The sequence below is a fragment of the Mytilus californianus genome, unplaced genomic scaffold (assembly GCF_021869535.1).
Source record: "Mytilus californianus isolate M0D057914Y unplaced genomic scaffold, xbMytCali1.0.p SCAF_3, whole genome shotgun sequence".
NCBI lineage: Eukaryota > Metazoa > Mollusca > Bivalvia > Mytilida > Mytilidae > Mytilus > Mytilus californianus.
Window position 1 is genome coordinate 12,947,145 of NW_026262679.1, and position 144,179 is coordinate 13,091,323.

Here is a 144,179-nt window from a genome sequence, read left to right on the forward strand (position 1 = left end):
TGAGGGAAATGGTAAATAAAAAGAATAGCCAGATCTATCTAAAGTCTCTGAGGGAAATAGTAGATAAACAGAATAGCCAGCTTCATCTAAAGTCCCTGAGGGAAATGGTGGATAACAAGAATAGCTAGATTCATCTAACTCCCTGAGGAAAATAGTAGATAAAAGGAATAGCCAGATTAATCTAAAGTTCCTGATGGAAATAGTAGATAAAAAGAATAGTCAGATTCATCTAAAGTCCCTGAAGGAAATAGTAGATAAAAAGAATAGCCAGATTCATCTAAAGTCCCTGGGGCAAAATAGTAGATAAAAAGGATAGCCAGATTCATCAAAAGTCTCCGAGGGAAATGGTAAATAAAAAGAATAGCCAGATGCATCTAAAAAATTTGAGGGAAATGGTAAATAAAAAGAATAGCCAGATCTATCTAAAGTCTCTGAGGGAAATAGTAGATAAACAGAATAGCCAGCTTCATCTAAAGTCCCTGAGGGAAATGGTGGATAACAAGAATAGCTAGATTCATCTAACTCCCTGAGGAAAATAGTAGATAAAAGGAATAGCCAGATTAATCTAAAGTTCCTGATGGAAATAGTAGATAAAAAGAATAGTCAGATTCATCTAAAGTCCCTGAAGGAAATAGTAGATAAAAAGAATAGCCAGATTCATCTAAAGTCCCTGGGGGCAAAATAGTAGATAAAAAGGATAGCCAGATTCATCAAAAGTCTCCGAGGGAAATGGTAAATAAAAAGAATAGCCAGATGCATCTAAAAAATTTGAGGGAAATGGTAAATAAAAAGAATAGCCAGATCTATCTAAAGTCTCTGAGGGAAATAGTAGATAAACAGAATAGCCAGCTTCATCTAAAGTCCCTGAGGGAAATGGTGGATAACAAGAATAGCCAGATTCAACTAAAATCCCTGAGGGAAATGGTAGATAAAAAGAATAGCCAGATTCAACTAAAGATCCTAAGGGAAATGGTAGATTATTTAATGCTGGATGTGGTTTCTGTATTATAAAGCAATGTATAGAACAATTTTCAAGATTGGGATTAACTCGGATTCGTTATGTGTTAAAAATACCAATTGGACGATCGAAATAGAGGCGAACGAAGTCAATCCACCAGTCTACGAAACACCACAGACAAAACCTGTGGATGAACGCCTGTTCTTCTTCCACTAGTGACATCCGTGTGTTCATGATAACTGAAATACACTGACATTTCATATTCTGTAATGTAATAAACGAGGAAAAGAGGATAGAAGCGAAAGTCCTTGGATCTCTTATCTGCTAGGAGATATATACGCCATATCCAGGAGCTGCTAAAATGTTGCTACCTGGCAATAGAAATTTTAATATTGAAGTAATCTCTTTTGTTGTAAAATTTAGGTTGCAATCAATCTACACTATCAATTTCAATACACAAGTCAAGATATTAGGTATACCTAGCTGTAGCTGTGGTATCCTTTGTGAATCTAACTAAGGATTTTTTTCAGACAAGTTCAGGGATGTACGATAGTTAAGCAATGAAGAAAAATAAATGCTTTGATTTATTGCTTATACCTTTATGCCAAAATAGAATGAATAAAGAGTAAAAAAGCTCGCGTGTGGCACGGTTAAATTAGTTGTGTGCTGAGTTCTAAAACCTCAAAATTATCTCTAACTGTGGAATAACAAAAGGTACAAAGATGAAACGGAATAAAATCATAGTCCAGCAACTATTGGTATTTATACAGAAGATAGAACACGTGTACACGTAAAACTAGTGCTGGATAATAAAGTATAAGAATTTACGTATAGATACTGAAAACTGGTTCTTAAGTCTTGTCTTCTGGTATAGAAATTACCCAATTCTTGACACTAAAGCTGCGTCTAGCTGATTTCCTTTTTGTAATCTATATCTGATATTTTTCTGTTTGCTGTGTTTAATTCATTAATAATTTATATAAATGTACATGTTTTTCGTTTGTTTATTTAAAAGCAATTCCTCTTATCCACAAACTTTATTATTTTCTTTATCGTGAATTTCATCAGAATTAAATGGGTTTTTTTTTTAACCCAAACTGCCTTTTAGGATATTTAATATTTGTACAAAGCAACATCTTTTATCGATTCCAAGTAAACGAAATACAATGATAACGACGACAGTTGTCATTTAATCAGAACTATGGAACGCCATAGCTGTCTTATGTGTCTTTTTTATTATAATAAGGTGTTTTTTATTATACGAAGGTGCTTTTCTATTACACGAAGGTGGTTTTTTATTATACGAAGGTGGTTTTCTATTATACGATGGTGGTTTTCTATTATACGAAGGTGGTTTTCTATTATACGATGGTGGTTTTCTATTATACGATGGTGGTTTTCTATTATACGAAGGTGGTTTTATTATTATACGATGGTGGTTTTCTATTATACGATGGTGGTTTTCTATTATACGAAGGTTGTTTTCTATTATACGAAGGTGCTTTTCTATCATGTGGATGAGCTTTTCTATTATGTGGATGAGCTTTTCTATTATGTGGATGAGCTTTTCTATTATGTGGATGTGGTTCCCGTGATTAACCGGAAGTGTGGCGTGTCACATGATTTGAAAACAGGGACGGGTCAATTGCTAATAAAATATGGAAAAATCTTAAATCAAGAAAATCAATTAAGTCTTTAAAAGTTTTTATGGACTATTATATTTGAAATAAAACAATCAATTAATCATAATTGATAAGTGACTTTATCAAAATATCGGAATTCGTCCACCTGTTGACCCTGCATTGTTTTCGGCGATATATCCGGGTTGTACTAACGACAGGACGATTGCCCGGATTGGGACAGGATATATTGACCGGATGAGATATAAATAGTCAGAACTTTTTGTTATTTGATAGATCATTTCAATATTTGAAGACCTTAGAGATACATAATTATATTTTATGAAAATCTAACAAAAAAAGTTACAATATTTTTAAGCAAAAATAGTTGAAATGAACGACAAAAAGTGTTAATATAGCTATTGTTTTACAATATTTTTTAATGAAACTAAAACTATAGAAAAAAAAAAATGTTTTGTAAAAAAAAAAATGAGCGGACGGATTTCGCCACGAACAATAATGAGCTGATCGACATAAGTGTAACACATTTCTTATATCTAATAATATTTTGAAATTAATAAATCTTTATGAGGAATAATTGTTAAAATGATATTTTATGAAAATATTAACTGAATTGTTAAAACTGATTATATAAGTCAATTTAATTATTAAATGTATTTGATCTCTTGTGTGAAAACTCAAATGACATATTCTTCTTTGTTTATAATCATTAATAATAAAAGGCCGTTTGATATTTTCTTTGATGCTTTGTTAGAATTTTTTTTTTGGGGGGGGGGGAAATAGTGTTGGAAATAAAATTTTGAGAAAATAACAGTAAAAACAATAATCAAATATTTCATATATACATGATATAATTTGGGAGTTATGATATGATTGCCATTGAGAAATGTAAATATCCACCAGAGTTGAAATGACGAAGATTTAAGCAATGACAGGTCGCAGTACGACCTTAAACAACGAGAAAATCCATACCGTCTAGTCATCTTTATGTATATTCATTGGTTTTTTTTTTGTTCCAAAAGTTTAAAAACTTAAAGGAAATATTGTCATAATGTAAATTTGACTGATAACAGTTTTTAAACGATTATATATATGAGTTTCAAATGTTGTTAGCTGTTTACAAAGAACCTGCAAAATAACAAATTCCCTGTATTTTACCGAACTAAATATATTTAATCAGAGTCGGCAAAATAGCCACTGCCTTAATCATGATGATATGGAATTAAAAAAATCTCTTATTTTCCGGGCCTTTTTATACAAATAAGATGACGTGGTATGAAAACCAATAGGACAAATCTCCATCGAAGTCGCAGGTCACAATTATGAAAGTAAACCATTTAATATTGGTCAAAGTACGGTTTTCAACACGGAGCCTTGCCTCACACCGAACAACCCACTTTAATTAAAGTTTAAAATATTTAACTTAAATTTCTTTAATATTTCGAATTTCTTATGTGTCAGAATAAAAATTTCATTCCAAATTTTTTTTATTAAAAGATTTTAAAATGTTTTGATTTTCTTTATCTCTTTAAAATTCATACTAATTTTAACCCCAAAATCTGCCATTATCTCTTATTAAAAAAAAATTTAAGGTATAGGTATTATATAAAATGTTGGCATTTGAGGAAGACAACGTTATTATATAATAACCTTTCTTTATTTCTTCATGGATCAGTGGTTTTATTACCTGTTAATTACTGGCACGTGCCGTCGGACAAAACCTTTGATGACAGAAAAAATCATATTACGACAAAACAACAAAATGTACTGACAAAAAATTTCAGATATGTTATCTTGAGGAAAAACTACATCCGATGGTATGTTTGTTTTATTCATAACACCATCCCATCATGGGCTTGGTGCAGTATCAGGATCTTGGTGCACCAAGGCGGCCTAGGTGGTGTTTAGACGCTCCCCTGGCAACTACGGTCACAATTGATAAAGTAGATTATATGGTACTATTTGTTTAATTTGAGTCTTTTTTTGTTATTATTTTGCTTTCTGTTTTCATTTATATTATGTCGTTTACTATATTTTATATGTTGTTGATGCTATAGCATTATTTTATATGCTGATTTGCAATAAACTTATTACAATTACAATTAAATATCTGTACTTCTAAATTGTGCCGGTGAACTCAATCAGGTCAACATTTTGGGATCAAAGATATAAGTTTTAACGGATAGGACTTATTGTTTCATACAATTTATAAGTTTATTTCAAATGTATCTCAATTTAAAAAAATTTAGAAATTTTGAACACTTTCTTTCGATCATGTCAATATAATTCGTCGCATAATTCGCACAGGTCAACTTTTCTTGTAAAGAAACAATGTTTTACTATAAAGTTAATTTTTTTGTATAATTTATTTATATGTCTCCCAGATTCTTTTTTTTCATGTTGAAATTTTAACTGTTAAACAAAAGAGATAGTAACAATTTTTGTCGATCAGTTCAAAACATTAAAAGCTTTTTTTCGGCGATTTTGAAAACTGTTGGGTCATTTTTTTTTTGGTCAAAAAACATTTTTTGTTACTATAAGTTGAATTATATATGAAAATGTAAATGTTATTATAACATTTACATTTTCATATATAATAATTATATTGATTAATATCGCATAACAAATTTCTCAGTTTTATTTTAAAATGTTGTCAAACAAAAGCTATATTGACACTTTTTGTCGTTCATTTCAACTTTATTGTTAGATTTTCATAAAACATAGTTATGTATCTCAAAGGTCTTCAAATATTGAAATAATCTATCAAATAACAAAAAAGTTCTGACTATTTATATCTCATCCGGTCAATATATCCTGTCCCAATCCGGGCAATCGTCCTGTCGTTAGTGCAACCCGGATATATCGACGAAAACAATGCAGGGTCAACAGGTGGACGAATTCCGATATATTGATAATAGATATAATTCACTTTATCAATTATGATTAATTGATTGTTTTATTTCAAATATAATAGTCCATAAAAACTTTTAAAGACTTAATTGATTTTCTTGATTTAAGATTTTTCCATATTTTATTAGCAATTGACCCGTCCCTGTTTTCAAATCATGTGATACGCCACACTTCCGGTTAATCACGGGAACCACATCCACATAATAGAAAAGCTCATCCACATAATAGAAAAGCTCATCCACATAATAGAAAAGCTCATCCACATGATAGAAAAGCACCGTCGTATAATAGAAAACAACCTTCGTATAATAGAAAACCACCATCGTATAATAGAAAACCACCATCGTATAATAATAAAACCACCTTCGTATAATAGAAAACCACCATCGTATAATAGAAAACCACCTTCGTATAATAGAAAACCACCATCGTATAATAGAAAACCACCTTCGTATAATAAAAAACCACCTTCGTATAATAGAAAAGCACCTTCGTATAATAGAAAACCACCTTTGTATAATAGAAAACCACCTTCGTATAATAGAAAACCACCTTCGTATAATAAAAAAACACCTTATTATAATAAAAAAGACACATAAGACAGCTATGGCGTTCCATACAGAACGGCCATATTACATCATTCTTTTGGTATGTGCAGTCATTACAAAACTCGGGATTTTTTTTATATAAGATGCTGCAAAATACCGTCAAACTGAATTATGTGACATATATCATATGTGTGATTGATGCATGCCTTAGATTTAAAAGTAAGAGAAAATAAGTTTAATATCGTCAAACTGCCATACAAGTGGGATTTAGCTAGCTATAAAACCAGGTTCAACCCACCAATTTCTTCGGATGTCTGTACCAAGTCAGGCATAAGACAGATGGTTTCCACTCGTTCTGTTGGTTGATAACGTTTGATTTTGACATGTTTTATGTACTTTTTGAATTTTCCTGGGAGTTCGGTATTTTTGTTATACATCATACATGTACTTTTTTTTAGAACATTTTTACTTGTTTCGATCAAAATGTAACTTGTTTGTTGTGCAATAAAATTCTGATTACATCCCTTAGACCATTAGTCGGTAAAATATGTGACCATTAATTTCTACAATTTTCCCAATAAATCTTTCGAACATTTTTGGTTTAATTATAAGTAAATGGTAGCCTTCGTATGAAAAAACAGCTATCTCTTCATTGAAAGGATAAAAAGAAAAAAGAATTATTGCAATGGATCAAAATTGAATATAATGTGTAGGGATTGTTGGACGTTGCTATGTATATATACATCCCACAAAACATAACGGACACTCTTTAGCAAGATTTGTGAAAGATGGTTTATTTATCTATTTTATTGAAAAAAAGAAGTCATTTGATGTGATAAAAAATTTAACACGTCAAATGAATGTGTGTGTACTTTGATTATTTTTTTTCAATATCATAACTTCACCAAGTTATGAATGTCGGAAGATATCTCAAAACTGAAATTTTCGTTTTGATAAGAGACAACCTTCAATGCATAATTTTACAAAAACATGTAAAATTAGCAAGTTAGAAAATGTACACAATGGCAACATGTAACTCTGAACTGAATTTTGATTTTATGAAAATATGTAAAATTGTGGTTTTTTTTTTAAAGTATTGATATTTGCTATTCAAAGTCCAATGGGATTTAACAACTTTTACATTTTGACCCAATACAGTGGACATTGGCACTATATCTTTGATTGGATCTTGTTTGTTCTGTTTTTGTTCGATTTTATTTTCTGCTTATTTGTGTTTTTCTCCCAATTTCAAATTGTTGAATTGTTGAATTCTGGTATAATGGTTATATTTGGTTACATTTTCTCTTCGGTAATGATCTCAAATGGCACTTATATTGAAAAAATAGCCAGGTCATCTAGTTCTCAATCAAAATGTATTTATAACAATCTTACGAGGATGTATTTCACGTCGGTAAATATTGTCCACTATTCCGTTATATATCCATCCTATTAAGATTGTAATAAGTAGGATTACGTTCAATAACAAGCAAAGGAACCTGAGATATGATCAAATCTAGTTCAGATACACTATCTGATGAAGTTTTTATGTATAGACGGTTTTATTACTTGGAACACAGCTTGGCAGCTTAGAGATGGAGACAATATTTAAGTCCAGAGTTTGTTCACTATGATTGTGAACTTATTTGAATTGGTCAGAGTTAAGAAAACAGTAATGCGTTTAAATATAAAAATAAGAAGATGCGGTATGATTGCCAATGAGACAACTCTCCACAACAGACCAAATGACACATAAACTAATAACTATAGGTCATCGTACGGCCTTCAACATTGAACAAAACTCATACCGCATAGTCACCTATAAAAGGTACCGAAATGACAAATGTAAAACAATTCAAACGAGAAAACTAACGGCCTAATTTATGTACAAAATAATGAACGCAAAACAAGTATGATACACAGAAAGTTCAAACAAACGACAGCCACTGAATTACAGGTTCCTGACTTGGGACAGGCACATACAGAATGTGGCGGGGTTAAACATGTTAAAGTACGGTTGTTTAATGAAGCGTTACTCACATTTTTACCACAAATAGAACAGCATGAATTTCGTACCTTGCCCATGACACAATTTAGCTAAACTTTGCAGTTCATATGAATCCGTTTGAACCTGGTCTCCCGAATTGAGTCCATGTGACTCCGTTTGTTCATGGTCTCCCGAACGAGTATAACACTTGAAACAGGGCTTAATTAATCTTCTTAGTTATTTATGGTGTATCATTTATTATCTAAATGATTTTTATGTCAAATTTCTCTTTTCTTTTTGGGATAACTCCTAAATCAAAACTTTAAACAAATATATAGACAGACTTCTGATAAGTTAAAAGTCAAACAACTTAAATATCAATTAATTCAAATATCTCTAAACAATAATTCAAACATTTCAAATCTATAAACGTTAGATTTTCACTATTGAAAAATGTTATTGTTGTTATTGTTATTACAAAAGGGATACAAATATCATTAATTGGTCAAATTTTGACTTAATTGTATCATACATGTCGGTATTTTTTGTGAAAGTATGACTCTATTCAACCCCCAAAATGAAAAGGATCAAATGCCTACTAACTACTATACTGAAGCCCGGGGTACGTTAGATCAAAGCTACTAATACGAAGCTCGTCCTCATTTGCCTACAATAACAGAACCGTATCACGGGGAAAAGAAAGTACATAAAGTAGAGGCGAAAGATACTAAAGGGATATTCAAACTCATAAGTCGAAAATAAACTGACAACGTCATGGCTAAAAAAGAAAAAGACAAACAACAGTACACAAAACACAACATAGAAAACTGAAGACTGAGCAAAACGAAAACATTAAACAAAAAGAGCCAAATGTTAACAGGACAGCCGTGGTGTCATCACAATTACATAATTTAATTTTTACGATAAATTTACAGACAATGAATCACATACATAGAGCTAACACCGAAGCACTATCTATTGAGCCAGGTTGTAAGTTGAGAAGCTGAGATACCTAAACAATAGACCAGTACTTGAAGGCGATATTACAACTTGAAATGTAGACAACAACTTGGCAAAATAAAAATATTTGAAGTCTGTTGCATTTGTAAACGACTATACACTTTTGTTGTAGTTTTTTTTATCGATATTTTTACCCTATTTTCCAAATTTGTGCTATCCAATGTTTTATGTATTTTACGCACGTATACCTGGATTAACCTAACCACATTTTGTACCTGTACCTGGGCCATGAATTCTTTGTTGGTGATTGTCTTTTTTTGTGCGTCTGTAGAATAATTCGGGTGTTAACTTGTTAACCCTTTAATTTATCCTAAATCTTCAATATTGCCAAATGACTTTATATTGTTTTTATCATGTTGTTGGCCTTATATACTAATTGATATAACTTTGGACTTACATAACGGCCGATGTTTGTACAGTAGGAGATTGTTAGTCTGTCGGTGCACTTGGTTCATGCAATATTAACTCCCATTTATGTCTGCTATTAAACTTGTGATCGTTCATCTGAGTTAATAACAGTATTTGATAGATAGAAGGACTAATATACTCTAAAAATGCACAAAAAATATAAATTCATAGATATAAGAAGATGTGGTACGAGTGCCAATGAGACAACACTCCATTCAAGTCACAATTTGTAAAAGAAAACCATTATAGGTCAAAGTGCGGCCTTCAACACGGAGCCTTAGCTCACACCGAACAGCAAGCTATAAAGGGTCCCAAAAATGACTAGTGTAAAACCATTCAAACAGGAAAACCAACGGTCTAATCTATATAAAAAACGAGAAACGAAAAACACTTATGAACCACAGCAACAAACGACAACCACTGAACATCAGGTTCCTCACTTGGGACAGGTGCATTCAATGCAGCGGGTTTAAACGTTTTAATAGGCACCAACCTTCATCCTACCTGAAACAATAGTGTAACATCACAACATAGAAAGACACACTATAAAATATCAATTGAAATGGCTTAACTTAATCAAAAGACATATTAACAAAAACAAGTGAACATACACTAAACGAATAAATTTTATCTATGACACAATGTAAATACAAAATTAATAAAACAAGGGGGTTAGATGTAAAACAATACCAGAAAGACAAAAATAACTTTGGACAAAATGCCGCCAAATAAAATAACGTACACAGGTAAATAAAAATAATTTTGTTGTAAGGTATACATGGATAATTGGCACTCATACCACATATTCTTATATTCTTATATGGAGTACGGAAATATTTTTTACAAAATAGATAATTTTGTTGTTCCTAGTACGAGAACAAAAGGTAAAATTTATCGTCATACTAAACACTTATCAAAGGTGGTATATATTAAAAATAGTGGGACTAGATATAACACTGGATAAGTAAACATTAAATAACAAAAATCGATTACAAATTGTATCAACAGTTCAAATTAACACGAAAGTACGATTTGAGAATACTCGCAGTTACCGAAAGCTAGTTAAAAGCCAAAAACAATTAATAATAAAAAATCATGCATCAGAGACTAAAATCAACTAAAACACATCATAGGGATTGAGTGTTTTAACGTCATGGACAGTCAAAGAAGACATGACTTGTGCAATGCCAAAATAAAAGTATCGACAGGCAGAAGGATAGTTAGGAGTTAACCTGTTAATAAATATGTATAATGTAATATATAGATAGAGTAATCTCTATATAGAAAATGAACGTGGATGTGTATTTATACATCCCAAAAAAACGTTTGAAAAGAATACAAATTTAGTTATGTTTTAATTTGCTGATGACAAAATCGAATATTTGTGCCAATGTAAACTATATACAAAGATCTAATTACAACATTGGTAAGATAACCTTTACTAATAAGTTTGTATAAATTCAGCTTCTTGATAAGGGTTACTATGAAAAAGGGTTATAGTTGAATCATTGTGGTGTGTAGTTTTAATATAAATTCACATATTTGCAGCATTAAACACGAATTCTTTATTTATTTTCTTTCCTGTATCGAGATTCTATGTGATTCCTATATTTGGCATAACATAGACTGATTATTCCAGTTATTACTATTCACCACGTTACTGGAAATCTATTAGAAAGTACAGCAGCAGTTAAAAAGACGGCAAGATTTATATATCAGCTGAGTTAAGTGCTATGAGCTTGTTTTCAGTTATTTGTAGCATTCTGTGGTTTTATCTACCATTGTTTTACCAATGCTGTGTTTTTATCGGTATAATTTGTTGCTTTCTTCTGATCTGATTTGCTGACTCCTACTTATCGTTTTTTTTTTATTTCATTCATTGAGAAAAAAAGAGAGCAGTCACTGTGGTTCTCTTAATCTAAATCTTGAATATTGTCCATCAAGGAATGTTGTGTTGATGACAGCTAGTTGGTAGTCGTTTAAGTAACAACTGGTTATTCATTTATCCCAGTATTACGTAAAACTATGTGCATACAAAGCTTACAGATAGAAAGTCAAAGTTCTTCGTTTGTTGGACTTCTTGCAATAACCAATGTGTATTCATTATATTTTATTGAGCGGCGGCATTTTAACGTACCCATCAAAGCCAGAAAGTAAATAAATGATACCATGTCCCTTAACAGGGTTCGAATAATGGTGTGACAGTTAGCCCATAATCAAATAAATGTTGACAGTAAAACTTGATTATTTTTTTTTGTATGTGAAAAAAATTGGATTGACCATCAAAAAATTATGACATGATCTCCTAAATCGAGATTAATAAAGTCACAAAGTTTATTAAAGTGTTATTTCACACTCTGTCTCTGGACACATAGAACAATACAGTTTAATATTGGGATAATAAATTTTGAAATATCAGATCTACCTTGACCCATTGAGTGATTTTATTTTGATCGAATCATAGGTCAAATATAAGTGTGTGAAAATACGATAAATCATAAAAGACACAAAGTCTGTTGTAGTGGCCTAAGTTTTTAGAAAAGTTAGTTGAACCGATCAAAGAATAAACAAGCAAGTTAATTACAGAACGAATATGCAGATTTGCCAGGAGCGCAAGATATGTCCCTCATATGCATATCTAAAAATTGCTGCAAGAATAAAATGGAAAAGTAGAGATTGCATCAATCAAAAGTCAGTGAAATGACCTTGAAGGTGTATCATAAGGCGTAATGCTGCCTTTAATTTTGCGATTTAAGTCCCATTACTCTGGAAAAAAACAAAAAAACGAAAGGGAGTTTACATTCACCTTACCTTGAAGTAAATTGATACAAGCATGATCGAGTTAGTGTGCGACATGTGAAACATTGCCTGTAACTTAACGGTTAAGGTTCAATTACCCTGGAATGACATAGCATAAAACCTTCATTGCCTGTAACTTAACGGTTAAGGTTCAATTACCCTGGAATGACATAGCATAAAACCTTCATTGCCTGTAACTTAACGGTTAAGGTTCAATTACCCTGGAATGACATAGCATAAAACCTTCATTGCCTGTAACTTAACGGTTAAGGTTCAATTACCCTGGAATGACATAGCATAAAACCTTCATTGCCTGTAATTTAACGATTAAGGTTCAATTACCCTGGAATGACATAGCATAAAACCTTCATTGCCTGTAACTTAACGGTTAAGGTTCAATTACCCTGGAATAACATAGCATAAAACCTTCATTGCCTGTAACTTAACGGTTAAGGTTCAATTACCCTGGAATAACATAGCATAAAACCTTCATTGCCTGTAACTTAACGGTTAAGGTTCAATTACCCTGGAATAATATAGCATAAAACCTTCATTGCCTGTAACTTAACGGTTAAGGTTCAATTACCCTGGAATAACATAGCATAAAACCTTCATTGCCTGTAACTTAACAGTTAAGGTTCTATTACCCTGGAATGACATAGCATAATACCTTCAGTGCCTGTAACTTAACGGTTAAGGTTCAATTACCCTGGAATGACATAGCATAAAACCTTCACACATTCTAACGACAGTTTGAAGTAAATTTGTTCTTCCAAGCTTAGCCAAGTTAGTGCGCGATATGGGAACAATTGTATAAAATCTGACAGTTAAGGTCCGGTAACTGGAACGTCAAACCGATATTTTGTGTAACGAATCGAAAGCGGGTTTAAATATTTCAAAGAAGTTGCATTTTGATCAATCGCTTCTGTACTACTTGTGATCATCCGGGAAACAGACGGACGGACGAACAGACGGTAATACTTCCCGTCTATGATGACGTATAAAAAAGACCTCGCAGCATTAAACATTATATATATATACTGCTGTACAACGTAAGTAATAAGCTTTCGCAGTAGTATTCATCAGGAAATGTTAATTAATTAACTCAATGATCGGCAGGATCAACTATTAATTAATTCCAGTGATATTTAATTATGTCTGCCAGCATTTCAAATGCTCTCATTCTATAAAGTTTGTTTACTACTGGCATTGACTTGATTGATCTTAACAACTTAAAAGAAACATGCTTTCTTATTTTCATAAACAATTGTGAGATCGATACGGTTGTGAATAGTGTTAATTTTAATGTATTATCACCTGTCTATGATGTATAACTAAGACATGTAATGGACAGCTATCAAATAGCATGTTTAGAGAATAAGTTTTTAAAATTATTTACAAAATGTGGATGTTCAAACTAAAAATGACGTTATCTGTCCTTATGTACTTATATCAAAACTTTGGTTCGAAGTATGTGCTGACGGAATGTCGGATACCTCACTTACGATAAAGATACTGTTACCTTTTTTCTGATGTGATTGAGCTATTTAGATTAATTATTCGTGTTTTATCATGTTCTAACTGTGAAAAGTAGCTTTGATTGGGTGATTCGTTTTACTATACATTGAACAGTTGGACACGTCAAATAGTGCAAGGAATTTAATGGAAATTCATCGTTGTCGTCAACTAATGGATATTTTTCAATTAAAAGAATATTAAATCAATATATGATATACGAAAAAGACAACCGATCCTTTAATGATGTATACTTTATTGTGTAAAGCTGAAAATTAATTCATAAATTTAATTGCATTGCATTTTCTACACTGATTCATGGAACTCTGGAAAATGCCACTTACTATTTGCCTCTATTGAAACAGGAATGAGTTATTACCTTAAAAGTTTAAGAAATGCCAGCGTTGGCTATTCTAATTTCATCTTTTTTCGTCATTTGTCTTGGACGAATCCCAGATGAGCAAAAGTTACTGGAAGTTTTGTTAAAAGACTACAACCCAGGTGCAAGACCCGTATTCAACGCTTCTCACATATTATTGGCTAAATTTGGATTAACACTCATTCAGATCTCAGACATGGTGAGTAAAACGTTTTTTTATTTCTATTTTTCAGTTTTGGGTATATATCGTTCACAGCAACTACCAGATGAACAGCGTTTATTGGAGTATATATTAGATCGTTATAACACTGCTGCCAGACCGGTATATGATGCCTCCAAAAATGTCACTATTAGTTTCGGAATGACACTGATACAAATTGCTGATATGGTAGGAATCTAAAATGGTTTTTACTTCGATGCACGTCAAATGAAATCCCCAATTATATAATACACTTTTAAGGTGGCTCGGGTGTCTTCCTCCATCTTGGATTTTGAAAAGCAGATAACAATCGGTCTAGATCTTTAATAAAATGTGCAAATTTCGAGAGTAGTATGTAATTCATGTGTAAGACTTTTTGTGTTAATATAGAAAATTATGTGTTTAATCATATTTTACGGCTGTATTTTACAAAAAAATAGAATATTTTTTTCATTCAATTTTTTTCAACTGTGCCACATAAGGGGAGATAACTCAGACAAAGTAACTTTTATAATAGAATGTGTTATGAATTTACCTATTCTATGATGTAGCAAGAAAACGAGTTCGGTGACCCCACTTTTTCTTTTTCTTATCTGAAAGCATATTATTAGAGCTATCTTCTCATATTTAATCTTAAAATTTTATGGTTTAGTTTTCTTTTTATCACAAAAAAATTGGGTTTTCCATGCATAATCTATACAAAATATGACAATTTTGCACAACCTGTAGCTCGAAAAAAAGCCCGGTGACCAATACTTTTTATTATATTTTTGAAAAAAGCATGACATAAACTACTTTTTGACAAATTATTAAAAAATTCAATGGATTTTAGTTAAGACCCCCCCCCCCCCCCCCCCCCCCCCCCATCTACCTTAAGGGAATTACAATCATCATATTTACTTGCGCAACCAGACACATCGAATATTTATTTATTTGTTTTTAGAAAAAATATTTTGAACATTAATTTTATTTTACCATTGTTGTTGTGTTTTCTTTGGGGAAAAATATAGCAACTTGGTTCTTAATTATATCCATAAATCAAAAGTAATAAAGACCAGCTAATGTGGTTAAATATTATTTTCTGCAATCATTAAAAACAATTTCTCCTAAAGATGAGAATAGAAAACTTCTATATTTTTCAATTTCATTTCTTCAGATGATATGCCAACTTTTGAACAAGAAAGAATATAAAATGTATTGAATAAAGATAATTTTCATGTCTGTTGAAAGAGGATATTTATACACGTGGACAGTTTATATAATCTTAACAGAACATGTCCCTTTATTTTAACTGAGTACTGATACTTGATATCAAAAATGATTTGGAACAGACCTGTTCAAATTTCCACTAAAGATGGTATATAGTCGGGATGTTATAGAGCATGACATATTGTGGAAGACTGTATGTTGCACTATGTATGTCCTTTGATTATTTTTTTGTCGCTTTGTTGTTGTATATTTGACGTATTAGTAACATCTCCTTTTGTTCACAAGACACACATGAAAAATTTGCAAAACATTTGAAAAACAAGCCTTTTCTTTTCAAGTGACCGTCCATCTTATATCACAGCAGATACTTTCATAGCTTGTATTTATTTTTCTTTACATCCAAAGACAAGTTAGAGAAATTGAACATTAAGCGTAGTTGACATGCTTTTCGGTGTGAGCCAAGGCTCCGTGTTGAAGGCCGTACTTTGACCTATAATGGTTTCCTTTACAAATTGTGACTTGGATGGAGAGTTGTCTCATTGGCACTCATACCACATCTTCTTATATCTACTATTAACTTTTCAAATTGTAACATGTTCAAGTGGTAAAGTAGTATAAAAATAAATAAAATCATGTATACGTTCACTAGCTCAGACCCTCGAAAACATTTCCAAACATTTTTTTTAGTAAATTTTGTAATTCCGCTGCTTGAGAATAAAAGGGGATAGCTTGGGATAGACGGAACATTTAACCCTTCATACGGCTTACTTTTTAAATTTAAAAAAGGGTCTTGAAAAAGCATCAATATAAAAGTTAAAAGATATTAATACGATTGCCAATGAGACAACTATCTACCAAAAAACAAAATGATAAGGACGTGAACTAGCTACAGGTTACTGTACAGACTTCAACAATGAGCGAAACTCCTACCGAATGGTAAGCTATAGAAGGCGCTGGATGACAAAAAATGCAAGTCCAAAACAGAAAACTTACAGCCTTATTTATGCTAGAAACTTTAAACGAAAAACAATTATAGCAAAAAGCAACCACTGGATTACAAGCTCTTAGGTTGGGATAGGCACATACACATGTGACAGGGTTTGTGAATGCTCAACCATCTTCCTAACCTGGGACAGTGTATTACAGTACCCTATATAAGGGCGGACAGACTAGCTTTCATCATAACCCCACCCCTTCCTTTTGGGACGAAGGCATCATCTGAAACAGGCCCAATATATAGTACTATAATATATAGATTAATTGGGACGCTTTTGGTTGCTATATCATATATGGGTAAAGCAACCTTTTATTTTCAATGCTCTTTTACTTTGTACTTTATTTGACCTTTTAACTTTTTTTTTATTTTGTGAGTCTTTTGTAGAAGAAACGCGCGTCTGCCGCACAAAATTATAATATAAAAATAAGGAGATGTGGTATGATTGCCCATGAGACAACTATACACTACAGTTCAAATGAAGTGGATATAAGCAATTATAGACAACCGTATGACCTCCAACAATGAGAAATACCCACACCGTATAGTCGGCTATAAAAGGGCCCGACATGAAAAACATAAAACAATTCAATAGAGAAAACTAACGGCGTAATTTAAAACAAAACAATTTACGAAAAACAAATATGACAGACATGAACCAACGACAACCACTGACATATAGGCTCCTGACTTGGGATAGACACATATAGAATGTGGCGGGGTTAAACATGCTTGAAGACCCCTAACCCTCCCCTAACCTTGGACAGTGGTGTAACAGTACAACATAAGAACAAACTATAAGAATCAGTTGAAAAGGGATTAACTCATCAGATCGATACAAATCATATAAACATCTAACAAAAACAGACCGGACGTGGCAGGGTATTTATACCTCCCTAAAACAAAAAACAAAACAAAAAACTTGACGTTCTCGCAGTTACTGACAGCTAGTTCAAAGCCAATAACAACTAATATAACAATTCATGTATCAAAGACTAAAACATAAATCAGTACACATCCAACATCCGATGGATTTATTATAAAGACGTCATTAACAGTCAGAGAAAAACATGACCTTGTGCAATGTCAAAATATAGGTAACGACAGATTGAAGTATTGTGAATGTGCATATGTGCATAACAATAATATTTAGTATAAATAAGCCTGGGGCCAGTTTCACAAAGCTGTCTTAGGAGTAGGACATGTCTTAGGATGGTCTTACGATATTTCTTAGTCCTAAGTGGGTTTCACAAAGTGGTCCTAACTTAAGACATCTCTTAAAGTTGGTTATAAAGTTAGGACTACACGAGAGGTGTCTTATAATGGTCTTAGGACAGTCATCAGTTTCCACGGCATCCAAAAGAGTTTGAAGCTCTGATTATGTGAAATTATGACTCCTGTCCTGCTCATAACTTAATCTTTATAGTTTGACGGATTATCAAAATGATTTATCAACAATGAACATTCGTTGTTTTTGTAGCAAGAATGCACGATTTTATCCTTTAACCTTATTATAACCGATACAGTGACAAATTGAATTCAACTCACTTCTACAAAAACCATTGTCATCATTTTATTCTTTTTTTTTCTCCATTTTGTATGTGAATTTTCATATGTATATTGGTGTATTATTAATAGATTATTTATATAAATAACACTTATTTTTTATATTAGTTTTGCAAATTACCTAATATGGAATATTTTAATCAATACGTTTAGTAATTTATGGGAAGCACCTAATACATTTACATGAATTTTCCATAAATCCATATTTAAAGATTTAAAGAACTTGCGACAGGTTAAGGATATCTTTGCTAAGATTATCCGAAGACAGCGTCGAGGCGAGGTCTGAGATATGTCCTAAGATGGTCATAAGAGGATCATAAGACATGTCCTAAGATATATCTTAATTATGACAGGTCTTAGGATAGCTTCGTGAAACTGGTCCCTGGTATAGTTGATTAGTTTTTACAGACCTTTTAACAGGTCAGGAACTCTAGATTTCCTAACGTCAGTATATATTTGCATAGTAATTTCCCAAATAGAAGGTAAACATGGCTTTGAAAAACTGACCAATCGACTCAATGAACTACAATGCATTGTGGGCTACTACGAGTTTACTACTACTTAAAACACGTGGAATAAGTGGGAAAACTGTCAACTTATATAGTGTCTGGGACTCTCATGATAAATATTTTTGTTCAGCCAATGTATTAAATGTAAAATATTTACCATAATCTTCAATTTGCATGCTCAGATTAAAAAATATTGTTTATTGGTTACACGATTCGACTTTCTTTTTCGCCTTGTAAAAGTAGTTGAACAGGTTTTGTCCATTGTTATGCATTGTACCTGTGCATTAATTTCACGCGAATTAGTGAAATTTCCAATGAAGTGACATATGTCCAGTATAAAAATTACTTGAGCTCTTTGAAACCTGTCAAAACGGTTTGAAGGAATGGGTTACACGCCTCTCTATATATATTCTATTGGTGTTTTTTTTTGTATCCTGTATAATGCCATTAAAAAAAATCTGCTGCTTCGAAAAACACAAAAAATTGTGTAATATAAAGTGGGGACGGTTAATAGCTTAGAATATTTTGTACACTTTTGTCCGTAGATGAAGTCCGTCTGTTATTTTATCCCAACATGCCTTTAACAATAAAAGCGAAACCAGTCCATTACAGACTTACACCTGGCCATTATAAATGAGCTGCGCTATTCTGAACGAACTGGGCCTTTATGGATTTTGAGCTGTTATCAATTTAAATACATATTATGGGAAAATAAACTATTATGAGTTCCAAAGAGCAAATATCTTATTTGACCCATACATGAAAAATTAATCTTTTGATAAAATCTTTTAAGAATAAATAATGACGAAACAAAGAATACAAAATTCATTCAACTTTAATAATTTCCATGAAATAGTTTTTTGCAAGCGGGGGTATCTTTGATCACTAGATCACCTATTTATATTTATACCCCCGCATTCATGGTAAAGCGGAGGTATATAGTGATGGGAGTCCGTCCGTCTTATAGTCCGTTCGTTCTTCCGGTACGATATGTTTCACTTTTGTATCCACAACTCCAACCTCTTTAACCACCTATCATAATGAAATTAAACCTCATATACCTTACCATACAATGCCATTTTGTACTTCATATTTTGTTTTTGGTCAAAATCATTTTTGGGGTTTCTATTTCCTAAACATGAACTTTGCCATTGCTTCATATGGGATACCCATATTGTATCCGCAACTCCTCCTAAACTACTTATCATGATTTAATGAATCTTTCTTAGATTCGTTATCATATACGGCCATTGTGCAACCCATATTTGGTTTATGGTTAAAATACTTTATGGAATTCTATAGTAAATATCTCTTTTCAAGATCATGGAAAACCAATCTTTCTGAAAGGTATTTGTGTTTGTCTCTTATAGACAAAGTAATAAATACATACCCTTCCTCGATTTAAATGACCCTTTTAATCATAAAAGTAGATACAATATCGTTACATCAATTATGTGAAAAGCTGAGACATTTTTAGTGACCCCAACTATTATTTAACACACATTAAGTCTTCCCATTTTTTGCGAACCCATTCAAAATTCCAGGATCCCTTATTTGTATCTAACTGAATGAATTCAAAGTTCATCTTATAGGTAATTGTGTTTTTCACTGTTGTTTCGTTGCTGTATGTGGACGAATATCTGAAATCTTCGTTTACTCATCAATAATATTAATGGCTATATTTCGGGTAATTCAAGTACCCGTTTCTTCACATAGAATCAACTATTCGTTAATCTGAGCATGGAACGAATACTTGTTGAAAAGTTGAAAAACTAAGCAAAATGGTTTATCCCGCAATGCATGAAAAAATGTGTTGTATTGCAGTAAATAATACGTGTTCTCGGCTCAAGATAGTTAAAGATAATGTGAGCGGAACATGCATTCCAATGGTCATATACTCTTGTTTATGAAATTTCAGATTCTTTTCGGTTACGACGGTTTTTGTGTTCATTAGAATTCAACATTATTTTCTCCACAATCTCCTTAATCAATCCAAATAATTTTTCGAAAACACAAAGGGCCATTTATATCCATATATGTATGTGTATGTATTTATAACATTATATAATAATGTTAGATAATATGTTATGGAATATTTTTCATGATATTCTGCGTGTAAACTGTATACAAGCTGTTGAAAAGTTGTTTATATCGCCAGCATTGACACAACAAATATTGTAAACGTTAAAATATAACCTGCTATATGTCAAAGAAAGTCGTTTTGAATTTTTTGTTCTTTTTTGAATTTTTCTCTAAACATTTCAAGTTCTCAAAAGAGCTTTTGATTACTGTCATATGAAAGTAATGATTTTGGATTATTTGAACATTCAGTTAACAAGATATTGTGCATCTACAAAAGCAAAGGTCATAACAGTAGAGATATTGTATATATTAAAACACACTCAACCATGTATGAAAGGATTGCTTATCGATATTTCTTTAGGAATAATACATAAAATCAATATGAACAATTTGATAACATTTTATCAACATCATCATCTCATGCCGCGATCAACTTACATCATACTCTTTGCACTGTAACTCACCTTAACCAGTGGTTTCAAGCGGTAACTTCAAAGAATAGTATGCACTAAAGTATTTGGTTATTTTTATTGTTAATTAAAATCATAATCCATACCTATTATCTGGTTTTCCACGAACGAGCCCAAAAACGTCATATTATGTCGAGCAGCTGAAATTTTGTTTTATCATAACTAACTGAAAAATCAATTTATCAGCTATGATTTGTGTACTTTTCAGAATAGAAACTATAGTTTTCTTTTCACAAGAAGCCTTGTTTTTGTTAAACATTACGACGTCCGTGGTAAGTCCGGGTCAAAGTTATCAAGGTCAGTTCAAACACAAATGACGTAATAATAGACCACTTTCGAGTTATGTCCTTCACTGGAAAAGTTCATCAATTATGCGCGCCTTTACGACGTCATTTACCAGATAGAGGAGATCGCCTGTATCCCTGCACTATCAAAGTTCATTAAGCGTCTTCCTGATCGTCATCATGCAGGCTAATCTAGAAATAATGTTTGTTCGTAGGTACTTAATCACAATTCCCTAATGACAGCAGTGCTGATTATCAATTATAAGAGTTTAATTTGCCGCATAATTCGTGCAATATAGCATCATATCTTTTCAACCGTTCGCTCAACATGGGAAGGAAGTGACGATGCTCCTAAACGCACGAATGCCGAACTCGAAAGTGGTCTATTCCGTGAATTGGATTATACGGAGAGATTAGCAGATTGATACTTACACGAGAAAGACCAAAACATTTTACTATTGTGTAAGGGGTCGAGTTGATTTTTATAATTATATGTAATCTTCAAGGCCACGTCTCATTCTGAATTCAAGATGAAGGACAACAATAAAAGTGATGTTCTTATGCTTTGGTTTTTTTTAATTTCTTGTAGGATTTCTCGTCATGATTAAACTCTCTTTATCACTCCTTTTCCATTTACAAATGTGGTATTATTATATTTACTGCGACCGATGTTTTTATTAGATTTCTTACCACACAATTCCGGATAATAATTATATCTATTGTTGTCGATGGTACCTTAATTCAGAAGTTTATAATGAATGCCACAAATAGTACAATTTCCATTTTGACAAAACGGAAACATCATAAAAATGGCATTATAATAGCCTGTAAGGCTCGTTTAATTAATTTGTCATTGAGTTTACAATAGATGCGAAAAAGTTGTAATATTGGTCTGTATGTTTTATATTGTGCTTGAATATATTTGATGAGTTGAATGAACTCCAATAATTAACGTTTGGCATTGGTTCTCGATTTTTTTTTGGTGACGGAATTGATCTTGTAATAAAATTTGAAAAGAATAATTGAAGAGGCACACAGAGTTAAAGCTAGAATAATTTAAATGTATAAAAAATGAGAAAAAAAACCAATAGGGCAACCAAAAATCGTACGTTGATAAAGAGACAACGCTTTGGCTAAAGCTGAGGAACAGACAACAGTCCACTAAACATTTAACAGAAAGCTAAAGATTGACGAACTTCACCAAGAACTATCAATGAACTATATGTACGGAATTTACAAATCATTATCAGATCGTCATTATATATAACAGTTGATACAACGCTTTCCTGTATAACTTTTGTTTCCTTTAATCTACGGAACCAATGACAACCCCCATTTCATTGTCTGATCTTCATCACCATCTCTTTGTAATTGATGAAGCTTTTCAAAGTATTTGCAAAGGATTAATATCTACGCAAATGGACATATCCGTAAGCAGCAGTACGACATCTAAATAGAATCTACAAATAAATGTACTTAAGCTTAATTAAGTAAGCCATTACAACCACGTCATTTGGACACTGCTTGATAGTTTACTCATTGGCAATCATACCACATTTTGATTCTGTTGGATAGTTTACTCATTGGCAATCATACCACATTTTGATTCTGTTGGATAGTTTTCTAATTGGTAATCATACCACATTTTGATTCTGTTGGATAGTTTACTCATTGGCAATCATACCACATTTTGATTCTGTTGGATAGTTTTCTCATTGGCAATCATACCACATTTGGACTCTGTTGGATAGTTGTCTCATTGGCAATCAATCCGTATTTTTATAATGGACTTAATTGGTAAAAATTGACTGTAAAACTGAAAGATTTGAAGCATCTCACCAATGATTGTCCTTTCTCCTTCGTGATTCTCTCGACAGATTGGGAAATTGGTGTTGATGGAAAATATTTAGTTGTCTCTGTTGAATTTATTTTCAAACTATAAAATTATTTGGTGCTTATCCATACTCTGGAACTTGGAAAATGTCTCTCAATTAGAAGCCAACATACGATTTTCAACAAAAGGGTTTGGTTAATCTTGTTAGTATCTTAACTTCAATGTCTTTATATCATCTAAGACTTTGATACTTTTATAAAAAAAAGTATCAAAATTCTGACCTTGGAAATTCTTTCAATCATTTGGATATTTGTTCATATGCAATCATAAATAAAAACCTTAGTAGGTGTTTCCTTAAACTTTGTTTCCTCTCCAATACTGCAAATGAAACATTATAAAAATGATATATTTGCATGTTGCAGCATGCTAAACAGTGATCATTCTTGTGTTGCATTGGTAACAGTAGATTTCGTTTGATATTTTTGTAAACTAGCAAACTTGGAAACTTACTTTCAAGGATCTAAATGGCACTACATATTGTCAATTAATAAAGCTGTCATGTAAAAGTGATACTAGTAAATGAATATATATATATATATGGTATATGCCAATCTGTTATGATATCACAAGAACTTATATAAACAGCCAAACATGATACTGTAAACAATCTGAATCTTTAGAACTCCAAACATAGTGAGACCAGTTGTGTTGACAAGGAAAGCGTTTCTTGTTATACCTTTGTCATCCGTCAAACGATTCCAAGGAAAAAGAAAAGAAACAAGCATTCCATTAAAAATAAGGGTCTTGAAAAAGTTTGAATTGCATCGAAAAATAGTTAAAAAGCATTGAAAGTCTCACTGTGATTTTGAGACTAAGAACAGCAATAAAAGCGTTGTTCCTTGTGTTTTGTTTTTACAAGTGTGTGTATGGATTTTGTGTCATGAATTTTAAAATACAGATCATCCGATATTTTCTATCATAATTTATAATTTGTTTTCTTACCAATATCAAGACCAAGAATAAAGAATTGAATTTTAATTCATATAAATAACATTTTCATATCTGAGCCTGTTGATTCAATCAATGAATAAATGCAAATTTAGCTATAACGTTCAGCCAAGGTGCGAAAACCCTTATAGCACTGATACGTTATGCATATATCAAAATCATGATTTAATCATAAAAAAAACCAAGAAATGTGTTTATGACTATATACATTTACTAGTAAGTCACAGCTTGTATTTAAAAAAAAATATAATTAACAAATCATACTTGAGGTTTTTCAGCACATCTCTTCTCTTAAAACCGATAAGTGTTCGCAACAGAGATCAATACATGTGTTAAAGATATGAAATCAAACTTTGCTGAGGCGAATAAGCTTTTATTTCAAGCCAGCCTCAAGTTCTAGTTGTACATGATGTCAACTTGAATAATTTGGTTTGAACACCTGAAATTTATTTAAAACAGTTCGTTTATGATAAAATAGACTTGACTAAAAACAAGAAAAGTGTTTAAATATGTATGGTAATGTTGTAAGAACTTCAAGTTACAGAAATGTTTATTTGAAAATATTTGAAACCTTGATTGCCACTTTTTTCGCGTCATTGGAAACACATGTTAATATATTAAAACAATGTATTATATGAAATGCGCGCTATGTACATTACCACAAAGGAGAATCTTTCCATAACGTCGTTTGTTAATTTAGATACAACTTTAAACATATTGAGATAACAAATCAAATTAAAAGTTATTTTATCATCAAATTAATCTTTATTGCAAATAACATACTTTGAGTAAGATAAAAAAAAAATCTATTGCGAATTATTTGAAAACAATAAAAACGGAAATGAATATTTATTTCATACATTATACTGAATGTTAATCATAAGATAGATTTCACAGATATTGAATGAGCATGTGTTTCTGAAGCTTTTACATCTTCATATTGAATTTATATAAAAAAACAAGATCACAAATGATTCATAGAAGTAGCAGAACAATGGAAATATACTTGATAATTGGTTAATAACAATCAATATAGAACAGTAATGAAAGTGTCGGGCACGAAATAACCATCCAGGAAACACCCGATGTTTAAAGTTTGAAGGTCCAATACGGATCAAAATAAGACCGAAACCTAGCCTAAACAAAACAGATGATAACTGATAGAATGTGATGAACTGCTGTTTTGTTTAAACGAAAAGTGTAAATGTGCAATAAACTACTTTCAACTGTTGACCGTTAAGTGAACTATTATACGTCATACATTTCGTTATACTAGGAGACAGATTTCTGAATCCTAGATATTTATTGCATGTGTATTATATTTTTATGTGATGATTTATCTGAATAAATATTGTTTAAACTAACATTTCAACAAAATCAAGAAAATAAGCAATGGAATCTGATGAGAGAAAAATCTTTAACTGGTATCTTTTCCTTTGTGAGACGCTTAATAGAAATTTGATAATTTTGTAATAGATAAATCTACCAAAAACATATGAAGCGAAAATGATTGAATTAACACTGTGTGTCAAACTTCCCACTTGCACTGCCAATAACTGCTATCATGTTATGTAGATCTTTTAGCCAATTTATAATATATCTTTCCTTTCCTTTGACCAATGGATTGTTATGATCCTCATAGATTATCAATACCTTGTTCTCGGGTTAATTGTAGTTTTCGATAATCTCGTTCAAAAACATTCACTTAAATAATCAATAAAGGTTTTGATTTGACTTTGAATATTTTCTCATTTGATACAAATTATCTTATAAATTCATTCCTTTTTTCATTTGACTACAAAAACTGTAATGTCCAATGCTAATGAACAGGTTATATATCTTCAACGATGGTGAGAGGTGACAAGACAAAACCTCGAATTACATTATTAAAATTTCGCTGTATTATAAATCTGCACTTGACATTGTAAGTAAATGCAATGCGACACGAAATTTAGGAATGTAAATCTTTTCCTTTTGTAAGCTATATATATCACTGAATTGCACTTTCAATCCTCACGTCTTACCTCCGTAAATGTGCCATGTATGCAGGATTAATGAAAAGTGGTGGAGTGATGGAGAACTATCACATAAACTAACTAGCTTATTCATCTCAAAACATTTTAAAGGTTTATGTTAGAGAGTTCTGGGACAAGTTCGGAAATCAGCTTAGAAAAATCATTTTTACGGGAGGAATATATATATGCTAGAGAAATTTTCATAAAAATACCATTATGGTCGTCTGATATGAAAAATCGATTGTGTCATATTCCCTTTCGTGACATTTTTAAATACGTTTGGATTCGCATGATGGGTGATACATGCATAGAAGCAACCATCAACGCACGTGGTCTCTTTTTTGGAGTTCAAAAAATTCCCTAGGTTTTATTCTTATATCTTTGATTTGTATATTTCTACTCTTTAAACTTACTTATCTTAGCTGTTAACGACGACATTATATTTAAACTTACTTATCTTAACTGTTTACGACGACATTATATTTAAACTTACATATCTTAGCTGTTAACGACGACATTATATTTTGACAGATTCAAATAGAATTAGAATAACAAAATAAAACGAAAACAAATTTTTATTTTAAAATAACACCGAAAAGCGTGATTGCTTTGAATCAGTTAAGTGGGGTATAATAGCATATTTCATTGAATAAATTAGGAGTGAAATGTTTTGATGCAAACATGACATTTACATCAGCTAAATGAAATTTACTGAATCTAAAGAACACAGTAACTATTGAGTCGTTAAATTTGAAATGGACAACCAATTTAACCAACTACAACTCATTAAGGCATGGTTAACTAGATAGTTTACACACGACTAGTTTCTGAAGATTATCGGTTTTGATATTTCAATTGAAAATCCTTTAACATGCACTTTGAATGTCAGATACAGAAAAAAACCCAATAACTTTCAATTATAGTACCATTTAAAAGTGCTGTTTTCGGATTCCAGTAATTTTCTCAATGATTCATTTCTAAAAAAAGGCAATAAAGTTGAATATTAGCTTATAAAGCGGAGAAGTTTGGAGGAATTATAATATGAACATTTATTTATTTCCTCACAAAAAAATCTCCAGAAGTATGATCATGTTACTTATTGTTACTACTGACTACGAATACCTCGTTGAACTGTCTTACAATAGCACAGGATTAACATCCGGGATAGTAAACTTGAACATAAATTATTTAGGAAATTTTAGTGCTGATTTACTTTTTTGTTCAGTCTGACAGTCTGAGATGTATTTGGCAGAAAGTTTTGGAATTATGTGTCATTAATTCTCTTTAACTGCGTACTTTATTTGGCCTTTTAAATTTTTTTGATTCGAGCGTCATGACGAGTCAGTTGTAGACGAAACGCGCGTCTGACGTACATCATTTTAAGACTGGTATCTATGATGAGTTTATTTTATCTAATATTTATTAATAATCATGTGGACGAGACAAAATTACACAAAAACTTTGTCGTACATTCGAAGTTCAATATAACATTTTTTATAAACTGTTCAAGTTGTTTCTTACATTGATAAATAAATATTAAAAAAGTAATACACTAGTAGAAACTAGATTACAACACAACATATTGTTGCAACAAAATCCAAAATGCCAATAATCTATAGGATAAATATAATACCGTGACAACGATAGAAAAAGTCAAAAGCCATCCTAAAATAAACTCAATATAGATATATATCACAAGACATGTAGACCTGAATACAACAGCTTTTTGTGATATATTTCTATAAAGCAAGTTACATCATGTATTTGAAATATTTGGTTATAAGTAATATCTAGCGTTGGAACACAAATATTATTGGACTAGTTCCCTCTTATTTTCGAGACACTGCTTATTTAGTAAAGGTAAAACAAATCTTTATAGGGAATATAAAACTTCGGGTTTTTTGTTTATTTTTTTATTTATCCCCAAGGAAATTTTTTTTTGGAAATGGAATAATCCTCTATAGTTGTCTTCCGGTTATTTGTGTCGTTGGGTGTTTGACTCCGTCGCGTAGCACACAAGCCTATAAGTTACTGTACGTTAGCTAATTACATATTCAAAACCAAAAAACTGCAAACCTCTCAAATTTTAATTACATGCTCAATTCACTCGATATTTGACTAACACATATAAGTTTACCATGAGTTACGATGACCTGAAAATTAAACAGTTAGTGCTGTTTACGGATAACAGTGTTTCTATGGTAATCGTCGTTAAACATCATCTACATTCATAATGTTTCAGTAAATGACAAGAAGGAATTTATACAGTAAGCCAGTGGGTAGTTATCACATCCACACAAAAATATACACTACCCTTTTCAAAGCTGAATTATATGTACTAAATATGTTTGGAAACAACTTGTTACAAATCCTAATACGTAATTACAAATATCACCCTGTTAACAGCTAACATGATGGCATCCATTCTAACATTTACATTTCACAACAAAGGTCTCACTTCTTTTGGAGTGCCCCTAATTTCTGTTTGTTACCTTCATTTGTCTCTTTCTAATATTTACGAGATTTGATTATCGGCAAACTACTGTTGCCTTCATTTACCTAAAAAAGTATATGGTAATACAGTTCAGTTCAAAACCTGATTATTATACAAAAGACACAAACATAAAAAGGAATCTTGAGTGTTTTATATTTCTTTGGAATTTCAGTCAAAGATAACGAATGCGTCTTCCGTCACTCTACTGGGCCCTCTAACAAATGTCCTTTCAATCTACGCCGTGACTGACTATACAAAATGCTCAGAGAAAACTTTCCAAATTACTACTTCTTACATCTATTTTATTAGCAACTAAAACAAGGTTTCAGAGTAACGTTACTGCGGAACTACATACACAATAGGGTAGGTGTGATTCAGATGATCAAAAAATGTCTTGTCACCAATATCACCTAGATGCGTGAACTTAATTTTGATTGACAACTTATTTGTTGCGTTTTGTGGATGTGTTTTTCAATTGGTAGTCGGCATTCCTATTTTAATCATATGTGCTCCTATTTTCCTTACTCAATCCTTTATTAGTACGAGACAGACCCCATACCAGGAATTTAAAAAAAAAAAACTGAAAAGAAGCTATCATTATTCTTAAATTTTAGGTTTCTATATATATAGGATGTCTGATATCTATGATGAGTTTACTGTCACTTAATAATTCAAAGTTTGTTGACTACTTTCATACCTTGACTAACAGCTACACGTTAACTGTGAGGGTCGGTTGAGAACCAAAGAAGAGATGTTTTCAATATTCATATTGTGAACTTGCATATGGAGTATATATCTCTCTGTTCATATGATATTCCTTGTCTTGCGTTTCCTATCACTTTTATGCTGCTTAAAATTAAGGAGGTTATCTTCGTAAAATTTTACTGTCAATATGCTTATTGGTTAACTGTAATGGAATATGCGTTTCACAGTTGATCATTGATGTATGCCTCTTGCCGTAGCGAAAGTCCAGTTTATCTTTCCTCTTTCCTCGTTTTTGACATAACCGGCTGCGACGTATCACCGGACTTTACTTGTAATGAGCATACTGGTGAATAAAAAACGGCTTACCCCTCCGCTGTGCCTGAGTTCACACCAGGTTATTGATGGTGTTCGTGTTGTTATATCCTATATTTATTGTAGTGGTTTGAGGACATTCGTTTGTCAGATATATTTTCTTTCTTTGATATAAGGCTTTTAACTTATCTTCGCTTTATCCTGACAGGTTTGGAAAATGAAAAACAGATGTACTGAATAAAATATTTTCAAACGATTTTTTTAAAATATGAAAGTATAATAGCGGTATCTTTTTTCTTGCGAATAGACATCTTAATTATTCTAAAATACGAAAGTATAACAGTAATATCCTTTTTTTTCTGATAAATTAATCTCTAAAATTGTAACAAAATACTAAAGTGCATACATCCAAATTCATTCTGCTACATTCAGAACGTCTGTCGTTTACTCTTGCAAAACAAAACGTTCTTAGATTGAATTATAGCAATTTGTCCTTTATTATCTATATCGATTCTTTAAATTTTTGAATTGAAAACGAGTGTAGGAAAAAGACAAATTCAATTTTGCAACAATGATAAATGATACTTATATATCAAATGACAATTAATCAGGTTTCTTTGATTGTATGTAGAGAATGTAGTGTCATGTTACAGCAATCCAGACAATTCGTTTATCTTAATACGGACACATTAATATCTACTTATTTGTCTTGAGGTAAAATAGATTATCACACTCATTCCTTCAGGATCAATGGAAATCAAACTAACTTACGCTTTCATAATACTTGTATATTGGTAATACAGTGTTACATTTCCAATTTTGTTGTTCTCTTTTACGTAAACACATAATAAGTTGCTGAATTGCATTTTATATCCAAATAATACATATGAATAAAAAGGGATGTCCAGTATACGACAATGAGATAGTGCCCCTTCAGCAGAAAATTGTCAGTGGCTATATTGTTCCAGTCAATATAAAACTAAGATGATGATTGCCAATACGACAAATATCCACCAGAGACCAAAAGGACGAGTATGTTAACAACGTTAGGGCAATATAATATGTATGTTATGTTTATTCTGCTATATAGAAACAGGCGGACGTAGTTTATCAATGTTCCAAACCCGTAAATCCATTTGCAGTATACGTACCAACAGAAAAGTTAATAGGATGAATTCCAAAAGGAGCGAAACCGGACTTTGAATCTACACAAATTTCATACTACTCATAAATATAAAATGACTTTGAAACATTTCTTTGAGTCCTACAATATGTCAATGTATAATGTGATTTTATCTCTTCTTTTATCGTAAAATTCAGTAGTTTTGTTTGATTTCAAGATAAAAGATAAAATATTATGAAGCAACTGAGAAAATGGGACTATGTCTTCAGAGGCAACACATAATTTCGAACAAATAACTTTTACGGTGCAATTACTTTAACTTTCAAAACGACAATATTTACATAGTAATTCCACTTCCTATGCATACGAATGTAATTTAAGTTTGAGTTTTCTCGTTTGAAGGAACGACACAAGGAGAGTATTACTAAATTTGTTAGTGTAAATGCCAAGGCGTGCTTTGTTTAGTTAAATGATTTTTATTTCAAACAGATTTGTAAAGTTCCACAGATTACGTCAATAAAATCAATTATAAAGTGAAAAAAAGTATAAAAAGTAAAAGCACGTCATTTCTATTCTGACTGACAAAGACAGTAATTATTCAATGTTATTTTATTCCTACCAAATATTTATCGAGTACATTATAATCCGACATTTACAGTTCTAAACCAAGCTGTTTTACAGGGTATAACATATTCTAAATGGTTTTGAATTTCTCCATATAGGGAGCTGATATGGACAAGGATCGAATAATTATAACCATCAACATCACCCACATCAAAAGAAAGAAAACATAAAATTAAAACTTAATAACATGGGCCTGTTATTTCCATCAGGAAAATTTTGTTTTTTGAAACACTGCTACTTTTGATATAATATTGTTTTAGCGTAGAATTCCTTTCTCATTTTCGTACAACATTCCAGCATTCCATGTTTGACATGTTAACTTTAAATATTCTTCATATTCATTAATACTGAAAAATTATTCGACTCATTTTTGTCTCATTGACATTACCCCTTTACCCTTTTTTTACAAACCAATGAACTTAACCCAACTGATGAGTTACACTAACAAAACTACAAAAGTCCTAAGTATTTGGATATTAACTCAAATTAGAAATCGGAATATTTTCATATAAAACTCCTGCGAATATATTTTTTTCAAACCGACAAATTAAATTTATGATTAATTCAAAATAGGTAAATAAAGGCAACAGTAGTAAACCGGTGTTCAAAAGTCATAAATCGATTGAGAGAAAACAAATCCGGGTTGCAAACTAAAACTGAGGGAAACACATCAACTATAAGAGGAAAACAAAAGAGCAACAGGAACACTAAAGTGCAACAAAAACAAACGCCAACATATACATAGATACGAACTACTGTAAATTCAGAAATTATTGCGTGCATTTATTATTGCAATTTTGTCATTTTAGACTAAAATGCGATTTTAATTTTTGCGATATTAAAACAAATCCTGTTTAATTCATATAAAAAATTTCAAAATGCGAGTTTAAATTATTGCGATTATAACTCTGTCGCATTTTCCTAATAATACAAACATCGCAATAATTTCTGAATTTACAGTATTTGATAACAACTGCCGTATTCCTTACTTTGTACAGGACATTTTAAGAAAAATTGGTTGGTAAATGAGACACTGGATGAATTAACAGTAACAGTAACAAAAAAGGAGTCCAGTATTATTGACTTGTCTTTTCCCCAATTATTGTTTAATGATGGTGTAGACAAAATAATGTTTTATGCGCATTTATCATTTTTGATGTGAACGTTTAAATTAACAAGTTTACTTTTAAGTAATAAAAATAAATCATGAAAAATCGTTTTATTCTGATATGGGATTCGTTCATAAAAAAAATGTTAAAATTTTAGTTAATAAGGAAATTATTCGTTGTCAATGATTTGCTGTTTTTGCTGGTTTTATAGACATAACTGATGTATCCTAAATGTTTTATTGAAGAATTAAAGACCACACTTTGACCTTCAGATTTCTTTATTTTGGTAGAAGGGCTGTTGGTATGATTATTTTTTAAACATGTTGTTTAATTGTGTAACTGTCACATTGACATACGAATCCAATATTTACAAACTCAAATGGTATATAAAATAATTTGAAGAAAGATCAAGTTTTTTGTTCCCAATTTCTACGTTTATGCTGCGAATTTTTAGAATTAAAAATTTCATATCTCTTTGATGTTGCATGTCTTTTTATCTGATATACATTAAGATGTAGTCTTTGATGTAGTCTCTGATGTATTGAAAATATTTTATAATATTTCTGATTGAAGTTGTCTATAAATTTTTATTGTTTAAATTCATGGTCGATTACCTTTAAGATATTTCAAAATTTATAATATGTTTGCTAATACAGCATATTTTGTAGAAAAGCATCATGCAGTTCAACATAGATACACGCTATGCAACTGTCTGTCTTATTCAGACCTGGGGAAATTAAAATGTAATTGTAATTAGCTGTAATTTATTACAATTTTGAAAGTAATTCAATGTAATGTGTAATTGAACATATTTTCAATTACATGTAATTGAAAGTAATAAGTTACATTGACTTTTCCCAATTACTTTAATTACATTTAGATATTTACTGGGACATTCTAAACATTTTTGGCTTTTCTGATGCAATCACACATCATGCACTTGTAAATTGTATTGTTCTTCTATTAGATTGCACTTGGTACCTTTTTTATACTTTAAAAACATTAAACATTCCTTAATACTTCATAAATCATTAGAGCATTAATATAATCTTTAATATTTGTATTTATTTCATTAATATTTTTTTACACATGTATACATAAAAATCTAAAAATGAAAAACAATACCAATTTATTGACATGATTGGCATATAATTTTTAAAGATATTTTTTTCAGGATATTTCTTTCACTTAATTAATTTTGAAGTATAAGAATGTCACTTGATTAAAATGCCAAAGGCAATTTTCATTTTTAACCATAACCATCATATTTATATGTTAAAATCTGTTCAGATAGATATTATTTAAACAATTTCTACAAAATTTAAAATATATATGTCAAAACAAACAAGAATGGAGTCCAATATACTTGACAGTTTTGACTTTTTAAAAGACAAGTTTGGAAATTTAATAAAAAGCAAAATGATATCATTGCTCTTCTGTAAAAAAACGGAAGTTTGAAAGTAACCTTAAATTTTGTGGCTCACATGTCATGATGAGGTAAATAAGAAAACTTTAAAAACAAATCTCAGTTAACATTTTTAGTAGAAACTTAAAATTTTACGAAAAACATTTTTAAGAAAAATATATTCATTTGTATCTATATTATATATAATTTTACACAAAAATTGTTTCCATAAAAATCAGAAATGTAATAGAATAATCAGTATTGAAAAGAAGCTTGTACAAATGTTTTCATTGTTAAATAGTCCATGTTTGAAAGTTTTATTCTAGCTTGTTGTCATTTTATGATTTTATCCTATATGATATAGCTCTGACATATCTTTGGCCAAAAGTAATTGAATTGTAATTAATTACATTGGCAATGTAATTGCAATGTAATAAATTACATTTGAAAATCAATGTAATTGTGATGTAATTAATTACATTTAAAAATCAAGGTCTGGTCTTATTGTTTTATCCGGATAAGTTTGATGTTGGTGGTCTATATGGTCGTATATATGGCAATTCTTACGAAAAAAAAATTGCATATTTTTATATCCCTTTTTATATAAAAATAAGAAGATGTGGTATGATTGCCAATGAGACAACTCTCCACAAAAGATCAAATGACACAGAAATTAACAACTACAGGTAACTGTGCGGCCTTCAACAATGAGCAAAGCCCATACCGCATAGTCAGATATAAAAGGCCCCGAAATGACAAATGTAAGAATGTGCATATGTATATAAAAATAATATTTAGTTTGATTTTAATTTACTGATAACAAAATCAGTATTAGTACCAATAAAAACAATATTCAAAGATCTAATTTAGTGTTGAAGTAATAACCTTTTAGAATAAGTTTGTTTAAAGGATCGAAAAGTTTACCCGGATCGTTTCTAAATTTCTGGGCTCGGTAAACAACATCTCCGTAAAAATTAGGATGTGCTATCCCGTTTGAAATAAGTTTTCTACAGGTACAACCAAACTTCAAAACCAAATCTTTATATCTATGGAAGAATTTAGTAAAGGTTTTAAGTAACATGTGGTAACGAAATCCCTGAACTTAATAATTTACCAGTAATACATAGATTACTTTCATTAAAATCTAAAACTTCACAACAGACACGGCATAGCGAACGCGTTGTGATATATAAACACCGTAAGATGGTGTCAAAGGAACATCACCATCCAAAAAAGGAAAATTAACAACAGGAAACGAAAAATCGTCCCTTTTGTCGTAAATTTTAGTGTAGAGTTTCCCGTGTAAAACTAAAATATCTACAGGTGTAATACCACCATTGATTTCCCCTATTAGTCTTTGTTAAATTTGCACTTTTCAAAAAATTGTGCAGAATTTATCTTTGTTTCAAATAAAGAAATACTTGGCATGAGTAAAGTTTTATCCTGTCCAGTACTATAGACAAAATTTCACATAACATTTCATTGCATATAAGAAAATAAATATCACTGGAAGTTAACCAATCAAATGTTCACCCTTTTTTTCCTGTTTACAAGCTTTAGTAACCATGTTACCTCAAGTTTCCAAAATATTCTATAGAAACACCAAATAAAAAAAGATTGGTGCTTTGAAACACCCAAGATATATGTTTATGACTCAGAAATTTTTTACTGCAATGAAATGTAGGATTAATTTCCTACAACTGTCAATTCAAGGGAATATCTTTTTTCGACCCTTTTTCGTATGCAACCGGATGTGACGTTCTATGATTTGGTGGTATTACACCTAAATCTAGGAAAGGACAGTTATTACCGTTTATATTTGTATTTCTGTGTTTCTCTATCTAATGTAATTGCAATTGTAAACTTGGGTGAATTATTGCATTATTCTACGTTGCTGATAAATATCATTTCATTTTTGTATACGTTTATCCATAGCAAGCTGAAAAGCAGGAATGTAACCTGTCGCATTTCAAACATAAATATAGACAAATGTGTTATGTAGATGTCTTAAAGACGTAAAATCCTCATTCTTTTTTTATTCTTAGACAAAGACAAGTCTCAATGGTGTTGTTTCCTTGGTTTTAATATGTTTCTTGTTTTTACACTCAGTACAGTCTTTCTCAATGATTCAGCTTGATTTGTTTCTGAGTCAACAAACTGTTACAAATGAAAAATATGAGACACGTTACATAAATGATATTCCACCAATATTAAATATTTTAATTGTACATACATTCTTGTACTTTCCTGTTTCATTTCTTTGTTTTGTATTATCTACTCTCCCCCGTTTTGTAACGGAATGGAATATTTCCTGTTACCATTCTCTACTAATTTGATTTTCTGACTACCCCAATCGAATTGATAATATTTTTTCTCGCGATTCATGTCGTTTAATATCACTCCAGGTACTGTTTGGAAGCTTTTTTCTAACTTCATTTTTTTTTGTAAATTCCATATTCATGAACTTTCACTCTCTTTGTTTTGTAATACGTATATGCAAATACTTCTACTTTACATCTCTTTGAAGCAGTTGCGTTTTTTCTTCTGAATTACCATTCCTAGATAGATTTTTGATACTTCACTAGCTTTCACATTATATATACGAAAATTCACGTAAGTATAGAGGATTGAAAAAAGGATTAAATTTAAAAATAAAAAAAGGTATTATAACATTATAAAATAAACAGAACATCATCACATTATAAACAAAGTGAACTACAAAGCAATGAAATGAATTTGCTTTTTTTGCTGAGTTTCTTTTGTGTAACACCAAATAATTTAATCAATAAATACTTGATCTTTCAATTGTTAGCATGCTTCCTGTAATACAAATACAATATCACTAAAGAAACGGTATAGAGTTGATCGACAACGATTACAGGAAATGCAAACTGAAAGACAAAGCAATGTTTGGAAAAAAGTGATGTGGGGTAAAAGCCAATGAGATAGCAACCCAACGATAGAAATAACCAAAAGGACATCTAGATTGTTTGGTTCTTATCTTATTAGCAACACGTGAAATCAATAATTCTACAAGGACCTAGATTCAGTCAACATCCTTGATCAAAACATACGCTTTTAGACTGTAGCGGCATTAGTGCATGTATAGACACATATGCAATTTTCTACTTTCAATACAATGGTAAGGAAGCAGTGATAACAAACGATGCATCATGTAAACAAATTCTTTGTATGCATTATAACAGAATCTTTTAATACCGATCATCGATTTATTCCGCAAACCACCTAATACTCTAATACTTGTATTACATTAAAACTGAATATGTATGGGGTACATCTGTTGTTCATTGACTTAAATTAACCTTGTAAAACAAGACTATAGACTATGCAAATATTTTGAAAGGATAAAAGTTATCGGTAAGAGATAATGACTGATATTCAGTAGTATGCCTAAGGTGAAAGAAATTTCAGGCATGTAATTAATTTCCTCCATCTAACTACCAAGAAGGAAGCTGTAACTGACATGTGTTTTTATCTTCCATCCAAACGATTGCCATCGATAATCATTCAATCAAATGAACAAAAGAAACTTGTTCCTCAATTTTGAAAATCTAAGAAGTATTAGACCAAGTACAGATCTCGTTTTTATATTTTGAATGATTTATTGTTTAGTTATATTTCAAGATAATAATAATAATTATATTGATAATAATAATAATAATATTGATAATAATAATAATAATAGTAATAATAATATTGATAAAAATAATAATATTTGTAGATTACCACTGCATGTCACAGTGACAACGGCTAATTTTTACTTTTAAAATATTCTTATCATAGGATACTTGTAGTTCCTGATAATGAGACATATGTTCTTTATCTGTTGATATAGAACCATGTCTTTTTAAACTCTAATAGGTAAATTATATAATATAAATTGAACTTCTTAAATGCAACATAGTCAGCAACAGCATAATTCAACAAGACTTGGCGCAATGTGCGTACCATTTTTCTAGAAGATTCCAATTTAGTAAAGACAAACATATGGATATGTTACTCTTATTGATTTCGAAAATACGTGACGAAAGCATTTTACAACAGTAGTGTAATTTAAGTATTAGCAAGTTCTAAAGCAAAAACAAAATTCCAAGTTGTCTTGCAGCTCTAGACGTTTGAAGCAACGTGTGCCATACCATTTCTACATCACATTTTTGACAAGGAATATCATTACCCCATTCAGTTCCTTTATCACGTATAAAAGTAATACTGACCAATCGTAAATTTTTTTTTTCTTGTATAAGTGGATGCAATAAATATTTTTGCATCAATTGACACCCAAGACGTTTGCATATCAAACCGACTTCGTATTTACAGACAAAAAGTACCATTACAATCTATAATAAACAAATAAATAAAAACCAAAAACCAAAAACCAACATGATTTCTGTCTTTAAATATCAATTGGGGAGTATAACCCTTCCTTTTAAAGGATACATCTCGTACTTTATTTGGTCATTTTTTTGTATTCTAGCGTGAGTCTTTTGTAAGCGAAACGCGCATCTGGCGTACACATTTTATGAGCCTGGAATCTTAGATGAATCTTTTCATTTGTGTATTTGATTATCTTGAGTAAATTAAAATATTTTATAATTAAGTGGAGGCAGGTTTTTATCATTATTCAAAATATCAACAGAGTCTGTAAAAGTTTTATCTGGTATCTTTGATGTGTTTTTAACATCATACAGTGTGAATATGTCAACGCCTCTATCAAAATTATGTTTGTATAAAACTAGAAGGGAATCAGTGAAGAACAAAAAATCATTTAAAAGTGATATATATTAATCTTAATTTATAACATGTTATGATATACATTGTATGATCTGCATTTGTGTTTTTACAAACTGCCTCCTTCTTCTGTATGTTCTTATTGGTTTATTTTCTTGGAAACCATGAGGTTTATTTTCTTGGAAACCATGAGGTTTATTTTCTTGGAAACCATGAGCTTTATTTTCTTGGAAACCACGAGGTTTATTTTTTTGGAAACCATGAGGTTTATTTTAATGTCATATGTCATCAATACTACAATTAATCATTTAAACACATTAAACATTTTTCATAATTCACCATCCCCTTAAACTTTGAAAATTATTTCGGTCCACGATCATGTTCAATTGAAGAACTCGGACTTGTATATTTTCGGAGAGTTTTGCAATGACTTTTGTATTCGTAAATTTTCTGTTTTGATCGAGGTTTGGATATTCTTCTGAAAACGTTCGTTATGTGTGATCCTATTATCCTGTCTTCAGTCCATGACAATTGTCAACACTTTTGTCAATATATTGGATAGTTATTCTTGGAAAGCAATATTCGTGGAAATTAGTGCAGTACATTAAAAGATGTAAAATTTGATCAAAATACTGATTGAATTCAGAAATTACCACAATTTGATAACATTAGTACATTCAAAATTAATACAACAACACACTAGCTTTAGAATTCCGTGCAATCTGTCATTATTCACATCAAAATGTTTTATTATTTGCGATGCTCAGTGAATTTCTAATAATAAATAGGTACAGGAAACTGGAGAACATGCATAAAACAATAGTATCATGATAACATCTATATTACCATTGCATTACATTGCCACTTCCTTTTTCGACAAGAAATTACGTCATATAAAAGTACATGATATTCATGACAATTACCATATTAATCACATAATGATTTATTGCTTTTCAGACATTAATTTATTGTTTTACTTAATTGTGGAGTAGATGAGATTGTTGTCAATAGTCACTTACCTATTTTCGGAAAGTATTGTAAACATGTTTTGTTTTGTTTACTAAAATTATTCAGATTTAGGTGTTCTTATGCTAATGTTTGGCGGAGATATATATCGCTACGTGTGATGAAAATTAATAACAAAATTACACAAACAATGCTCATGCAAAAGCAATCTAACGACCAAACAAAATCAAAGTACTGAAGTACTGAACATCGGATGACCGCAAGTTCTTGTGGATGGTCACAAGCACTTGTCTCAGAAAAAAAAAATCACATCTGGATACCTGAAAGTGAGGTTAATGTACAGAGATATATTATTTCCGAGACAAGTTCGTGCGTGGATAATGAATAAATGACAGGGAGTTCAACGTCGCCGTAATAACTATTATATTGTAGTGATACAAATCAGTATACTCTGGTTTGTTGTTATATATTATATTAATGTTTGTATATAACAGTTACATGTATAAAATATAATTTTCATCCATTTGTATATAATTTTATTTTACTATTCTAATAATAGGGCAGTGCAAGTGCATGGTGGACACTCTTCTTAAATAATCTGATTTTTCTAATAGATTGGATTTGAGCAGGCATTCATATTTTCCCGAAAAACGTTCTTGAAATATTCTTCCGCATGCGTTAACACAATTTTTTCTGTACGTGTGCATAGATATTATCAATGATTTTTTACTTATATATATATTTCTAACGACAAAAAATTTTCATATTATTAATTTATGTTCCAAACAAAAATATTTTATGGGTATTCATTTGAGAAATGATTTTATAACAAGCGATAATGAATGTTATTTTGCACTCGATAATGTCCGCGTATTTATAGATCGGTTACCATTCAAACACGAAAGTTACGTAAGTAGAAATCTCGTTGGCAACAATACATCGGAATGCCCTCACGGTCATCGCGATGTAAAAAGAACACGTTTAGAAGTAAAATTTAGATTAAGTTCAGTATGCAGGGAATTAGAATTCCTAGTTTATCAGAAGAAATAGGTAATCATATTAATTCAAAAAATGAAATATATATATCTTTCGCTGGTTTGCGAAATTCGAAGTCTTTTCAATTTTGCTTTACTGAATTACAATCGGAAAAAGACAGAATATCTTAACTTGAGGAAATCTATACATTACCGTTACATTGTTCTTCTTGCTACTATTCATTGTTCTGTGCTGCTATAAATCGTCCTTCTGTGCTACTATGCATTGTTTTCTGTGCTACTATACATTGTCCTGTGCTACTATACATTGTCCTGTGCTACTATACATTGTCCTTCTATGCTACTATACATTGTCCTGTGCTACTGTACATTGTCCTTCTGTACTAATATAATTTGTTCTTCCTCAGTGTCATTGATGCTTTATTTTGCAAAGTAAGTTATATTTGACATGATTTCTTGTCTCGTACTGTTCGTTTTTGATATATTCTGATACCTGTGCCAACTTTTTGACCCGTTTGATTGATTCAATATCATTTAAATCTAAAAAAAAAACAAAAAAGAAACTTGGGTCATATAGTAGTGCTTAGGAATGACCACTTTTACCTTCTATGTATCTATGTAAGTCTTCTCTTATATTGATAATTATCTACGTCTTATTATTTCGAATACCTATGGCCTCATTGGTTAACAGTTTTGATATATTTAACAAAAAACACATTCATTACTTTATTAGATTGTTTCAATTATATATTCATAATATCAACTAATACACTCAGTACAACCGGGACTTTACTTTATTAACCAGAATATAATTATAAAAGCCAGGACAGCCTGAATATATGTTTTCACTCAATTTAAAAGGTAATTGTCTTAAATATGTCAACGTCAAATCAATGGATATATAAATTAGTGGCAACAGTAGTCTTCCGATATTCAAATCTCATCGATCCGTTATAATGGAACAAATCAAGGCAAACCAAACACTGAGGGATGAACTATAAAAGAAGCGAAACCAGGTGCGTCTACAGGATAAGCGTTTCCTGCTATGACACAAACTACAGTAGTATATAAAAATGTTTGTCATGATTTTTCTTATAAGAATTCATTAGGGGAAAAAAGTATGTCATTTTTTAATCGGACTTCTTGTCACATTATTACTTTGTCCGAGGTTTACGTGTACATACAATTAATGTACAACTATACACAAGTGAGGCTTCCTAATAAATTTGGTCGTTTGTTATATATATATATTAAAAAAAGAATATTAATGATACATCTTGGATGATTTGATTATGATAGAGTCCTCCTATACAAGTATTTACAAGCATTTGCTAATTTTCACGAATATCCATGAAACAAATAGTCATTGTCAAGTACACGATATTTCAAAAGATAAAAATATCAACGCCATGATACTTGCTTTAAAGTTGTTATTTTACGGCACTAAATGAGCCATCAGACAATAGGGTTACACCCTCATGATAACCCAAAATTTCCACCAGTCAATTACTGGAAGTCGTCTGTATCTAATCGGAAAATCATTGTCACTTAACTCAAGTCGCTGTTATCAAATTTCTCATATTGCAGTTGTCCCATATCTAGATGTTACATTCCTTGGTGTTCTATGATGTTCTTAAATAATCATAATCCATACGAATAAACGTGTTGACCTCAATTTTATACTAGATTATTCTCCCACTTAGTCTAGGCCACTTCTGTGTTCGATAGATTTTTTCTTATGACTATGCCACTCCTGTAGTGGATTAATTTAAATTTTGATTTTGATTTTTCTGATGTCTATACCACTCCTGTGGTCAATTGATTGGATTTTTATTTTATTTATGTCTGTGCCACTTTTGTGATCTATTAATTTGGGTTTTATTTAACTTATGTCTGTACCACTTTTGTTCCCTATTCATATATTATCCGGCTGGCCACGTTATTACTGTTAACCTAAATATTGTCAATAACACTTCTCTGCGAAATGTGTTATCCAAAGGCCCGAAATATAGTGAGCCTGAATCCATCAATTGGAAACACAACTTTAAAATACGGATGGATTCAATCGAGGATTATGTCAGGCAATGAGTTAAACGCGAGAAAAAAGACGTAGATACTCTTTCCGAATGGATTAAGGCTGTAATGTCGTTGATACAAATCAGAATTTAAAAAATGGGTCTATGAATATCAATGCTACATCAATCTTTAAAGACCCAAATGTTGCAAAATACCAGTCCTACCTCCATGGCAAATATGTTGTTGTCCCCGCAGATAAAGCCACAAACAACATCGTTTTTGTGTGTAAATCACATTAAATAAACTGCTTGATAAATCAATTAGTTATTGACAATTCACTTGGAAACTCAGCATATACCCCATGACACTTACCAAGGAGGAAATCCTGGATAATCATAGGTCTGTTCTATGTTCCTTTGGAATTCCAAACAAACATGAAGAAGTGGATCTTCCTTCAGTGTATTGGATACTTAAACTATACACATAATTGTCCTTACAAGCAACGTTATATTGTTGGGTCTTCCAAGTGCTCCACGAAACCTCTTTCTAAATTATTAACATCAGTTTTATCAGCAATCATAGCCGGGCTTCCAAGTTATTGTGAAACTATCTATTCTTAAGGTGGCGTTAATCAGATGTGGATACTAAAAATTTCCAAAGATCTTTTAGAGTACATACAATCTAAGACTCTTTCATCTTGCAATAGTTTTAAAATTTTGACTTTTCTACACTTTATGAAAGTATTCCACATTCCAAGCTAAAAGACAAATTGAAAGAGTTGGTCCTGCTTTGTTTCATAAAAAAGAATGGCCAACGTAGATACAAGTATCTTGTCTAAGGAAGGGATAAATCGTACTTTGTAAAAACATCACTCTGATTCAAACAAAAAATTCTCTGAAACTGACATTCTTGATTGTCAACATATTTGTTCCGTTTGGAGGACGTGTTTTTCAACAAACAATCGGCATTCCCATGGGAACCAACCGTGCTCCTCTTCTTGCCGACTTGTTCCTTTATTCATATGAGGCTTCATACAGGAACTTCTTAGGAAGAAAGAAAAGAAGTAAGCAGTATCCTTCAATTTCACTTTCCGATATATAGATGATGTTCTCTCACTAAATAATTCAAAATTTGGTGACTATGTTGAACGCATCTATCCCATTCAACTTGAGATAAAGGATACAACAGATACAGTTAAATCTGCCTCATATCTTGACTTACATCTAGAAATTGATAATGAGGGTCGTTTGAAAACAAAACTTTACGACAAAAGAGGAGATTTTAGCTTCCCTATTGTTAACTTTCCATATCTATGTAGCAACATTCCAGCAGCGCCCGAATACGGAGTATATATCTCCCAGTTGATACAATATTCGAGGGCTTGTATTTCCTATCATGATTTCCTTGATAGAGGGTTGCTGTTCACAAGGAAGCCATTAAACCAAGAGTTCCAAGTGGTGAAGTTGAAATCATCACTTCGTGAATTTCGCCATCACGAGTAGGTTGACCGTTATGGAATATCCGTTTCACCACAGATGACGACGGATATGTTCCAATTGTCTTAACTACAATCCCGTCCCCTTTTCACCGAATGTGACCTACCGAGTTAGACTTATCACCGGGTTTGTACTAACATGAGCAACACGACGGATGCCACATGTGGAGCAAGATCTGCTTACCCTTCCGGAGCACCTGAGATCAACCCCCAGTTTTTGGTGGGGTTCGTGTTGCTCAGTCTTTAGCATCTATGTTGTGTTTTATGTACTGTTGTTTGTCTGTTTGTCTTTTTCTTTTTATTTCATGGCGTTGTCAGTTTATTTTCGACTTATGAGTTTGAATGTCCCTTTGGTATCTTTCGCCTCTCTTGTGATCTATTAATACGTTTTTTCCCTTATCTCACTGCCAATTCTGTGGTAGATTAATTTATTTTTTATTGTCCTTCATATTAATGCAACTGCAAGTCTGCGGTCGACTAATTTGCCTTTTATTTTCTTTATGTCAATACCACTTCTTTGATCGATTGATTAAATTTAATTTAAATGTTTTTCTTTGCCATTCCTGTGGTCGATTTATTTGATTTGATTTTACCTATGCGAATGCCACTTCTGAGGTGGATTTATTTTATTTTTATTTTGCCCTATGTCAATATCATTTCTGCGTTTGATTATTTTGATTTTTACAGCGGATGACCGTGAGTGCATTCCGGTGTTATGTTGCCTCAGACATTTCTACCCACGTGACTTGCGTTTTTGACTGATAACCGAACGTATTTCGTATAATTACGCGGATATTATCGAGTGCAAAATAACATTCCCTATCGCTTGTTATATATTAATTTCATCAATAAATATTCATGAAAATATTTTTTAAGAACATAGATAAATGATATGAAAATGTTTTGTCGTGAGAAATATATATATCAATAATAAATCAAGAATACCGAAAATTTGAGTTAACGCATGCGGAAGAATATCTCAAGAACGTTTTGTAACAAACGCGGGAAAATATAAATGCCTACTCAAATCCAATCTATTAGAAAAACGAATTATTACAGAAGAGTGTCCACCATGCACTTGCTCTGCACTATCATTAGAATAGTAGAATAGAATGATATACAAATGGATGAAAATTATATATAACTGTTACATAAATATTAATATAATATATAACAACAAACCAGAGTATACTGATAACAAATGATTATATCACCACATTACAATAGTTATAACGGTGAGGTTGAATTCCTTGTCATTTATTCATCATCCACACAGGAACTTGTCTCAGAAAAAAATATATCTATCTTCCTTACCTAACTTTCAGGTATAGAGATGTGATTTTTTTTCTGAAACAAGTGCTTGTGACCACCCACCAGAACGTGCGGTCATCCGATGTTCAGTACTTCAGTACTTTGAGTATTTTCCTTATATCGCTGGTACTTTTGTACTTGTCTGATCTTTAAGACAAAGAAGAAAACACATCTTTCAATTTTACTTTCATGGATATTTATTATGTCTTTTTTCTAAGAAATCCTTATTTCAATAAATCCTTAGATCTTATATATCTCAGTAAAGTAAAAATACTGAAAAGACAAAGAAGGGATGTTTCATGTTTAAATCTTAGTTTATAAAACATGCCAGAGCTTGTTCGTTTGGTGGTTTTCACCTAAAAGAGTTTTACCCTTAACCCTTACAACATCTCCTTATTTATATTCAAAGCTAGTCTCAACGAATTATCATAATACGGCAAAATGACTTAGAAAAATCACAAGTTATATGGTTTGCAACATTCATTGATTTTCCTTGCTTCGTTCGATGGAATTTGCTAATTGATATGATATTGGAATAGCGTGACGGGTGATGTATACAGAGCAGGAGATATTTAACAGTTTGTGACGGGCGATGTATAATACATATTAGGAGATACTTACCAGTTTTTTACGGGCGATGTATTCATAGCAGACGATATTTAACAGTTTGTGTCGGGCGATGTATACATAGCAGGAGATATTTAACAGTTTGTGACGGGCGATGTATACATAGCAGGAGATATTTAACAGTTTGTGACGGACGATGTATACATAGCAGGAGATATTTAACAGTTTGTCACGGGCGATATATACATAGCAAGAGATATGTGAAGGGCGATGTATATACATTGTAGCAGGAGATATGTGACGGGCGATGTATACATAGCAGAAGATATTTAACAGTTTGTGACGGGCAATGTAAAGAGAGCAGGAGATATTTAACAGTTTGTGACGGGCGATGTATACAGAGCAGGAGATATTTAACAGTTTGTGACGGGCGATGTATACAGAGCAGGAGATATTTAACAGTTTGTGACGGGCGATGTATACAGAGCAGAAGATATTTTACAGTTTGTGACGGGCGATATATACATAGCAGGAGATATGTGACGGGCGATGTATACATAGCAGGAGATATTTAACAGTTTGTGACGGGCAATATACATAGCAGACGATATTTAACAGCTTGTGACGGGCGATTTATACAGAGCAGGAGATATTTAACAGTTTGTGACGGGCGATGTATACATAGCAGAAGACATTTAACAGTTTGTGACGGGCGATGTATACATAGCAGGAGATATTTAACAGTTTGTGGCGGGCTATATTTACATAGCAGGAGATATGTGACGGGCGATGTATACATAGCAGGAGAAATGTGACGGGCGATGTTTACATATCAGGAGATATTTAACAGTTTTTGACGGGCGATGTATACATAGCAGAAGATATTTAACAGTTTGTGACGGGCGATATATACATAGCAGGAGATATGTGACGGGTGATTTATACATAGCAGGATATATGTGACGGGCGATGTATACATAGCAGGAGATATTTAACAGTTTGTGACGGGCGATATACATAGCAGACGATATTTAATACTATATATATATATATAGTAGTTTGACACATTACTTCCTTTGGAGTTCTTTGTTTACATTGTTGGCAAGTTAAGTCTTTCTTCTTCTTTTGAAGTTTTTTGAACATCACGAGATTTTTACCTGTTTGACGCATTAAGTCATCTTTCACATTTTGTCACGTAGGGGCCTCTTACAGCTCATTTTACGGTACGAGTTGTACTCAGATGGTAATCTGTCACGTCTTTTTGGTGTCTGGTGGATAGTTGTCTCATTGGCAATCATATCACATGCTATGGCTATTCATAGCTTGCTATACGGTACGAGTTTTGCTCATTGTTGATGGCTGTACAGTGACTTGTAGTTGATTACAATGTACATCTTCGTCATTTGGTCTCTGGTGGATGGTTACATGTCATTGGCAATCATATCACGTCTCCTTCTTTTCAAATGTAAAACTAAAGTGGCAAATATAAAACGTGTTGTTACTATTAAACCGAACTCAAATAAACAAATACGCCAATTCCAACAGTAAATCAGGACGTTCTGATTTACATTCAATTTGCCAATTTTCATCGGAAATATGTTGTTAAAACATAGTTATATTATCTTAAGAAAATTATACTCAATAGGATTGTTTTCGGTAGATAAATATGTAATTATATATACTGATTGATGAAAGCAAAACACATCTGGTGTTGTTTTAGACCTGCTGCTAGTATTTACATTTATTAGATTAATACAGGTGGAAATATTTTCTAATATGAAAAAAATCTACGCTGATAGATGCCTCTCAGTTGAAAGATTACAATAAATAATGAGAAATTTCCTATAAATGCGCTATTAATCATTTTGAATTCTCCTGATAACTTTGATTATGAATAGAAATTCTACAAAACATTTAATTCTGACACAAAAGAACCATTATTACTGATTATAGACATTTAATTAATTTGTTTTATGTTGTTTTTAAAGTAATACTGAAAAATGACCGTCTATTATGAGTATAATAACTCTTTGTTGTATTGAAGAAAAAAAAAGATAGAGCGCATAATTTCTCATCCAAGTCATGCAGAAAAAAAATAATATCAGTTGTGTTTATTAGCGAATTGGGAATTCGTTGCTGCTGTTTTTAATAGATATAAGAAGATGTGGTATGAGTGCCAATGAGACAACTCTCCATCCAAGTCAAAATTTATAAAAGTAAACCATTATAGGTCAAAGTACGGTCTTCAACACGGAGCCTTGGCTCACACCGAACAGCAAGCTATAAAGGGCCCAAAAAATTACTCTTCTTCACATCAGTATATTTATCTTGTACAAAATTAATAATAATATTTATACGGGCATGTTTATTAAAAATAGACTTTCTTCTAGATGAAGAAATCGTTTCTTTTTATTATGTTGTTGCCGCTCCATTGACGTATAGCTCACAGTTCCTTTTATTCATACGAAAGGCCGAATAATATTAGTTTTACCTATAAAATCGGCTACGATCCGGGTAAACTTATCGATCAATTAAATAAACTTACGCTAAAATATTACAAATTCAACACTGCAATCAGATCTTTGAATAGTATTTTTATCGGTATAAATATTGATTTGGTTATAAATGAATTTAACCAAACTAAATATTACTGTTAAAAAACATTCACGGTCCTACATCCAGTCTATACCAACAGTTTAGCATTGCACAAGGTCGTGTTTTTCTCTTGACTGCGAATTCTCTCAGATCTGTACTTTTGTGGTTTTTTTTTGGTTTTTTGGTTTTTTGTGGAGCTTTTTGCTTCCGTAGTGCCTATGCGTATAAGTCAGATCGTCTATATGCTAATATTATTTAATAATAGTACATCACTTATATAGCAGAACCCGAAATTATTGAGAGCTTACTTTTTTAAGAATTGAGCTTGCTTCCATTTTTATGATGCAATCAAATTTGGGTACATGATCTATACATATTGGTAATCAGGTGGTAAACCTTAAAGGACAATAGAAATGTATCACTTCAACAAATTTTCTATTTCTATTTCTTAAATCATAGGCATTAATCCTTTTAATATTTGTAAGCGAATGTTAGATAGTAAAATTATGTCGCATAACAAGGTCATCTAAACATTATAGGCTTAACTTTCGAAATTTTCATCACTTTAAAAACATACAGGAAAGATAAATATCGAAAAGAACCAAACTTTTTAAAGTCAAATTCTCATGATGATTGTGCATGTGAAAGGAGAGAAACGAAGTAAGTAGCAATGTTGTAGAGTTTTTAGAATAAGTTCCAGTATAATACTGTATTTACTCCTCATAAAAAATCATGAATAAACACAAACCTGTATTAAATTCGGAATAACTTTCTTTAAAATTTTGTACTTGCATGTACTCTCCTATAAATTCACAAGTATTAATCAATGGTTATATTTGTTAATTGTCTTAATGATCAACAATATTCCATTTACATTATCAATAATCTGTTTTACATTAAGATGTAGAATTAAAAGATACCACCATTTCCTTCAACATGCGCACATCTGCCATCATCAACAGACTCGTGTATACGAATCAAGAATTGTTTCAAGCTCTTAATCTATCCGGTTTGAAAATTATTTTAAATATGTTTCTTGTCAAGAAATTATCACATTCAAATAACATGTTGAAAGAACTATGTCTTGATAAGAGAAGTGAAAGATATCAAAGGAATATTCAAGGTCGAAGACAAGCTGACAACGCCTTTCCAAAAAACGAAAATCAACCAAAAGACAAACAACAGTCTACAAAACAAAACATAGAAAACTAAAGACTGAGCAACACGAACTCCACCATATACCGGACTTGATCTCACTGACAGGTTGTCCGGAAGGGTAAGCAGACCATGTCCCAAATGTGACACCCTACATGTGAAACCTTCTTCTGGAGTTATAAGAAAGGAATGAATACCAATGAATGAAGCATAAGAACCATAAAATATTTTAATCACATCTATGTTTTATGTACAATGAAACAACAGCAACAGTGAAAAGAAGCCTATAACAAAAAGAATTTATGACACCTGCATTAATATCTACATGCTTCAAACCAGTAAAATCAACTATGACACCTGCATTAATATCTACATGCTTCAAACCAGTAAAATCAACTTTGACACCTGCATTCATATCTACATGCTTCCAACCAGTAAAATCAACTTTGACACCTGCATTAATATCTACATGCTTCCAACCAATAAAATCAACTTTGACACCTGCATTAATATCTACATGCTTCAAACCAGTAAAATCAACTATGACACCTGCATTAATATCTACATGCTTCAAACCAGTAAAATCAACTTTGACACCTGCATTCATATCTACATGCTTCCAACCAGTAAAATCTACTATGACACCTGCATTCATATCTACATGCTTCCAACCAGTAAAATCAACTTTGACACCTGCATTAATATCTACATGCTTCAAACCAGTAAAATCTACTATGACACCTGCATTCATATCTACATGCTTCAAACCAGTAAAATCTACTATGACACCTGCATTAATATCTACATGCTTCAAACCAGTAAAATCGACACCTGCATTAATATCTAAATGCTTCCAACCAGTAAAATCAACTATGACACCTGCATTAATATCTACATGCTTCCAACCAGTCAAATCAACTTTGACACCTGCATTAATATCTACATGCTTCAAACCAGTAAAATCTACTATGACACCTGCATTCATATCTACATGCTTCCAACCAGTAAAATCTACTATGACACCTGCATTCATATCTACATGCTTCAAACCAGTAAAATCTACTATGACACCTGCATTCATATCTACATGCTTCAAACCAGTAAAATCTACTATGACACCTGCATTCATATCTACATGCTTCAAACCAGTAAAATCAACTATGACACCTGCATTCATATCTACATGCTTCAAACCAGTAAAATCAACTATGACACCTGCATTAATATCTACATGCTTCAAACCAGTAAAATCAACTATGACACCTGCATTAATATCTACATGCTTCAAACCAGTAAAATCTACTATGACACCTGCATTAATATCTACATGCTTCCATAAAAATCAACTTTGACACCGGCATTAATATCTACATGCTTCAAACCAGTAAAATCTACTATGACACCTGCATTAATATCTACATGCTTCAAACCAGTAAAATCTACTATGACACCTGCATTAATATCTACATGCTTCAAACCAGTAAAATCTACTATGACACCTGCATTAATATCTACATGCTTAAAACCAGTAAAATCTACTATGACACCTGCATTCATATCTACATGCTTCAAACCAGTAAAATCGACTATGACATCTGCATTCATATCTACATGCTTCAAACCAGTAAAATCTACTATGACACCAGCATTCATATCTACATGCTTCCCACCAGTAAAATCAAATTTGACACCTGCCTTAATATCTACATGCTTCAAACCAGTAAAATCGACTATGACACCTGCATTAATATCTACATGCTTCAAACCAGTAAAATCTACTATGACACCTGCATTAATATCTACATGCTTCAAACCAGTAAAATCTACTATGACACCTGCATTAATATCTACATGCTTCAAACCAGTAAAATCTACTATGACACCTGCATTAATATCTACATGCTTCAAACCAGTAAAATCGACTATGACACCTGCATTAATATCTACATGCTTCAAACCAGTAAAATCGACTATGACACCTGCATTAATATCTACATGCTTCAAACCAGTAAAATCAACTATGACACCTGCATTAATATCTACATGCTTCAAACCAGTCAAATCAACTATGACACCTGCATTAATATCTACATGCTTCAAACCAGTCAAATCAACTTTGACACCTGCATTCATATCTACATGCTTCAAACCAGTAAAATCTACTATGACACCTGCATTCATATCTACATGCTTCAAACCAGTAAAATCTACTATGACACCTGCATTCATATCTACATGCTTCAAACCAGTAAAATCTACTATGACACCTGCATTCATATCTACATGCTTCAAACCAGTAAAATCTACTATGACACCTGCATTCATATCTACATGCTTCAAACCAGTAAAATCTACTATGACACCTGCATTCATATCTACATGCTTCAAACCAGTAAAATCAACTATGACACCTGCATTAATATCTACATACTTCAAACCAGTAAAATCAACTTTGACACCTGCATTAATATCTACATGCTTCAAACCAGTAAAATCAACTATGACACCTGCATTAATATCTACATGCTTCCAGTAAATTCAACTTTGACACCTGCATTAATATCTACATGCTTCAAACCTGTAAAATCAACTATGACACCTGCATTAATATCTACATGCTTCAAACCTGTAAAATCAACTTTGACACCTGCATTTATATCTACATGCTTCAAACCAGTAAAATCTACTATGACACCTGCATTACTGTCTACATGCTTCAAACCAGTAAAATCTACTATGACACCTGCATTAATATCTACATGCTTCCAGTAAAATCAACTTTTCCTTTGTTGGTTACTGCTTGTAAATTAAAATCTCACTAGTCAAATTTGTTGGAATATTTTTGGTGAAAAGGACATGTACAGTTTAATACCATAAATCAATATAACTATGATAGGCGACATCTCTTTGGTTTTTTCATGTTGTGTCTCTGTTTTGCTTTATATCTCAGAAACACAAAGGTGTTCCAGAGAAAGTCATATTGTCAATTTTCACAAAATTCTGATTGAAAAATCATTTTGAAGGTTTATCAATGCAAAAACTATTGTAATAGAAGTCGTACTTCTAAAGCACTGAGACGCCTGTTATATCCATTTTTAATGTTGAAATTTAAGGGTAAAACAAAATACGGCACTTACTAGTAGTCGTAGAAGTTGAACATGTGGATATATCTATAATGAATAAATCTGCTCCATGTTTATCTCCGCAATACTAAAAAATTGTGGTTTCTCTCTGTGTAATTTAGATTTCTGATGATTAGACTATGGATTAGTCTAATCATCAGAAATCTAAATTCTTCTTCATAATTTCCGAGTTATTTGTTTCCGTTTACAGTGTTTCATAAACACAAGTTATCGCAATTAAGTAAAATCTTAAAAGTTTCCATAATCTATATTAAAAAAATGGAAAAGAAAGGACAGAGGACGGACGTACTTAAGACTACAATCTAATGAAATACTGAAAAAAATGTATCAAATCAACATTTGCTCTTATGATACGTATACGTTTGCACTACTTGTTTGCGCAAAAAAAATATATATCCTAGTGTTCCTAATCATATATCAAATATTGTTTTTATTAAAATGACGATTGTCCCCACCCGTTAAGGACCAGGGCTGATATGCATACAACTACTTAAGTTAAGATTTATTCCGAACGGACGGATTTTTCTACATGTCCTACGGTAAATTAGCACTATGATTGGATATCGTAACTTAAGTACTAGTAGTTTTATGCATATCAGCCCTGCAGATTACACTTGCTTCATGGCTGATATTTGATAATATTTTTAATATAGTCATTGCGCCAAATTTTATTTTTATAAGGTATCAATTGCGCCAGAATAAGGAATTCTTTTGCGCCAGATTACCTATATAGCAATAAGAAGATGTGGTATGAGTGCCAATGAGACAACTCTCCATCTAAGTCACAATGTGTAAAAAGTAAACAATTATAGGTCAAACTAGGGCCTTATTTATCAAATATCTTCTATGTTTACCTGATAGATATGTCGGTCTTCTAGCTTTTTTTGCACCTTAAATCAAGTTGTTTATGGAACAAATGGGAATATCGTTGCATACAGAAGAAAGAAGATTTATAAGGTGGTGCTGTACAACAAAATACTTTACTGCAAGTGTATATTCATATGAGTAGTACATTACTGTTTTGATTGGAAATTTGCCCTATCTACATGAAATTAACTCACAGAAGTAAAAGCAAGAAAAGCGTCAAATAGTTCAAATGGTCTATAAACGAAAGGCAACTCAACTGATACCCGAGAGACCATACGACATCATTGTTCGAAGTTGTTCAAAATTGATGAAGAGCAGCTTGAAAAGACTGATTCGAAATGTGTTTGACAATTAATGTACAGAGAAGAGGAAAACTATGTCTATAGGTCAGACGAAAGAAAATTAAAAATGATTTCAGAAAAGTACAAGGAGTTTTGATATTGACAAATAAATCTTATTTAATGAAGTTAAAGTATGATTGTAATTGTTGCATTAGAAGCTTATTTGAATCTTCTCTGTTGGGAGGCATAAGATGTAATTGCTGATCGTACATTCAAGTGCTGTCGTCACTTCATTTTGATTATTGGTAACCGTAGTTTTTCCCCTCCCAAAACGGCATTCGATTGTTTAATTTAGAATTAAAATACAATTTCATCAATTAATTGGGGCAATCGCATACTAAATTTTTGGCGACGAAATGATACAAGGTATCTTAAAAACAAGTGGCATATAGTATTGGCGCAAACGAGTTGTGGCACAAAAGGACGTTTTTTTGGCGGAGACGGATTTCTCCCGATGGATAGACAAATTCATACAACTAATTTAGCGCAAGTGAATTCCGAATTCTGGCGAATTTGGCGTAAATAATATTTCTCAATAATAGCATTGCCACAAAAAGATTGCATCCAATTATTGTATCATAGGAAATATCAAAAACCCCATCCAATATTTTGAAGGCAAGGAATTTAACGAGAAAGGAAAAATAACTTTTATTTTTTAACAACAGAGTATGACATAATTTTAATTGAATGGATAGTCTGGTAATGTTGTCCTTAAATAATTTAATGAATAACATATAATTGTCTGCTCTGTTTAGGTCATTTTTTGGTTGTGATGCTAATACAAACATTCTTGTCAGTAAATTCCCAGTTAATTGATACGTAATTAAGATAAAATTGACGGCAGTTGTTTTAGCTTTTCTGTCCAGGCTTTTTATGTTTGTATCGTCTAAAACATTTTGTGTTTATTTCTTTCTTAAGTTTTGATCTCTTAGACTAGCGTATATGGTGAACTTTATTGCAGAACATCCGCATTGAAATCGGAACGCTACGTTATTTCAGATTGCTTTCAGAATCTTTTTTTTTATTGATTCGAAGTATGTTGAAGGTCCCTGTGTAACTTTGAGACGAAGAACAGCAATAAAAGCGCTGTCCCGTTACTTTTTGTGTGTTTTTTGCTGTGCATCTATTGATTTTGTGGCATAGATGGATAACCCCTATATTTTGTTTTTCTATAATGCAAATGTAGTTGTGAACATATCATTATATGCAGTTGGTTTACATATAATATTTTATTTTTTGTGTAGTATGTAATGCAATTTTATACTTACGATGCCTATTACTCATCTCAGAGCTTTTAATGTGAACGTTCTTTTTGTAAACCATTCCCTACATTAAAAATTATGTTTATTTTTCTATGCATACCGAATCTAAAAATCTATCAATTCAACGCAAGTGAAATTTCTGCAACATTTTTTTAAAATCAAAATATCAAAACTATAATATCAATACGCACTTTTTGGCACTGAATTTGTTATTTATTTTTTTTTGGTTATCTATAATACAATTATTTTAGAGTTAATTGCTTTTTCTGTACTGTTATTTTTTTGTTTGTCCTATTATGACCATTTTGTTTATCTACTGATCAAGATTGCAAAAGGGGAAAATAAATTAGTTTATCCCGCCAAATTTCCATGTGCATATGCCTAAAACCACATATATCACCATCATTCAATTCCATTAAATGTTATTCCTGATTGCATGAAGTACGGTGATAGTTGGTGTCAATTGATTACACAAATATTAATTTAGAGACAATTATATTTTCATATGATAATTGGTATTTTCTTGCTCTTTTGAATGAAAAAATATATATTATCTTTAATAAGATAAATCATATTTTAGTTTACATAATTACCTCCAATGTAGACAAAAATCTTAAAGACAAGAGTGTAAAATCCAGCGATCATTAGCCTTGAGCGGTTTTGCAATATGCTACGGATACAACTCTTAAAAAAAGCTTCTTTACAGAAACTATATATAACCATTTGAAATAACGTTGAATGGGATAAAGTAATCTCATGATTGAATGAATATGGCTTTTGTTTTATGGTTAAGAAAATAAAGAAGACGTACTTATTTTAGAAGATTTTAAATGTTTTGCTTAATCATGAGATAAATCATGCAGATTTAAAACATTACTGGCAAAACAAATTTTTATGCAGTGCCCCGACTCCCAATGTCTTTACAGCAAGTTCAGAGAAGAATTAGTCTTTGAATTGTCTTTAAGCACTTGTCATGTTCCTTTTCTAAACAATTATAACACGATAATAGGAGACTGAAGAGCTGCATGTTCACTGACTTACTTTGTACAAACAGACATACGGATATTCACAAAAAATATATGCAATAATACATACAATTTAGTTATCAATATTGTTTCAGTATAATATACTTTGTATTTTTATCTTTAACATTCATCATACTGTTTATTTAGTACATGTACTTCTGAAAATAAGGTATAATGAGTAATATGAGAAAATTTAGGTAGATGTATTGTTTTAAAAACATGTTACTTCACAAATCCCTTCGATTACAAAACAGATGTCTAACACTACGGTGGCATTGCTAAAAAAGATAATGCATTAAAACAATCTGGTTTTACTTTGCACTTTTTTGTAAAGCCAAGAATGACATTTCAGAATGCAGCTGCTTTTAAACAGTAAATAGTAAATGTCACTTAACCTTTTCAAGAGTAATGACGTTTATTCTAAACATACAATTTTTTTTGAAGGAACTAATTTTATTTTCTGATTCATACAAAAGAGTTCTAAGAACAAGGCACAGAAGTGTATCTCCATACATAGTCATGACAACCAACACATAATACTTTATTTGTCACCATACATACGTTCAATTAATGGCATTACTGTATTTGAAATTATCATAAAAGACTAATAAAATCAGCTTGACTAGTAATCCAATATTATCTACCGATAAATTCATGTTACTACATTAACTCTTTGAAATTCAAGTAAATGTTGAATTCAAATTGTTATGTTGTCAAAGGAAACCTACTATATCACATCTTTCACAATGACTTTTGTATCGATTCAAAGGTCTTTTAAATTATGACTTCAGGAAAAAGGTGTAACTCAGGGGAGTTCGTCTTTGATGCTGCATTTGAATAAACTCACTAAGAGCGTTTGTAATGATTTGTGCATAAATTAGCAACACAAGAAACTAAAACATGTAAATAACTCACATAAACAGTAAATAAACAAATGTCTAAACACTATCTCTTCAGATCTATCACCTCGCCAAAAGTTAAGCAACACCTAAATGTTTTGCTTCTATTTTTTGTTTTAAAATCAAATTTGATACTGCTTTGTTTTCATATATTTCGTTAATCTATTGTTAATCGACAGGTAAGAATTCAGGTATAGATTTTATTCCTAGGTATCTTAAAAACAGGTTTTCTAAATCTATATACAAGTTTTTTCCTTGCAAGTTTCGTACAATAAAATGTAAGGTGTTTCACGTGCTGTTTTGTCAGTGTATACGATAAATATTCTGTTTTGGAAGATGCCCAGACGTAAGTTAACAATTGCACAGAAATGGCAAGTCATTGGTATGCGCACTACTGGTTTGAGTCTGCGCAGAAAAGCTGTTCAATTTGGGGTTGCATACAGTGTAATTTCGAGATTATTAAAGTGCCATAGAGATAGTGGGACCGTTGATGAGCGCGAACGATCTGGTAGGCCACGTAAAACATCTGCAAGAGATGACAGGGCTCTTTCACAGTCAGCTCGTCGACATCCATTCACTACTTCTCGCCGCATACGCGATAACTGGGGAATACATGGTCGCGTGAGTCTACGAACTGTTAACCGTAAACTAAATTGTGCCCATTTACGTGCCCGTAGGCCAGTCAAAAGACCATTGCTGACTCGTAAGCATCGTCAAGCTCGACATCAGTGGTCACGTGATCATCGCAATTGGACTTTGAGACAGTGGCGTCGAGTCCATTGGTCTGACGAGAGCAGATTACTCCTACATCATATTGATGGGCGCATGCGTGTATGGCGTCCTCGGAATACAGCATACAGGGAACAGCACATCCTTGGAACTACAGCGTTTGGTGGTGGGGGTTTGAAAGTTTGGTGATGCTTATATTCGACTGCAAAATGAACCTTTATGTTCTGGATAGGACTATGACGGGCCAAAATTATCGCGATAACATCATCCGGGATATCGTTGTGTCTCATTTTGACAATCACAATCTTGCAACTAGACCAATATTCACGGACGATAATGCTAGGCCACACAGAGCACGCATTGTTTCAGACTATTTACGTCAAGAGGCAATTGACACTATTCCTTGGCCACCCATGTCATCGGATATGAATCCCATTGAGCATGTCTTGGATGATATTGGTCGAAAAATCAAAAAACAGGGTTCCAGCTTATCAGAATTTACATGAATTACGAGCAGCCTTGATTGAAGAATGGCAAAGAATTCCTGTTAGAACATTACGATGCTTAGTTCAAAGCATGAGACAACGTGTTGATGAACTTTTCCGGAAACGTGGAGGTTACACTCGCTAATGACCTAAATTGTACTTGAATGTATTCACAAAGTGTCACTCTCGAGTTTTGAAAAGAATTTTGTGTATAGTGATGACCAAATTTGTCAAAAACTTCAGTATAAGTTGAAGCTTTATCCTGTCTTTTTTATTTGCAATTTTAGAACCATTTGCCCAAAATGTAATAGTCAACAATTTAATCATGAAAACAGTCCAAACTTTCACTTGGCAATTAACATTCTGTATGTTATCTAATAAAAACACAAATTCAGTTCATTTCATCGATATTTCGATTAGTTATGAATTCAGTAAAAACAATTCTGAAAAAATATCAGGTGTTGCTTAACTTTTGGCGAGGTGTATATATTACAAAAGACTAGTGATTATATATGTTTTTCTTTTTTTGAATTAGCAACATTTTTTCTATCAGAAGCAATTGTATACTAACATGCATATGTCTATTATTTCATAATTTCTAGGCAAAATGATGACGAAGCCTGTCAAAATGTAAAACACACACATTTTAAAAATATAAAATAAAAGCAGTTGAATAATTCTTAACAGAAATCCATAAGAACTTTCAAAGCAAATAATTTAAACCATAGACTTTTTTTAAATGTACATTTTCCGTCTAGAAAGTTTGACGAACTTGTAATGAATGCTATAATAGTGAATTGTTGTTTTCTAACTATAACTTTATTTTTACAGGATGAAGTTAACCAGGTATTAACAACCAACGTTTGGCTTGAACAGGTATATATACATTATTTGATTATTTGTTAAAACATGAATAACTAAATTATTGATATGTTGTATTTCATGCAGTTGTCTTCTGAATGTAAAAAGGTTTGAAAAAACCCAAAATTATTTAATTGCAAGGAAAAATAATGGACACGAATGTACACACACAAATCGATAAGATTTTACAAAGACAAAATGCAAAATATGTATTCTGCATGTATTGACGGTGGATCACAACATGACAGTTGTTATCCATTCGTTTGATGTGTTTGTTTTTTTTGATTTTGCCATTTGATTGGGGACTTTCCTTTTTGAATTTTCCTCGGAGTTCAGTATTTTTGTGATTTTACTTTTCACAACAACGACCTTTGTTTTATCATTGAGTTATTTTCTGGGATTATTTTTTTGTAGGAATGGATTGACGAGAGACTAGTGTGGAACCCTGCTGATTACAATGGACTAGAAATACTGAGGATGCCTTGTGAAAAAATCTGGCTACCAGATATAGTGCTGTATAACAGGTAAAATGATAGATGATGATTAATTGATTGTTTTTAGATTAAGGTTTTGTGATCAATATTTCTTTTTATGAGGAGTTTGATCGATTAGTGATCGACTAATACATGTCATCAATTGAGTACTGACCGATTGGTTAATATAAATACGAAGATGTGGTATGAGTGCCAATGTGACAACTATCCATCCAAGTCACAACGTGTAAAAAGTAAACAATTATAGGTCAAAGTACGGCCTTTAACTATCCATCCAAGTCACAATGTGTAAAAAGTAAACAATTATAGGTCAAAGTACGGCCTTCAACACCGAGCCCTGGCTCACTCCGAACAGCAAGCTATAAAGGACCCCAAAAAGACTAGTGTAAAACCATTCAAACAGGAAAACCTACGATCTAATCTATATAAAAAACGAGAAACGAGAAGTCTGGGTATATTCAGGACGGGAAAAATAACAATAAATCTTACAGGTGCGTGCAGTTTCTGCAAAATTGATCGACCGGAGTGAAGGGTGCTCCTACTTGATAAAAGGAGTGTACTACTATGTTGGACGGGGCAGTTATTTGGTTTACAACAGGATCTTTACGAACCCTCACATAGTTGTTGCAAGTGTTCGATAATGTGCAAATAGCATGTTATTTTCACACTACACAGGCATTCCTATTCCAACCGGACATGGCTTCATATTTATACATCATGCACAAGTTTTATTGCCAGAAGGAAGAAGTCATGATGAAAATATTAATATTCAAGACACTAACCCCCAAAAAATAAGCTGCACTCAGGTTCTCGGGATGTATCAGCAGTTTTAATTACCACACATAACTTGAACACAATGGCATTATTTAAGTGTGTTTCAGTAGTTATACATCATTGCCCTTCAATTTGATGTTGTTTTTTTTTTGGGGGGGGGGGGGGGGGGGGGTATGAACGTTCCTGATGTACTTAAATCAGGTAAAAGCGCTTTGGACGCATAACATTGATTAAGTGTCATTTTCATTTTTATTTTTGATACTATTATACGGTTTTCACTGTTTTGATTCGAGTACAATTGACATGATGAGTCTTGTGTAGACGTTATGTTGTCTATGTGGGCGATTGGGATACTTTAGTAGTCGGCAAATTGAGACTGCCACAGGGAAAGGAGAGTATGTTGTATTGGGACTGAAATTTTGCCTCGCATTATGTCACACACGGAATCCTCAAAGAATTAATTGAAGTGTTTTAACGTGCTGAAAGTCGAGGATTCTCCATTCACGAGGCATCAAAGTTAACGTCCCTGCTTTGACCTGACTTGGCATTGCATATTTATACAACTCACGCAGACAAACTGATGCCCCATAATATGATCCTTTCGGCTGCAAAAATGGATAAAAATATGGACAATAAGTCCTACGATGACTTACCTGGAGATAAGTGACATATTGACTACCGTTTTTGTCGATCTATTATAGTTTTCCAGATAATAGCCAAAATCAAACAAAAATGGGAGAAATTGGCATTCAATAACAAAAATTCCTATAAGAAGTCTATTGATGATTTCGGTTATGTAACTTTTTTTAAGATCTTGTTTTGCTGATCACAAATTGACTACAGTTGTGTGTGATTTTTTTTCCTTTTTCTTTTCTTTTATTTTAAAGCTAATTGACAAAAAGAAAACAATGGGTAAAATCGTGGTTTAAATGGCAACAACACTAGAAATTGATTGCTTGAGTTATCTGTAGATATTACAACGAGGATCATTTTTGGCGTTGAAAGTTTCGGCTTTTCTAATTATGGTTTTCAAGATAGTATGTAAAAGCACTAAAAATCATCAAAAACGTCACTTTAAGTCAACAACCTCACAAGGTGTAGATTAACGATTTCAGTTATATTGACTTACTTGTAGATCTTTTTTTTATCGTCCTGAACATGCATGAAATATTTGCCACTGAACGTTAAGTAACCAACAATCAATCAATCAATCAATCATTTTTATCAATGTTGCTCCTACATTTTCTGTCTATTTATAATAGCCGAAAAATAACAAAATAAGTAAAAATCATGATTTAGTGTGAAGATAAATCCAGAAAAGCGCTTCGATCGCACGAACGTGTTATTTCATTTAGTGCCAAAGACTCGAATAACTAGTCCATTAATGATTTCAGTCATATTAACGTATTTGTACATCTTGTGTTGCTGATCATTATTGCTGTGCACACTTTCTGTTTAGCTATCATAATTATAGTTTTCAAGATAATTTGCAAAAATGCCAGCATTGGTCAAATATCATCATTTATAGGCAATAAGTCTGATAAGGATTTTCTCTACAGGGTACATTAGACGAATACTAGCATTTAACCACTATATTGTATTTTTAGTAATTTTCCAAACAAATACTTTGATGTTGATTTGGCCAAGGTTGGTTATATTTGGCTTGGTATTTTCAGAGGATAAGATTGTAAGTTGTAAGGGCGATAGACGACGGACGCCAAGTAATAACAATATCCCAAACTGGCCCTGTGGGTCAAGTGAGCTAAAACATATACATAGAAACAGATTAATTCTTGATAATTCAGAAAAAAAAATGTTTGAAGAGAAATCGTTTATTGCTAAAATGACTATTTTTCTTTCGAACTGTCAGTGTTTCTGATTACGCCAACTGTGAATTACTAGCTTTTACATTGTAGCTGTATCATTTGTCAAATTTATGAGTCCTAACGGTTCTTCCAATACCCTGACGCAGTAAATTACCCACTTTATTTGTACAGAATGACATTATGTAATGTATGATATATACATTGTTTCTTTGAGCCATGATTAATTCTTCAAGCAACCTTAAAAGGAATCAATTATACAGCGAAAACCTGCAGATATTTTGATAGCACATACTTTTAATGTCAGAAAATTTACAAAATTGTTCCGTTCATTTGATGAATCTTTCTAATCTTAATTAATTAAATTTGAGGAATAAATATCAAATTACCATTGAATTGTATGTATACGTTTTGAAAATTTAGATGTGATAGTCACCGTTTACCCCTATTTTTGACATTTTTACCTATAATGTCTGTTTGTTCTGTTCACACATTGTTGTCAATATAATAGAATTTTATGCGACTGTCATACAAGTGAGAGGTTTAGCTAGCTTTAAAACCAGGTTTAATCCACCATTTTCTACATAAGGAAATGCCTGTACCAGGTCAGGAATATGACAGTTATTTTCCATTCGTTTGATGTGTTTGAGCTTTTGATTTTGCCATTTTATAAGGGACTTTCCGATTTGAATTTTCCTAGGAGTTCGGTATTTTTGTTATTTTACTTGTTATCAGTCGAGAGAGGGAGATAGTATACTCTGTAAAACAATTATAGATTGTGTCGTCTCTGTGGCTTGGCTGAAATCGGTGATGAGTATCATTATTTTTCGTCTTGTAAATCTTTAGTCGATGAAAGAAAATATTTACCGGAATTTTGTAGGAAAAATGCAAACACCTTAAAATTATGTAAACTGTTTTCCACAAGTAATGTTACAGTTTTAGAAACTCATGTCGATATATTGAAACTGTTAATGTGAATGTCTCTTCATCTGGTTAATGTATATCATATTTTCACACATGCAGTTTTATTATTTGATTTGTTTTATTTCTAATGTTAATAAACTAAATTACACAACTAAATTAGTGATTGAGCACGGACAAGGTTTTAAGAATTAAACAGCAAATATTGTTGTATATGTGCAGTTCATAAATGAAACAGTGTAGTTAAAAGTCAGCAACCTTTTTATTCACACATTGATGACTTTGGATTGTATTCACTCACACTTTGGTGATCTATGAATGTGCAAAGTCTCTTTAAAAAGATACCAAACAGTTTCATACCTAGGTTTTCAAAAACATAAATGTGGAAGGCTAACTTTTAAATCCTACAAACAAGTCGGATCTGATACTCACAATACACGAGAATGTTAGTCGGATCTGATACTCGCAATACATGAGAATGTAAGTCGGATCTGATACTCACAATACACCAGAATGTAAGTCGGATCTGATACTCACAATACACGAGAATGTTAGTCGGATCTGATACTCATAATACATGAGAATGTAAGTCGGATCTGATACTCACAATACACGAGAATGTAAGTCGGGTCTGATACTTACAATACATGAGAATGTAAGTCGAATCTGATACTCACAACGCATGAGAATGTAAGTCGGATCTGATACTCACAATACATGAGAATGTAAGTCGGGTCTGATACTCACAATACACGAGAATGTATGGCTTTATGTATCGATGATGAGTTGATTTGCATACAACATTATCATTCTTAAAGTTCCTTTTATGATAATACTAATTTTTGTTCTTTCGGCATGCATTTCATTTCCTTGGGACAAGCATATATTACTTTAGCCCAATATCCCGATGTGGATCGAGGGATGATACGAGGGCTGATCCAGAAAATTCAATGTAATGATCTATCTATCACAATAATAATTAGCCTTTGAAATTGGAACGAGAAAATAGAAAACACTATTGAATAAAGACTTTTGTTTTGTTTTTTCTTTATTTGTTTATTCTTAAACACCCCATCCCTCCGCATTTTTTAAAGTTCCAACGATTCCTCAATAATCCCCGTAACCACACATGATCTTCTCAGACTTTCAATATATTCTTGCCAGCAACGAAGTTATAACATAGGGCGATGATGTCATTTTGAAAATAAAATGCGCTCCGCCTGGAGCAGCTGGATACGACCGCAGAGGTCGAATTCTGAACAGTTGGGACAAGTATGGACACAATATTCAAGCTTGATACAGCTCTGAATTTGGATAATGATGAAATATTTTGACACATTATAGAATTCTGACAGAGAATAAATGTGGTCAGATAACTTAATTTGAAATGGGACATTTAATCTACTTAATGGTCCAATATCCAAAATCTAATTTCATGGTTCGATTCAGCATATAACAAAAAAACTTGAATTTAAACAAAGTTTAATTTTGGACCCTTTGTATCTTAATATGGACTAATTTGAAAACAGGGCCTAAAATTAAAAATCTGAATGCACAGTTAGATTCAGCATATCATAGAACCACAAGAATTTAGTTTTTGATGAAATCAAACAAGTCTAATTTTGGACCCTTTGGACCTCAATGTAGACCTATTTGAAAATGTCCAAATATCCAATATAGTAATACATGGTAAAAACCTCAAATAATTCAAGACTTTGAATTAATCCTCATTGAAATTGGTTAAAAGATTTGTATTTATTTTCAATTGAAGATTTCTTGCTGTTGTGCAATACTTTGCTGTTGCGCAATACTTAGTAAATCTGTTTACAAACTAAATATAATAATTTACACACCCTGTTTGGTGTGTATTTCCTGTCATATCAGTATTTGTTGTTTCTTTATATAGATCAGAAATAATTTATGTTAGAACCAGCTCAGCCAGTATTAGAAAAGTCTTGTTTTTGGCCCCTATTTGGCCTCTAGTTTCTTAACAATTAAAGCCACAACCAACAAAGTCAAACCCAACGTTTCCTTTGTGGTATGGAACCTTGCGTTTCAATTTCATAGAGATCCATAGACTAAGACTTAAGTAATTGTCCATTAACCAGAAAAACCTTGTTCCCCCTTTTTTGCCCCTAATTCCTGAACGGTTTGGACCATAACCCCCAAAGTCAATCCCAACTTTCCCTGTGTGGTATAGAACCTTGTGGTACAATTTTCTTAGAGATCCATACACTTATACATCTTAAGTTATTGTCCGGAAATTAGAAAAATGCCTTTTTTGGCCCCTTTTTTACCCCTAATTCATAAACAGTTGGGACCATAACCCCCAAAATCAACCCCAACCTTTCTATTGTGCTATTGAACCTTGTGGTTAAATTTCATAGAGATCCATCCACTTATGCTAAAGTTATTGTCCGGAAACCAAATGTCTTCGGACGACGTCGACGACGACATGATAGCAATATACGAACGCAAATTTTTTGCGGTCGTATAATAATACAGATTCAAAAATAAACGATGGCTTATTTTGTTTGAACGCTGCGTTGTTCAAACAGTTTTACAAACCGTGCGGCAGGGTTACATTCAGTTAATCAAGTCTAGAATATTGTACATGACTCTCCAAACCGGAAGAGGGTCGATATGGATTTTGCACGTGAGGGCAGATGTGGCTCTCTCATAACAATTGCATGGTAAGCCAATATCAGCCCCCTTATCAGCCGATTATTTGAACTTAGCAAAACCAAATTTATATGCAAAACCTAATGTTTTTGTAACAAATGTGTGATAAATACATATGATATATAACCTTTATCAGGACGTCAGGAATATGAATTCCTACACAGGTAAAATAGTTTTGTAAATGTCGATGAGATACTTGATATAGACATACTTTTCAGTGCATAATTTGGAATTACAAGTAATGAGGCTATTTTGTAGGAGTTTATTGATAAATAAACCTATTACATGTAACTCCATCTGACTGTATATAGTTTATGAGTCGACCGAGTCTACACATTACTAAACTCCTTCAAAATACTTTAATTAACTATAGAGTTCGTTGGTTGCAGTCTTACACATTACCCATTAAATATAATTGACTTTTTTTATTCTTACATTTCAGTGCTGACGACTTTACCTCAGGTTATATGCAGAGTAAAGCTATGGTATCGTGTAATGGAACAGTTTTCTGGCCACCTCCTGCAAAATTTAGAAGTTCATGTAAAATTGATATAACATTTTTCCCTTTTGACGACCAAACATGTGTAATGAAGTTTGGATCGTGGACATATGATGGATTTCAGGTTGATTTAACAAACCGTTCAACTTTTGTAGATTTATCTAACTATGTGTACAGCGGAGAATGGGAACTTCTTGATATACGAGTTGTCCGAAATGAAGTATACTACGCATGTTGTCCGGTACCGTATCCAGATGTTACGTTTACTATAGTTATACGCCGAAAAACACTATACTATTTATTCAATATAATATTTCCTTGTTTGTGGCTGTCTATACTAAGTTTGTTAGGTTTCTGGTTGCCACCAGATTCAGGGGAGAAAATTACGCTTGGAATAACCGTTCTTTTGGCGTTTTCTGTGTTTATGTTACTTATTGCGGAAAATATGCCAGCAACATCCGAGTTTGTCCCATTGATTGGTAAGTATTGTACAGACACCATGAGTACAGATTATGTTAAGTATAATATTAGGCCTATCTCAGTTTTCCCCCATATCTACTATTGACGAAGGTGCTATATTTGTGTGGCACAAATAAAACCAATAACATGAAGAATGACGATTTTACTACAGGTCTTCAGTTGGCGAGCCAACAGTGATTAATATGTACAACGGTATCAAAAGTCGTTGTGTATTACTACTTTTCGAACAGTTGTCAATTACTCAGTACCCGCCATATATAATTATTTACATTTTAATAAAGTTTCAGCTAGCACTTTTGTAATTTTTCGAACTCCGTTAGTAAAGTTAACGTCAAACAGTTGTTTGCAATACTGTTTATAGTTTTGATAATATTGCTTTCACTGCATTTATTTCAAACTTTAAGATAAAAGCATCTGTCCGTCCTGCGTTCGTCCATTTCCACTGAGTAAACTGTAATAAAGTATATGCAAAGATAATGATAATATATATGTGACTTTTATTAGAATTATTAATTACTTGATGCCTAGTTGGTGTAAACATCATCATCATTTTTTACAACAATTATTTAGTTCGTATGAAATGGAAAACTATAAGCTTTGTTTTGTTCACACCGGGTCTTACAAAATAGCTCAGAAACAGATATTGTCCGCATATATAACTTCTTAAGTGGTCATTAGTTGTTGAATTCCGTTTCAACACTTTCAAACCAACAATTAAAATTCCTATTGGCACTTATTGTGCGGACCTCATTGCAAAGGAGGGGGTATAATAAATAAATAAACAAAACAAACATACTTATTGCTACGAAAATAATTTCATAGTTTTAAGATACATTCATTCTGATTTACGAATAAGAAGGCCAAAAAAGTGAGTCTATCACATTTCTTCTCTGTTCATATTTTCATTCTAGGTCTTCAACTGAAAAACGGTTTACAAAAAGCTTTAATTTAAGTTACAAAAAAAATGCATTGATGAATTTAGTGTTAACGCCTATATTAATACACCATGTCTCCTGTGTAAAGTGTTAACGCCTATATTAATACACCATGTTTCCTGTGTAAAGTGTTAACGCCTATAGTAATACACCATGTCTCCTGTGTAAAGTGTTAACGCCTATATTAATACACCATGTCTCCTGTGTAAAGTGTTAACGCCTATATTAATACACCATGTCTCCTGTGTAAAGTGTTAACGCCTATATTAATACACCATGTCTCCTGTGTAAAGTGTTAACGTCTATATTAATACACCATGTCTCCTGTGTAAAGTGTTAACGCCTATATTAATACACCATGTCTCCTGTGTAAAGTGTTAACGCCTATATTAATACACCATGTCTCCTGTGTAAAGTGTTAACGCCTATATTAATACACCATGTCTCCTGTGTAAAGTGTTAACGTCTATATTAATACACCATGTCTCCTGTGTAAAGTGTTAACAGTTCAAAGTAAATGCAAAGTTTGAAACCACTTGTAAAACAGAATGACTTCATTGAGAATGCAAAATTTCTGTTTGAGAAATGATCAATTAATTTTGATTCTAACGTCACAAGCTGGTTGATCATTACAAAGTGATTGTCTAAAAGATGACTGTAACCATATTTCCTTTTCCTAAATGGCTTATAACCCATGACAGGTCTATACGGACATACGGCAGATATATCATGCTTACTGTCAGTGTGCATCTGATCAATCCTATATATAGGTGTTAGTATTGCAAACACTTGCAATATGTTCACTGGTTCGCATTGCCATTTTATTCTTTTGAGGTTTACTTTAAAGTATATTTTCGTTTCGATATTGGACAGTTTGAAGTTTTGTAAAACGCTGTCGCTTTGATACTACAAAATGAATTTAAGTCACTTTATTACACCCTTTTTTCGAGTTCTAGTACTGTCATTAATATTCTTCTTACAGGAAAAATTTAATAACTTGAAGTCTCTGTTTTAAAGAACAATTATATCTTCTACGTATGGTATTTATATTTCAAAGTAAATGAAAAGTTCAAGGACATTTGTTAAATAAAGGGAAGTTCTTGATAATGCAAAATTCCTTCCTGAGAAGTTGATCAGTCTATCAATATATTAACGTCACAAGCTGCTTGGCAATAACAAATAAAGTCTATTAAATGACTGCAACCATGTCCCCCGTTCTCATGTAAATTATATTTTTGTTCGTTTGTCAACGACGTATGTCTTTTTCTATCCCATGAATAATTGAAAATGGTTACCTTACTGTAAAAGTTGTTCAACAGAAATGTCCTGAAATGTTCAGTAATGTATATTTCTTGTCTATTTATTCTTAAAGTTGTTTAAGAGCTTAAATGTTTGATATCAAAGAGAAACCGTTACGTCTTATCTCTCATTGAATAACGCTATTATACACTCTCAAGTATTGTTATAAATTTCATGATTTTATTGATTTTGTGAATAGAATGAATGTGATAATAATTTATTTGCTATGTTTTCTAAGATGTTTTCCTCCTGTTTCTCGATTTTATGATAACCCTTTGCAGTTTTTTTTAATTCAAAATTTACATAAAAATGATTCAGCAAGTGAAATCGTAATTTGTTTTATAATTGTAGTACTTAACTTACACAAGTATTTATTAGACAACTTGTTTTCAGAAAAACATAACGCTTGTTGAATTAGCCATAAATGCAAAAGTCTAAATCATTGGAAACAAGATTTAATTTTTCATAGACCACCCGCCGCCATGTTTATCTAAGCGCAACACTGAACAAAAGTTAGGAAGAAAGAAAAGAAGTTAGCAGTATGCTTTTAACTTCACTTTCCGCTATATAGACAATGTTCTCTCACTAGATAATTAAAAACATGGTGACTATGTTGAACGCATCTATCCCATCAAACCTGAGATAAAGGATACAAGAGATGCAGTTAAGTCTGCCTTATATCTTGACTTACATCTAGAAATTGACAATGAGGGTTGGTTGAAAAATAAACTTTACGACGAAAGAGATGATTTCAGCTTCCCAATTGTGATCTTTTTATTTCTATGTAGCAACATTCCAGCAGTGCCTTCATACGGAGTATATATCTCCCAGATAATACGATATTCCAAATTTGTGTTTCCTATCATGATTCCCTTGATAGAGGGTTGCTGCTAACAAGGAAGCTATTAAATCAAGAGTTCTAAGTGGTGAAGTTGAAATCATCCATTCGTAAATTTTTCGGACGCCTTCACGAGTTGGTTGACCGTTATGGAATATCTGTTACACAAATGACGACGGATATGTTCCAATTAACAATTAACGTAACCACAATCTCGTCCTCTTTTCCCCGAATGTGACCTATGGAATTAGACTTATCACCGAGTTTTTACTTACATGAGCAACACAACGGGTGTCACATGTAGAGCAGAATCTGCTTACCCTTCCGGAGCACCTGAGATCACCCCTATGTAGCAACATTCCAGCAGTGCCCTTGATTTAATAGCTTCCTTGTTAGCAGCAACCCTCTATCAAGGAAATCATGATAGGAAACACAAACTTGGAATATCGTATTATCTGGGAGATATATACTCCGTATGCAGGCACTGCTGGAATGTTGCTACATAGAAATGAATAGTTTGTGTTGCTCAGTCTTTAGTTTTCTATGTTGTGTTTTGTGTTCTGTTGTTTGTCTATTAGTCTTTTTCTTTTTTAGCCATGGCGTTGTCAGTTTATTTTCGACTTATGAGTTTGAATGTCCCTTTGGTATCTTTTGCCTCTCTTCTGTAAATTGAAAAAAAATTGCCTTAATTTTTTTTTTAAATCTTTAAATCTACATTGTTTGTTGTCATTGACTGTATATGCACACATTTTTAACGTTTTAAGTCGAATAACTTAAATGGAATTATTGAATTCTTACATGTATCATTGTTAAAATTATGTTGAAACTATTAAAAGCGGTATTTATCATTAACTATGTACTGACGTTCAGGAATTTAATAAATATATGTGCTTGTTTATTTTTTCTTATCGTTTTCGGGTTCTATTTGTTGTTTTTGACTTGTGTTGGTCGTATTGGGGATCACTTGGTCGTTTTTAGGTTGCATTTTCCGTTACAGAATAGTTTTTCGTTTTAGGTTTGTTTTCGTCGTTTTTGTGTTTACTTCTTTGTTTCGGGGTTTTCTTGGTTTGTTGTTGTTGTTTTTTTTGGTTGTCTTGGTCGTTCATTGTGCTTAACATTCTCGTTTTTTTATTTCATTGTATCCTTATAGTCTAATATTATATAAAAGTTAGCACTCTTATCATACATCATGGTTGAGAGTTGTCTCATTAGCAATAATACCACATCTTCTTATTTTTATATAGAACTGTAATCAATACATTTTCAATTTAAATCATAATTTCTTCAAATTTGATTGTTTCATTTCAATATTATTCTAAATATATTTCAGGAATATATTTGACCTGTACAATGGGAATGACATCCATGTCCATCATTCTCACAGTGTTTGTTCTTCAATTACACCATGTCGGACCACACCAAAGACCAGTTCCAAAATGGCTTCGAATAATCTGTTTCAATTTTCTTGGAAAGATTATGTGTTTGCGACCTCCGAGACCGTTGAATGGACTTCATTGTCACTATCCACAAAATGATATTTATTTGGCGCAGTTTTACGAAGACATTACGGGCAATAACTGCAATGGAAGTATTCCAAACTTTCGTAACAATGGTAACTACAGTACTGAGAAGGACGCCAATCACGTACACGAGAAAATTACATCGGAAGTAGAAGTTGACAATACACAGGAGCGCATTACAAATCACTTAAAACTTTTAATTGATAAACAGGATTATGAAGACAGGCATCAGTGTATAGTGAACGATTGGCGATTTGTTGCTTTAACTATGGATAGAATATTATTTTGGTTATTTTTATCAGCAACAACATTATCATCTATTGCCATCTTAATTATCCAGCCAATGATGAAACCAAAAGTTTAAAGACACTTACAAATGTCATTTTGCCTTTCAGTTTATCTTTCACATACATATTTAGTTAAATTTTATCATGATGCGTAACACATTTTCAATATTTCTAACCTTTTAATTATTTCGTAGAGAGTATCTGTGATATAAGTAGTAGAAATTGGAATAAAATAAGTATTTAACAGGGTTGCTTTGAGTAAGATAGAAAATAAGTAAAATGTCTATACTTGCAATATTTAGTGTTGATGTTAAATTTTTGAATTTCTCTACTGAATTATTTTACAACTCGTCTAGAAAGATATTCGTTTCTCATTCGTCATTTAATTTTAATGATGATTCTGTAAAACTACTGGACTAATTCTAAATGGCAGGATAAGAAAAAAAAATATAACTTAGTATTTTGCCTAGTGACAATTACTGCTGTTGCTATACAGTTAAAGACCAATATGGCGGAATACATTTTCTAATGATTTCTGTATAAAATAATGCTTGATGCCTCTTTTGATCTCTGCTATCATGACTCCTGCAACGGAATATTTGTTTTTGATAAGAGCGTCAGAGAGAAAATTACATTAAACTTTTCTCTTTTGAGGTTTTTGTGTTAGTTTAAATCAAGGTTAGTCAGAACCATTCCTCGGAAGTTTGGTTTCCAATTTAGATCCCTTAATACTGGTTTTCAACCACCAAGGCCATATTATTGTAGGAAAGACAACACTTGCTGTAAAACACATGCGGAATCTATTGACTTAATTTGAGAGAAATTTGAGTAAGACAATTCATTTGGCCAATTTAAACTTGTCTGGGTAAACAAAATGTTTAAACTGTTTTCCTTTCAAATAAGTACAACAGATGACCCAACGCATCAAATACTGACGCCACAGAGGAATTCAGAAATTTAGAATTTACATAAAGTTAATTATAATCTTCTTAACAACAATTTAGATATAATTTCGTGTGAAGAAATTCAGGGTAAATATGTTACCAGAGAACATTTTCTGAAAACAGAAAACTGAGCAATTCTTACACTATTGTATTACATGTTGTTGTTTTTAAATTGTATAATACATGCATGTATTACATTTATGAGCCTCAATATGAATGAAGGGTTATTAATTTTTAGCTCACCGGGGCCCGAAGGGCCCCATGTGAGCTTATGCCATTACTTGGCGTCCGTCGTCGTCCGTCGTCTGTCGTCGTAAACTATTTCAAAAATCTTCTCCTCTGAAACTACTGGGCCAAATACCTTCAAACTTTAACTAAATGTTCCTTAGGGTATCTAGTTTATAAATTTTATCCGAAGTTTTGATCCATCGACAAACATGGCCGCCATGGATAAAAATAGAACATAGGGGTCAAATGCAGTTTTTGGCTTATATCTCAAAAACTAAAGCTTTTAGAGCAAATCTGACATCGAGTAAAAATGTTCAATTGGTCAAGATCTTTCAGACGAATCGAACAACTCATTGTTGGGTTGCTGCCACCGAATTGGTAGTTTTAACAAAATTTTGCAGTTTTTTGTTATTATTTTGAATATTATTATAGATATATATAAACTGTAAGCAGCAATAATGTTCAGCAAAGTAAGATCTACAAAAAAGTTAATATGACCATAATTGTCAATTGACTCCTTAAGGAGTTATTGCCCTTTAAAGACAATTTTACACAATTTGTTCATCAAGTTTGCTAACATTTAAATATCTTCTCCTCTGAAATACAGGTGAGCGATTCAGGCTCTTGAGAGCCTCTTGTTACGTATACTATCTGTAATATTTTGAATGAATATGAAATATGCATCTTAGCTAAAACACATCATTAAATATATTGATATAAAGGAAGACTTAATACTGTATTTTATTATACATATTTTCTGATGATGATGGACAACTGTTTGACGTCCAGTGGCAAATTACATGCATATTCTGGGCGAGAACATGTTAATGATGAACCCTGTTTTGTACTTCATCGACATTCTGAACATGATTTGTTATGTGCTAATTCACAAAGTAACAGTCCACAGGAAGATATTATATATATATATATGCTAACCGTGCCGACTGGTAATTTCGTCACAATGACCCCTACGTCAAGAATTGGGGAATGGAAGGAGCAAAATGAATCAATCATTATAGCAGTCAAAGCGCAGCTTAAAGACTTATGTGGTAATATAGCCACATCCTTAGCCAAACTACATTTTTTTTTTTCAATTTCATAAATTTATCTTTTTATAGCAATATTAAAACAAATTATTTAAACTTCTACCAATCTCACTCGGCAAACTAAAACGCAAACCAAATTCGACATATCATTGAATTACGTAATAATAATATACACTGGACAATAAGCAACCACAAATCAATCAATCAATAATAATATATGTAATTGCAGAATATGTTAACCGGACCTTTTTAAACAATTGACATACAATTTTTAACCATTCTTTGCAGAATTGTCTATAATCCTTAAATAGCAATCATCTTTAAGGTTTTCTGCATCTTATTTGAGGAAGTGCGCAAGAGACCAAATAACACAGAAATTAACAACTATAGGTCACCGTACGGCCTTCAACAATGAGAAAAGCCCATAGTCAGCTATAAAAGGCCCCGAAATGACAAAAGTAAAACAATTCAAACGAGAAAACTAACAATTAGAAAACTAATGATATACATATGAGTTTACCTTCTAAATTATGAATGCCCCTTTTCTGAGAAACAATGCCCCTTTCCTGAGAAATAACACATCAACATCTACAGATTTCGAAATGCTTTTATTGTGACAGATATTTGACATACATTTTGGACATATGAGGCGATATAATTTTTACTTCAGAAAGGTAAACACATTTTGTTTATCAATAGTCATACCTTAGGGTATTTCAAATATTTCTATGGACAGTTATTAAGAATGATGGTCGTCAAAGTGACCTCTTTTACATTTAGGATATTAACTTATACAACATTTTGCCCATATTTCGGACCATTACCATTAATGTCCGGGATAAAGGGGCGGTAAATTTAGACTGCTATTGGAAAAGGAGGTTATGTATGTTAAATATATGTCGCAGTACTTTCCTTTAAACTGCAAATGTCTCTCTCAGAACTTATCAAAAGTATGTTTCTGTTAGACCAAGTTTTTCTGAGGTTATAAAAAATATGATCATCTCGACTTCTCCAATCCAGCAAATAACCTATGTGACTGTTTGTCAGTGCGGGATGTGTTAATACTAGAGGTCGTAATGGAAAAGATAAATCCGATTCCAAATGTTTGGAGAGGGAAACACCCTCTACGCGTGAAAGAATCCTTCCAATAACTCTTTAAAGGGTACACGACAGGACATATTGCAAAGCGTACTTTCTGTCACTAACCCTTTAAAGGTCAACAACAACCCTAGACCCATAAAAAAGGATGAATGAACTGAGGTGTTCTGGAAAGGCAGGCAGTTCTTGGTATACTAATACCACCTATCTTGTTGATTATAACAAGTCAAAAGCACGTGCTAATTTGCATGCTAATGAAAAGATGACGGCCGGGATTATGGCTACGACAAATGCAACACACCCTTGGTCATGTGGGACACAAATATTTACTAACGTTCAACTTAATCATGATCAGTAAATCTTGTTAACGAATGAAACTTTATCATTAACTACATTTGGTTTATTATCTATCTTGTCATTAAGCAGCAATCATCTACCAAGAAGGAAGTCATGGTAAAAAAAATATTCACCTGTAATATGGTGTCATGTGCGAATGTTTTTTAAATTGATTTTGAGCAAGTCTTTGCCTTTTTTGTTTTTTTTTACTCTATCGCTAATCATCCTATCCAGTTACTAAAAATCAATATCCATAAATCAGTCCAAAACTATTCACAATTGACTGTCATATCCTGACTTGGTTCAAGTACCTCCGAATTGTGTGTTGAACCTATTTCATGTAATATAATGTGGAATGCAATACATGCCCTATTACTACTATTAGTTGATTATTAAAGGGCATGCAATGAACGAGTAACTTAACTGCACTTGGATGTTAGTTGTACAAGCACAGTTTGGACATGCTAACTTTCAATGAAAACTATCAGTCGTTTGATTAGATGTGAAGTTCAAATAAGTGCATAGACCATACATGTAACTTGGATGCATATTATTTGATTTTTTGTGGGTTTGACATATACTCATAATGGCAAAGTGCATGTCGCCAATGTCTTTGGATATAAATAATAAAAAAAATGAATGATTTTAATCTTGACATAATGATTGAACTCATACCAGTTATATTTATACACTTTTTGTCATTTATCAAAACGAAACATAAAATAGCAATTAGATGTCAATTTGTAGTTCAGAAAAATCAACATTTCAATAACATTTCAATACCGTATCAAAATAAAGATTGTAATCCAATAATTAATAACAAAGTCTATATGATAAGTTCTACTTTGCATGATTTGTAAGGAATGTTGCTCGTAAGTGGTCATATCAATGAAACAGTGTTGCATATTTTCTTTATATTGACAAGTAGTTGTGGAAAACAGAATATTGTGTGGATATACATGTGAGAAACGTGCTATGAAATACTTTTTAAAAACCAATATTTTCGTATCGTCAAAGCCAAAACGCTTCTATCGATGTTTTCCATGTTGTCGAAACCAAAGCGTCTCTATTGTTTTTCTTCATCTTGTCAAAGCCACATCGCCTCTATTATTGTTCTTCATCTTGTCAATGCCACAACACCCCTATTGTTGTCCTTTTCATGTCAGAGCCACATCGCCTCTTTTGTTGTTTTTCATCTTGTAAAAGCCACATCGCATCTATTGTTATTCTTTTCATGTCAAAGCCACATCGCCTTTTTTGTTGTTCTTCATCTTATTAAAGCCACATCGCCTCTGTTATTGATCTTTTCATGTCAAAGCCACATCGCCTCTATTGTTGTTCTTCATCTTGTTAAAGCCACATCGACTCCATTGTTGTTCTTGATCGTGTCATAACCACATCGCCTCTATTATTGATCTTTTCATGTCAAAGCCACATCGCCTCTCTTTTTGTTCTTCGTCTTGTCAATGCCACAACGCCTCTATTATTGTCCTGTTTATGTCAGAGCCACACCGCCTAAATTGTTGTTCTTGAACAGGTCATAACCACAACGCCTCTATTGTTGTTCTTTTCATGTCAAAGCCAAATCGCTTCTATTGTTGTTCTGTTCATGTAAAAGCCACATCGCCTGTATTGCTGTTCTTCATCTTGTCAAAGCCACATCGCTTCTATTTTTGTTCTTCATCTTGTCAAAGCCAGAACGCCTCTATTGTTGTTCTTGATCCTTTCAAAACCACATCTCCTCCTTTGTTGTTATCTATCTTGTCGCTAAGTATACTGACATCATGTTACATTTATTTGCCTGTTTTGCAATGATAAATCATCCTTTCTTCCTTTTAAACTTTCAATTATATACATAAACAACACAAGGATGATGTATATTAAGATATGAACAGATCAGCAGAAAAATACGTAAAAATAAACAAATCTAAAACAAACAAACAACAACCGAAAAAATTCCATTGATAAATAAATAAATAAATAATAATAACTTATTTTATTAAAGTGTCAAATACTTGTCTACAGATTTTTATACATGTTATATAAAATACATTGCATAACAATAAAATAAGACAAATACCCAGCCTAGACAGGCTTATGAGACACTATATATACAAATATATAACTATTTAACAAATACAAATTGTAAAACGTAGTAAAATGTCAAAAATGTTTAAAATTATCCGAATTTTACATAATTTTTTCATTAATTAAATAAAAAAAAAAAATAACTTAAAATAGAAATGACACAATTAAGTATGACGTACATTAGTAAAAAATAAATGATATGTGATAAAAAAAAATATGTTTTAAGGGGTTATATAAACAGATTGCGAAGAATAAATTGAAATAATCTTGGTTTTGTTTTTTTTTTATTATTTTTTAAAGCCTCTCAGTAAAATAGTAAATAAATAAACATGAATAAAATGAATTAGAAAAATGAATAAATTAAATGTAACTTTGGCTTTTACGGAAATATACAATCAAGAGTGTAGATTGCTTTTCAGTGCGCGACGTCTTCTTATCATATTATGCACCAAGGTAGATAACTCGTATTGTAATTCGACATTCTGTATTAAAAATACAAATTGATTAAAATCTGACTTTGTAAAAAAAGAATTATCCATGACCATAGCTCTGTGAAACAAATTAAACCTTAAGTCACTGTAAATGTCACAATTAATCAAAAAGTGTATCTCATCTTCTATAGCATTATTACAAAATGGACAAATTCTTTCTTCTAAAGGTATTGGTGGTTTCGTATAACGACCCGTCTCGACAGACAAAGGTAAAGTTCCACATCTAAGTTTACATAAATAACTTCGTAAGTGTCATGGCATTGCGTTAATAACATAGTGTTCAGGTTGAAGGTCCTTCTTGTAACGTCTATATAGTCTCAACTTGTTTCCATTCACATTCGAATTGTCATTCCAAAGTTTGGTAAACCACAACTGTTCATCTAATATTCGTAATTTACTTTTAATCACTTTAAAAAATTGTTCTTTACTAATTCCGGGCTGCATTAAGTATTCTACAGACATGTTGCGAAATAATTTAACCATATTAAAGTTCCAGGATCTACGTTTTCGTTTCGACCATAGATGTATCTTATACAAAATACGAGAATTATCTGAATTTTCAAGTTTATAAAAGAATCTTAAAACTTCCAGTCTTTGTTTAGCATGACATGACAGCCATCCTAAATCACCCTGTACTGCAGTATTGCTAGTCAATTTAGTCACTCCAAGGAATATTTTACTAGCCCTGTTTTGAACGTTATTAATGAGTCTATGTTCCGTAAGTCCCCATATCGACGCACCATATAACAATATTGGTTGTACCAAACTTTCATACAGTTTTGTGAACACTTGATACGTCATACCACCACAAGCGTAAAATTTCACAGTCAAACAGCTCAAAGCTCGACTGGCAGATTTTGAGAGTTCTTTAACGGCTTTATTCCATGTTACATGTTCAATGAACCATATACCTAAATATTTGTATGAGTCTACATAGACTAAACTATGACTACCACAGAAAAAATTGAAAGTAGAACGCTGAACAGAGCTAGGCCTAAAATGTATGACATTTGATTTACTACAATTAATACTTAATCTCCATTTATGGCACCATGCATTAACACAATCAAGCATACATTGTAAACTAGCCTCATTTGGACCTAGTAAAACGATATCGTCTGCATATAGTAAGATGCTTACATTTATACTATCAATATCAATACCCTTATTTAAAGACTTAATTTCTGTAGCTAAGTCATTGATATACAGAGCAAAAAGCGTCGGAGAAATCAAACACCCTTGTTTCACTCCACATGAAACCGGAAACATTGACGTAAAGACGTTGTTAACACGCACAGAACATGTTGTGTTGTCATACAAAGATTTAACAGCATTTAAGATTTTTCCGTTAACACCAAACGTTTGTAATTTGAACCATAAACAGTCCCGATTCACATTGTCGAACGCCTTCTTCAAGTCAATAAAGCAGGCAAAGATTGAAAGACGTGACAATTTACGGTCATTGATGATAGAGTACAAACTATATATATATGATCTAGGCAGCTTCGTTTTCTACGAAATCCACATTGTTCATCAACCAGTACACCAGAATCTTCTATCCAATCTCCAAACCTACGATTAAGAATGTTACAATAAACTTTACATGGCACTGACAAAAGTGTCATCCCACGATATGACAAAGGAACACGAAAGTCTGTACTATTTGGTTTCACTATTGGATTTATAATTCCTTATTTCCACTCAAATGGCGAAACACCATTTTCAAAACAAAAAAATATTATCTTTTGTAACATATCGATACAGGTTTTGTTTTTTAGAACTTCTGCTGGGATATTGTCTATGCCAGCTGCCTTTCTTAATTTCAATCTGCTCACCGCTTCCTCAACTTCACAACGAGTGATGGGTTCGTTCAAACAAGATGTATCAATCAGTTCAGGGTCTGATGAAATTTTACCCTGCTTTATTCTGTCTAGGTGACATTCATCATATAAAATGCTGTCCGTTTGATCGCTGAACAATGTTTGATAGTCCGTTTTCCACTTTTGTAATACACAGTCTTTATTTGTAATTACTTCGCCATTATTATCAATAACCTCCCACGGTAATTGATCCCGCCTGTCATTCGAAATTCCAATTTTGCCAATTTGTTTCCAAAAATCTCTAGAGTTTGGTTTTTCAAGTTCAGTCAGCAAATCCATTTGAAGTGTATTTTGATAATTTCGTTTTGCTTTCCGTAAATGTTTGTCAAAATCGTTTCGGGCAACACAATACTCTTGTTTTAATTTACGTTTAATAAAAACGTTTAAAATAAAATATTTGTTAAAACAAAATAATATTAAAACCTGAATTTCAATAAAAACTTGTCGGAATATAAAGAAAATTTTGTATAAATTAAGACGGAGTCCAGAACCAATCCTATATGTGTAATGTCGTAGATATATGTTTGGTTAAAAAAATATTCGAAAAAACGAGGATCCCTTTACAAGGAGCAACAACTTAAGTGTACGCATAAGATGACAGAAAAGGCTTTATATAGTATGTAATTGAAAGTAAATATAAGAAGTTAATGTCCCTGAGTGAGAGAGAGCATGTAGTTTAACAAAAAAAATATGTTGATTTTTGTGTACCTAGTAAGCAGATACCACAACGTAAAAACTTATGAAATGTTATAACACCTAGTGATCAGACATTATTGTATACCATATTTCCTGCTCCGGGTCACATAGTCCGCATTTTATGAAAAAAAACCAAAAAAAACCATGTCTAAGTATTTGGATCAATTGATAAATTGCAAGGATTATTGATGCAGTGCACGATGTTTTGTTTGTCCCCATACCTACGTTAAATCGAGTTGAAGTCATCGGTGAACATGACATGATCATATCACATTAACACAGCTTGATTAAAAAATCTAATTCCAATACAAAGATGTCAGTGCATTAACTCGCAGGAATTCAACTATTTACTGCATAAAAGTCTGTTCTCACAATGAAAGAAGTTACTATATTTTAATCAACATATTTTTTTTAAATATTCCTATAGCTGTCAAAGGTTAAAAAAATTATAGGCTAAAATAATGTTCTTACAAGACCTTATATGAATTTGGCTAATCTTTTTAGGTCCCTTTTGGTTATGTAGGCCCTCACACTTATACATATTTTTACAATCCTGGCTTTCAAAGATTTAGTTTTGAGCGTTCCTGGTGAAGGTAAATTCTCAAAAGTGCTTCGAACGCACACAATTTAAACCTTTTTGTAACATTTTGCCATAATCATAAAATTTTGCAGAGACAAAATAAAGGAGCATTTATAGTACATCTTGCATTTACACATACTGTTGTCAAATCAAATAATTAATTTCCACTGAATACATGTACGTTTTTTTTTATAAGTATGATAAATGTAAGATATCAAAATACATTTATTGACATCATAGTGTATGTTATATTACACATATGAAATCTTTTTGAAAGCTTCCAGGATGAAGAACAGACACTACTGAGTCTGGGTTATATAATTTACTGTTAGGTATATTCACCAGTAAGACACAATTCAAGCATGGGTCTAGTCATATCACATTCCTTGTCCTAGGCTTTGGCTTTGGCGTAAAGTACAGATAAACACCGTAGCATGCAGAGAAGGATATATTTATCCTTTTTAAACACTTGTTTAATTGCAGTCCGTATCGTCAAACCTTCAATTTAAGTAGTTGCTGTTGTACATATATTTTAAATTAACTGTGACCAAAGGAGCAGAGTTATTTCAATGTTATGTAAACTTTGGCGCAATAAAACTGTTCATTAAGATTGCTAAAGGTGCATCTCAAATTAGCTTTTTCTCTTCTTAGAAGTTAGAACTGTACGCTGTTTGGTAAGTTATTTTGATTTTTCAATCTTTGGACAAAAGGTTTTATTCAGGAATCCTGCACCGATAGGTTCACTGGGTGTTTAATTAACAGACACTTGACTTTACAGTGTAATTTATTTACGCCCATTTACCTATGCTACATTTACTTGCAGACATTATTGCATCACATTTTCCTATACATGAATTGCTTCATTACGTTTAAATGAGTAAACAGTATGAGATTTTCTGGGTACAAACAAATCAATAGTATAAATAACAAACTTTACAGGGTTCTAAATTGTCTGTGTAACAGGGGGAACCAGGGCAGCTTCATATCGTAATTTTATTTCAATTAAATAGTGATGTTGTATGCCGAATAATTACATTACATGTATATTTCATTATAATACGTTATTTTGATTGGCTAACAGCAATCTCGCGTCATTCTGAAAATTAATCTTCATTTCAACATGAAATGTAACATTCATGATGACACGAGATTCCACAATAAAGTGCACAGGTAAACAAAAGGAAAAACTTGATAGAAATCGAATTTTCATGATCCTAGCAAAAAAATGTAATTATAAGTATTGAATGCTTCTTTTAGTAATTTTATAGGGTTGTAAAAGCGTTGACCGTGCGCACATTTTTAGAGTGAAGCGCGGAAGCGCTTCATACAAAATGTACTGCGGTCAACGCTTTTACACCCCAATAAATTCACAAAGTAGCATTCAATTCTTAAATGAAATGTATGAAAAATCACATAAATACCGTATGGTTTACCCTACGGCTATCGAGGAAACCAATTCATTCATCCTTCAAAGATACCAGGCTTATAGTTTAGTACGCCAGACTCGCGTTTCATCTACAAAAAATCCTCAACAGTGACGCTCGAATCAAGAAAGTGAAAAAGACAAATAAAGTACGAAAGAATTCAAAATTTAAGAATAGTTTTATTTTAGTGTCAAACCTTCCAAATTTTCTCCAAAGTAGTTTACTTTCAGCCTTCTTCTGTGTGTACGAAGTTTTGAGTAATTTCTGCTAGATTATTTTTTATTTACAACAAAAGAGCATAAATAGAAAAACTAAAATATTATTGGCATCTGCATGTTTTTAAGATTTCTCTATTCATGATTATAAAACATGCGAGTAACCCTAACCATGTACACAAGTTCAGCAAAATGGACGCCACACTAAACTCAGAAACATACAAATGAACCAAATTAAAACAACACGCAAGACTAACAAAGGCTAAAGGATCCTGACTTGGGACAGGCGCAAAAATGCGGCGAGGTTAGACATGTTTTGTGAGAATTCAATCCTCCCCCTATACCTCATAATAAACAAATACACAGTAATACGCACAGTAAAACTCAGTTCAAAAGAAGTCTGTGTCAAATGTTACAATAGGTAACAGAAGAAACTAAGCAAAACGACAATGATCATAATAAATTAACAACGGACTACTATCAGTTACTGACCTTTTAAAGGTTTGGTTAGCTTTTGAGGTGAATGACGACTTTGTTGTGCTTTGTATAGAATATTACCATTGGATGTGAAATACCTGAATGTATAAGATGTCTGCACGTTGATTTATATTTTTGATGTCCTTGTACCGATGATGAAATTTAGTAAAGTATTGACAAGTTTGTGATATTTAAAACTATGGGGAAATAATTGTTCAGTTATACAGATATTTCTTTCGTTAAAAATAAATACGTTGGTGCATACACGAGCGAATCGAACAAGTTGAGAAATATCAATACCAATTACTGTGACTTGACTGTTAGTGTTGCTCTCCCCCTATTGCAATTTATTAAAAATTCTGACCAAATTGCAATTTGTTTTATAAAACCAAACTGTTCAACTGGTCAATAATTTGAACAAACTGCTGTAGAAAACCACAGTACAGTCGTGAAAGTGCAAGGTGATAAAATAAAGCATACTTACATTCCTGTAAGACTTGAATTCCACTTCAATGTTATTATGAAAAATCAGCCTCACAGTTTGTATAGAAATTTTATTGTTATTGTCATGCTAAAGGTGATAGGTAGTAACTTTGAATTGCTATAAAAATGTCCAAACTAAGCTTTCATACAATTTTTCTTTCGAAAAGTCTTCTATATTCATAAGAATCAGAAATCATTTGAATTAAAACATCTTATATTCAGTAAAATATATGTGAAATTACAATACGTTGTTAATAAGTTTCAATGGGACATAACCTGAAACATTAATCTTTTGAATATAGAAGACTTTTCGAAAGAAAAGTTGATTATCTTCAATGGAAACTTCCTAAAAACGTATTGTAATTTCACACATAATTTACTGAAAATAAAATGTTTTAATTCAAATGATGTCTGATTCTTCACCCCCAGTTTTTGGTGGGGTTCGTGTTGCTTAGTCTTTGGTTTTCTATGTTGTGTCATCTGTACTATTATTTGTCTGTTTGTCTTTTTATTTTTGGCCATGGCGTTGTCAGTTTGTTTTCGATCTATGAGTTTGACAGTCCCTCTGGTATCTTTCGTCTCTCTTTTATGAATATAGAAGACTTTTTCAAAAGAAAAATTGTATGAAAGCTTAGTTTGGACATTTTTATAGCAATTCAAAATTACTACCTATCACCTTTAGCATGACAATAACAATAAAATTGCTATGCAAACTGTTAGACTGATTTTTCATAATAACTTTGAAGTGGAATTAAAGTCTTATATGATTGTAAGTATGCTTAATTTATCACCTTGCACTTTCAGGACTTTACTGTGGATTACCTCAGCAGTTTGTTAAAATTTCTGACCAGTTGAACAGTTTGGTTTAATAAAACAAATTGCAATTTGGTCAGAATTTTTAATAAGTTGCAATAGGTGGAGAGCAACACTAACAGTCAAGTCACAGTAATTGGTGCCAAGGGAACATCACCATCTAAAAACTGATAATTAACAATAGCAAATGAAAAATCATCTCTTTTATCGTAAATTTTAGTGTTTAGCTTCCCGATATCAAGATGTAGGAAAGGGCAGTTTTCATTATTAGTATTACAGCTTTATGTAAAGTAAGGTTAACAGGATAAATCTCTTTAGTTCACATTATTGAGAGCCAAAATATCATCCAAATATATAAAAGTGTTATAAAGTATTTGTATCCGATGTTGTTTCGATTGATCTTTGCTGATTTCAGACATACACTGTGATTCGTAACAATACAGCGACAGGTCCGCAATAAGTGGTGCACAGTTTATAGTCCCCATTTCGATAATTCCAATAACTGGGCGATATACGGAATCTTCATAGCGAACAAAAATGTTATCTATTATAAAATCAAATGCAGTTATCATATCAAAGCAGGTCCAATTCAAATAGTTCTTTTGTTTGTCGTTACTAAAAAAATGACATAAAAAGAATTTGAACATATTTATTCACATCTGACTTTTTAAATGACAATTTTATTAGGTATGCGAATTTTTCTTAATGAGATTAAGAGGCAAAGTGGTATATAGGATAGAAACATCAAAACTTTGAACAGATTCGAAAGCACCAATATGAGCTAGCAATTTATCAAGTACTTCTGACGTGTTTTTGACACTCCAAATGCAGTTAATTCAACTATTTTCGTATAATTATTTGAAAAATAAATTACTAGGCTTTTGTTGTACCAAGTGTACTGGTAATTAGAATAGACAGTTTAGTAGTGGAACAATGGCTTGAAGACGAAATAAATCTATATTTGTAAGGTTTTTGTGCAGCTTCGGAAGCCAGTACATAGCTGGAAGTTTCATGTAATTCAGTTAAACAGTATTATTTTATGTATTCCTTTCCAATTACATAGGATAAAATATATGGTAAAGATATTCACTACGCATTTTTTATATAGACTCTTTCATCCTCCCTATACGCTATATTCCCATCTCGATTTAATACCAGGGTCGTTATGGAAGATGCCATGTGATAATCTATAATTTTCCATTCGCACTCATTGTTCATATATATGCAGTCAGAAGGAAACATAAAAACGTCTTTATACGTGTTAGAAAATTTCACGTTAAGTAATTGAAATATTGAACCAAATAGAATCTAGAAATCTTTAATTTTCAGTAATGTATATTTCTAATTTCTTTCGCCTAGGAGGGGTTAATAAGCATATTTGTTCAAAGAGTAAATGACTTATCTATGATTGTTGATCAAGTTGGATATTTTCTTAAGGATTTTCCTATTTTCTTTGACAATATTCAACTAAAATGAGGCGGTTGAGAATTGATTTTTTTTGTTCACCAGACGAACGTTTAACTTTAGTCTCATAGATTAATCACTATTCTTACATAATTCAATGTTAAAACCGCGTGAATGAATCCTTAATTTATTTTGTTAATGCACAATTACATCCAACTGAAGTACAGTTTTTTTTGCAACAAAAATATTATGAAGAATTAAATAATCCCTAAACGTAGTTTAAATCATACTTATTCATAAAAACAATAAAAAGTTGACAGTTGCTATTTGTCCGGCTAGACGAAAGAATAGTGTTGTGACTATTTGTCCGACTAGCCGGATGAATAGTGCTGGGACTATTTGTCCGGCTAGTCAACTAGTATTGATGGGATTATCTTTTTTAAGTTATTCAGGTGAATATTGATGTAGCCGTTTTCTGGATAACCCATAATAATGGATAGTGTAATGATGTACAATGTATGTCCAACATTTTCTATACAACAGATCATAGCATAATTATCTAAAATATTGTTGTTTATTTTTTGTTAAAAAGTATCCCCTGATTGTTCATAATCCTCACTAGAGTCCAAATCAGATGAGATTAATTTCTAAAAACAAGCAACATTGGCTTCGAAACTGACCATTTAGTTAAAACTTAATGCTGAATGAAGAAAGATTATAAGGTTTAACTCAAGTGAATGCAATCCATTCTATAGTTATATAGATTAGATACTGTTTACTGAATAATGTCTTATTTACACAATCAAAATCTTCTGCAGAAGTCACACCAGTAAAGAAAAAGCCCAACAGGCAAAATATAACACTGAAAAGGTATTTTCATTTCAAATAAGAAAATGCATATGGTTAAAAGGTTGCATTTTAACTTTTTCCAATATACTGTAAATTAAGAAATTTGTCAGGACATTTATTATTTAGATTGTTCACAATTGACAAACATACAAGATTAATCATTGCGATTTCAGGAAATAATAATAAAAGCAATGCAAAAATTTCTTTTAAAATGTGTCCCATTTTTTGGCATTATATGGCAAAAATAGGCATTTTAAAGCCGTTTCAATTTTTATATCCAAGTCTTATGCCGACTTACTGCTTGATAATTTTCATATTTTGATATTTGTGTTTCTAAGCTTTAGTCGGGTTTCATTAAGCATTAGTGAACTCTGAATCAAAGAAAAAGCAGACTATCACCAAAAAATGTGCAAAATGAGTTATATTTATATTTATTCCTTGACCGAAAAGTGCAAAAACTTTGCATCGTACCATTACTCTCTGCAAAAAAGGAATACAAGAGTCTTAAGCCGTTTAGACTCCTTGTATCATGACATCTTAGCATAGAAATGATCAAAAAGTAATACAAAATCCCCTAGCTTCTCATGCATTTTTATATATAAATATGTGTTATGGCCTAAATTGACCCAAAATATTTTCCAGCCTTACATGGCCTAAGACTATTTCACACTCATGTGGTATGCAATTTGTGACCTTTCACTCAATTTAAAGTACATAAAATATATATGGACAAATAGCCATATATATAAGTTTAAAAGTAACATTCTTATTAAACTTTCTCTTTGAAAAATTCACAATCTTTGTTCTTGATACATTAACAGTGAGTTTCCACTCAAACTAATATTGCTCAAACACATCCAGAGCCTTTTGTAACCCTTCTGCCGACTCCGCAAAAATAATTGTGTCATCGGCGTACAGAAGAATAAATAACTTGATGTACAAATCAAGATTCTCTGTAAATTTTTCATTCATAAATTTTAGACCATCCACAGAGTTTTCATCCAGATATTCCTCCAAGTCATTCAGGTATAAGACAAAGAGAAAGGGTCACATTTTTTTCTCCCTGTCTTACACCTACCTCACACGGGAAAAAAATCTGTTTTTAGTTCTCCATTTTTAACACAAGACTTAATATCTGTATACATGCTCAATATAACTTTTATTATTTTCCCACCAATGTTATATTTTAATAGTTTTTGCCATAGTCCCACCCTCCACACTGTGTCAAAAGCTTTTCTAAAATCTACAAAAGCGCAAATCAATTTCTTTCCCGAACTCAAATACAGTGAAATTAAAGCATGCATGACAAACATACTATCTTGGACAGAATACCCCTTTCGAAAACCACCCTGGGCATCAGTTATAATCCCGATCTCGTCTGACAGAGCATTAAGTCTTGAATTAAGTATAGAGGTGAACACTTTTTCTAAATTCGATGTAAGAGAAATAGCTCGGTAATTATCCATATTATTTGGATCCCCCTTGTTTTTAAATAACGGCTTAATGATACCAATAAGCCATGAATTTGGAACGATTCCAGAATCAAACACTAAATTGAATAACTTAGTGTAAATAGGCAAAAATTGATTCACCGTGCTTTTCATATATTTTTGACATATTTCTTTTGTTTGTTGTTACTAAAAAATGACATAAAAGAGTTTGAACATATATATTCGCATTGTGACTATTTAAATGCCCATTTAATTATGTGTGTGAATTTTTTCTGAATAAGATTATGAGGCATAGTGGTATAAAGGGTAGAAAAATCAAAACTTTGAACAGATTCGAAATCACAAATATAAGCATGCAATTTATCAAGTACTTCCAACGAATTTTTGACACTCCAAAAGTAATTAATTCCATTATTTTCAAAGGCCTTATTTGAACAATTTATTACCAGGTTTTTGATTGTACCAAGTGTACTCGAAAGTAGGATAGAGAGTTTAGAAGTGAAAAAATGGCTTGAAGACGAAATAAATCTATATTTGTAAGGTGTTTTGTGCAGCTTCGGAAGCCAGTACATAGTTGGAACTGTCTTTGTATTTGGTTCTGCTTGTAAAGAGGTAGCTAAAAGTTTATGTTTGTAAAAACATGTTTGTATTGGATACCTAAACTACATAAATGTCCATACAAACAACGGTATATTGCTGGGTCTTCCAAGTGCTCCACGAAACCTCTTTCTAAATTATTAACATCTATTTTATCAGCAATCAAAGCCGGGCTCCAAAGTTATTGTAAAACTGCCTATTCTAGAGGTGGCGTGAATCAGATGTGGATACTAAAAAATTCCAAAGATCTTTAGAGTACATAAAATCTAAGACTCTCTCATCTTGCAACAGTATTAAAACATTTGACTTTTCTACACTTTACACAAGTATTCCCCATTCCAAACTAAAAGACAAATTGAAAGAGTTGGTATTACTTTGTTTCATTAAAAAGAATGGCGAACGTAGATACAAGTATCTTGTCTTGGAGAGGGATAAATCCTACTTTTTAAAGAATCACTCTGATTCAAACAAAAATTTCTCTGAAACTGACATTATCAAGATGCTTGATTTCTTGATTGACAACATATTTGTTACGTTTGGAGGACGTGTTTTTCAACAGACTGTCGGAATTCCAATGGGAACCAATTGTGCCCCTCTTCTTGCCGACTTGTTTCTTTATTATTATGAGGCTGACTTCATACAGGAACTTCTTAGGAAGAAAGATAAGAAGTTAGCAATATCCTTTAACTCTACGTTCCGTTATATAGATGATGTTCTCTCACTAAATAATACAAAATTTGGTGACTATGTTGAACGAACTTATCCCATCGAACAAGAGATAAAGGATACTACAGATACAGTTAAGTCTGCCTCATATCTTGACTTACATCTAGAAATTGACAATGAGGGGCGGTTGAAAACAAAACTTTTCGACAAAAGAGATGATTTCAGCTTCCCAATTGTGAACTTTCCATTTCTATGTAGCAACATTCCATCAGCGCCTGCGTACGGAGTATATATCTCCCAATTGATACGATATTCCCGGGCTTGTGTTTCCTATCATAATTTCCTTGATAGAGGATTGCTGCTCACAAGGAAGCTATAAAACCAAGAGTTCCAAATGGGGAAGTTGAAATCATCCCTTCGTAAATTTTACGGACGCCATCACGAGTTGGTTGACCGTTATGGAATAACCGTTTCACAGATGATATCGGATATGTTCCTTATGTCGTAACTACAATACCCTCCCTTTTCATGAATATGACTTACCGCATTAGACTATTTACCGGATTTGTAATAACATAAGCAACACGACGGGTGCCACATGTGGAGCAGAATCTGCTTACTCTTCCGGAGCACCTGAGATCACCCCAGTTGTTGGTGGGGTTCGTGTTGCTTAGTCTTTGGTTTTCTATGTTGTGTCATCTGTACTATTATTTGTCTGTTTGTCTTTTTATTTTTGGCGATGGCGTTGTCAGTTTGTTTTCGATCTATGAGTTTGACTGTCCCTCTGGTATCTTTCGTCCCTCTTTTATAAAGGTACTAGGAGGGTGTTTAACGAGATTGACTACACATGAGCGTCTCGCACAGTCGGATTATAAAGGTAAAACCTTATTGTCAATGGTTGTAGTTTATTGTACACATTTCTAAAGAATAAGTATTTTTTATTGAAAAAAGAAGGAGCTCATTTACTGTGCAATATTCAGCAAATTTGCAACTTGTTTCTTTATGCCAATAAAATATATATAAAAAAGTATTAACAAAAAATACCGAACTCCAAGGTAAATTCAAAAGGGGGACTTCCATAAAACATATTTAAAAAGTAAAATAACAAAAATACCGAACTCCGAGGAAAATTCAAAACGAAAAGTCCCTAATCAAATGGTAAAATCAAAAGCTCAAACACATCAAACGAATGGATAACAACTGTCATATTCCTGACTTGGTACAGGTTAATATATGTCTTTAGTAAACAATGCCCCAATTCACAAATCAATATTAAGTGAATCGCAAAATCTTGGTCAAACCTTAATTTTGCATTTATTGTAAAGAATTCACATCATAATGAACATGAATACTATGTTTCATGTTGATGAGACCACAACTTCATGGTAAACTACCTTAATCCAACTCTACACGTGAACTTTAACCCGGTACCGGACAGACACTTAACAAACATAATTCTCCCTAATATCCTACGCGAGCCATAAAACAACAAAAAGGAAAAAAAAAGAATATTAAACTAAAAGAAATCTGTATTGAAGTCAGCTATACATTCATAACGCTATGGCTCAATTAAAATATATTGTGTCAAGGGAGCACAAAAGATGGTTTATTTCACTAGCATTCTTTCGTATCCGGTGTGTAAATATAAATAGTAAGCTAAATGTCCATAACATTTTACTCCACACCAGTTGCGCATTTCGATAATGAATGTCTCTTCTATGACGCTAGAACCAAATATATATGTACATCTAAAATTTAATACAAACTTTGTAGAGCTGATAACACCAAAAAAGTACCAAAAGTATTGCCAAACACGGACAAGGCATCAAAGCTGTGCTTGAGGGATATACATTCCTTAAATTGAAATGAGTTCCAAAATTGTATAACAACAAATTTCAATAAAAAATATCCGTTTTTACAGTACCGAAGTTCTGGCTTCTGACATCGGAAATATACGGGAAGATGCACGAATTTGAACGTCGTCTATACTGTTCTTTTTTGAAAAATAAATGCTTCCGTATATAACCCTTCTTACTCCTACTCCATGACCTATATTTCCACAAATTTATAGCTTTATAACACTTTGTTATCTTATTGGAACATTAATGCCAGTTTTATGATACTTAGGTATGTGTACTTAAAAATGTTATTGAAATTGATTTCACTTGTTCATATCACTTATTAACAAACATTATTATTAGTTGGTTGGGAAAAAAATCTGTTTTTAGTTCTCAATTTTTAACACAAGACTTAATATCTGTATACATGCTCAATATAACTTGTATTATTTTCCCACCAATCTTATATTTTAATAGTTTTGCCATAGTCCCACCCTCCACACTGTGTCAAAAGCTTTTCTAAAATCTACAAAAGCGCAAAACAATTTCTTTCCCGAACTCAAATATAGTGAAATTAAAGCATGCATGACAAACATACTATCTTGGACAGAATACCCCTTGCGAAAACCACCCTGGGCATCAGTTATAATCCCGATCTCGTCTGACAGAGCATTAAGTCTTGAATTAAGTATAGAGGTGAACACTTTTTCTAAATTCGATGTAAGACAAATAGCTCGGTAAATATCCATATTATTTGGATCCCCCTTGATTTTAAATAACGGCTTAATGATACCAATAAGCCATGAATTTGGAACGATTCCAAAATCAAACACTAAATTGAATAACTTAGTGTAAATAGGCAAAAATTGATTCACCGTGCTTTTCATATATTTTTGACATATTTCTTTTGTTTGTTGTTACTAAAAAATGATATAAAAGAGTTTGAACATATATATTTGCATTGTGACTATTTAAATGCCCATTTAATTAGGAGTGTGAATTTTTTCTGAATAAGATTATGAGGCAAAGTGGTATAAAGGGTAGAAAAATTAAAACTTTGAACAGATTCGAAATCACCAATATAAGCATGCAATTTATCAAGTACTTCCAACGAATTTTTGACACTCCAAAAGTAATTAATTCCATTATTTTCAAAGGCCTTATTTGAACAATTTATTACCAGGTTTTTGATTGTACCAAGTGTACTCGTAAGTAGGATAGAGAGTTTAGAAGCGAAAAAATGGCTTGAAAACGAAATAAATCTATATTTGTAAGGTGTTTTGTGCAGCTTCGGAAGCCAGTACATAGTTGGAACTGTCTTTGTATTTGGTTCTGCTTGTAAAGAGGTAGCTAAAAGTTTATGTTTGTTACAGATGCCATTTTCCGAAAATGGAGTCAGTTGGAATGTTGGTGAACACGTGATTTCCTTTTGCAGAACCTCAATGTAAAATTTACGTCAAACAATAGTGATATTATTAGCAGCCTTATCAGCCGGGACTAAAACAAATTCCTTGGCGAGTTCTTTTAGCTTATGTTTGATACGAGAAATAGGGCTATTATGGTTGTTGTTCGGAGTAAAATGTTCTTTAAAATGTTTAATACGAATATCAACTATGTTCATTACTGAATTAAAAAAAGATTTTTGAAAAGATAATACTCTAGAAGTTTTACTCTCACCATACATATAAGATACAGATTGAATAAAGGACTTTTCTTTGTAATCAGTAAATTGAATTAAAATTTAACTGAAGATAATTGCATTAACATTTAACTGTTTTAAATCCTTTCGTTTTTGTAGGCAAGATAGAATTTGTCTTAACTTAAAATGCATTAACATGTCATCGACTGTTATCTAAAGGATCATTATACGAGTTCTAAAAGTATTCATTTATCTAACTTTTACATTTCATTGCGCTAACGCTAAATCAATACCTAATAATGTCACTGTTATTTTAATGGATATATATTTCGAGTTTTAGTTTCTATATGCTAATTTGTAAATATTTCTTGCTTTTATTGAAAACAGGAAGGGACTTCGCTAAAAGACAATGATAAACTATGCCGTTAGGCATTCATCACATTCGCACGAAACTATCGTGAGCCTAAATCCATCAATTGGAAATACAACTTCAAAATACTGATGGATTCAGTCGACGATTATGCCAGGCAATGGGCTAAACGCGAGAAAGAAGAAGAAGATACTTTTTCCGAATGGATTAAGGCTGTGAGGTCGTCGATACAAATCCGAATTAAGAAACTAAATGGGCATATCAATACCCACGCTACGTAAATTTTTAAAGACCCAAATGTTGCAAAACACTTGTCCTACCTCCATGACAAATATGTTGTTGTCCCCGCAGATAAAGCCCCAAACAACATCGTTTTTGTGTGTAAATATCATTACATAAACTGCTTGATACATGAATTAGGTATTGACAATTCACTTGGAAACTCAACATATACCCTCACGACACTTACCAAAGAAGAAATCCTGGATAATCATACAATACAATACAATACAATATTTTTATTGTCAATCAAGGACGCCCTAAGAGAGCAGTATAATTACAAATAATTTATTGCAATGATTATTATTAATTCTTAATCATAGGTCTGTTCTATGTTCCTTTGGAATTTCAACCAAAGATGAAGAACTGGATCTTCCATCACTCTATTGGATACCTAAACTACATAAGTGTCCATACAAACAACGGTATATTGCTGGGTCTTCCAAGTGCTCCACGAAACCTCTTTCTAAATTATTAACATCTATTTTATCAGCAATCAAAGCCGGGCTCCAAAGTTATTGTAAAACTGCCTATTCTAGAGGTGGCGTGAATCAGATGTGGATACTAAAAAATTCCAAAGATCTTTAGAGTACATAAAATCTAAGACTCTCTCATCTTGCAACAGTATTAAAACATTTGACTTTTCTACACTTTACACAAGTATTCCCCATTCCAAACTAAAAGACAAATTGAAAGAGTTGGTATTACTTTGTTTCATTAAAAAGAATGGCGAACGTAGATACAAGTATCTTGTCTTGGGGAGGGATAAATCCTAATTTGTAAAGAATCACTCTGATTCAAACAAAAATTTCTCTGAAACTGACATTATCAAGATGCTTGATTTCTTGATTGACAACATATTTGTTACGTTTGGAGGACGTGTTTTTCAACAGACCATCGGAATTCCAATGGGAACCAATTGTGCCCCTCTTCTTGCCGACTTGTTTCTTTATTATTATGAGGCTGACTTCATACAGGAACTTCTTAGGAAGAAAGATAAGAAGTTAGCAATATCCTTTAACTCTACGTTCCGTTATATAGATGATGTTCTCTCACTAAATAATACAAAATTTGGTGACTATGTTGAACGAACTTATCCCATCGAACTAGAGATAAAGGATACTACAGATACAGTTAAGTCTGCCTCATATCTTGACTTACATCTAGAAATTGACAATGAGGGTCGGTTGAAAACAAAACTTTACGACAAAAGAGATGATTTCAGCTTCCCAATTGTGAACTTTCCATTTCTATGTAGCAACATTCCATCAGCGCCTGCATACGGAGTATATATCTCCCAATTGATACGATATTCCCGGGCTTGTGTTTCCTATCATAATTTCCTTGATAGAGGGTTGCAGCTCACAAGGAAGCTATAAAACCAAGAGTTCCAAATGGGGAAGTTGAAATCATCCCTTCGTAAATTTTACGGACGCCATCACGAGTTGGTTGACCGTTATGGAATAACCGTTTCACAGATGATATCGGATATGTTCCTTATGTCGTAACTACAATACCCTCCCTTTTCATGAATATGACTTACCGCATTAGACTATTTACCGGATTTGTAATAACATAAGCAACACGACGGGTGCCACATGTGGAGCAGGATCTGCTTACCCTTCCGGAGCACCTGAGATCACCCCAGTTTTTGGTGGGGTTCGTGTTGCTTAGTCTTTGGTTTTCTATGTTGTGTCATCTGTACTATTATTTGTCTGTTTGTCTTTTTATTTTTGGCGATGGTGTTGTCAGTTTGTTTTCGATCTATGACTTTATCTGTCCCTCTGGTATCTTTCGTCCCTCTTTTATAAAGGTACTAGGGGGGTGTTTAACGAGATTGACTACCCATGAGCGTCTCGCACAGTCGGATTATAAAGGTAAAACCTAATTGTCAATGGTTGTAGTTCATTGTACATATTTCTAAAGAATAAGTATTTTTTATTGAAAAAGGAAGGAGCCCATTTACTGTGCAATATTCAGCAAATTTGCAAATGTATCTGCCAATAAAATATATATAAAAAAGTATTAACAAAAAATTACGAACTCCAAGGTAAATTCAAAAGGGGGACTTCCATAAAACATATTTAAAAGTTAAATAACAAAAATACCGAACTCCGAGGAAAATTCAAAACGGAAAGTCCCTAATCAAATGGTAAAATCAAAAGCTCAAACACATCAAACGAATGGATAACAACTGTCATATTCCTGACTTGGTACAGGTTAATATATGTCTTTAGAAAACAATGCCCCAATTCACAAATCAATATTAAGTGAATCGCAAAATCTTGGTCAAACCTTAATTTTGCATTTATTGTAAAGAATTCACATCATAATGAACATGAATACTATGTTTCATGTTGATGAGACCACAACTTCATGGTAAACTACCTTAATCCAACTCTACTTAAATATTATTTTAGTTAATTTTGGTTGTCTGTTATATTCTAATATGTTTTTATGGTATTCATTGTGATATATAATTCCCCTTTCAATGCTTTTAATTTACATCATTATTCTATTTAATTTCTGTTTCATTCTTATGTTCATATATATATATATATATTTGCTATTATTGTATGCATTGTGATAATATTTTCCTTCAGTTTTATATGTTAAGCGCTTAGAGTATTATGTTTATTAGATAGGCGCTATATAAAAGCTATGTAATAATAATAAAATATAATACACGTGAACTTTAACCCGGTACCGGACGGACACTCAACAAACATAATTCTCCCTAATATCCTACGCGAGCCATAAAACAACAAAAAGGGAAAAAAAAAAGAATATTAAACTAAAAGAAATCTGTATTGAAGTCAGCTATACATTCACAACGCTATGGCTCAATTAAAATATATTGTGTCAAGGGAGCACAAAAGATGGTTTATTTCACTAGCATTCTTTCGTATCCGGTGTGTAAATATAAATAGTAAGCTAAATGTCCATAACATTTTACTCCACACCAGTTGCGCATTTCGATAATGAATGTCTCTTCTATGACGCTAGAACCAAATATATATGTACATCTAAAAATTAATACAAACTTTGTAGAGCTGATAAAACCAAAAAAGTACAAAAAGTATTGCCAAACACGGACAAGGCATCAAAGCTGTGCTTGAGGGATATACATTCCATAAATTGAAATGAGTTCCAAAATTGTATAACAACAAATTTCAATAAAAAATATCCGTTTTTACAGTACCGAAGTTCTGGCTTATGACAACGGAAATATACGGGAAGATGCACGAATTTGAAAGTCGTCTATACTGTTCTTTTTTGAAAAATAAATGCTTCCGTATATAACCTTTCTTACTCCTACTCCATGACCTATATTTCCACAAATTTATAGCTTTATAACACGTTCTTATCTTATTGGAACATTAATGCCAGTTTTATGATACTTAGGTATGTGTACTTAAAAATGTTATTGAAATTGATTTCATTTGTTCATATTACTTATTAACAAACATTATTATTAGTTGGTTGGACTTAAGTTAAAGTTTAAAAACCATTTAATGGGATTTGGTGATAATATCATGACATAACATCGTTCCAGATGGATGAAATTTGCATCGAAGAGTGCATACAAAAAAGCATTTGGAAATTGATAAACGAAATCAAACTGTGTCCAAAGCAGAAGGTTTCAAATGCAAGAACAACCTTTACAATTTAAACCAATATTTAGCCCACGTTTTCTTGTAAAAAAACTCGGCTAATGTGAATCCTTACAACCTGTGATACACAAAATGTACTTGATACCTGAACAAATAAACTTACGTCTTCCAACAACAACACATGTTTGAGCTTTAAAACATCTTGCACCACTTTGCAACTGTTCAGCAAAACAAAATTTCGATTTTAAAGGAATGTATTTGTGAATTTGTAATTAACTTAAATTAAATTCTTAATGTTAACAAAACAGTTGTTCCAAGTGTGTTTCTACAGCTGTTGTTTTTTTTTTATCTGAAATATAACATACCGTATTGTACATTGTCGATCATTGTCGACATCTAGAAAATAATTCAACTCAAAATTAACATCCATGCTTAACTCATATTCAGAAACAAGGCTAGCATATAATATCTTGATTGTCACCTCTTCACAGGAAAGGAGTAGGCCCAGTAAGACCCCTTTTTGGCCCCAAAATATAGCAGTTTTACAAAATTGTTAAAATGTAAACTTTTAGCTATTTATTGGAAAGCAGAACACTTCTGTTACATAAATATGGGCTGTTTTTGACAATACAATGCACATGTATCGGGTACTATCATCATTAAGTCTGCTAAATTACTGAAATCTTCACAATTTTAGCATTTGAGTTAAATTTTAGACGGTTTCCGTCTTAAATGGAAGTGGCCGCATTTGTGTTCATTCTTAATATTTAAATGTAAGTTGTATTAGATGATAATACATAACATATATAAAGGTCGAGAATGAACACGGATGCGGCCACTTTCATTTTTGACAAAAACCATCTGAAAAGTGACATATTATGACATATTTGATAAATTTTTCATATTTAAGCTTGAATTTGGGCGTCTTTAATGACTAAATCAGTTCAAATCTTTCACATTAACTAATTGAATCGACTAAAGTAGACACTTTAGTGTTTAAAAAGAGTCCAAATTCTTTCATCAGATGAACCTGAAGTTTGAGGCCAAAATCGGCCCTTACCGGACCTACTCCTTTATTAAGATTTACCAAAAAACAGAAAATCAAAACGAAAAGAGTTCTTCAACAATTTGTCAAAATTTGCTTCGATTTGATACTTTATTGTGCATAGGTTGATTTCCTTTTGATGATGGAAGACTATAGCAGACATATTTGTTGAATAAACTGAGAGCGATTATTTTCCAGAGAAATACTGTTTTTTTAAGCATTGCTGTCAAGTTTTCTTATAATCAGTTCAATAGTTCGAGAGAAATTTAGTATAATGTAAGACGAAATCTTCAGCGATTTAAGGATAATTTCTTCGAAAAATCCAAATCACGCCGCATCATGATAGATTATAGTGAGGACCAATAAACTCACCAATAAATGATCAAATATTCATTTCACTTGCATAAAAACAGTTGGTTGAATATAATACAAAAGTTTACTCTGAGATGATAAACACCACTAATGTACCTCTTTGTCTTCATTAACAGGTCCCTCGTGGTCCATTTATGCTTCTCAATTACTCAAAATTTAAACGTTTTAGGCTAATAAATTAAAATTTTGGGGTTACTATCACACATGTATGAAGAAATGATATATTGAATGAGTCATTGAAGTGTTTAAGATGAATGAATTATCCATATAAAAGTTTACTGACTCAATGGAGTTTCAATAAGTCCTTACGTAAAACTTAAGTTTACGCCGCGTTCCAGAGAGGGACATATAATGGTTCCCTTTTAGAAAATAATTTGTTGTTATTGCTTTAAAAAACATCTCATTTACTTATTACTGTCTATTTTTTTTTAAAGAATTACTGAGGAAAAAGTTTTCTTATATAGCCCAATATAGAAAATAAGGAGAAAAAGTCAGAAAAAGCACCCCAAAACACTGAGTGTGGCTTGGTCTACATACTACTAGTAATATTCAAGGTAGAGCCCTATTTCCTGGCAATTTTCCCTCAAATATGTTTTTGAGACTCAATCCACTCAGAATAATTCAAGTTTGCAATATTTCAGTGAAATAGCATGACATTTTAAAAAATGAGAGTACAAACAAGGTCATTGGTGCATGTGCAGTTTCCTTAAATAGGAGTAATACCACCATTGTTTTCTCCTATTAGTCTGTTAAATTGGCACTTTTCAAAAAAATATGAAGAATTTATCTTTGATTCAAATAAAGAAATACTTAGCATGAGTAAAGTTTTATCCTGTCCAGTACTACAGACAAAATTTCACATTACATTTCATTGCTTATAATATAATAACCATCACTTGAAGTTAACTAATAAACTTTCACCCCTTTTATTCCTGTTTACAAGTTTTAGTAACCATGTAACCTCAAGTTTCCAAAATATTTTATAGAAACACCAAATAAAAAAAGAATTGTGCTTTGAAACACCCAAGATTTTTCTTTCTGCAATGAAATACAGGGTTCACTTCCTACAACTGTCAAATTCATGGGAATATTATTTTCGACCCTTTTTCGTATGAAACCATATGTGATGTACTATGATTTGGTGGTATTACACTAAAGAAGACATTTTTGTTAAATAAATTGAATGTGATTATTTTCCAGCGAAATACTGGTTATTTCAAGCATTGCTGTCATGTTTTGTTATAATCAGTTCCATAGTTTGAGAGAAATTTTGTAAGACGACATCTTAAACGATTTAAGGAAATTTTCTTCGAAAAATCCAAATCACGCCGCATCATGCTAGATTATAGTGAGGACCAATAAACTCACCAATAAATGATCAAATATTCATTTTATTTGCATCAAAACAGTTGGTTGAATATGATACAAAAGTTGACTCTAAGATGATAAACACCACTAATGTACCTCTTTGTCTTCATTAACAGGTCCCTCGTGGTCCATTTATGCTTCTCAATTACTCAAAATTTAAAAGTTGTAGGCTAATAAATTAAAATTTTGGGGTTACTATCACACATTTATGAAGAAATGTGATATTAAATGAGTCATTAAAGTGGTTCAAGATGAATGATCCATATAAAAGTTTACTGACTCCATGGAGGTTTCAATAAGTCCTTACGTAAAACTTAAGTTTACGCCGCGTTTCAGAGAGGGACATATAATGGTTCCCTTTTAGAAAATAATTTGTTGTTATTGCTTCAAAAAACATCTCATTTACTTACTACTGTCTATTTCTTAAGAAAAAGGTAGTTTTCTTTTATAGCGAAATGTAGAAGATAAGGAAAAAAGTCATAAAAAGCTCTCCAAAACACTCATTGGCACTCATACCACATCTTATTTCTATTTACTGCAGGGTTTGTTGCACGTGCTGTGGGATGCAGTAGAATGTGTCCCCGTGCTTATGGTGTATGCCCTTTTATTTTACAGTTATGGGTTGTTATATATCTACGTATTAATGAGAGTACATACAAGGTCATTGGTGCATGTGCAGCTTCCTTAAATAGGAGTAATACCACCATTGTTTTCCCCTATTAGTCTTTGTTAAATTGACACTTTTCAAAAAAATTATGAAGAATTTATCTTTGATTCAAATAAAGCATGAGTAAAGTTTTATCCTGTCCAGTACTACAGACAAAATTTCACATTACATTTCATTGAAAATAATATAATAACCATCACTGGAAGTTAACCAATCACATTTTCACCCATTTAATTCCTGTTTACAAGCTTTAGTAACCATGTTACCTCAATTTTCCAAAATATTTTATAGAAACACCAAATAAAAAAGAATTGTGCTTTGAAACACCCAAGATACATGTTTATGACTCAGAAATTGTTTTCTGCAATGAAACGGAGGGTAAACTTCCTACAAGTGTTAAATTCAAGGGAATGTTTTTTTTTCGACCCATTTTGTATGAAACCGGATGTGACGTACTATGATTTGGTGGTATTACACCTAAATATTATAGTGACCTCATTTTATGATGTTTCTCTGATTTCTGTGCAATGTTTCTTTGTAACTGATGTTTTATGCATGAATATGATGTAGACTATTCATCATGCATTGAAATAAATGTCTATCAACACAGAGTTCAAACCAAATTCCAGAACACAACAACTTGTCTTCATTTAGGAAAGTGTCCATTACAAAATATCAAAATCATCACTTAAAAAAAGTGTCAAATTACACCATTCGTTCAATATCATTGATCATTCATAAGTTGAAAAACTGTGTGAATGATCGACCAAAGTCCGTTTTCAGAGACAAAGAGGCTGTGAAATGTCTATCATCTCTGTAAGATAAGTATGTTGTTGTTCCTGCGGACAAAGCTTCAAATAATATTGTCTTTATATGTAAATCGTATTACTACGAGTGTCTTGTAAGAGAACTAGGAATAAATGAGCACTCAGGTAATCCCACATACAAAAACATATCATTTGACAAGGATGAGATTTTGGCGAATCATAAGTCCTTCATGGCTTCAATGAACATTGCATTGAACAACAAATCGGAGGACTTACCTTGTTTGTATTGGATACCTAAACTTCACAAAATTCCGTACAAACAACGGTACATTGCCGGCTCATCTGCATGTTCCACTAAAGAATTGTCCATTAGACTAAAATTCTGTCCGCAGTGAAAGAGGGTCTTCAGAAATACTGTGAAACTGTTTACTCGCGTAGTGGTATTAACCATATGTGGATTCTTAAAAACTCTAAAGAACTTCTGGATAATTTTAAATCTCGGTCTTTTTCTGAAATTAGTTCTATCAAAACTTTTGATTTTTCAACCTTGTATACCACCATTCCCCATGCCTAAAAAAAATAATCCACAATGCTTTTCATCATAAAAATGGTAGCATACGCTATAAATTTATTACTTTGGGATACCATAAGGCATATTTTGTTAATAGTGAACAAAAGGGTAAAACATGCTACACAGAGGAATAAGTGATCAGTATGCTGGAGTTTCTTATTGACAACATATTTGTTGAATTTGGAGGTAGACTTTTTCAACAAATTGTCGGCATTCCTATGGGAACGAACTGTGCGCCTCTCCTTGCCGACCTCTTCTTATTTTTATATGAATCGGAGTTCCTTCAGACACTTGTCAAAAACAAGAAGATCAAAGAAGCCAGGTTATTTAATTTCACTTTCAGATATATTGATGATGTTCTTTCCATTAACAATCCGAACTTTTCTGATTGGGTTCCATTAAAATATCCACCAAAACTAGAAATTAAAGAAACAACAGACACGGCTTCCTCCGCCTCATTTTTAGACTTATACCTCCAATTTGACATACACAGTCATCTCAGTACCAGAATCTTTGACAAACGAGACGATTTTAATTTTGAAATTATCAATTTCCCCCAACTTAGTAGCAATATACCAACTTCACCTGCATATGGGATATACATTTCCCAACTTATTCGGTATTCAAGAGCTTGCAGCTCCTACTCAGACTTTGTAAAACGTCACCAGTGTCTGAACAGAAAGTTGATGAACCAGGGGTATGTCAAAGAACGTCTCGTCCTTTTTCTAAAAAAGTTCATCGAAAGGTACCAAGAACTTGTTGATAAATATTCCGTATCAACTTCACAAATAATACACAATGGTCTTGAAGTATAGATTTTGCGTACTGACGTTGTTTATCATCTTAATAACGTGTTATAGTATTCTTTTATTTATCTTTATCAATATTACTTTTACTTTTAAGTCTGTTTTTTTGAGATATCCATTTGTCGTGACTCTGTGCTTATGTATCCCGTCATACTTTGAACGACAAAATTATTTTATTAATTAATACTGCTTTTACCGTTGAGTCTGTTTTTTGTGATATACATTTGACGTGACTCTGTACTTATGTATATCGTCATACTTTGTACCACACAATTATTTTATTTTATTTATTAATATTACTTTTACTGTTAAGTCTGTTTTTTTGTTATATCCATTTTACGTGACTCTGTATTTATGTATCCCCTCATACTTTGAACGACAAAATTATTTTATGTCTACCTGTGCGAATTTCAAACGCGCGATTTTACGCCAGTACTTAAAACCTTCCATCCTTTATGGGTGGATTTTACATAGATAAATAAAATCGTATAATATAAGCAAAATGAGGATGTTAAATTTGATGTATGCCTTTTTGTGCTTCTTCGTTACATTTGTTTGTTTTTATAGTGATTAAGATGATAACACAATGTTGACTGCTGTACCCCTATTTTTGACTTTTTTACCTATTGTGGTGTCTGTTTGTTTTGTTCACGCATCGTTGTCGATATAATGGAACTTGATGCGACTGTCATACAAGTGAGAGGTTTAGCTAGCTATAAAACCAGGTTCAATCCACCATTTTCTACATAAGAAAATGCCTGTACCAAGTCAGGAATATGACAGTTGTTATCCATTCGTTTGATGTGTTTGTTTTTTTGATTTTGCCATTTGATTAAGGACTTTCCTTTTTGAATTTTCTTCGGAGTTCAGTATTTTTGTGATTTTACTTATTGCAACACTAAATAACATTTAAAATACAGCAGCACCTATATAAAAGCTGATAAATGATTGCATAGACGGACACGAATATTGTAAAAAAAAAAGTTTAATCGATTTGATTATTTCTACTAGGCTCCAGTAAAAAAATTAGAGGATACACAAGGGGTAACATACATTTATATAATAAAAAATTATATGATTTAAACAAAAAAGACGTGAAGACAAGCACATTCAACAACATTTCACAGAAAAATGAATTGCGCGCCCTATACAATTCGGGATAATCGCAGGTATACTCACATGCTTAGCCGATTCCGCTTCCTTAGCGTTTGCGTCGTGGATTAAATCGAATGATACATCTTGTTCAATGAAAGGAAATGAAGAAATAGTAAACAGATCCTGCTCCACAAGTGGCACTCGTCATGTTGCTTATGGTAAGTGCACATTCTGTAATCATTCTTATCCGGTGATGTCAAAATCGAGAAAAACAGTAGGTGATTTTAGTAACGACATTTGGAACATATCTGTGATGATCTGTGATTCAGATCTCTCATAACGGTCAATCTAATAAAGGAACACGTCGACAAGATTAGGAATTAAGTTGGTTCCCATTGGAATGCCGATTATTTGTTGAAAAATACATCTTTCAAGGTTAACAAATAAATACATCTTTCAAGCTTAACAAATATTTTGTCAATCAAATTTCGAGGCATCTTGATGATGTCCGTTTCAGAAAATTGTTTGATTGAATGAAATGATTATTTATATCATCAGCCTGATAAATTTTGGTATATTTGGATCGACAGGCAAAGATAATTTGGGATTAGAAATAAATGTGTCGATTTCATTCCGCCATTTTCATTATAACTGTGATTGTACAAAGTCAGGACCATGGCTGTCAATCGGTAACTGTTTCGTTACGGATTTTTTAAAGTGTTGTTTCAAAGGTAGCCAGGATATATGAACATTGATGTTTTAATTTACCATTCCCTTTTTAGTGGAAGCATACATATCGGTTATCAATTAATTGTAATACTAAAATGTGTACTGATCTTGAAGACCTACGGGGTCGTATTCTTCCAGCAATGATGTATGAGTCTTCATTCCTACACATTTCATGACGGGAACAGTAAATCATTATTATTAACTGTGTTTTCAAAAACAACATTGAGATGATTTGAAAAGCAGCATCTTTTCTTGTGCGTAAACGTATATAACGACTCTATACAATTCATTAAAGGTTGTAGTGATAACATTCTGCTTAAATAACATTATTGGAGTTGAATCTAACTACAAATTAATTGACATAGTAATTCACATAAAACTGAAAACGACTATAATTACATTATTTTATGTCTGTTAAGTTTGCTTTACTGGGGATAGCAAAGTGCAACATGAATGAAAAAATAGTTTGAAATATTGATAATGACGTTTGTCAACATTGAGTTTATAAACCATTTGAGTCTAAATGACTTTTTTTCTAAAAATTCTTAGAATTGTGATATTTTTTTTTTATGATGCTTGGATCTAGATATTATTCGTTGACGTTTTGTTTCTTTAAATATTGATTAAAATTGAGAATGGAAATGAGGAATATGTCAAAGAGACAACAACCCGACCAAAGAGCAGATAACAGCCGAAGGCCACCAATGGGTCTTCAACGCAGCGTGAAAATCCCGCACCCGGAGGTGGTTCTCAGCTGGCCCCTAAATAAAACTGTGTACTTGTTCAGTGAAAATGGACGTCACACTAAACTCAAAAACATATAAAGGAACTAAAATTTAAAAAACATACAAGACTAACAAAGGCCAGAGGCTCCTGACTTAGGACAGGCGCACAAATGCGGCGGGGTTATACATGTTTTGTGAGATCTCAACCCTCCCCCTATACCTCTAGCCAATGTAGAATAAAGAAACAAATAGCATTTGCTTTGAATATAAAAAGCTCACTAAACAATCACATCGGTTATCTATTTTTTTTCAAATTTATATAAAGAAAACTAGACGTGAATTATATGTCTTGTTAATTGAAAAAAGTCACTATCAATATAATGTAGAGACGAAACAGGTACAATGTATATAAAAGATGCAAATACGAAGTAGGGTTGGTTAATTGTACCAACTTTACTTCGGCAGAATCATAAAATCAATTCGACTAATTCGAATTACATTATTGCGATCATTTGGAACCATGGAAAAGCTTATAACGTGTTTGATTGCAATTTTACGACCGGAAATGTATTTCCAAATTAAATTTAACAACCTATGAATTGATTTGTAGAATAATGAGTGAACAGGAAATCTTTGTGCATTCATTTCTCAAAGTATTTTCACATTTTTAAAACGATTTGAGGTGCATTTGCAGAACACACAATTTATCATTGCATATATTTCAAGTGCAAACCAACTCTGAAGAAAAATCTGTCAGACATGATACGTGAATCAATTTGTTATGAGGGACGACAACCTTATTTCAAGATGAGATTTTAACAAAAATGCATGCAAAATGTTATTTAAAATTGTTTAAATACTGACATTTATACTTCAGAAATTTTTCACTTACTTAGAGAATTAACTTTAAAAAAAAAACTTAAATATTTATAACTGGTCATGAAAGAGATCATTTTTCGAAAAACAAAAAATCTTGTTTCAAATCCGAATTCTCTTTACCCTGAGAATTCAATGGTTAATAAAGTTTTGACACCATCGACTACGTTACTCTGACATCACAATAAATGTGCATTTCTCAGTAGAATAGAATTTGAGTTTGATTAATTCAAAATTGTCTATTCGTTATAGTTCATTTATGTGATTATACTTAAATAAAAGAAAGTCGAAAGGTACCAAATAAAATCATCGTAGAAACCAGGGTTAACATTTTGTACACCAGACGCACGATTCGTTAGTAAAGCTCGAATCAAAAATGTTAAAAAGGCAAAATTTATATCATTTCGAAGCTATCAATATTGTTTAAAAAAAAAACATAGAGAAGGAAAAAAATCATTTAAGATTGCATATTTTATATAATTATTTATGTCTTTTGAAAAATATAATGATTTGACAGCAACTCCGTTTAATTTATCACTTAGAATTCACCAGCCACCATTCAAATGTAGCTGCTAATTACACACATAGCAAAATAGTATTGCGTGAGAGTTGTGATAAATTTTTATATGATTGAATATGATATATATCCTGTCTTTATTTGTGTCTATTAAATTCTTTTAATTCCTTTATAATTTTGTTGCTGCATGTAATGAAGCATCAATCTATTCAGAATTAAGTGAAATGAAATACTTTGACAGAAGTTTCACGTAGTAAATGATGAAGAAGATGAAACTGACATCAAATATCTCAGTGAGAATAAATGGGCCTCACTACCATAGTGTATGCTGCATTCTTTTTTCTATGTGATCACCAGGAAACGAAGAATCTTTCTAGATAGTCAAAACCATAACCCATACTAATTTCGATTAGATCTGGTTTGTTCAATTTGACCACTGAATATAAAGAGTAGCAACTTACTTACATTCCTCAAATCAAGGTATATTTACTATTTTCAACAGAGAAGATACAAATCTTAAAAATAGTTAACAGATGAAATACAGCGGCTGCATAGAAATAACAGTAGTGTGCACTTGGCCATTGGACCAGGTAAGCTAAAATAACTCTCCTGTGATATTGTTTTTTTTTATTTCAAATACCTATTGTTCACATTTGATGCATTCCACGACAGTTTCTCGGTTTGGTTTTAGATGTATAAGGAAGGTCTGTAAACAAAAGTGTGGTGTTATTGTTTCAAGATAATAAAGTCAGTTGTATAGGTATATAACCGTTATAATTTACATTTGTTTATTTTCTGTATATAGCACCAACCTGAAAGGTTTTTTTTTTATCAACAAAGAACTTGTATTATTTTCACACTTTCTTTTTTGAAATAAAGAAGTAATTGATACGTTGAGCAGCGATGCATAGTTAACGTAGAGTACTAGTAAAACAACAGGTATACTATAACTTAAACCCTATAATGAAAGCTCTTCAATTAAGAAATATACAACCTATGAGAAGGAACCAAAGGACCATTACCATCAAGGAAAGGAAAATCAACAATAGGAACGAAAGTCACGTTTATCAAAAGTTTTAGTACGAAGATTAAAAATTCAAGGTAACTCGGAATACTAATACAGAATGAGGCGGATGTAGATTGTAAGAAGGACATGCCATAATTAGATGTTTCCCTATTATTGATGGAAATTGTACTATACACTGCCTTTCTGTAAAACTGTGAAGATTCTATCGTTATTTTTGCGTCTAAAACTGAAGATGATGCTCCTACTATATGGAACAAGTCAATCCTTTCAATGCATATTCCAGAGTTTGTAAGAGGTAAAGAGGGATCGTTAATGAGGACATTAAAAGATAGAATGTAAAATAAGCAATTTTGTAGTCATTGGTTAAAGATAGGGGTAATTGATTTGCTATACGGCAAGTTATTTTACGACAATTTTATTCATTACTTTTTGATTCTCTATCTAGACCTATATGACAAATCGTTGAAAGCCAAGGGTTAAATTAAAGTCAGTGTATTCTACAGTAGTGTAATAATTGGGGGATTAATTGAAATATATAAATGATTCTAGTAGCTTAGAGCTAACAAAAACAAATATATGTGTATAATGAACAATTAAACTTGTACTAAGAAGTAGCATAATCGGTTTCAGTCATCTGGTATATTTTCTTATTTTGTTGTAGTCGATTATGTGGAAAGATATACGAAATTTCCAAGAAGTAACATGGTCTTAATATTGGGTTACTTAGTATACAAAATAAGCTTTTCCTAAAAGCTTAACTGCCGTACTACCCGTCAGACAAGTACAGTAAAGTTAAACCGATCTGACAGCCAATTTTTCAATACATTAATTCAGAATATTGTTTTAAGAACATATGATATGTCAATATCAGTATAATTCATGTGCCGAAACAAATTATGCATCGTATTTGATGATTTCATAAAAGTAATTCCAGCAAATGATGTTCACTTATTTTTTCCAAACAGCGCTTACTCCTACCCATGCCATATGCAACCATCATCATTGTCTGCATCAATAACACATGTTGGAAAATCTAGTTCAGGGTGTGCCACCACGGAGTCTGAGATTCTAATCATAGGTCCGCATTACATGATACTTTTCCAAATTACAATCCAATTGCTCCTTAAATAATATTTTTAAATTTTTATTTTTTTATACGAGCGTCACTGATGAGTCTTTTGTAGACGAAACGCGCGTCTGGCGTAAAAAATTATAAGCCTGGTATATTTGATATTTTGTTTATATCTATGGGATGCCATCTACAACATCACAAGAAGAAAAAAGCAAAGTTATTACCATGTCATACTTATTCATTAGGATAACATATCCTATTAAATCATAGTAATTGGAAACAGCAATGCACCAGTTTGTTTTGCCTACTTTACTCAATATCGTCATTTGACTACCCAATACATTTGAAATTAAATTGCAAATATATTGAACCTTTATCTATTATTTTAGGCCTATTTGAATTGAACTGCTGTAACTAAAGTGATCCAAACTATAAGCAGCAATAGAAACTGTTAAATTTTGAACAGATGTATCATGTTGTGGAGGGGTATTTGCGAAAAATACCAGTCAAGGGACTGTGCAATTTCCCGAGCCGCAAGGCGAGGGAAATTTGGTCCCACGACTGGTATTTTTCGCAAATACCCCTCCATAACATGATATATCTGTTTAATTACACCGGATAGATTTTGATTGAAACTCTCTGTACATGCAGGTGAAAGGAAATCTTTTTTTTTTTACTAGTAAGCTGTAATCCATAACATGTTTATGTATAATTTTGAGGATAAGTAGACTGTAGAGAATATCAAAGTACCGCGGGAATTATACATGTACTAATACGCGTTAGCACTGTCTTTATGTAACGTCATATCCGAATAATTTTGGCGGGAAGAAGCTCGCGAGGGTAAAAAAGGAATATCCAAAATGGCAAATACCACGGCATAGAGGGGAATTTGAGGCATATTCAACGGCATTGGTGAAAAACAGGCAAATTCGTTTGAAATGAGGAAAAAAGGTTAGAATATGCGAAAAATACACTGGCTACCAACCAATCAAAATCCGGCATTCTTATATAAGGTGTAATTAAATGATTAATTACACCTTATATAAGAATGCCATATTTTGATTGGTGGTAGCGAAATTGCTTGTTTGTTACCACTGCCGGTGAATATGCCTCAAATGCCATGGTATTTGCCATTTGGGATATTCCTTTTTTACCCTCGCGAGCAACTTCCCGCCAAATTTTTTCTGATATGACGTTACGAAAGCGAACTAACGCGTATTAGTACATGTATAATTCCCGCTGTTCTATGATAATATCCACTTATCCTCAAAATTATGCATAAACATGTTTATGAATTACAACTTACAAGTAAAAAAAATATTTGTCTCCATCTGTACAGAGAGTTTCAATACAAATCTATTCGGTGTAATTAAACAGATATATCATGTTATGGAGGGGTATTTGGGAAAAATACCAGTCTTGGGACCGAATTTCCCTCGCCTAGTGGCTCGGGAAATTTCACAGTCCCTTGACTGGTATTTTTCGCAAATTCCCCTCCATAACATGATAAATCTGTTCAAAATCTAATACCAAATAATAGTGATCCATATGTGAGCATTGTTTTCATTGTGGTATTAAAATTTCAAATAATAGTGATCCATATGTGAGCATTGTTTTCATTGTGGTATTAAAATTTCATAAAAGTCATGTCTGGATACCCCATATTCTTTCTGTTTTATTGTAAAGAAGAAGAAACGGCATTTAAAGAAAATTGATTCATTTGCAAAGTTTTTTCCCGAATTTTTACCGCCAAAATTTTTCTTTTTAGAGTTGAGTTCACTAAACTTTCATTGGTGTCTTTAGTGTGTTGTTTAGAATGTCGTTTGAATTTTTTTCGATTTCTTGCTGTTTTAAATTTTGAAAGGCTATTGTTTAGATTTCCCGCATCTCTTATCAGAAATTATGGTACATGTTGGTTTTTTGTTTCAATCTTTTTTCTTCACGTGTTTAAAAATAATAGCTGGTGTCTGTCCTGTGTGTTTCTATTTTAAAGTATTGAGATTTTCATAATCTTTGTAAACCATTTAACCATTGAACCGTTATGATGTTAACAATAAAATCATAACTTTAAGTGCAATCAAATTAGTTTGAGATTTGTCTCTTTGTAATCTATCCAAATCTGCAAAGCCTTTTCCAGAGATATTTAAAGGAGCAACTGTTGTGGATTATTATCTTAAATTTGAATCTATTCAATTAGTTGTTTTAATTCACACTGTCACTCTGGACTCATCTGAAAGTTTAATAAAATGGGCTCAGTAGTAAGAACTTTAAGCTCTTTCTCGTCAACGGCAAACATTTTATCAACATTAGTATAACTTTTATCAGTAGCACCTTTTGGATAAACCACAAAGAACGCGTGAAATTGTTCCCATGCATAATTTTCGACTTATGAGTTTTAATATCCCTTTGGTATCGTTAGCCTTTCTTCTAAGTCTAAAGTGTTATCTTATTTTCAATAATACGCAACAAAGGGACAAAGTAACAGTAAATAGCTTGACAAATTTTCTTAAAGCCCTACAAAAAGAGAGGCGAAAGATACCAAAGAGAAACTCAAACTCATAAGTCAAAAATAAACTGACAACGCCATGGTTAAAAAAGAAAAAGACAAACAGACAAACAACAGTACACAAAACACAACATAGAAAACTAAAGACTGAATCACACGAACCCAACCAAAAACTAAGGGGGGGGGGGGGGGGGGGGGGATCTCAGTTGCTCCGAAAACGTAAGCAGATCCTGTTCCACATGTGGCACCTATCGTGAAGCTCATGTATGTACAAACCCGGTGATAAGTCTAATTCATTCGGTAGTTCACATTCGGGGAAAATGGAACGGGATTGTAGTTGCGACAATTGGAACATATCCGTTGTCATCTGTAAAACAGATATTCCATAACGGTCAACCAACAAATACATTTGGTGGTATCATATTCGAGAAAAGAGTCTGGGATTGTAGTTAAAACAATTTAAACATATCCGTCGTCATGTGTGAAACAGATATTCTAATTTTTTTATTATTCTAAATATTGATTTTAATATATTATTATAATCTACAGAATTAGACTTATCATCGGGGTTTTACTTGCATCACGAAGGGTGTCACATATTAGGCAGGATCTGCTCATCCTTATGGAAAACCTAAGATGACCCACGGTTTTTTGGTTACGTTCGTGTTGCTCAGTCTTTAGTTTTCTATGTTGCGGTGTGTAGACTGCTGTTTGTCTTTGGTCGCTTTCCGGATTTGTTGTATTGTCAGTTTTGTTTACTTGTGAGTTTGACTATCTCTTTTGTATCTTCATCCTCTCTGTAATAAATATGGATTTCGATAAAAAATTGGTGGAATCGGAAAATTTTGCCTAGTAAAAGGGGATATCAAAAGTTAATAAATATGTAGAGACATAAAATGAAGCCCATAAAGAAGAGGCGAGTTTATTTTACATGCTTTCTCAATAGCCATACAAAAACAGTGATACATATACAGTAAAGGCAAAACACACACTGTTTGTAAAATTAAGGCGACAATAGTTTATATCGATTTTGTTCAAATCTCGTAAATCAATTAGGAATAGACAAATCAAAGTAACAAACATAAACTGTGAAACTGAGGGAATCGCATTACTCTAAAGGGAACGAGAATGGGTGCATTAACAGTGTAAGCGTCTTCTGCTATGCATTCATCACCCGCCATGCAAATTCACACTCAGTAAAAATGTAACAATTAGGACACAATCGGTAAATTCGTAATGGTGACTGTAAAACTTATGTAGTGTCGTTCTTCCTAATAATTCTGAGAACTCGTTGAAGCAATTATTTCAGTTTGAAATTCTGAATTAATTTGGTGCGATTTTATGGATATTTGATAACTTCTAACCTGAATATTATTTTACATCTCGTACAGAAAGACCATAATGGTAACTAAGGTATCAAAGTATGATCACTTCACACGACAAACAGAAAAACCACTCTAAAGAGAGGCGTCCGTTTTGGCTCTTTGAGATGTATAAATACAAAGTTAGGTCGTTTCGGATTGGGGATGCTTATAATCCGAAGCCTCGTGAAAGGAGAGTGCAATGTGTCTTATACGTTTTAGAACCCTTGTAACAGTCGTAGGCAACCTGTTAATTATAGAAGATAACGTTTTATCACCTGATGAAACACTGTGATGATATAAATTAATGACAATGTGTTTGTGTTAAGGTTTTCAAAATACCTATAATTTGTCCTAATTACAACTAGTACACAATATATATTTCTAATATGACGTTCTTCAAACGCTTTAAGTATACACCCGTGATAATACCGATACATGAATATATTTTGTATGTCAGCTGATCGGCAATGTCATGATTTGTTTGGGCTGTTCCCATCATACGTCGTATGCTTTTTGTGAAAGAGTTACCCGAGGTCAATCGATGTAAATGACGTCATTGAACGATGACGTAAGAATAGGCCAGTTCCGCGATGCGGTATTCAGCTTTATCTGTCGTGTGACAACCATCGTCACGTGACAAAATTCTATGCATATTTTTTTCAAAATGGCGGGTATTGATCAACAAAGTAAATCTGTGGCTGAATTGAAGGCATTTTTGAGAGAAAGAGGTGTAAATACTTCTATCCATAAAAAGGAGTCACTTATTAGGTTAGCAGAGGCAGCAACCGAAATTCAGCTTGAACCAGAAGAGGTGAAAAATTACCATTCTGACCGCCAAAACCGCCGCACAATTGAGACACCAGACGGCAAAAAAGTTATTATTCCGGATATTCTTTCCATCAGTGACTGGAATAATAACCTCACCACTCTTCCGACTGTTGAAATGGGGGACATTTTTGTATATTTAATGACAACCTGCATGTGGTCAAATGATAGACTGAAATCATACAAAAATGACAATGGCTACCAGTTATATATGCAGAGACATGTTGATAATGTTGTAATGAGAACTTTGAATAATGACCATCTATATATAAAATGTACACCTGAAACAAGACAAAAGGAAAAGCCATATACCACCTGGATACTGATGGATAACAAAGAAAGGCATAAATCAGGGGGATGTACTTGTGTTGCGTAAGTATGCTAAATTGTAAAAGATCATAAAATTGCATTAAAAAAATTTTAATTTCAAAGATGTTATACCTGAAAATCATGCATCTGTCCTAATCTCATTAGTTGTGGTTTGTCATATCTTTATAGTTTTATTTATTATTTGAAATTATCATGATTATTGTGTTTGTAAATTTATCAACAACTGTTTAAGAATAAACATAGAATTGAGAAAGGAAATGGAGAATGCATCAGAGACAACAACCCAACCAAAGAGCAGAAAACAGCCTAAGGTCACCAATGTATTAACTTCAGACAATATATAGATTAATTTTTTTTTTATAGACTATATAGTACAATAAACATTAATCGCCCTAAAATTTGTCCTTTGATTATAATAACTTTTGTTGTGAGTTGCTGTCTCATTGAGTGTGACCTTCATATATACTCCACATCTCGTTAAATTTACATGAAAATTCTATTTTGTCAAATATGTACTACTGTACATGTGTTTGTGCACATGTACATGTAAAACATGTAGATTTTACATGTCTAAAGATTATTTATGAAAGCCTAGTACAATGAAGGTTGATAGAGCTACATGTACCCTTACATACAAATATAATACAAATTGTGCAAACACATTCATGTAAAATTTTTGTCCATTTATCATGTTTATAATGTCTCACCATGCTCACAGTTTGTAATTAGAATATAAACAAACTGAAACTTTCATTTTTTTTCTTCAGTGATGATGGCAGCTGCAAACATTGTGTTGCTGTGTTATTTGCCTTGCATGAATTTACAGATCGACATAAAGACAGAGGGACTGAAGTCTGCACTGACACACCTTGCCAGTGGGACAGACCAAGGCAGAGTTCAAATCCTGAAACTATCCATACGCTTTAATATGGTAAAAAAAACAATCGTGACGCCTATAAGCCTTTATCATACAATGTAAACAGAGATGAAATCATGAAATCTTTATTCAAGGTTTGCAAAGAGCATGGATCTTGCTTAACACACACTGTGGACCCACCATCTGATGAAAGTGACATTGAAACTGAGATTAACAATTACAATATCCTACCTCTTGAGGAATTAGTTTCAAAATTTAAATCTGACAATGAAACAATGGACCAAAAGGAATTTATTAATTACATTTGCAATATACATACTACTGAAATCATTAAAACTATTGAATTAACAACAAGAGACCAATCCGACAACCAACTATGGTTTGAGTTGAGAAGAGGAAGAATTACGGCATCTGTTATGGGATCAGTATTGAACTGTAACTTAGACAGACTGTCTGAGAATAATTATATAGTTAGAAAGATTAAAGGAATTGTTCCATTTTTCTCTACAGAAGCCACTGAATATGGAAAGACAATGGAAAATGTAGTAAGAAGTCAATATTTTGAAAAATATACAACTGTGCATAAAAAAGTAAATATATCAATGGCAGGCTTAGCAATAAGTTCTAAACTTCCGTTTATATCAGCTTCGCCTGATGGACATATAAAAGGTCAGTGCTGCAGTGAAGGCATTCTTGAAATTAAATGCACATTTGTGCACCAACATGAATACACAAAAGATATTGCTTTGGATGGAAGTTATAATGTTGAGTTAGTAAGCAACAATGTAAAGCTTAAAGTAAAATCGTCATGGTATGCTCAAATCCAAACCCAATTATTTGTTACTGGAAAGCCATGGTGTGATTTTGTTTTATTTACACAGAAAGATGTTGCAATAGACAGAATTTATTTTAACGAAGAATACTTTGACAAATGTTTGAAAAAAGCAACTGAATTCTTTTTTAAATATTTAATTTGATATTAAAATATTTTAACATTCATATATATGGTTACAATAGTTATACTTATTAAAAAATATGACAATATTATAACCAATTTAACAACTGAAAAGCTTGATATATTCATGACATTAGTAAACAGGATTCATGTCTACAATAAAATTGAGAATAGAAACAGGGATTGTGTTAAAGAGACAACAACACAACCAAATTATTGATTTCAGTTATTTAAAAGGTGTATTGAAACTCATAAATACATTAGAACATGATATCATTGAAATTGTTTAAAAGGATGAACATTTATTTCTAAGGAAAATGCTACATGTAAAATTAACTTCAGAATGTCTAAAAATAAGCTTTTAAATGACTTTTATTAATTAATGTATACATGGCGGTGATGATGCATGGTATATTATATTAATAATGAAACTACAAAAGCAGACAAAAATGAGTAACTTTTTTCTTTCAACACTAACAAAAATAACAGGACTTTATTAGATTTTTTAAACTTGTCAAAATTGATTTTAGGATATGTATTACATGTACATACTATGGAATAAAAGTAGTGTTAAATTTCACCAAAGGTTTGAGTAAATTGCAGAAAAAGGCTGCAACTGTAACCATTGGTTAAACCAATGATTTCATGTTCCATGGTATTGTTTGTGCTATATGTTTGAAAGATTTAAGACGCTGTATTGCTCTCTCAACATGAATTCTATGGTTTGCAATTTTTCTAGTTTTTTTTTATTTCATTTGCATTTAAGTATTTGCCTTTTCCCCATTTACATTTGCGAGTAAATGGCGGAATTGTGAGATAAGCCTTTCTTTCTGTTAGAAGATCTCTAATTGTAAAACCTCTGTCTGCCATGATTTCATCACCAGGGGATACAAAGTCTAAAAATCCACTGTGTTCAGTGATATACCTATCAGAGGAATTACCACCCCACATGTTTGAAATAAAATTGAAGGCACCAGTAGGAGTAATGCTGACTAAGAATTTGAAAGTATTGTGTGATTTATAAGTGCTATATGTTCTAGCATTGACAGTTGGATTCTTAGGCCTTTGAATAAAAATTTCCGTACAATCTATTATAGCCCTAGTGCGTGGAAAACATTTTTTGAAAGATTTAGGCATGAACTTGTTTATACGTTCACGAGATGGCCATACTATACAGTCTTTGAAAATATAACACAAATAAAACATCCATGTTGTGAAGATGGATGACACTCTTGAACAAGAAACACCAAATAACTGGGACAAAACAAACACAGGCAAAGCTAATCTTAGGCGTACTAGAGTTAAAATGATTCATCAGATCTAGTTTCCTTGTAGGACCAGGCTTTTTTCCTTCATTTTGATATTGTTTATCTTCTTCACTTACCTTTCCAGTCCAATATTTCATATTGCAATCAAAATTCACAACTGTTTCCTTGACCTTATCAAAAATTTCAACGGTAGGAAGGCCTGTAAATTTTCTGACTGAGTCATCACTTTTTGTAACTTTCTCAATAAAAATATCTTTAAATAATTTATCCTTATCACTTAATGTTTTTTTTAACTGGTCATTTTCCAACAATATGTCCTCTATATCTATTAAGGTCAAATCAGTTTGTACTCCTGTGTCAATAAATGTGGAGCACATGGTACCAGTAGATGTTGATGCCCTGCTGTAACTGTGATCATCTTGTTGGTTATTGACTACTTCTATAATACAAAGAAATGGTCGCACATTCAAAAATTTGCATACACTTTAAACTAATAAAATCAAACTTGTATGCCTGTCCCAAGTTAGGAATCTGTAGTACACTGGTTGTCTTTGGTTCATGTTTGTTGTATTTATTTTCTTTTAATTATATAATTTTTGCCATTAGTTACTTTTTCTGTTTTTAATTGTGTTACATTAATCAGTTTCCTCATTATGGAATGCTATGCAGTGGCTTATAATAATACCACTTCATTTTATCTGGTGAATGGTTGTCTCATTGGAATCATAAAGCATCTCCTTATTTTATATACATGGTTTATTTCAATTGTTATATAATTTGTAACTATGCAAGTATTCAGTACAAGTTAGATTTTTGCAAGTTTAACAAATACTGTGCTTCTTTAAATCTGGGACCAATACATGACTTGTACATATATTGGTCCCTGTTTTAATAAATGAATATCATAGCAAATACACGTACATGATGTATGTAACACAACACAATAAAATTTTAATAATGTCAAACTGGCCATAGATGCATACATATAACATGTATAACATTATGGAATATATATGCTACATTGTAAGTACAAATGATATTGTATTCTACATTGTTCAACAAGATAATGTCGTACATACATTTATATTGTATAAATGTCAAAAAGATGACAGGAAGTTAAAATTAATCCCACATGACAAGCGCAATGTAACTTATCTTCAGGTTCAATGATAGTGGATGTTGTTACATCAATATTAACATTCATTACAGGGAGGAATCTATCTCTAGTGCCATCATTTACAACCACAGGATAACTGCTTGATGTGATACTTTCACTGGAACCTACATGTATGAATAAAATAATAAAAGGTTCAAAATTTATCATGCACAAATATATATATATATATTATAAAAATATCACAAAGACTGACATAAATTACTAAATTACAAATCCATACACATAAATGAAGTGGATGGAAGCAATACTAGGCAACAAGATGAATAAAGTTATTAGTAAAAAAAATTCACTAAAGGCGAAGTAGTTGGAAAATCAAAACAGGAACTGGGGAAAAAGTGAGATTAATTAACAAAAAGAAGTGTCAAATACTAGTAACTTAATTTCCCTGACCAAAATAACAACATTTTGAAGACTAAATATTTGGTCACAGATGTGCTTCCAAAAATGTGAAAAGGGGGCCAGGACCCCAAACCAGAGACATATAATATATAATACAATTATATGTCTCTGCCCAACTAGGCAACATTTGAACAATGATCTAATTGCCCCCACCCCAACCCTCTGTGTCAAAAGCGTTTTTAGGCTGTGAATGTAATTATTAATTGTATGTACAAACCTCAGGGTTGTTCGTTGGTTATGACCAGTGATTCAGCCTCAGGCTCAGGGTTGTTATTTACATCAACAGTTGGTTCGGGAACTTCCCCTGAATTTATATCTGAATTCCGTTTCACGATGGAAGCTAGGCTTCGGTGTGGATCATACTCTCTATAATTGTTCCATTGGAATAATTCTGGAACATTGCTATCCTGGACAAAGTGTCTTGAACACACTCGGTGGTGTGCAAGCGGCTCATACCCCAATGGTCTTCTGATCATTTCTACCCATTTTTGGCGTAATTTTTTGTTCTTTTTTGATGTAGGAAACGCATTGAAAATAACATTTTCCATCAATGGATACTTAATTAGATTATTTTTTTTTCCTGCTGTCTGATGTGCAGCCTGGAACAACACACCAGTAATTACTGGAGTGTTTTGGTTTCCTTGTTGACATTTCCGCGTTACCGCCCCTTAAACTTGCATAGAATTTTTGGAATGTCACATGATCAAGTGCACGATTTTTACCTCCAAAGAAGGAAGAGCTCTTTATCTCGGAAATGTCCTATATAAGCATTCTTTGGGAAATTAACGAGTTTGAAACTGAAAGTCATCAAAACATGGAAATATAAACAAACGGTGAGAGAATAAAGAAAAATTTGAAAGCCTAATTTTTTAAAAAATAAAAGTAGGATTAAAATTTAACTTCGTTCAAATCTGTATAAGTATATTATCGTAAATCGTTTAAGCATGTTACTAATTCAATTTTCTTTGTCTTTTACGTCAATATTAAAAATGTGTTTAATTATGGGAACATCAATTATTTGCCTCCAACTAGAGCGCTTCGATCCCAAAATGATAAGTCATGGGGGCTTGAATCGCTCGTGGTAAACTATTAAGCATAAAGGGCCAATCCGTAAGATTTTTTTTTTTTAAATTTCATTATGCAGTTTGTGATTTCAAGTATTTATTTTAATTGAGTTTTACGAAGTATATCTAAATTTAGATATCTACATATTTTGTACTTTGTAACAAAATATTGCTGTTTGATCAATTTTCAAATTAAATGCATACTTATAACAAACAAATCAAACAAACAAGAACTTAATTGAATTTCCTATCCTTTATTAAGTAAAATTAATATTATGTTTGACGGCTGTCATTTGTTGGTTAATTAGCATACTGCGATCTTCACATGATGACAGTAACATATTCGTAACGAGTTGTAAAACTCATTAGTAACATCTTTTGAAATTTGTATCAAATAGCAAATATTTAGCCTACAAAAGTACAAAAAACAAAACAATATCACGATAGTTGTTATCTTACAAAGATAGTATACAACATAGCAACATGCAACATTTAACTTTGCATGATATCTTAACTATCAAAGTGAATTGGTGAATTGCTCTGACGGTTAAGCACGTCGAATACAGATAACAATTTCAACTCATATCTTTTTTGACTTAATTACATACACGTGCATGTTTTTGTTTGTTTGAACATAATCAACAGTCTATAAAACACAATACAGCAAAGTAAATGTAAACAATTAGATAGCTGTGCATATTATGACAGCATTTGTTAGCTTGTTTTGTTTATTGTAGTCTGTAATTTGTTTATTTAATTTTGCATGTTTGTTCCTCAATGCGCATGCAGATTTACCGTTGTCGACATCTAGACAATAATCCGTTAAAATCGTTGCTAGGCTAATACCAATTGTTTGCTCCGTGTTGAAGGCAACCTTGTTCATTTTAGAGGTAAATTGTATATAGGGATTTTGTGGTATGATACAATACACCATATCTCTTCGTCTTAACAGCACATGCTTAAAATTAAGAAATCCCGATGATAGAGAGGCGAAAGATACCATAAGGATATTTAATCTCATAAGTCGAAAACGAACTGACAATGCCATGGCAAAACAACGAAAAACAACAAAAAGACAAAACACCGCATAGAAAACTAAAGACTGAGAAACACGTACCCAACTACAAATAAAAGTTTAATAAAAGTTAATATTCCGAAAAGCATGTAGAACGAAGAGATATTTAGTTTATTTATCTTTTAAATATAAACTACCACATATGCAAAAGCACTAACCTAGCACTGTTATTCCATAATTATAGTTATTGCCTTCAGTTGATAGTTTTGTTTCTATGATTTTCACTCCCTTCGTCTAAATTATCAATTTATAAGACTTTTGTTCAAGGTCTTTATGAAAAGTTGGTTCACAATGTTTTCATACACATATTGTAGTTCCACTGTTTTATATAGCGGAGTGTTCTTGATAAAGTTTATTCCATAAACATATATGTTGAACGTAATATAGATACAATGAATAAGCTTATTCAATGTATCTATAACTTAAACTATTGTGTTAATGTCTTTTCAAAATTAGCACATACTTACAACTTCTCGTCCAATCAAATTGCTTATATTTGCCTTCCAATTTTCATAGTACATACTTTTTCCATGTACTAAGTAACTACGCATGAATGACCACAAGGGTAAGATTTCATTGTATCATAATCAAGATATTAAAACAAAAATTGCTACTGGCTATTTTGAAATAAATGCTGTGTTCCAAATTAAACTAAATAGTTTGTTATTAGTTTTCAAATTGATTTTTAAACATCCTACTATTTAATCTTTGGATCTAAAAATGTTTTTGACGATTAAAAGTTTCTTTCATTTAAATAAAGAGTAACGCATATGTTTTTTTTTTATACCTTGATTAGAGTACAACGCCATCTGAAAATTGTAATCATTTATCTTCCATGCAATTACTTTGTACACAAAAAAGAGTGAACCATGAAACCTTGTGAAGGAAAATTACAGCAATTTGATATATTTCGTCATGAATTGATTGATTATTGGTTGCTTAATGTCCAGTGACAAATATTTCCTGCATGTAAACTATCCACTTGACTACCTATGGGTACATACCTGGGCAGATCCAGTCATTTTTAAAAGGGGTTCCAACCTAAGATAAAAGGGGGGTCCAACTGTATGTCCTCATTCAAAGACATTGATCATCACAAAAAGGGCGTTTTCCATCCCCCTCCTGAAATCCCCCTCCCCCTTTTTGAATCCGCCAGTGCAAACTATCTATATGTGTAAAATTTATTATAGTTTTAGTTTTTAGGTGAAATTGAAAAAATGTTTTCAAGAATGTAAAGCTTCCACTGCAATTTAATTATTGCCTGCTTTTGATCAATTTATTTTGTCATCTTACCATGTGAAGAAGTAACCCATGAATAGTAAAACACCGCTTTATGTCAATAAACATACTTACACCAGCAGCTACCATCTTTGTTTTAGATTACATTTAATCCGAAGTACTATGAATGTGTATGAAATCAATGAAAAGTGTGGCATTGCCATTTTTTTATGCATTTGTAACTCAAATTGTCTATGATTAATTGATTTGATTAACGCCCATTAGGAAAATGTCATGCATATTTAGGGCGAGAATTAATCAAATGGGTAGGTTATGTTGGTCGACCGGCATCTTTTTTTTTATATACTGTAACTGGATTATATGTTGGATAGGAGCAGACACTTGGCTTACGGATTTTAAAATTTTTGATTCGGACGCTCTAGATACATGTACATGTACAATAAAATGTACTTATTCAATCTCTGTTTTAATACATTTTGTACCAAGTGTTTGGAACTATTCAGTCCCTGAGCAGTTAAAAAGACCTTGGATCTTAACAACACTCATGTTAGTGATTTTCTTTGGTCGTTGGCTATCATATTTGGGTTTGTTTATTCTTCTATTCATTGTTTTGTACATGAATCAGGCCGTTGTGTTTCTGTTTTGAATTGTATTACATTTTGTCATGCAGGGCCTTTTAAAGCTGACTATACGATATGGGTTTTGATCACTGTTGAAGGTCGTAAGTGCGTGTGACCTGTAGTTTCTTACATCCACGCACGTGCATCTATGTCATTTATTCTCTGGTTGAAAGTTGTCCAAGTTGCAATCATACTACATATTTTTATTTTTATATAGTATTTTTAATAGGAAAAGGAAGTATATTAGGATGGATGTTACTTTGTCTTTCAGTGTTCTTCAACTTCGTATTTGGTTTGGTTTTCTAACTGTTTTGATTCAAAAGCCACCGATGAGTCTTATGTGTAAAAACGAACGTCTGGTGTACCAAATTATAAGCCTGGTATCCTTGAGGAGTTTTTACATCCATTGGGACAATTGCTGTATATATAAAAAAGAAAGTATGGTATGACTGCAAATGAGACAACTCTTCACAAGAGACCAAATGACACAGAAATTAACAACTATAGGTCACCGTACTGCCTTCAACAATGAGCAAAACCCATACCGCATAGTCAGCTATAAAAGGCCCCGAAATGACAAATGTAAAACAATTCAAACGAGAAAACTAACGGCCTAATTCATGTACAAAAAATGAACGAAAATCAAATATGTAACACATCAACAAACGACAACCACTGAATTACAGGCTCCTGACTTGGGACAGGCACATATATACAGAATGTGGCGGGGTTAAACATGTTAGCGGGATCCCAACCCTCCCCCTAATCTGGGACAGTAGTGTTACGGTACAACATAAGAACGAACTATAAAAATCAGCTGAAAAAGGCTTAACACATCAGATGGATACAAATAGAAATACATCTAACAAAAACACAGAGTGGACGTGGCCAGGTACTTGTACACACCAACAACAAAAAGACACTAAGTACAGATCTGAGAGTACTCGCAGTTACTGACAGCTAGTGCAAAGCCAATAACAACTTATAAAAAAAATCATACATCTAAGACTAAATTATCAATCATTACATATCCAACATCCAATGGTTTTAGTGTAAAGACGTCATAAACAGTCAGAGAAAAACATGACCTTGTGCAATGCCAAGATACAGGTACCAACAAAATCAATATTAATACCAATAAAAACAATATTCAAAGATCTAATTACAGTGTTGAATTGGTAACCTTTTAGAATAAGTTTATTTAAAGGATCGATAAGTTTACTAGGATCGTTTCTAAATTTCAGGGCACGGTAAACAACATCTCCGTAAAAATGAGGATGTGCTATCCCGTTTGAAATAAGTTTTCTACAGGTACAACCAAACTTCAAAACCAAATCTTTATATCTAGGTTTTCAGTAATTTGTGGTAACGAAATCCCTGACTTAATAATATACCAGTAATACATAGATTACGTTCATTAAAATCGAAAACGTCACAGCAGACACGGACATAGCAAACGAGTTGTGATATATAAACACCGTAAGATGGTGCCAAAGGAACATCACCATCCAAAAAAGAAAGATTAAAAATAGATAACGAAAAATCGTTTTCAGTGTGTTTGTTTATTCTACATTGGCTAGAGGTATAGGGAGAGGGTTGAGATCTCACAAAACATGTTTAACCCCGCCGCCTGTCCCAAGTCAGAAGTCTCTGGCCTTTGTTAGTCTTGTATGTTTTTTATTTTAGTTCATTTATATGTTTTGGAGTTTAGTGTGACGTCCATTTTCATTGAACTAGTACACATTTTTGTTTAGGGGCCATCTGAAGCCCTCCTCCGGGTGTGGGATTTTCTCGCTGTGTTGAAGACCCATTGGTGGCCTTTTGCTGTTTTCTGCTCTTTGTTTGGGTTGTTGTCTCTTTGACACTTTCCCCATTTCCATTCTCAATTTTATTTTTAACCTTATCCATATTTGTACAACTTTTTAGAATGTTGGGTTTGAAATGCCCTTTAAATTCGAATTTGATTTGGCCTTGCAACTGTTTTTATTTTTAGCGCCACCGATGAGTATTATATAGATAAAACCCGCGTCTAAGTTATAAGCCGGTTAGCTTTGATGAGTTTTTACTGTAATAATTCTCTATTCACAACCGTTTAAGGCGTCCTTCGTCACATCATATTATAGCAATATATAAACAACTCGATCTAAATGTCTGTGTAAGTATTCTTTACAATTAAGAGATATAGAAGGATAATGAAGTCGTTATAATATAACATAGAAGGAGACAACTTTACATTTGGCGGGTAAATTATAGTTTGTAAATGTTTTTTTGACTTCTTTATTGCACAGACATAAAATTACAGGTTATGAAAATTCGAATTTGATTTGGCCTTGCAACTGTTTTTATTTTTAGCGCCACCGATGAGTATTATATAGATAAAACCCGCGTCTAAGTTATAAGCCGGTTAGCTTTGATGAGTTTTTACTGTAATAATTCTCTATTCACAACCGTTTAAGGCGTCCTTCGTCACATCATATTATAGCAATATATAAACAACTCGATCTAAATGTCTGTGTAAGTATTCTTTACAATTAAGAGATATAGAAGGATAATGAAGTCGTTATAATATAACATAGAAGGAGACAACTTTACATTTGGCGGGTAAATTATAGTTTGTAAATGTTTTTTTGACTTCTTTATTGCACAGACATAAAATTACAGGTTATGCGGGCCGATAGTTCATTCAAAAGTATGTCTTTTTTCTCTTGTGGTAAGCTAGGAACATTTTTTTTTCATTTCCTCTTTATGAAAACATCAGTGTCGTAAAAATTCAACAAAAATTGGATCTCGCACAAAATTCTTTTTTTTTTAATTTTAAACGTCGATATCGTTACTGCCAATTGTTATTTTGTTTTAGATATTAATGTTTCGAAAAAAAACAGCTAAAATGTAACGAAATTCAGAATAATCTTAAAATGAATTTACATGTATACCACAAAATAAAATGATTAATTAAAATGTGTTCATATATTCTACACAATTTCCAAAGTGATCGATGTGAACCGTCATTTTATCCTTCAATACCGTCAAAACTTAATACACATTGCCGAATAGCAAATAATTTCTTGCTATTTAATAGATAACATCAGAGACGTATTGTATGTCTCTGATAACATGTAATTCCCAAAAATACTACTTGTAACGTAACGACAGTTATATCGCGTATATCGCGTATTTGCTTAAATTTAATTTTTGTTAGTTTACAAGAAGTTGAATAGTCAATATGATAAAAGATTATTTAAATTAAAAAAACTGCATGTATACTACTCCCTATAGTATATTTCTTTTAAGTTTTGCAATGTTATATACACTCCTGGTGAATTCTATTCAAATAAGTGTTTCGAACGCAGTATAATTGGTACGGTTCACTTAGTATATGTAAGAGAATGATAATCCCTTTCTTCATGATTAAGTACGAGCGTTAGCGAGTACTTATCATGAAGTAAGGGATTATCATTCTCTTACAAACTTAGAATATTTTAAAATGCTCAAGGCTTAAATGATCACTTGATTGGTTTTATTCAAGAATTAGCTTCTTTGTCAGTGCAATGTTTATAATTGATGCATGACTTCCTTTTTCGGCATGTCATTTATGGATTAGTTTTAGTGATGTAAGGACTTTCTTATCATTTGGTGAAATATTTTTAACAAAAATGCGTTATAGATATAAGTTGACACAACAGTACAAAGAAAATGTTGGAATTGTATATGTTTACTGATTGTGAGTATCAATGTAAATCATGTAATATTTTAGTGAGGAATTATCCTTTTTTTATTATTGACAGTTTAAATCAATTAATTCATTTGAGTTACAACTAAATTTTATTTCACAGCCAATATTTTGGTCCGGCTTTTTACATCAAATACTATTTCATTATGTCAGAGAAATGTTCAAACAAAATGCCTTGAAAAGTTTTAATTTGTTCAAAACTAAAATTCCTTTTTTTTTTATTTTATCGGACTATTGGAAATAACTAATCTTCCCGACAGCTGATCCAGTAAGCAAAGTTTTGGAAAGCTCAAGATTTAGGTTATTTTTTATTTTAAACTTTTTTTTCTTTTTTTGTATTGCTTTGATATTGTTTAATTTCTAAGTAATTTGAGGTTATTAATATTATCATTATTACATTCACGGTACCAATTTTACCGCACCAGTAAACTTCAACTTATTTTAAGTTTGTTGTTTGTTTCACAATTCAACTTTTAGTCAGTTTCAATCACTGTGTGATAAATCCTTTCAATCTCATCATGCTGATAAATGTGCTTCGGGGCAGTTGTAACTCATTTATAGAAACTCTTTGTTTTGAACTGCAAATAGACCCAAATAATAGGATAATTCCTTACTAAGAACATGATTTACATTCATTCTTCACAATTAAGAGGCATCAAATCCTACAATTTCATTGGTCGAGAGCACTTTGCTATATTCTAATTACAAAAATTGACTGTTGATAGTAACCATGACCCATCAAGCATACCTCTAGGCAATTACTTGTCTGGTATATTATGTTTAATTTAGGTATCTAACATAAAACTTGTATTATCCTACGTTCACTGTTTTCAAAGTTTTTTTTTTCTGGATAAGAACTCACGGAAAACATATGAAAATAAACCAGAGAGGATTACACACCTGATTCTTAAAAAATAAGCTGGAATCCAGTGGCAATAATTGTTTGTTTTAAAAGATTTTCAATGTTTTTATAGAAAAAAAACCCATATTCACATACTTTCCTTATCATGTTTGCATGGATTGTCATTTGGAAACCATGTTGGCATTACAGAAATGTTTAACCCCGCAACATTCTATTAGTGTCGGTCCCAAGTCAGGAGCCTTTAATTCAGTGGTTGTCGTTGGTTGCTCTCTGTCATATTTGTTTTTCGTTTTGTAATAATGGGCAAATTTAGAATATCTTTACAACAATGTAATGAATTCGCCTTTAAACGAGAAATATCAAAACATATAATAAATGGTATGTTTGAAGTACAGCGTAACATTGATATCGAACAATACTTGGCATTCTCATTCATCTTAGAATGTCTGAACATCAGAATTTGTATAATAATATGATTATACCTTTTCTTTCTATCATGTCTGGCAATCTCATACATATACAATAGGTCTTAACCATATATTGTTATTTAGTGTATGCCAACATCAAAAGTATTTGTATTTTTCCTTTTATTCATATAGGTTACACGTGGATAATGTTAGGTATAAAACTTACGAACAACTGTATAACTGGGTCTTACAGACTAAAATGCACAATTCTGTCAATTCCGAAATTAAGGACTATTCTTAATAATTGTGAAGGAAGTGCTGTTAAAGGTCTTAACTACAGGAAGTTTTCTATATTACAAAGACTCAATTTATTTGTCTGTATCGTCAATGATTAAGAGAAACGAAAAGGACATACGAGAGTTGTTATGACCCTAAAACGTAATTTAGAGCATAGCAATACTAGTTAAATCTGATGAGATTAAGGAATGCTAATGCCATCAGACAATTTTATTATATCAATAAGGAACAATAGACTAGTTTGAATGAAAGTGCAGTCTAGAGTAAGGTTTTATTCTATAGTGGTGTTAGGTATAGATTGAACGTTTTAATATTTCCCATGGTGGGGATAAAATTGTGTCATATAAATTTACGACATAAATAAGATTGTATCTCATTTTACGTCATTAGTGTAAGAAACCGACTCGCAGACGACTCTCGTGCTAATTCACAATGCATAAACCCGTTATCAGTATATATCAGTTTAAAGGAACCATATACAGGCGGATCATTGATGAAGACATTAAAGGATAAATAATAAAGCGAGCAATTCCGTGGTCATTGATTCTAGTTCACGGGTAAATTGATTGGCAATATGGTTTGCTTTATCACAATTTATTCATTACTTTCCGAATGTTGAACTCCACCAATCCAGAATGATATGACATTTAAAGACAATAGTTGGTATGCACACAGTGTATTTTTATTTGGGAAAAATATAATTGAGGATCACATGATAATTCCTTATGATTAAATGCTGATATAGAATAGATGATTAACGAGCAGTATGGTATACAAAAAGACAAACATTTAATCAGCTATTTGGTTATTCTATATATTTATAGTTTTTCTACACGTAATGCTTTCATTTGATACGTTAAGGAGATAATAATGATTTGCTTACTTAAATAATATCTATTGTATGTTGGTTATCATAACCAATTATGTTTAGACTTACACATCATGATTGCCTATACTGACGACACTTATGCTGCAGTTGTTATTACTATGAAAAACTTGATTATTTGAGCTTTCATATTGGTCAACTTCCCATTTCTCAGCAGTAACATATATCTCTTCCCTATCGTTTCGCGTTTAGATATCCTCATAGACACATTACACTCGTGCTTGTTAACATTATGCGGACGTGTTTTGTTGACACAAACACTGCTCCAACAGAGTTTTATGGTCACCATTAAGGATTGATTGACAGATACGATGTGTTTGTGTCTCATTTCACTTGCGATATGTTTTCGCGGTGTTAGATCTTTAGATTCCCAAAAAAGTCGCCTGATCTGTGTGTCGTTTTCTCAATTTTTGCATTTGGACAAAGTTTGGATTCGTATGACGGTTGATGCATGGAAAGCAAGAGCAGCTGTTTTCTCCTCTTGGAGTTAATGCGAATCCGCCAGTTTGATATGGATTTATGAGATTTGAACATCAATTAACTACTGTTAGGCAACAGTAGTTAATCGATGTTCAAATCTCATAAATCCATATTAAACTAATTAATCCATATTATCTAAATAATAATGAAACAGTTGAACATAGAATTGGACATTTCCATTTTCTTGTATTTTGTATCAATAATAATTCACATGAGTAATAGTGTGGACTGCCTGCCTAATCACCATTCTTTAGTCTTTTGTAATTTTGACTGCCTCCTTGATGTTTGCTTACTTTTCACTGTACCACAAAAGATGTTATTAATTATAAACAAAATTCCTATTAGTTTCTCACCAGATAATACTTTTAAACAATGTTGATCTCTTTTTTATTTTTGCAATATATCTTTAAAATGGTAGTTCGGTTTGTAAAACCGATGATAAAAGTCATCCATTTTGCTGTGCAAAATGTTGAAATACGCAGCCACGTTTGGTACGTATCGAAGTTAAATTGAATTCTTTCTGCAATGAGAATGTCACGTTATTTTAGGGCAATATTCTAAAAGTGGGAGTCAAAACCCGTCGGGGTAGGAAACCCTAAGCACGTTAAATGTTCCTTAGGCTGTGCAGAATATAAAAAAATGCAACCACGTTCGATCAGAAATTTAAACGGCTCGTGGAGGAATACTCCACACATTATCCTCTTTTCAGAACCCTTGCAACAACTTATTGTCGGTTCCTAGGTGACTTGTTGCAAGTCAAAATGTCTGCTTCAATACATACACTCATTTTCCTGTGACAGTTCAAAATAACTTAACTTCATTTTGGTCGGCCTTATTTGCAGAGTTACCTATTTTGATTTGATTGTAAATTTGTTCTCTTTATGAATAAGCACAAAATATTTGCAACTAGAAGATATACAAACAACACTGAGTTAGTCTGAAGCTTGTTGAAGTACATTTTAACAGTTTCTATGAAATCGAAAGCTATTAAACTTGCCAAAGAGACCACACCGCATGCAGAACATGATATCGAAACCCTCTCGCTTTCATTTTTTTTTTATTGTTATTTTGCACTGTCATCTAACATTTACATATCTTCATGAATTTGATAGTTTTCGTCACCCTTTTAAGATCGTCTAGTAAATTTTCGACATTCTTAAACTAGACTTGAAATCTTAGGTAGAAATGTTCTCCTAATCTCTTTAAATACCCGGCTACTTAAATCTACGGCAACCAACATACCTGAACGCAACTTTATTAATAACGGAAGCAATTTTTCAAAATGTAGGTACATTACAAATCAAGTCGGTGATGAAACCAAATTACATGGCGATTTAAATTTTGAGAGAGATACACCATCAGGCATACAGACTCAGTCAAAATTGAAAACAACGATTGTGCTGCGAATAAACGCTTTACGTGACTAAAAGTGCGTAGAAATACCCCGAGGGCGAAAGATAAATTAATATGTTGGAACTATAAGAACAAAATGCCCTAAATGGAATTAACAGGGAAAAAAACGTAAACGATAATCACTTATAGTGAAAGTTCTCCCAATTTTTTTAACAGAACCCACACAACTGTAATGAAAACATCCTCGTAAATTTGTTTCTTTGCCCGATTGGCTTTTGATAAGTTCAGATTTATGGTACTCATTGCAGATGTTGCATGCTTAGCAGGAGACGCTTACTTTATCGATGCACCTGTTATTGCTCCATTTGACCGATTCCATCGGGTTTTGTTTTGTATCTTAATTTGTAGACTCTAAACATATTTACAGGATTTGAACTGCTGTTGCCTCTGATTCAGTGTGAAAGACATATGCTAATGGAGCATCCTTTGAAGGTACACTCCACACAAATTTGAAACAAAAGGCATATAAATTTTGGTAGGATCATAACCAAATACATCTAAACAGAACAGCCAATACTGCTTGTGGAATAATTGCAACCGTGGTTTCGATAATGATACAAAAATTCACTTGTAGTTAAATAACATCTTGTTATTAATTTGTTCTGGTCCTGAATTTGCATTAAATATAATGTGTTGTATTTTTACCATAACATCCAGTACTGATACACAACCTTCAAGACCGTTACCCACTCGGGGAGGGGTGGTGGGGGTTATATGTTTGAATTTTATGTATCTAATGACAAGCTGGAGTGATGTACGGTTTGCTGATCGTAAATTTATCGCCCACAGACTTATTTTATCCCACCGATCCTTTCAAAAGTACTCCAAGAGTTGATGGGGTACAGAAATATGGACATCCATGGCCCTGATATGGTCTGGCGGGATGTATGAATACTCAGCAACATCCAGTCTGAATTTCGACGTTAAACTCGTGTAGGAAGAGTCCCACTCTGCGCTTTACAGAACTCTTGCAACAACTCATTGAGGGTTCCGGAGGTAGCCTGTGGCAGACAAAATGTCTGTCCCATTTAGAAAGTAAAATAACAAAAATATCGAACCCTAAGGAAAATTCGAAACGGAAAGTCCCTTATCGAAATACTAATATCAAAAGCTCAAATACATCAAACGAATGGAAAACAACTGTCATATTACTGACTTGGAACAGACATTTCTTTATGTAGAAAATTGTGGATTGAACCTGGTTTTATAGCTAGCTAAACCTCTCACCTGTTTGACAGTTGCGTAGAATTTCATTATATTGACAACAATGTGTCTAACATATCCTCATTTTCCAGTAAAAGTCAAAATTTCCGCTTTATCCCAGATGACATTTTGCAGAACTTAATAATTAGGAGCCAGAAGGTATCAAATAAACAGTCAATACTCAAGTCGAAAAAAAAACTGACAAACACAACAAAAACAACGAAAGACGAACAACTGCATAAAATACTACGTAGAGAACTAAAGGCTGTGCAACACGAACCAGAAAAAAAAACTAAAGGTAAGCAGTATCTTATCCTCATGTGGCACCTGTCATATCGCTCATGAAAGTAAAAGTCCTGTGATAAGTCTCGAAGTATATGGCACTTTATGGGTCTAATCACACTTCAAAGAATTTATTGATAGCTGTGTTTTGCTGATCGGGACATTGTTCCCGGTAAATTTAGATTGCTATATTAGTATTTGAAATTATTTTTGTTTTAAGTACACTTCTGAATCATGGTAGGAGGATGACCTGTTATGAAATTAATATGGTCGTCATGCTTGATTTTTTCCATGTCTATCCTTTATTTTTTTTCTGGAATAAGTATTGACAATTTTTTATTTAAAGGTCGAAAGGTTTATGACCCCTTTTGTAGGCCTTTGTATAGCAAGAATTTCAAAGTGCAAAACTTCAAAAATACTGAATAAAATGGACGTGGTATTTTATATTTGTACCACAGGGAAACGTCGTGCACAGCAGTAATAGTTTTTGTTTCATTATTATGCATTTTATCGAAAATATGGATTTTGTGGCAAACAAACCCAAAATATTTACGGAAAATCAACAGACTTTATTACTGAGAATTTCATAGTTTTAACATTTTAAACATATATTTCTCACTTGTTTGTCCATGTTGTGCTAGCGTTAATAGTTTACAAAAAGTCCTTTCAGTAACTGCGAGTACTCTCAAATCTTATATCTCGTCTCACTATTTTTAATATGTACCACCTTTGATAAGTATTTAGTATGACGATAAATTTTCAATTCTGTACTCGTACTGTGAACAACAAATTTATTAATTTTGTAAAAAAAAATTCCGTATTCATAACAACACAATTATTATATTTAAATTTACCTGTGGACGTTATTTTATCTAACGCCATTTTGTCCCAGGTTAGAGTTGTCTTTTTGACACTGTTGCTACATCTTTTTTTTATCAATATTGTATTTATATTGTGTCAAAGATCAAACTTATTCGTTCAGTGTATGTTTACTTGTTTTTGTTTTATGTCTTTTTAATCGAGTAAAGCCATTTCAATTGCTATTTTATAGTGTGTCTTTTTATGTTGTATTGTTACACTACTATCTCAGGTTAGGGTGAAGGTTGGCGCCTGTTAAAACGTTTAAACCCGCTGCATTTATATGCACCTGTCCTAAGTCAGGAGCCTGTTGTTCAGTGGTTGTCGTTTGTTGGTGTGGTTCATAAGTGTTTCTCGGTTCTCGTTTTTTATATAGATTAGACCGTTGGTTTTCCTTTTTGAATTGTTTAACTCTAGTCAAGTGTTGGCCCTTGATAGCTTGCTTGTTCGGTGTGAGCCAAGGCTCAGTGTTGAAGACCGTACTTTGACCTATAATTATTTACTTTTTATACAGTGTGACTTGGAGGGAGAGTTGTCTCATTGGCACTCATACCACATCTTCTTATTTTACTAAACAACTTTCATAATCCCAAAAACTTCGTGCAGAGTCACTAAAGTCTAACGCATCCTATAAGGTGTATTTGTCCATATTTGTTATTGTTTAAACTTATATCTTTATTTCAAAACTAGTTTTAGGAAAATCATTGCTAGCATTGAATGCATTAATCTCCTGTCTATTAAGTACCGGATTGTCAAATATAAGAGTGTAAGGGAAACGCTGTGGTGTAAATTTTCCATATGATAAGCATTGAATCAACAAAATGGTATATAATCCTTAAACATACCATTGTCGTGCAATTAAGCGAAGAAGTAAAAGAAAGATTGATCACCATATAAATGTGATTATATCTATATGATAATTTGATTATAGTCCTCATTTAAAGTATTCAAAGATAGATAACTCAGAATCCGAAGGGTATAATAGATAAATACTTTAAAACGTCCATCTGTTCTTTTTTTTCAAATAGAAATATTTGGAATAGATTACGAATGAACGTATTTAGAAATCAATATAAAGACACAGACACACTGTAAAATGTATGTGGTCTTGCACATATAATTTAACTCAAAAAAGGATATATTAATGGAAAAATGACACAAAAACACAAAGACATTAGGTTAACAGAAGGAAAATAAGGAAATAAATACCATTAACAAATACACCGCAGCATAATTGAAATTTATGGACTGTCTTGTCCTGTCAATTTTACAATGGAGCAAGGTCACACACACACACAGAGAAAAACTTCAAGATACAGGACTGTCTAACCAAACAAGTAACTGCTCTAAATAAGATAAGGCATTTGAACTTGACCCCTTCAAAATTTTTTAATTAAGGTTAGGAATGTCTTTGACAAGGAAACTATGAACTTTATGAAATAACAAGGACTGTGTCCACTCGAGTCTAGTATTAAATTTGGCAATAACAAAGCATATGCTCCTAACCACAAATATGGAGTGCTTCCTAAAATTTAATGAACAGGGCATATTGGTTAAAGACAATGAAAAAGCGTTAAACAAGATTTGAAATATATTGTTAGAACTTGAACCCATACAATGCACACAAGGACAATAAACCCAAGACTAAATTATGAAAACTAAAATAAGTAGATTGTGGAAAGTGGAAAGAACAAGATGAAAGGATTCTGGAAGAATTGACTACAGAATGATCCAGGGAGTGACGAGATGAACCTAGTTTACAAACTAATTATCTATAGTGGAACGCAGAAGTAAAGCAAGCAAAGTAAAACTTTAACCATACGCAGAGGCAGTATAAAAGGTAGACATAACCAAAACTAAAGAAGCCCTTGTAAAACAGAAGGATGAGTGTTTAAAACAGAAAACGAGAAATACTATGAATGTTGGAGTGTGTTTTATAGACAAGATTAATACATCCAGAAAGTCTATAGAAGTATGAAACACCTATGAAATGACGATCAAAAAGAAAGATTGCAAACTTATCCTATCATTAATAGACAAAAAAGAAGCTACCAGCCTTCTCACTGCAAGAAATATTTTGTTCAAAACAGAAAAAAGTTTTTTTTTGAAGAATCACATCTCAAACCAGACAAATTTGATGAAAAGTTCTACAAACAAACTTCAGAAGAATATTAAAAAATATGTGACCTACAAAATAAACTAGACTCTGAGATTCCAACAGATGAAGAAAAATTATCCATATGCCTACAAGAAGAAAGGAAATTAACCTGAAGCTGTCAATCATTTTCTAGAATTTTTCTAAGGTTATTATGAAAATCCTAACGAAGCAGTATGTACAGTAGTTACCCTAACGTTAAAACGACAGGTTACCGCAGGAATGGAAGACGAAGGAAACAAAACAAAACCAAATAATACTGACATTATAACGCCCAATCAAATCACCAGTGCTATGTGTTTAATAACAAAAAGAAGTATACTAAATAGACTCTCATCACTATAGATGGAATCAGACGAAAAAGTAGATAAATACAGGGGAAACATTCTACATCTAACTCTAGCCCCCCTAAAATTTAAAACAAAACAATAATACATACATTGAAGAGCTGACAAAACAAAAGGACCAAATGCATAGCCAAACCCGGAAGAGGAATCAGAACCTTGCATACATTCCTTCATCTTATAAAAGAACAACAACATGTGGCTAGTGAGTTGAGACACAGATACATCTTAACGGTCAACCTATTCGCGATGGTATTTTTCTGCTACTAAAAGTATTTACATATCATCAAAAAACAAAGGAGGTCGAGTTAAAATAATCCAAGTATGAACTCTACTGACCTGACTAAACAGAGAAGAAATCAAGGAAAGAAAAGCAAAAACAGATAGTGGCAAACTCCGTTGACCACAAACAGAAAGATTTATTCTCTAGATCCTCACCATCAGTCTTAACCAGCGCATGCTTATTACAAGCACAGAGAAGACAATTACATTAGTCAAAACACCAGAGAGCAGACCTGAACCTTGAGACAATGTGTGCTAGCAGACTTTAAGATTGCGGATTCAGACGTTGGTCATGTTATGGGATGGAGGAAATCCAGTTTTAATTTTTATTTACTGAGCATTTTTTGGGATACAAATTCTTAAAACTTGGAAGTACATTTTAAATACTATTAAGATTGTCTGATGGGTAGTACAGCAACTGTATTACTCGACAAAAAACTAAAACAAATTTAGTTCTCCTTGAAAATACTGACAAAAAATCAGAATTAAACTGGTATAGAAAATGATAGATACATAAATACACGTCAAAACCCATAGTGTAATAAAAAAATAAAATCTTACATATTTATGCAGCTTTTGATGTGTTAAAGTGGGAATTCGCCTGGAATGTGTTTTTATTAAAATTTGCACCTCTTTATATTGCAGAGAATGACAGTTGTGTCAATTTCGAAAATATAAAACGTGCACTGCACTGGACACAAATGATTCCCTATTATCGGATTGTTCAATTACAATCTCCTGCAACAAACTAATTTATATGAAACGTAAATCCACTCACACAACCATAGCATACAAAATATTCATTGAATTCCTGAAGTAGTTGTTCCCCTTTGAATAACTTCTGAGTTATCCAAATTTTAAACAGACACTATTTCTATACCAAAATTAATATCAAAATTTCATCTCTAGATCAAATGAAAGTTAATTTTTTATATTGTTTTCAACTAATTGGTGATTTTGACCATGAACTTTTACATTTATATTATATCCATAAAAACTCTACTAAAACCACCATGCTTCCAATGATACCGCTTTTTCCGAAACTATAGAAAATAAAGAAATACTTTAAACAGCAAAAATGATGAGCAAGACAAGGTATACTTAAAAGCCAAAATTATTAGTTGACTCTTTATTGGAGTTATTGCCCTGGAATGATGATGTTTATCCAATTGTTACATTATTTGGTGAAACTAAGTAATAGATAAAGCGTAAAATTGATCAGCAAAAAACTAGCTCTACAAATAGGTCATCATAGCAGAAAGTGTAAGTCGACTCCTAGTTATTGCTCTTTAACGATGATATTAACAAATATTTTGTATTTTTTGCAAAATTTATAGAAAATGAAGATAAACCGTAAACAGCAAATATGATGATCAAGATGTGATCTATAAAAACGTAAACATACCCGATATTTGTCAGTTGACTCCTTATACGTATTATTGCCCTTAAATTACGGTTTTACCCAATTTTGTGTTTTGGCCAAAATTGTAGTTGGTCGAGAGAAATTGTAAACGGAAAAAAAAAATCAGCAATACAAGATCAACAAAAAAAAAAAAGGATTTTGGTCATGGATTATATTGTCTACAATGTTAGAAACCAACCGTTGTTGAAGATGTAGATATATGCAGGTAAGTAATAAAGCGCATTAAAGACCAAACAGCCTATTCAGTTCTACCAGTGATTTTTCCTTAAAATTTTGTGTGAAGGTATTTCATGATTTGAGGAACAAAATATGATAAAAAAAATTGGGGGTCACCGATTTAGTTTTGTCACTATAGCAACCTCAGTTTCGTGTTTTCCCGAATATTAACATGATATTTGCTTGTTATTTAAACTCTCAAAAAATCCCATTATATCAAACCTACAAGCATAATTCTTGTTTCATGTTAAACAGTAGATTTGTGTCTATCAAATACAGGTTCAAGAGTTTAAGACTCTTATTGTTTTGAACTTAAAAAATATGATTTATTTCATTCCCGCCAAAAATAAAACGCAAGAATGAAAAACGTTTCAAGTATTAAAAAATATCTACCAGTGATTTTTTCATAAAAATTTCAAGAAAGAAAGTGCCATGTGTACTCTTCAAAATAAAGCAAAAAAATGTATATGTCACCGACCTTTCAAAAAAGTTAATTAATTTTTATTTTTTTTTTCTCGTTCGTTTTGAAGAAAAGAGTTGTCTTTCTTCAGAACATTGAATCTGACGTCATAGTACAAGTTTTCCTTGCTGGCGCACTGTTTGAAAAAAATTGCAAATTGGACGTTTGAAACCCACATTTAAATTTTCAAGAATCAAGAATAACAACTATATTCACCTACTTTATTATCCGGTAATACAAGAGATCACATGTATGTATCAGTATCAGATCTCATGATGTTGTTGCCGCACAAAATTAACCTTCAGAAACATCATCCGTCGGAATGAAAAAAATGTTCGAAATAACCTTTTACGACGCTTTAGAAAGGAAAGTCTGTTGTTGTCCTCTCTCTCTCTCATTAGCAAAATCATTGAAAATAAAAAAAGAAATGAAAGATGACACTGGCTAACTTACAGACTATTTGACTATATTAGACTAGATGTGTGGGTTTGTTTGTCGCGTCAAATTCAGAACTTCGCCCAAGCGCACTCTTTCGCTACTGTTGACAGACGGACAGACATTAGCACGGACGGACTTCTTTATACCATTATGTGTCCCGACTAAGACGAGCGTATACAAATTATTCCATCTAGTTTGTGGATTCATTATTTCTGAATATTTAAAATATAAGAAAATTAAAATTATAGGTATAATATATGAATTAAAGTTTTTGATTCTAAAACGTTTTACATCCATTTAACCTATCATAAAATACGATCCCCGTTATTACTACCTCACGTGTTTTGAATAAACGAGACAGTAAATATAAAATACAAATAAGTTTCAAAAATTGATTTAGAATCTAAGAAATAATTTTCCGTTGAAAACTATAAAGTATTTCTCAAAACAGGATGAAATATTATGAATCTAAATAGCTCATTTTGGAAATTAAAACAAAGACAAGGTTGTTTGTATAGATTGCCGGCATTGAAAATCGAAATTTGTTTTCAATCTTTCCGGTCATTGTAGCTTTTTGAAATTGAGAAATTTTATGTTGGATCTTATTCTTGAAGCAATTGTTTTTGTCATAAGTTAAATTTACAACAGGTTTAGTTTTAAAAACCGTAATTTTTTATCTTAATTCACATTCACTGAGTATATTAATTTCTTATATTTTTTGCCGTAAGGTTTTGTGAGATCAGGCGAAATCTTTATCATTTCTCCTTGAGACAATTTGAAATGAATCAAATGACAAAAGACAATGAACCTTTATCATTTTTATTTTTACTATAAGATTTTGTCAATTAAGCAGTAAAGATAAAATTTAACTTCATTGCAAGATCACCATTATTTTACGAGAATCTTAAAGAAATAAGTTAATCTCAACATGCATACGTTGCCAGTATATCGAAACTTCTAGAAAGTATTGTTTATTGGCCTAACCTTCTGAAAACTCAGTTTTGAAAATCACCTATTAAGTTAAAATTCTAAGCGTAAGTCATATAAATTTACCAGTGTAAAGTTACACGGGCGTACGAGATTTGCGCCGATTTAAAAAAAATTCGATCTTTAATTTGCGCCGATTTGATTCTTTCATTAGCGCCTATTTTATTTTTTTTATCACTAGCCCCGATACTTTATTTGCTATACGAGTAAATACATGTACATGTAGTAAATCTAGAATGTATATTGCATGGTAATATATGGATATAAATAGTGTTCCCTTATGTTTAAGAAAATTTTGGTCATATTGTTCGAGAACTTCGTTTTGACACAAGAAAGAAAAGATGGACTTCGTTATTGGCAAGTACAACAAGTATAGAAAAGATAAAATGACAAGAAAGGAATATATATGATGTGTGGCATATAAATTCTCGACAAGATAATAATTCATTGTACTAGTATTACATTTTTATGGATTTTATTGTGGTGCTTTGAAATGCTGTAAATAAAATTTTACTCCGTGATTTTAGTGGATGTAAACAGAGTGCACAAATATCTCTTAAATTGACTTATCCTGCTCGAAATTCTACTCCCACCTCCCCTTTGTGAGCAGGGGACAACAGTTATATACATGTTATAATTGACAATTCATAACATATGTACAACTGGCTAACGGAAGAGGTTTATATGATAAATAAACTTTCACCTATAATCTACCTGTACACAATCGGCGCAAATGAAAGACAAAATCGGCGCAAGTGATGAAAGAAAAATGTGAAATGCAGATCGGCGCAAATGCAAAAAGCCGAGTTCAAAATTTATATTTTTATTATTATTTTTATTAGAACGGAGGTTACAGATAGTGTAGTATCTTTTGTGTCAATTTGTATTTAATTTCCACTAGGTATCAGTGCGACGCTTAATTCCACTTTTCTTGGAAGACGTAGTTTTTTAAGCGTACACCATGTTGAAATCCGTGAAAAACGCGAAATAGGACGTTATAATTTGACGTTTTTTTTCATGGCTAGAAACAACGTCATAGAGCTTTTATGTCACTACCAAGTTGCGTTAGTTGATGCGCATCAACAATAGGCTGTTTGGTCTTTAAAGCCTCTGGTTTCCTTTTATTCTCTTTAGTTTCTCTTCTTTTTAACCTTAAAAAAATCAAGTTGAAGTTATAGATGTAATAATGTAAACGATTACAATCTAACTCTGATTTACTGCTTAATTGTTGAAAGCCAGTCAAACGTACAACACTACACAAATGGTAACTACAAATGAAAATAATACTGTATTTCGTGCGTTCAAAGCGCTTTCCAAGATTTATATATATATACGTTCCTACCATCTTCCATTTCTTCCTATCTGATAATCATCAAGTTTTTGTCCCTGCTGATATTGAGTGTTTGAGTAAGTTAAAATATCAATTTTAAGGTAAAATACCGAGAGAAAATATGTACATTCAGTTTGTACCTAAAATTTATAAACAGCTGAGTATTTCATATTCATAAAAGATTCGACTTCTGAAAAAAATGCTTTTAGAAAGCATGACACATGGCATTGATACTCATATGGCAAGATAATAGAAAAACTAAACAAAATCTCAAAATAAAAGAATGGTGCATAAATGTTTTTTAAACTGTGCGCCTCTCCTTGTCGACCTCTTCTTATTTTCATATGAGTCGGAGTTTCTTCAGAAACTTGTCAAAACAGGAAGATCAAAGAAGCCAGATCATTTAATTTCACATTCAGATATATTGTGTCTATATGCTATTTTGTTTTTCTCTGTTGATAAAGTTATTTGTCTTTATAGTGAATAAGATTATAACACAATGTTGACTGCTGTACCCTAATTTTTGACATTTTTATTTATTTTGTCTGTTTGTTTTGTTTACACATTGTTGTCAATATAATGGATTTATATGCGACTGTCATACAAGTGAGAGGTCTAGCTAGCTATAAAACCAAGTTTAATCCATCATTTTCTACATAAGGAAATGCCTGTACCAAGTCAGGAATATAACAGTTGTTTTCCATTTGTTTGATGTGTTTGAGTTTTTTAATTTGCCATTTGATAAGGGAATTTCTGTTTTGAATTTTCCTTGGAGTTCGTTATTTTTGTTTGTTATTTTACTTTTTTCAATAACTCAAGAAATATTCAACCTCCTCAAAGTCAAAAATTTTACTTTTTATTGTCTCTTTAAAGAATCTAGTTACCTGCATTGAAAAGATGTGTATATAATCAACAAAACAGCACATTGAGAAAAAAACAAAATAAGACGCAATACATTTATACGCATTTTTACATCCACTGTTGATTTATAAACGGATTAAAGATGAAGGCAGTGTACATATGTCAGCCGAAAATAGGCCAGGCACGGACGAACATGCATTGGAGTGAAACAAGTTCTTGAAGAAAGATATATGCACGGGGGTTATAAGACCTATTAAAAGCCAACCTTTGGACTCTAAATGAACTGCAATAACAATATCGAAATTATAAGAAATACTGAATTATGGAGGGACACACTTAAGGCTTATACAAGGAAAAAAGGCAATAAAACTTTGAATTGTTCTATGTCGTTTGTTTTTTATTGCCTTCGTCTCCTAGTTTAAGCCTTAAGTGTATCCCTCCATAATTCGTTACCTTTTGAATAGAACTCTAGAACATTATTATCGATTGTGGAACTTTCTTTGATTAAGTACGAAAGAATCAATATACATATTTTTTCATATGATGAATCTTAAGTTTTCGAAAAATCGAAGAAATATGAGTTGAAGTAATTCAAACAATAATTGGTCAAAGACGTAGGTAGATGGGCTGGAAAAGTTTCGAATCAACTGGTTAACAGGAAAATGAAATTATCAACTGAACCCAAAGTAAAATAAAGAATAAAAAAATGCTTCTTACAGTCAAAGACAAAACTATGCACGTATAGAAACAGAGACTCTGAAAGCTAAATCTTAAAACATTACGAATTCCAATGAGTCAAAGAATAGTTATCAAGTGCAAAGGAAGGGTGATGTTTGTTAGTTAAAATGCAGGGGTTAAAGCATCCTCGACACAAATAAGGCAAAAAAACATGCAGTACCTTTTTCGATTGTACAATTGTGCTAAATAAAATCTGAATTATGGTTGCACTTTCAATCACGCCCAGACCATTTCAACAACCAAAAATAAGTATTAGCTGTTTGAAAACAACGCGCACCTCTTTTTCATAATAGACATTAGAAGGTTGTACATATAGTCAATTCAGATATTACAAATCAGTTACAAGACAGACGAAAATTTGAGTTAAAATAATAGGAATTGCATATCCTTCTAATGTTGGGTGATCAAAACGCATCGTAAAAATCCCTTGACTTCACGTATGATCTGTCGTGTTATTGGTAAGGAGCAAAATAATCAATTTTAAATTTAGTTCCTAGTAATTTAGATGTTTCAATAAAATTGAGAATGGAAATGGGGAATGTGTCAAAGAGACAACAACCCGACCATAGAACAGACAACAGCAGAAGGTCACCAACAGGTCTTCAATGCAGCGAGAAATTCCCGCACCCGGAGGCGTCCTTCAGCTGGCCCCTAAACAAGTATGTATACTAGTTCAGTGATAATGAACGCCATACTAAACTCCAAATTGCACACAAGAAACTAAAATTAAAAATAATACAAGACTAACAAAGGCTAGAGGCTCCTGACTTGGGACAGGCGCAAAAATGCGGCGGGGTTAAACATGTTTATGAGATCTCAACCCTCCCCCTATACCTCGAGCCAATGTAGAAAAGTAAACGCATAACAATACGCACATTAAAATTCAGTTCAAGAGAAGTCCGAGTCTGATGTCAGAAGATGTAACCAAAGAAAATAAACAAAATGACAATAATACATAAATAACAACAGACTACTAGCAGTTAACTGACATACCAGCTCCAGACTTCAATTAAACTGATTGAAAGATTATGTCTTCATCATATGAATATCAGGCACAATCCTTCCCGTTAGGGGTTTAGTATCATACCATCATAACATATATGAGAAGAACATAACCCGTGTCATGCCAACAACTGGTTTTTAAATAATTGTGTTTAGTGTCGATGCAAAGACCCTATAAGTGAATCAATATTAACGCCAAAATATGCAATCTTTAATGACCTGACAACAGTATCGTAACTATATCCCTTCTTAATAAGTCTATTTAAAGGTTTTGTTAGCTTCAGAGGTGAATACTGACATTTTTGTGCTTTATAAAGAATATTTCCATAAAAAATATTCAAACATATATATTTTACAAAAAAGATAATAAGTATTCTAGACAATAAAAGAATTATCATTTGGTTCAGCTTCTAGAATTGTACATAAATAAATCTTTGTGTCCTTGGAACTTTTTGAGATCGGAAATACAAAATTTGCAGTCTTGGAGATTTTAAATTATTGTTCGATACAAAAACAAAATAGTATAAAGGCTTAAATTTCTGCAACGAAAAAGATTATTCCTCATCT

General features: G+C 32.2%; 2 protein-coding genes across 2 annotated transcripts; both read left to right on the forward strand.

The window, feature by feature from the left end:
- Positions 1-13,847: 13,847 nt before the first annotated feature.
- Positions 13,848-74,009, forward strand: LOC127732969 (neuronal acetylcholine receptor subunit alpha-2-like). Its single transcript, XM_052242213.1, has 5 exons — positions 13,848-14,360; positions 59,535-59,579; positions 59,979-60,088; positions 66,701-67,236; positions 71,640-74,009. Exons 1-5 carry the CDS (start codon positions 14,178-14,180, stop codon positions 72,191-72,193), a joined length of 1,428 nt encoding a protein of 475 aa, XP_052098173.1. The 5' UTR covers positions 13,848-14,177; the 3' UTR covers positions 72,194-74,009.
- Positions 74,010-113,793: 39,784 nt separating this feature from the next.
- Positions 113,794-115,211, forward strand: LOC127733379 (uncharacterized). Its single transcript, XM_052242750.1, has 2 exons — positions 113,794-114,326; positions 115,052-115,211. Exons 1-2 carry the CDS (start codon positions 113,794-113,796, stop codon positions 115,209-115,211), a joined length of 693 nt encoding a protein of 230 aa, XP_052098710.1.
- The last annotated feature ends 28,968 nt before the right edge of the window (positions 115,212-144,179 follow it).

Coding starts and splice junctions, on each gene's coding strand:
- LOC127732969 (XM_052242213.1), top strand. CDS start 14,178: ATGCCAGCGTTGGCTATTCTAATTTCATCTTTTTTCGTCATTTGTCTT. Junction 14,361..59,534: donor TCATTCAGATCTCAGACATG/GTGAGTAAAACG, acceptor TTATTTTTACAG/GATGAAGTTAACCAGGTATT. Junction 59,580..59,978: donor CCAACGTTTGGCTTGAACAG/GTATATATACAT, acceptor ATTTTTTTGTAG/GAATGGATTGACGAGAGACT.
- LOC127733379 (XM_052242750.1), top strand. CDS start 113,794: ATGGCGGGTATTGATCAACAAAGTAAATCTGTGGCTGAATTGAAGGCA. Junction 114,327..115,051: donor GGGGGATGTACTTGTGTTGC/GTAAGTATGCTA, acceptor TTTTTTCTTCAG/TGATGATGGCAGCTGCAAAC.